This window comes from Syngnathoides biaculeatus, chromosome 17, assembly GCF_019802595.1.
Source record: "Syngnathoides biaculeatus isolate LvHL_M chromosome 17, ASM1980259v1, whole genome shotgun sequence".
NCBI lineage: Eukaryota > Metazoa > Chordata > Actinopteri > Syngnathiformes > Syngnathidae > Syngnathoides > Syngnathoides biaculeatus.
This window is the reverse complement of record NC_084656.1, coordinates 3,334,535-3,472,845: the sequence shown is the minus strand read 5'-3', so window position 1 is coordinate 3,472,845 and position 138,311 is coordinate 3,334,535. Positions and strand designations below refer to the sequence as shown.

At 41.7% G+C, this 138,311-nt stretch overlaps 3 protein-coding genes across 15 annotated transcripts; 1 reads left to right on the top strand and 2 right to left on the bottom strand.

Annotated features, from left to right (window-relative positions):
- Nucleotides 1-3,566: 3,566 nt before the first annotated feature.
- On the bottom strand, nucleotides 3,567-37,525 carry thnsl2 (threonine synthase-like 2). Of its 5 annotated transcripts, none has more exons than XM_061800561.1 (9): nucleotides 35,729-35,743; nucleotides 31,431-31,662; nucleotides 31,096-31,290; nucleotides 30,843-30,995; nucleotides 30,337-30,576; nucleotides 24,338-24,486; nucleotides 10,867-10,992; nucleotides 10,595-10,749; nucleotides 3,567-6,332 (listed from the first exon to the last, which is right to left on the bottom strand). In XM_061800561.1, exons 2-9 carry the CDS (start codon nucleotides 31,651-31,653, stop codon nucleotides 6,107-6,109), a joined length of 1,467 nt encoding a protein of 488 aa, XP_061656545.1. In that variant the 5' UTR covers nucleotides 31,654-31,662; nucleotides 35,729-35,743; the 3' UTR covers nucleotides 3,567-6,106. The 5 variants fall into 5 exon arrangements, with proteins under 5 accessions (XP_061656545.1, XP_061656542.1, XP_061656543.1 ...); XM_061800558.1 differs by lacking the exon at nucleotides 35,729-35,743 and adding an exon at nucleotides 13,100-13,366 and having other exon boundaries at nucleotides 31,100-31,241; nucleotides 31,431-31,492; XM_061800559.1 differs by lacking the exons at nucleotides 31,431-31,662; nucleotides 35,729-35,743 and adding an exon at nucleotides 13,100-13,366 and having other exon boundaries at nucleotides 31,100-31,260.
- A 4,918-nt stretch (nucleotides 37,526-42,443) lies between these two features.
- tbc1d13 (TBC1 domain family, member 13) lies at nucleotides 42,444-77,691 on the bottom strand. Of its 8 annotated transcripts, none has more exons than XM_061801761.1 (14): nucleotides 77,307-77,691; nucleotides 76,783-76,847; nucleotides 66,857-66,930; nucleotides 66,729-66,769; nucleotides 62,457-62,518; nucleotides 60,004-60,103; nucleotides 51,102-51,184; nucleotides 50,812-50,971; nucleotides 49,222-49,432; nucleotides 48,878-49,041; nucleotides 48,294-48,434; nucleotides 48,129-48,186; nucleotides 44,748-44,855; nucleotides 42,444-44,584 (listed from the first exon to the last, which is right to left on the bottom strand). In XM_061801761.1, exons 1-13 carry the CDS (start codon nucleotides 77,385-77,387, stop codon nucleotides 44,797-44,799), a joined length of 1,299 nt encoding a protein of 432 aa, XP_061657745.1. In that variant the 5' UTR covers nucleotides 77,388-77,691; the 3' UTR covers nucleotides 42,444-44,584; nucleotides 44,748-44,796. The 8 variants fall into 8 exon arrangements, with proteins under 8 accessions (XP_061657745.1, XP_061657744.1, XP_061657739.1 ...); XM_061801760.1 differs by having other exon boundaries at nucleotides 42,444-44,616; nucleotides 77,307-77,690; XM_061801755.1 differs by having other exon boundaries at nucleotides 42,445-44,616; nucleotides 48,274-48,434; nucleotides 77,307-77,688.
- A 4,256-nt stretch (nucleotides 77,692-81,947) lies between these two features.
- On the top strand, nucleotides 81,948-130,498 carry zer1 (zyg-11 related, cell cycle regulator). 2 transcript variants are annotated; one of them, XM_061801313.1, is made up of 16 exons: nucleotides 81,948-82,105; nucleotides 84,006-84,223; nucleotides 84,348-84,498; nucleotides 87,387-87,808; nucleotides 92,402-92,575; nucleotides 92,651-92,765; nucleotides 99,339-99,485; nucleotides 99,578-99,751; nucleotides 113,335-113,550; nucleotides 120,661-120,702; nucleotides 122,657-122,776; nucleotides 126,929-127,044; nucleotides 127,313-127,501; nucleotides 128,641-128,738; nucleotides 129,129-129,231; nucleotides 129,359-130,498. In XM_061801313.1, the coding sequence occupies exons 2-16, from the start codon at nucleotides 84,057-84,059 to the stop codon at nucleotides 129,444-129,446; spliced, it is 2,322 nt and encodes a 773-aa protein (XP_061657297.1). In that variant the 5' UTR covers nucleotides 81,948-82,105; nucleotides 84,006-84,056; the 3' UTR covers nucleotides 129,447-130,498. The 2 variants fall into 2 exon arrangements, with proteins under 2 accessions (XP_061657297.1, XP_061657298.1); XM_061801314.1 differs by lacking the exon at nucleotides 122,657-122,776.
- The last annotated feature ends 7,813 nt before the right edge of the window (nucleotides 130,499-138,311 follow it).

Here is a 138,311-nt window from a genome sequence, read left to right as displayed (position 1 = left end):
AGGTCCACGGTGGGCGTCATGATGAACAAACACAAAATCCGCAGAGCGCAGGTGACGGGGCAGCCGGGCAGCTGGGGTGCCATGTTGCGACATGGGAACCGGCACGAATTCTTTTGCGGCCTCCAGCAGGGAGGACCGTTGCCAGGCTGCGGACCAGGGCGCTGTGGCGTCCGGGATGAATTTGCCGGGGACCCGCAGTGGCTGGCCGTAGACAAGCTCGCCGGATGAGGACAACAGGTCCTCCTTGGGGGCACACCTGAGGCCGAGCATGACCCACGGGAGCTTATCCAACCAGTTGCCGTCCGTCAAGCCGGCACGCAGGGCTACTTTCATGGAGCAGTGGAACCGCTCGCAGAGACTGTTCGCCTGGGGGTTATAGGCGGTAGTGCGGTGCAGCTTGACCCCCAAACTCTCAGCGACTGGGTTCCAGAGTTCAGAGATAAACTGAGGGCCACGGTCGGAGGAAAGGTCGCACGGGGTCCCGAAGCGCGCAACCCACATGCCCATGAACGACGTTGTCGAGGAGAGGGGAACGGCTTCGGGCGGCTTCGGGCCAGCGGGTCGTCCTGTCCACCATGGTGAGTAAGTAGGTGAAACCGTGCGAGGGAGGAAGCGGACCTACCAAGTTGACGTTGACGTGGTCAAACCTCCTTGGGGACAGTGACGGGCTCCAAGGGGGCTTTTGTGTGGCGATGCACCTTAGCCCGCTGACAGGCCATGCACGAGTCAACCCAGGCCTGCACATCGCACCACACAAACTCCTGGGCCACCAGCCTCACGGACGGTTTCCTTCCGGGGTGGGAGAGGTTTTGGACCACCTCGAAAACAGCTCGCCGCCAGTTTGCAGGGACCAGCGGCCGAGGCTGGTCAGCTGAGAGGTCGCACAGCAACCTGATGCCCGAGTCACCAACCGCGACTTCCTCCAGGCGAAAACCCGTGTCAGAAGTCTTGAGGGCCTGCACCCCATGGTCTGAGGCCTGGTCTGCGCTCATGCAGGAGTAGTCGAGACCCAGATGCACAGTACCGACGATCGCCCTGGAGAGGCAGTCCGCGACCACATTGGATTTGCCGGCAATGTGTTGGATGTCCGTAGTGTACTCCGAGATGAACGAAAGTTGGCGTTGCTAGCGGGCGGACCACGGCTCGGCCACCTTGGACATGGCGAAAGTGAGGGGTTTATGGTCCACATATGCCGTGAACTCACGGCCTTCCAATAGGGAGCGGAAGTGGCGGATCGCCAGCCAGAGGCCGAGGAGCTCCCTATCGAACGTGCTCTATTTGCGCTCCCTGGGGACCATCTGACTGCTGAAAAAGGCAAGCGGTTGCCAGGCGCCGCCGACCCACTGTTCGAATACGGCTCCAAAAGCGTAGTCCGATGCGTCGGTAGTGAGAGCCACAGGGGCCCCGTGGGTCGGGTGGGCCAGCATAGCGGCACGACTCAGCGCGGCCTTCGTAGCCTCGAAGGCTTCCATCCTCTCGGCTGTCCATTCAACGTCCCGGTTGGGGGCCTTGTCTTTAAGAGCCTCATAGAGCGGGCGCATGATGTGGGCCGCCCGGCGAATGAACCGGTGGTAGAAAGTCACCATCGCCAGGAACTCCCGGAGGCCCCGAGCCGAGCGAGGTCGGGGAAAAGCGGAGACGGCCTCCACCTTTGCCGGAAGGGGGGGCGGCGCCGTTTTTGTCTATGAGGTTCCCGAGGAACTGGTAGAGGGCACCCCGAAAATACACTTCGCTGGGTTCATGATCAGGCCATGCTGTTCGAGTCTTGCAAAGAGGTCGTGGAGGTGCATCAGATGTTCATCCTCCGAGGAGCTGGCGACGAGGATGTCATCCAAATAGACGAACACAAATGTCAAGTCCCTGAGCACAGAATCAATTAAACGCTGGAAAGATTGTGCCGCGTTTTTAAGACCAAACGGCATCCTCAGAAACTCGAACAGTCCAAACGGAGTGATTACAGCTGTCTTAGGAACGTCTGAGGGGTGCACGGGAACCTGGTGATACCCACGCACCAGGTCGACCTTGGAGAACAGGATTTTGCCCGCCAGGTGGGCCGAGAAGTCCTGAATGTGTGGAACAGGGTAGCGGTCGGGCATAGTGGCGTTGTTAAGGTGGCGGGAGTCACCACACGGTCGCCACCCGCCACTCGGTTTAAGGACGATGTGTAGCGGCGAGGCCCACGGGCTATCCGAGCGGCGGACGATGCCCAGGCGCTCCATGTTGGCAAACTCGGACTTAGCAAATGCTAGTTTCTCGGGGTCAAGCCGTCGGGCCTTCGCGTGAATCGGGGGGGGGGCCCTTGGTCTCAATGTGGTGCTCGACCCCATGTTTAGTCGTGGCAGAGGAGAAAGTGGGCCGTGTCAAGCCAGGGAACTCAAAGAGGAGCTGGTACTTGGTGCCGTCCGAGAGCGAACTGGAGAGACCGCCATAAGTCGCCTCATTGCGGACGCAGGCAACCGTGGAGAAAGTCAGTGTATCCACCAGACGGCCCCTCTTAACATCCACCAGGAGCCCGTGGGCGCAAAAAAAAAAAATCAGCGCCGAGGAGAGGGAACGAGACGTCGGCAGTGACAAAGTCCCATCTGAAGCGCTGACTCCCGAAACACAAGTCCACAGTCCTTACGCCATAAGAGCGGATAGGGGAGCCATTAGCGGACAGTAGGGGTGGCCCATGAGTCCCGCCAGTGGCGTCCTCCGCAGTGGCCCTCAGGACGCTCATCTGAGCACCGGTGTCGCAAAGGAATATGCGCCCGGAAAGGGTGTCCTTGACGAACACCAGCCGGCTCTTCACGCTCACGCTCACGGCCGCTGCGTTTCCCGACGCGTTGTAGTTGCAAGCGGCGCGGCACCTCTTCGCTTTCGCACCGAAACGGGCGTGGAAGTAGCACAAGCCTGTGCCAGCACGGCAGTCGGTGGCGACGGGGCCCCTGCTGGATGCCGCCCCTGCGCCCGGAGACGAGTAACTGTGCGTCGTGGCCAGCATCTCAGGGGAGAAGCGCTGGGTGGCCAGGAAGAAACGGTCGGCCTCCTCGGCCAGGGCCCGGGGCTCAGTGACAGTACTGTTAGCGAGCGCCGTCTGAACACGCATGGCATGTGCCTGAGAAACAGTTCCATGAAAATGAAATTGGGCTCTTCCATGCCCAGCAGGTTTAGCATCATTTCCATGAGTTCGGAAGGTTTGCTGTCCCCCAGTACATTAATAGCCAACAGACGTCGGGCACGCTCCGGCCCTGAAAGCTCAAAAACCTTGAGAAAGTGAGCCTTGATCCTAGTATACTTATCTTATCTTGGGCCGGGGGAGCGGTGATGGAGTTCACTGCTCTGGCCGCCGTTGAGCTCCCGAGGGCTGAGACAACGTGATAACAACGCATGGAATCATCCGAGATCCCGCGGAGGGAGAACTGAGCCGCCGTCTGCGCAAACCACGCTGCCACAGACATCTCCCAAAACTCCGGCAATTTGAGGATGGCGGTTGCCATGTTCAGTTCAGTCTCGAAAACGCCGGGACTGACGTCAGGGTCACCAGTGTAGCACCGGAGAAAAGGAGTCGGAGGCGGAGTGTCGGACACAGGAACAAAACTTGTTTTATTGGCAGACATCAAAACACTACTCGCATTACGGCGGGAACTCTGTTAACCTTTACTCTTTAAGAGCAACAACAAAAACAGTCTGTGCGGAACCCCGCACCCCAACTCGAGGTCCTGCAGGTGAATTATGTAAACACCACAAGTCTTATTTGTTGTAGAGAAAATTTAATTAATACATCTAAGGCTTAAGCTTGTTGTAGAAATGTGAGAGAAATCACAAATGTTTCTATTTTTTTAATACACATCCACACGGTATTGAAATTTTGTAGGTATTTCTCAAAATCCTAAGCTAATTAAAATGCACAGCCAATGCACTTAAAGCACTTCATTGCAGGTGGCAAATTAATAACTGAAACTGATAGCTAAACTAAAACGAGATAAAGGGAAAATATTGCTTGGTCACTGAGTAATATCCAGATGAAACCTTCCATCACCGATTAAATCTCTTGAAAGTGTAGAAGTTGTACGTTTGTGATAACTTAAGTGACTTTTAACAGAAATCAGACAACAGTGATTGAAATTTAAAAAATGCCCAATCAATATAATTCTAAATGATTATAGCAAATAGTCCCATCTCTGGCTGATTGTTTTACTGCTCCCTCTCTTTTGGGACTAGGAGCACATTTGAGCACGAGTTGAGGCATGTTATTTTACATATTAAACGAAATTTTAAAAACTGCTTCTCATGGTCCTGTCGGTTCCAGCCCTGGCGGTGCAGGTCCCCTGCACACCTACGCCTCATCAGGGATAATTAACCCCAGTATATATATAGATATATATATATAGGACCCAGCGGATGGTCTGGCTTTGCCAGATCGTTGCCATCCATGTTTCGTGCCCGGACTTCGTCGTTCCCGATCCTGAACCCCTGCGTACCGACCTCTGCCTGTTCTCCGACCAACCCCGTAAGCTTGACGCTCTTGATACTGCTGCTCACTCTGAATGACTCTCCGGCTTAAGACCTTGGAACGAATAAAGAACTTCCTTTAACTGCCTCCCTGTCTACCGAGTCGTGCATTTGGGTCCACCCTAGCGTTCTGGTAATGACACTGCTCTTTGCAAATTAAACAGAACCCTGAGACTATCACAGAGCAGGTACATTTACAAGGAGACTTGATTACACACAGCTCGATTCCGTCATCATCAGTCAACATTGGATCATTCAGAGATCCTCACTGAATTTCTGGAGTGAGTTTGCTGCACTGAAAGTAAAGGGGCTCAATAATATTGCACACCCAACTTTTCCGTTTTTTATTTGTTAAAAAGGTATAAAATACCTAATAAATGTCATTCCACTTCACGATTGTGTACCACTTGTTGTTGATTCTTGACCAAAAATTTTTTATTTTATATCTTTATGCTTGAAGCCTGAAATGTGGTGAAAGGTTGAAAAGTTCAAGGAGGCCGAATACTTTCACAAGGCACTGTATTTGTATATGTATATGTAAAAATCGCAGGTGACCAGTTCAGGGTGTAGTCTGCCTTCACCCAAAGTTAGCTGGGATAGGCTCCAGCTCTCTCCCCACATAAATGCAGAGGGGTTGCATCAGGAAGGGCATCCGACGTAAAAACCGTGCCAAATAAATATGAGCGTACATCTGAGATTACAGCCTGTGGCGACCCCTAACGGGATAAGCTGAAAGAAATACATACAATAGATATATGTAAGTACTGTATATAAATCCCGGCCCCGCCTGTGTGGAGTTTGCATGTTCTCATGCCTGCGTGCGTTTTCTCTGGGCACTCCAGTTTCCTTCCACATCCCAAAAACATCAATTGGAGACTCTAAATTGCCCTAGGTGTGAGTGCAACTGTTGCCTGTCTCCTTGTGCCCTGCGATTGGTTGGCAACCAGTTCAAGGTGTACCCTGCCTCCTGCCCATTGTCAGCTGGGATAGGCTCCAGCACTCCCATGACCCATGTGAAGATAAGCGGCTCAGAAAATGGATGGCTGGATGGATATATACTTAACATTAAAGAAAACTTTAATCAGTTTTTATGAGTTATTTGAGCTTATGGCCTTTTTCAATTGCATATACTCTACAGCAATTTAACAATGTTGAGTTTGTTCCAGAACACAAACAACACTTTAGCCAATACCAGTGAGCATGTCATTCTTGTTCTTCTGGCACGAATGTGTCCCTGCATCGGACTGACTTTGGAACTAGGGTCAACCTAGAAGCACACGACTCGCCCTTAAAATGAAAAATGTCAACTATCGGCAGTTGTTGGGGAGATGGTGTTTGATCTCAGTGGTGTACACTACAAAGTATACAACACTGTGTAAGTTGAAGCTCCTCTTAAAACCTGAGGGTTTACAACGTTTAATAAATTCAAATATCTTTTCAATTCCCATCATTTGAATTTAAATGTTTGCATCCCTTTGATTATGAATTGCAGATACCTTGTGGTGTGATAGAAAAAAAAATCATAAAGGACATAAATCATATATTGGAACGTATATATCAATTAGAATATAAAATCTATAAAACTATTGTGCTTTATATTTTACTCCTAAAATCAGTTGTAATAAGCCACTCTGTTTTTTCTGGCTAAACTCACAGACTGGAGTGTCATTCTTAGTCTCTGCTCCCAGTCATTGCACCAGTCCAAGGTGCGTTCCAAGTTCTGGTATCGTGATGGTAACATGTCCAAAGCCTTAACTGCTTCCGGTAGCTCAAATATCAACCCTGCTCTCTCTATTGTTGCTTGAAACTTGGCTGGGGATGCTGTGGCGAGGTAACACCTGAAAAAGATGAGTTTGAGAGGGAAATTAGGTGAGATCTTTGGAGTGGGAGTTCGATTTTTGAGACAAAGCATACCATCGCTACAGTTAAAGCCAGAAGTCTGCATACACTGCAAAAACACATTTCATTTTTTGTCTCACTCTCTGAAGTTGAATCAGACTAAACCTCTCTTGTTTCAGGACAGTCAGGATCAGCAAAATTATTTAATTTTGTTAAATGCCACAATAATGAGGGGGATAATTTCTTAGAGAGTTTATTATTTTCACAGAGGTCAAAAGTTTAAATCCATATCCCTTACTGTACTCCCATGACTTGGGGCAAACATTTTTGGTAACCTTACACAAGCTTCTGACAGTACTCTGCTGGAATCCTGACCCATTCCTCCTGACAGAACTGGTGTAGCTGAGTCAGGTTTGTTGGTTACCTTGCTCGCACATGCCTTTTTAGATCTGCCCACAAATTCTCGATGGGAATCAGATAAGGGCTTTGTGATGGCCAATCCAAGACAGTGACTTTGTTATCATCAAGCCACTTTTGAACCATTTTAGCAGTCTGCTTAGGGTCATTGGTCCATTGGTCAATATGGTCAAACAGCTACACTTTTGTGTGTGTGTCGTGTTCAGCTGTTAGATCAAGTAGAATATGTCTGATGCCCTTCCTTCCTGACACAACCCCTTCTGGGGAGTGGAGGCCCCAGTGAGAAACGAACTCACGACCCCTGATTTATCAAACCAATGCTCTAACCACTGAGTTATAGGGCCCCTCTTTAAGTATTCTGGTATTTCACCAAAGTAAATGACTTTGGTGGTCCTGACGACCTGAACCAGAAGATGTTTAGTCTGATTTGACTTCATTAAATTCAACTCCATTTCTATCACTTTCATTCTTAGTCTTTGGTATCTCACAAATGAAAATGTATTGATTTACATAAAATTTAAACTTTTTCAGTGGGTATTTTACATTTGAACTCAAACTTGTTCATGCGAAATCATTTCATTTTATATTTTCCAGCTCAATGTAATGAGATACAATGTTACCGCTACTTGCATAATTAATTCCTTCCGGAAGTAGTTTTGTAATGTGAGTTTTTTTCTAAGCAGAAGCTCTTTTAAATGTAAATAGCCTAATCCGTTCCACTATCCCCCCCAACCCTCCACCAAATAAGCATTCAAAGTACGATATTTTCATGGCATTTTCAGTAAAATGGACAGGGCACCTTATCATGCAGAGTGCCTTACCTGTGAACCGACGTCCAAAATGTGTAACTGACTTTCCTGCTCACACGCTACTTATGTAGAAGAAAATGGGATGTGTGAGAGGACAGCATACGGAAACTACAGAGGGAAGTGTGGGCATGCGAGAGGACGCTAAAGGGACGCCCCCACAAGGTACATAATGCCGGTATGTGTTTTGTTCTAAACAACATCGCTTTGGCTAAGGACCCCAAAAAATGGCACCAATAACAAGACACGCTTACGAAGCACAGATTAAACTGCAAGCTATCATCTATGTGGAGAAACATGGGAATCAAGCAACCGTGAGAGAATTCAAGATCAATGACTCTGTGGTGCTAAAGTTGAGGACCCAAGAAAACGAGCTTCACCAAAACAAGAATACAAAGCTGAGTTTCTGCGGAAACAAGGCGAGGTGGCCCGAGTGGGAAGAGCAACTCGAGTAATGGATTAATGATCAAAGAACAAACAACTGCAATGAAAAAACAAGCGCAGCAGATTAAATTAGAGCTTGCTATTGACCAAGCAACTTCATCCGCTGGACATCAGTGTAAACGAGGTGTACAAAGTACAGTTGTGAGCGGGCATGGGAGTGATGGATGACAAATGGAAAACAGAGTTTATTAAGAGGCTGTGCGAGGCGAGGTACGCCACAATTTGTGAATGGATTGTGGATGCTTGGGATAACATGTCTCCTTCCACACTTGTTCGAAAAGCCGGAAGAGCCGCACAGCAACAAGACTGACAATGATGGGAGGGAAGCTGGAGTGTGTGATGGAGAATTTGCCCAGCAGTTCATTTTGGATTCAGAGAGAAGGATTTTGATGGATTTTTGGATGAGGATTAATCAAAAAAAATAATGGGAGCATGAACATTGTGAAAAAGGCGGCTGGAGCGAAACTGAGTTCAGTTGTACTTGATTGAAGTATTTAACAATGTACAATGAAGACAATGACTATTTGAACATCCTGCTATATTGCAAGTTCTCCCACTTAGAAATCATGGAGGGGTCTGAAATTTTCATCATAGGTGCATCTTCATTGTGAGAGAGATAATCTAAAAAGAAAAATCCAGAAATCACAATGTTTGATTTTTTTAAAATGATTTATTGTATTTGTGTGACAGAGCTGCAAATAAAGTATTTGAACACCTGAGAAAATAGAGGTTAATATTTGGTACAGTAGCCTTTGTTTGCAATTACAGAGGTCAAACGTTTCCTGTAGTTGTTCACCAGGTTTGCACACACTGCAGGAGGGATTTTGGCCCACTCCTCCACACAGATCTTCTCTAGATCCGACAGGTTTCTGGGCTGTCTCTGACAAACACAGAGTTTCAGCTCGTTCCAAAGATTTTCTATTGGGTTTAGGTCTGGAGACCGGCTAGGCCACGCCAGAATCTTGATATGCTTCTTACGGACCCACTCCTTGGTTTTCCTTGCTGTGTGCTTTGAGTCATTGTCATGTTGAAAGACCCAGCCACGACTCATCTTCAATGCTCTGGCTGAGGGAAAGATATTGTTCCCCAAAATCTCACAATGCATGGCTGCGATCATCCTCTCCTTAATGCTGTGCATTATTAAGGAGTCATCCTGTCCCATGCGCAGAAAAAAAAAAAAAAAAACAAAGCATGATGCTACCACCACCATGCTTCACAGTAAGGATGGAGTTCATCATTCGTCTTCCTCCTAACACGGTTAGTGGAATTATGACCAAAAAATGCCATTTTGGTCTTATCTGACTGCAAACCTTTTTCCCATGACTCCTCTGTATAATCCAAATGGTCATTGGCAAACTTAAGGCGGGCCTTGACATGTGCTGGTTTAAGCAGAGGAACCTACCGTGCCTTGCATGGTTTCCAACTATGATGTCTTAGTGTATTATCAACAGTCACCTTGGAAACGGTGGTCCCAGCTCTTTTCAGGTCATTGACCAAGTCCTGTCGTGTAGTCATGGGCTGATTCCTCACCTTTCTAAGGATCATTGAGACCCCATGAGGTGATATCTCGCATGGGGCTCCACTCCGATTGAGAATTACCATCATGTTTAGCTTCTTCTATTTTCTATTGATTGCTCCAACAGTGGACCTCTTTTCATCAAGCTGCTTGGTAATTTCTCCGTACCCTTTTCCAGCCATGTGGAGTTGTAAATTTTGTCTTTGGTGTCTTTGGTCTTGGCCATGTTACAAGTTTGAGTCTTACTGATTGTATGGGGTGGACAGCTGTCCTTATGCAGCTAACATCCTCACACAGGTGTATCTAAAGGTCTTTGAGGGTCAGAATTCTAGCTGATAGACAGGTGTTCAAATACTTATTTACAGGTGTAACACACAAATAAATCATTAAAAAAAATCATACATTGTGATTTCTGGACTTTTCTTTTTCGATTATCTCTCTCACAGTGGACATGCACCAATGATGAAAATTTCAGATCCCTCCATGATTTCTACATGGGAGAATTTGCAAAATAGCAGGGTGTTCAAATACTCATTTTCTTCACTGTATGCACACCACTTAATTCCACTAAAGTTTCTTGGGGCCCATAGTGAAGGAAGATGAATAAACTTGCAAAACCCACAAATGGAAAAACTCACAAAAAAATTTACTTTACCAATGTGCACCAGCATGTGGCAAAGCGTGTGAAAATAATAGCATGCAATTCGGTGACGCTCGAGTGTCAGAAGTTAATGAAAAGCATCATGGGTAAAGATCTATGTCCCTCCTTGCCAATGAGATGCCAGAAAAAGCTGTGGCAATAGCCCATGAGAGAGCAGTTCTACACAAATCAAGATACAGGATGTTTATATTCAGTGGAATTTGGGGGCTGCAAATCCAGGGCCTATTTTTGCCTTTTGTATTCTTAATTTTGCTTTGTAACAACAGAATATTTTTCCAAAGAAGCGTTTCGTAGCGTGAATTTTTTTGTTACTAGAGACGTTCGTATGTAAAGGTACCACTGTATATTGTATATTCATGGGAGTTCCTATCTTGTGAATGTGAAAATACAAGTATAGTACAATGTGATGGTTTTGACCTTTTAACAGCAGGATTGTGAGGACAGTGGTAGTGATGCCATGCAGCAACTGCTGTGTGGGGACACAGCACATACTGGTTTTCCTCCCAACATCTCCTCATCGTCTCCAAGATGCCTTCATCAGTCACTGTTCCAGTTGACAAAGTACGGGACAACTACAAATACAAATGGAAAGAGACAGAAAACACAACGCTTCATCAAAGTATTAGAATGTTCAAGTCTGTATATTAGTGGAAGTCATTAAAATGGACAGAGTAGATAGTAACCGCTACCAGTTTATGGTGGTTTTCAAGCAAAATGTGTTTGTGGAAATGTTGAAACTCCTCCATCATATTCTTCACCAAAGCACTGTCTCTTTCCAACAGCAGCCAGAATATTCGCTCCATGTTGTAAGGGTCCTATATCACAAACCATCATTAGTGGCAATGTTACAATGTCAATTTACAACTCCCATAAAACCATTAAATTAATTTAGTCTCATTAATTCCAACAGGAAAAAAAATATTACAGGTGTTACGTTTCAGAAAACCCTTGCATGCGACCAATTATTTTGTACAGTATTATATCAATGTATATGTCAGGTTCACCAATCAGACATTCATTAAACAGGACAAAAAAGGAAGCAAAGACACCAGTTCAAGTCTCGCGAGGAGAGAGGAGAGGAACTGTCTCGTACAATTCACCAATGCACTCTCTGATTATCCTCTCCTCGGCACCTCTATTTATTTAGTTTTGAGACGGCCCTTATTTACATGGATGTTACAAAAAGGAGACAACAAGCAATACAGTTTGAAACAAGGTGTAAATGTTTGTTCATGTGCGTGTGCATGTGTGGTCATCATTTCTTTAACAGGCAGCAGTTCTAACAGTTCTGATGATTAGATGTTTTTGTTCTTGCTATCTCCTGCTAGGAGGCTGCCACCTTATTTAGGGCATTTCTTTATTGGAAGCAAATGTATGATAATTATGATCACAATTATTCCTACATTCCCCCCCTGTTTATCCTACATTTGCTAACACGTTTTCTAGAGCAGAGCAAAGCATTCTTCATTGCAGGCAGGGACAGTAACTGAATTGGAGCAGAGCAAAGCATTTCTTCATTGCAGGCAGAAACAGTAACTGAATTGGAGCAGAGCAAAGCATTTCTTCATTGTAGGCAGAAACAGTAACTGAATTGGAGCAGAGCAAAGCATTTCTTCATTGTAGGCAGAAACAGTAACTGAATTAGAGCAGAGCAAAGCATTTCTTCATTGCAGTCAGAAGCAGTTAATACTATTTAGAATTATTTCTACATTAACCTCCTGTTTATCCTACATTTGCTCAAATCCTTAAATCATCTAATTGATCACCCTTTCGGCTTACATTCGGAGGAAAATATAGCACTAATTACTTGTAATCTTCTGGATCAGAGAACAGGTCTGGAAGAGAAGTCATAACATCATCATCGTGGTCAGCAATATCACTGTCATTACCCTATTGTGCCAATAGTGAATATATTTCTGCCAATTTTGAATTTGTCAGGGCAATAGCAGTGGTTATAAGTTGATTAAGTGATGCCTTTATGCAGGGAATACAACAACATCCACACAATGCAAGAATAGCTGCAAACAGCGATAGAAACTAGGACAGAGAACACCAAATTTTTAGATTTGCCAAACTTTAACAACCTGTTTTGTTTCCTATTTGTAAAAAAAATAAATATATAATCATACTAATGAAAAAATGTTCCTCAGGCTTTTTCGGTTAAAATACTCCTTCCATTGTATACGTACTCTTTTGTATGGCATTCGGGTTTAAGGTAGCATTAAATTGGCAAATGGTGAGAAGAAAGTGGGGGTTTCATTTAGCATAAGCCCAAAGATGGAATCCCCAGCAATTAGACTCTGCCAAAGAATTGAAAAAGTGCTGAACTGATTCACTGGAAGGCACACATGGAGTCCTCCTCTCATGCCTCATGCCTCCCGCACAGTTGTTTACCAAAGTTATTTGAAATGAGGTTGCACCTCTTTATCTTATGTGTGGTAGGCATAGTTGACTGAGTATAATTATTGGTTCTGTTGTTATGTATTTTTGTCAGCTTTACAGGTGTCCAAAAGTAGCATATGAACAAAAATATTATTACGGCTGTCAATGTTGCAGCCCAACATGCTATCATATTATTTAGCCATTTTGAAGTCATGTCGACCAAGTCACCCCTAAATGAGTCAAGTGTCTTTTAAATCTTCACCAGCCTTCAGGTATTTTCAGATACTATAAATCTGCACCCACCGTATGCTGGTCTTTGCTCACCTTTCCCCTTGGGTTACTCAGCTGAGATGACCTTTTACAGTGTGTAAGGTGTATCCACGTGTTTCTTTCTGCTATTTTGTCCATGTCATTCAGGTCTTGCTCAGTCTATGCCAGTGTTCCGATAAAACTGCATGTACAGTAGATGTTAATTCATAAACAGACATAGGATGAATAAACAAATGGCAGTAATAAGGTTATTAAAGCACAGTAACTTGCTTGTTGTTTTTTTTTTTTGATGGTGTAGTGCAGGGATGTCAAACTCATTTTTCTTGTGAGCCACGTTGTAGTTCGGGTTTGCCTCAGAGGGACATTTTGAGTGAAGGCAGCGTGGGATCGATTCCCACTCAGTGATGGTGTCGACATCTGCACTGCGACTGGCTGGTGACCAGTTCGGCGTGTAGTCTGCCGCTGCCCGAAGTTAGGTGGGATTGGCTTCAGCTCTCTCTCCGAATAAATGCAGAAGGGTTGCGTCAGGAAAGGCATCTGGCGTAAAAAAAAAAAAAAAAAAAAAAATCAAACACACAGTTACTGCCGCACGACCACGACAGTGGCACAAAAATGGCTTCACTCATCAATACTGATAAAATTCCCAATTTGTTTCTAGTCCTATCAAATTGATGCATGTGAAATGTCCTAGTGACACGCCATTAAAAAACAATGTTTTTTTTTTTTTGTTTTTTCAAAAGAAGTTAATGGATACACAGAATCCCCCAATTTTTTTTTTTTTGCATTCGTTATCAATTAATAGCATTGGTATTATCTCTGGATCTGTGCAAACAATACAATCTTTTGGACACTTTTTTGTATGTAGTTATCCAATTTGTTTTGTTTTTATTTTTATTTTTTTTTTTTGGGTGGGACCTTGAGTGGTTCCCACAGGTACCACTCGAACAGAAAAATGAAAATAAAGGGTAGCATTTTCATCCAACACCCAACAGTAAAATTTAACTTTTTAGTTGCCATTATGACAGCAGTCTCATTCCCATGTGTAACCGGACTACAGCGACCTTGGCAGTGGGAATGAGAACAGCTATCTTACAAGTGGCCAATAAAAACAAATTAGTTTTGTTTGTGTTAACAATGGTTTCAAAAGCAAAAACTTTCCTACAATGAACAAATGAACTCAAGTACCCCTTTTTGCAATTTTTGAAGCTGTTTGGGGTTGTTAATAACTCCTGAAAGGGACCCACTTGTGTGTTTTTTTTTCTTCATCATTCGTCTATCTCTCATTGTGTGGAAATTATTGGTAATTTGTATGGTCTCCCAAACAGTGTTTTGAATGGAATGAGACCCTTACGTGCTTGTAACGTATGTATAGTTAGACTAAATCTATCATTGTGTCCAAATTGCCCCTACGAGTGATTGTGAGTGCTGCTGTTTGTCTCCATGTGACCTGCAATTTGCTGGCAACCAGGTCAGGGTGTACCTTGCCTCCTGCCCGTTGACAGCTGGGATAGTCTCCAGCCCTCCCCGCGACCCTTGTGAGTATAAGCGGCTAAGAAAATGGATGGCGGGATGAATGGATGTGTATCTTAAGGAAACTGACCACGTTTTGGATGCACATTCCCTTGTGGATTATGTCGCACACAGATCAAACAAGTTAAATGCATGGATCATGTAATGCCTTTGTACCAGGGCTACCATTCCCCCTGTTGAAACCTGAGACTTCCCATGGCTCAAGATTGCCACCCACTTAAAAAATGTTTTTTGGTAGAATTTTTTTTTTTTGTATCTGTGCTGACATAATTCCCATTTTGTAAAGTAGTACCTTATTTTTTCCACATTTTTAGTTCTACTGGTAAGCTTTGTTGTTGCATTTTGCTTAACACATCTCAAAGTATGTCTTCATTTGTTACATGGTAAGCTAATCCCATAAAGGTTTTGGCTGCTGCTTCTTTTGCTATTTTATCTGTAAATCCATTTCCTAATGATTCTTTGTCTGTATTTTATGTGTGCACTGCACATTTACAAATGGCTATTTCTTCTGTTAATTGAACGGCTATGAGCAAATTTTGTAGTAGCTCTGCATGTGTCACTGTGTTCCCTGTAGTTGTCGCTATTCCTCTATTTTTCCAGTATTGTCTGTGTAGATTGTGATACCACCGTGAATACAGCAGCATCTGGTCTCAGATTGTTTAAGACTGTCCAATAAGATATTGTCTGTACAGTTCAGTCGTCCCAATCCAAATCTGGTTCTTTTTCTGTCCAATCAGGAACATTTCGTACTACCAAAACAAATTGTCCCAAACTCTTCCACTCCTGTTGTAATGACGTGTGTGGTGGTGTCCATTCCTTGTGTAGTGCATTTAGTTTGTCAGTCAGTCTTGTTCCTGTCACCACGACTGATATACCATCTGAGTACAGATAATCAGGATTTTGTCTGGTGTGGGCTGTTATAAGTTTATCTTATACTACATTGTCACATGCAATGAGTCACTTCCTACGTCATTTTGCAGTTGTTCAATCACGTCTTGAGCTGTTTGCAGCAAGAAATCTCCTGTTCTTGTGGGAGGTTTGTTTGGAATATGTAAGGTGTAATAATAGAGCGCTGGATTCCTATTTTGTAAGATATTTAACTTTCCTCCCAGTAATTCCTTTTTTTTTCTTTTTACTTCTATTTTTCCTGTCAGAGAGGGAATTAAGCGCAGTCCTAGTTTCAGCAAGCTATCTCTTCCCAAAAAACGTATGGGACAAGTTAAAAAGTTGCATTTTGGGAGCATTAGTTGGGACATTTTTGTTGGGGAGATGGCTGTTCTCTTCCTCATCTGCGGCCACAATTATTAAATGTTTCGCATAAAGCTCCATAAATTTCTCCTTTCTCTGTCAGAAATGTGTCAATTTTCTTTGGGTATAGTGCTTGGTTAACGTATTGTTACAGGTTGCCAGTCGGTTTGTCAACCCAATGTTTTTCAATCCATTGTTTTATAGGATTATTTGAATTCACATGAAGAGCATTTTTTAATTGCCCTTGATACACACTCCCTGGAGTGTGATCTTCAGGAATGGCACTGTTTGCTTTAAAACATGCATTTATTCCAATTCTATATTCTTCAAATGGTTCATTGTTTTATTTTGCTCTTCCAATGGCAGAAAAAAATTGCTTTTTTTTTTTTTTTTTTTTAAATCTAGCAGAAGTGCGCGATATTAATCCTTGAACTCCCTGCTGCTGTGATAAAGTACTTTGCTGTCATCCAAATTTGTTGTACTTCCAGACCATTTAAGTGGTAAGATTTTCTCAAGTCTTCCATTCCCTGGACAAATTATGTTACATCAACTTTATGAGATGTGATACCTTTTATGGCCGTTTTCACATCATCTTGAGTCCAGCTTTTTGTGTGTGTGTGTGTGTTTCTCTTATTTTATCCTGCAGGTTAACTATATATATTTTTTGTGTGTATGTTGAGCTGGCCAGGAAAGTCATATTGTGTTATCCACAAATTTAGATGTTTTGTTTTAGTAGGACATTTGCTTTCTACAAACTTCTAGTCCTTACACACCATTATTATTATTATTTTTTTTTTCAGATGTTGTGTTTCAACTATTTTGCTATTTATCAACTATTTTGCTATTTGTTTTTCCCCTGTTGGAGTCAGTGGTTCACCTAGGGTGACTATACTGACTTCCCCCTGAACAGGGTGACAATTACGTTCTGTTTGAGGTAATTCTCAAGCTTCTACCACAAGTGGCGGAGAATTCTTACCTCTGCATCCTCAAACAGTTGTCACTCAATTTCTTGTTCAAATGAGGTAGCGAACCTCAACTCACACTTTTCCACGTGCACACGTTTCACGGAGCTCATGTACAGGACACACCTTGCCCTTTTCTCAGTTTTATAGACTAATTAGTCTACTCGATAGTGACTAGTATTCTCGAGGTTTGGTTCTGCCGCAGTCACCCAGACGCGCATTCACTCATTCCTCATGAGTGTGGGAGTTTCCTACTCACCAGAGATGTCTTCCCTTCCTTCGGCTTCTCGTCAACCCTCAGCCTCCAGACGCAAAGTCGAGGCCCATATCATGTATGGCAGCCAATGCTAATATGTGATAGTAGTTTGAGACACAGGTATTTTATTTGTCCCTTTGAGGTCATCATCCACACGCTACACACACACATGACTTCACGTTCTGATTCAGTGACGTGACCAAAAGGCCACGTTGACATTGGATCAACAGGCGATTTCCTTAAATCATTCCTCAAATAAATGACACCTAAGCCCACACTGACAATCCTGGCACTATAGTCAGCTAAAGGCATTTAGGGAACCCAGAATTCAATGTGAAGATTTTCTTTAATTTAGGTTAATAAGTAGAGCTCTTTGCATTTGTGCAAAACAGTCTTTGACATTTTGATTTTTTTTTTTATAGTTTTGTTTTGCAACTGGACATTGTAGTTATGCTATATAGATGGAAAATCCTGGTGAAAACAACAAAATCAAATGATTTTTTTAAACAAGTTATAATCATTGATGGAAAATGTAAAAGTAGGCCTGGTTGTGGTGTGGAGGAAGAGTTGGTATCGGTGTGAACAATGACTCAACAATCGACTCAAAATGGATAAATACAGAGTAGCTTGCTCACGACACAGTTCATTTATGTAATCGGTCAACTAGGGAAAAAAGGATGCAGATAGGCTGTAGCACTCAGCAGGCTTTGGATTCGATACTGAACCAAGTCAACATTTGCGACTCTGATGGAGAAAACATTGCCCTTCACTTGATTTCATCCATCAGTTTACTGAGCTGCTTATCCTCACAAGGATCGTGGGCGTGCTGGAGCCTATCCCAGCTGTCAACGGGCAGGAGACAGGGTACACCCTGAACTGGTTGCCAGGCAAGAGCAGGGCACATGGAGACAGACAACAGTCGCACTCACAATCACACCCAGGGGCAGTTTAAACTCTCCAATGAATCCATGTTTTTTGGATGTAGGTGGAAACCAGAGTGCCCAGAGAAAACCCATGCAGGCACTGAGAGAACATGCAAACTCTACACAGGTGGAGTCGGGATTTGAAACCCGGTCCTCAGAACTGTGAGGCCAACGCTGTACAGCTGCGCCACCATGCGGTCTAAAGATGGTATTTGTGAATTAATTTCCTAAAACTCTGATTGTGGCCTGCGTTTTACACTGACTGTCTGGTCATAATGTCCAATGTCCACTGAAGCAATGAAGCTGAGATTACTCAGCAAAGTATCCCCCCAACAGACATCAGCCTCAAGTATGAGTGTCTTTTTTCCAATCAAGGTTGAAAACTCTTTTTTTTCCTTTTTAGAGCAGTACCACATTTAAATATTTCCGGCACTGTACGTCATTTCAATTGTATTTTTCCCCTCTTTGTTTTAAATGCTTATGAACTTTGTTTTTTTCCTTTGTTTTAAATGCTTTTAACCATATACAGCACAGTGAGTTTCCTTGTCAATGACATGCATTATTCCAAGGGTGCCCAGACTTTTTGGCTAGGACATGGAAAGTCTGAAAGGATCCTGCCCACCCTGGACCTGAAGTGGGAGACGAACATAAACTCTATCCTCAAAAAAGCCCAGCAAAGGATGTACTTCTTGCGACTTTTGAAGAAGCACGGCCTGTCGCAAGAACTGCTGAGACAGTTCTCCACAGCGGTCATCTGATCAGTACTGTATACCTCAATCACAGACTGCAACAGACAATCAAAACTGCTAAATGAGTTGTCGGCACCATTCTACCCACTATTGAAGACTTACAGTGCCTTTTGAAAGTATTCGGCCCCTTGAACTTTTCAATCTTTCGCCACATTTCAGGCTTCAAACATAAAAGATATGCATTTTTTATTTTTGGTCACGAATCAACAAGTGGGACACAATCATGAAGTGGAATGGAATTTATTTGATATTTTATACTTTTTTAACAAATAAAAAACTGAAAAGTGGGGCATCCAATATTACTTGGCTCCTCTACTTTCAGTGCAGCAACCTCACTTCAGAAGTTCAGTGAGGATCTCTGAATGATCCAATGTTGACTGATGATGATAAATAGAATTGACCTGTGTGTAATCAAGTCTCCGTATTGTCATGACCAAGGCTGGATCACGGCCAAGAGGGGCGTGGCCTGGCCACCGCTTGGAGCGGTTTCATCTTTGATACCTGTTGCTGGTCACATGAGGCACTGTGATTAGACAATGTATTTAAGTTGGAGTTTTGTCACTGATATTTGCCAGTTTGTTGACTATGCTTTCCCGCATCCAGGGTAACTCCACCACTGCGCTATTATAGTCCAGTCACGCTTTTGGTTATGCTCTTTAGTTGACTCATAGTTATCGGACATTGTTTCTTGTGTTTTGAATCCTGCCTTCTTGGACTGTGTTGTCGTGCACAACTTTGGTTATAATAAAACCCACTGAACATCATGTCCTTGTCTTGGAGTCCTGAATTTGGGTTCGCCCGCGTACCGTGACAGAACGAACTGGCCAGAACAGGACCCAGCAGGGAAGACGTGGCCTCACCAGGCACATCGAAGGGGACGCCGCCTTCCTGAGGATCAAGCATCTCCTATCCGGGTGGGGTTCGTTATGTCATCCTTTTCTATCTTGCCTCCCACACCGCCTGTGTATGTATGTAAGTATGCCCCAACCACGACCTGCTCACCACCACATATTGTTTTGGATTCCGATTTTTCAGATTACGAGGAATACTTAAATTTATATGACCGACTGCCTGATTGTGACTCGGACAATGAATATGAACTTTCCCTCCGGTGATAATTCTCGAGGAGTTTGTTTCGTGGTCCTACGCTTCTTGCTCCTGTATGCCTTTGTCCGGTGAGTTCAAGTTCTCCTTCTCTAATCCTTTTTTCGGAACCCGTTTGGCCATCTATCCGGGCCCTCCGAGTGGCGGCCAGAGGAGACGCACAAGCAGAGTGCCGCCTTGTGCCTCCCGCTGTGCAGCGACCAAGACAACCAAGCCACAGCGGCATCCCGCTCCAGTGATGGCCGAACCTCAGCCGACCTCCGCCGGCGCTTCACCGCCAACCAAGCCACAGCAGCACCCCATTTCCACTCCAGCGATGGCCGAGCCTCAGCTGATCTCTGCCGGCACTTCAGCAACAAATAAGCCACAGCAGCATCCCGCTTTCACTCCAGTGACGGCCGAGTCTCAGGTGACTTACACCGACGCTTCGCCGGCTCAGTCGCCGGCAGGCTCCAAGTCGCCGATCTTTGAAATTCCAGTTTTTATGGACGGGATTGAGTGGAAATTAGACATTCTTGTCCCGGGATGGCCACAGCTGTTTCAAGCCCATGCGGCAGTGATGAGCGACCGGCTGCTGAGCCACGCCCACGTCATGGTAGCAACCGACCTGCTACCAAGCCAAGCTCACATCACTGTGGAGACTGACTTCGTGGCAAACCACGCTCACGCTGCGGTAGCAACTCACCTGCTACCAAGCCAAGCGCACGTCGTGGTAGCAACGCACCCGCTACTACGCTATACAATCCACGTGAACCATGTTCCTTTGAACAACGTTCCTATCTAGGTGGCGGCGACGGCTGATCGGCCACATCATGTTCCTGCCCAGGCAGCGGTGACTGCTCGTCGGCTGGCCCATGTTCATGCCCAGGCGGCGACGGGTTGATGGCTGCCCCACGTTCCTGTCCAGGGGGCGGCGGAGGCTCGTCGGGCGCTCCGCATTCCTGTCCAGGCAGCGGAGAAGGCTCGTCCCCTGCTCCATGTTCCTGTCCAGGCGGCGGCGATGGCTTGTCAGCCTCCTTACGTTCCTGCCCAGGCGGCGGTGACGGCTCGTCGGCTGCCCCATGTTCTTGTTCAGGCAGCGGGGGAAGGCTCGTCGGGCGCTCCACGTTCCTGTCCAAGCGGCTGCGAAGGCTCGTCAGCTGCTCCACGTTCCTGACCAGGCAGCGAAGGCTTGTCAGCTTCCCCAGCCTGATGCTCCCGTCTCGACGGCAACAGCCACGCGGCAGCCTCACGCTCCTGTCTCAACAGCAACAGGTATATGGCTGCCTCACACCCCTGTCTCGATGGGGGCCGTCTCTCTCTCCTGGCTCAATGGTGACCGGTCCACGACCGTCTGATAACCATGCTTTAAGGGCGACCGATCCCTGGACGCCTCACGGCCAAGCCTCAGCGGTGACTGATCCATGGCCATCTCCCAACCTAGCCTCGATTGCAACCAATCCACAGCCATCTCACGACAAAGCTTCGCTGGCGACCGATCCCCTACCGCCTCCCGACCTAGCCTTGACTGCGACCATTCCACGGCCGCCCCACGACCAAGCCTTGGTGGCGACTAGTCCCCAAAACGCAGCAGCGACTGACCCAGGGCCGCCTCACGACCACGTCCTGGGAGGGCTTCATCCAGAGCCGTTGCCTGCTCCGGCCTGGTTCCTGCTTCGCCTTTGGGTTCCTCCTCAAGGACGTCCTCCTGAATCGCCCTGTAGCGACCCTGGTGCTTGGTGTCCTGACCGACCTCCTGACCTGCTCAGCCGGACGCCTGGTTTTGGGTGGCCTGGACGTCCACCAAGCGGACTGGGGTTGGGGGGTTTGTGCCCTCCCCCGGGACCCCTTCCACCCTCCCCTGGTCATGTTTTTTGTTCAGTATTTTTTTTTTTGTTTTGTTTTGTCGCGTCTGGGATCCGCACTTTAAAAGGGGGGGGGTTTGTGTCATGAGCAAGGCTGGACCACGGCCGAGAGGGGCGGGGCCTGGCCACTGCTCCTAGGGGTTTCATCTCTGACACCTGTCACTGGTCACAGCTGCATCACATGAGGCACTGTGATTAGACAATGTATTTAAGTTGGAGTTTTGTCACTGGCATTTACTAGTCTTTAGTGTTCAAGACCAGACCTGACCACACCAAAACTCCCATCTCGCCATTTCCTGTCGATATGCAGACTTGTCGTCGTCCTTGATGAGGCCGATGATGGTGGTGTCATCTGCGAACTTCAGGAGGGACAGTCAGATGCCACTAGGTGCAGTTGTTTGTGTAGAGCATGTGTCAAACTCAAGGCCCGGGGGCCAGAGCCGGCCAACTGCGTGATTTTGTGTGGTCCGTGAAGGCAAATTATAGACTTCCATGATTTGTGCTAAAATCTATCCCAAAATTTCAATCTGTCATGTCATAAATGATAACATTCAGATATTGCAAGCATTATTGTGTGCCCAAACATCAGCAATAGTTCAAAAACCCATTTTCCTTGATTTCTGATTCCAAAACTACCTCATAAATTTCACGTGTAAATATTATGAGCCGAAAGATTTTCATGGTTTGACAGTCATAACGGCCCTCTTAGGGAACTCGTAACTACAATGTGGCCCATGAAAAAAATGAGTTCAACACCCATGGTGTAGAGTGAGACGAGCAGAGGGGGGAGAACACAACCTAGGGGTGCCCCGGGGGTGCACATGGATGAGTTTTTCGATTTGCTAAAAACTATAAAAAGTTGATCAGTTGATCAGTTTAAAAACTGTTTGAAACCCGTTTCAAACATTCCACCATCATCCCAGTCCCCAAGAAACCCGCAAACACGGGTCTGAATGACTGTAGGCCTGTCACCCTGACATATGTGGTTATGAGGTCCTTTGAATGCTTTGTGCTGGACCATCTCATGAGGGTCACACGTCCCCTGCTGGGCCTACTGAGCAAACAGGTTTGCGGATGACCCCGTCAACATGGGACTGCATTTCATCCTAGAAGACCTTGAGGACACAGGGACATATGCAATGATCCTGTTCATGGCCTTCAGCTATACGTTCAACACTATCATCCCCGAGCTCGTCACAGCAGGTAAGGCTGGGGGACACCATATATCTCATCTACACACAACACCAGCACCGGGACGCTCCAAGGATGTGTCCTGTCATCGCTGTTCGTCTTTCCCTACACAAACGACTGCACCTCAACACACCCGGCTGTCAAACTCCTGAAATTTGTATATGTCACCACAGTCATCGGCCTTATCGAAGATGATGATGAGTCTGTGTATCGACAGGAAGTGGAGTGGCTGGAGCTGTGGTGTGGCCGACACAACCAGGAGCTGAACACGCTCAAGACTGCAGAGACCATTATGGACTACAGGAACTATTCATCACTGCATATACCCCTCGCACTGTCCAACTGGCTTGTGTCAAACGTCAAAACCTTCAAGTTCCTGGGAATTAGTCTCTCAGGATCTGAAGTGGGGTGGAACAGTGGAGCAGCTGAAGAGCATTAGCTTCACAGTTCTAAGCACTGGGGTTCAAATCCCGGCCTCACATGTTTTTGGGAGTGTGTATTCTGTTTTTATTTATGTTCAACACAGCGTACCAACATTATTGGAATTGGGTTTTTAAAATAAACATAAATCCAAAATAGGTGACATAGCAAGCGATTCATGTAGTCCTGAAGCTCACAAGCTAAACCTCCAATGGAAAGTTTGTGGAAAATGTGCCAAAACATTTCATATTTTGCAATCCTAGCTCCTGTACCGCTCACTGTAAATGCTGATTTATGTGCCTATTTTCATGTAACAAAAATGTATGCAAACGATTAGTTTAAACGGTCATCCTTAAAAGTTGATCTTAAATTAGCAATTACAGTACATAAGGTATTGTCAATGGCACCATCAGAGCACGGTCAAATAAATTTGCAGACCCCCCGAAAAGTTCTCCCCCTGTCAAAGAACACGTTTGGTGGTAGAAAAAGTTAAGCAGAGTCTAGGTATAGAGCGTGTGCACCTAAGTCATAAAATCATGTGACTTTTGTTCATGTCGCCATATTGCCGGTCTAACAAAGCATTGTTCAATGCGAAACTACGTCTTATAGCACGACGCCCAGAGTCTTGTCCAATATCGTTAGAAATTTAGAAGGCAATAATAAACGAAGGTATGTGGAAAAATTAGATAAACTTGGCAAAGAGGACTCGTATTTAATGCCGAAGTCGATGTTTTCACCGATAAGAAACTGGACCGTTAATTCACTTCTGCTTGTCTTGGACAACTGGATCTACACATGCATCTGTTGAGTAAGTCGTTGAGATTTACACGGAAGTGATTGCGACACTTAACGTCCATAAACACCAGCAACAGTTTTTTTTTTATAATCCGTGTGGTTGTCAAACGAGCCAACCTGGCATTACAAGTACTTCTTGGTGATTTGAGATTGAGAATAATAATTCCGACCTGAAATGAGCGATCGCTACACAGGCGTGTGTGTATTCTGGTTGGGCACCATCCATCATGTTTAATTGCTGAAATCCATCGATATTTTCTGTTCTTTTTAGCTGGTATTCCATAGAATGATCTCTTTGAAAATCTGTATCGTCTTTTGTGACAACTAACAGCACAACAGGTCTCGGGTATTGTAAATATTCTCCTCCGGTTCAATGTCTCCTACAATGTTGAGCAGCTCGGTTTGACCGTCAATATGATGCCGTGAAAATTGTGACGTCACGTGCACGAGCTCTATAGTCCACTAGTATAAAAAAAATTGCAGTACCTGGATGTCAATGGCAGGAGCCAGTGTCTGTGTGACAATGGCTGCCATGGTAAAGTCGCCGAAGGTCACTCCCCTGTGAACAATGTCATTGGCATTCACCATGGCCACCAGTTTCAGGGGCAACCCCATCTGCTTCACAATGAAGCCAGCTGAGACAGAGAGAGAAAATTTACTTCATAAACTTACTTGGTAAATCCTTTGCTGAATAGTAGGCTTTACACAATCAGGATTTTTGGGCTGATCAGCGAGTTCAAGAAAAGATTACCGATCCAAACACAAAATGTACCAAATCTAATTTGTCTACGAATGTGTCCGGTTGCACTTGAGTTAACAAGCTAAAGCCCATCCATCCATCTATCCATCCATCCATTTTCATAGCCGCTTATCCTCATGAGGGTCTCGGGAGTGGCAGAGCCTATCCCAGCTATCAACGGGCAGCAGGCAGCATGCACCCTGAACTGGTTGCCAGACAATCATAGGGCACATGGAGGCAGACGACAGTCACACTCACAATCACACCTAGGGGCAATTTAGAGTGTCCAATTAATGTTGGATGTTTTTGGGATGTCAGAGGAAAAAACAGGATCTGGTGGTATCGATAGAAGATTTTATTGTAGTCGTCTTACATAGTGCAATCGCGAAAGAGTAAATTTGTCCTGTATGCATGCTGTCTGTCATACCACCAGACATGTTTATTTAAAATAACTATTGGTCGTCAGATATTTACAATTCTAGGTAAAAAGACAAAAAAAAACTATAAACACTACTACAGTTTTCCATAATTATTTGTGGGGGTTATTATTACTGCTAATTCCTGGTCTTTTTGCAGCTCTCCACAGGTGGTCCTTGGACCTTGAAGAAATCTTCTGAGCACTATTTGCACTCCTCTGTCAGTGATCTTGCAAGAAACACATGATCTAGGCAAATCTATGGTGGTATGATTAGTTTTCCACTTACCTATTATAGCCTCAACTGTGCTCATCAGAAGCTTAGATAAGTGCCAGTAACCAATGCCATCGTTATGATTTGCGATGGTATTGAGACAGGTCTCTGCTGGTACCCATCATGAGACATGTCATGAGTCACACCATTGCAATGAGACTCTTGAAGAACATTAATTAGGACTGAACCAGGTGATAGTCATTTGGACTGACAAGGAACTGGATTGTTTGATTAGGGATAGTATTAAGGTGTTGCTTTGGCTTTCCATGTCTTTTTGCTTATCCGGGTGTTCAATACATTTTCCCTGTGTCATTTCACATTAGCAAACATCTTAATTTCTGATCTTATTTGTTCTACTTTATTTGCATGAATGGATCACTTGGGTTGTTCACAACATCTGGTGAGAAATTAATGTCAACAGCACCTTTCAAAATATATATTAAGTGAGGAAAAATGATGACGTTAATTACTTATTTGAATTGCTGTATTCTGGAAATGATTAGTCTGGAAAATGTAAAAAAAATTGTAAACTATTGTAACTCCCTGCTGGTGAAGGAAAGTGTATTTAAAGTTAAAACCAGATAATCACAAACTATAGAACCATATTTTTTTCTTTTTCAAAATTTTCCCTGATTTAGGTTGAATATTCATCTGTCCATTTTCTTAGCCACTTTTCCTCACAAGGGTTGCAGGAGTGCTGGAGCCAATCCCAGCTGTCATCAGGCAGGAGGCAGGGTACAGCTTGAACTGTAAGAAGAGAGCCAAGCCAGGAAGCCGATCCCAAAGGGGGTGGCACCCATTACTCAGGACCCAGGTCGGTCCCCCCAACCCAACCGAAGCACATGTCCCAAAGTGAGGGGCATGGGTACAAGACCTCTACCCCCTGAGAAATTATATATTTCCTGTCAGAAAAGGAAAATTCAGATTATGGTTCACAGGATTCCATGAGCTAGTCGATATAAGAAATGTTGTAGAATTTGAAGTGATAGTGTATTCTGATAACCCCAAAAGTGTCTTCATGAGGTTAAAAACTGTTGGAAGTGATAACACAGGTTCTTGTGAATAAAGAAGGGTATCATATGCATGTAGATCATTTTTTTTTCTGACAGAGGAGTTCAGATACTTTGAATACGAGTCTTCTACTGTATCACTATTGCAAGTGGTTAAATAAATAGCAAGGGTCAGAGTGAATAATTAATTCTTAATGATTATTAATTAATAATCTAATTTCTCTTTGTAAAGTGGAATATTGTGATGTGAATATTGTGGTAACAGTTGCTTTGGGTAAATTGTATGATGCTGAAATCCAGTAAAAACATAAATCACTGAAGTCAAATTTTTTAGTACTACAAAAAAAAAAAAAAAAATTCTCAGCCACTTATCGTCACAAGAGTCGCACAGGGAGTGCTGGAGCCTATCCCAGCTGTCAACGGGCAAGAGGCAGGGTACACCCTGAACTGGTTACCAGCCAATCGCAGTGCATATAGAGACAAACAGCTACACTCATAATCACACCTAGGGGCAATTTAGAGTGTGCAATTAATGTTTCATGTTTTGGGATGTTAGAGGAAACCAGAGTGCCCGGAGAAAACCTACAGAGGCACGGGGAGAACATGGAAACTCCCCACAGGCAGGGCCAGGATCGAACCATGGACATCAGAACTGTGAGGCCAATACTTTACTACTGAGCCCACCATGCCGCAAAAGAAAATAGCAGTGAAATTTGTATTGATTATTACGCTGAGACATATAGTGAAGAAAATGAATATTTAAACACTCTGCTATATTGCAAGTTCTCCCACTTAGAAATCATGGAGGGGTCTGAAATTTTCATTGTAGGTGCATCTTCACTGTGAGAGAGAGAAACTAAAAAGAAAAATCCAGAAATCACAATGTATGATTTTTTTTTTAACGATTTATTATTTTGATACAGCTGCAAATAAGTATTTGAACACCTGTCCATCTAGAATTCTGACCCGCAAAGACCTGGTAGTCCGCCTTTAAAAGTCCACCTCCACTTCATGTATTATCCTGAATCAGATGCACCAGTGTGCGGGCGTTAGCTGGATAAAGACACCTGCCCACCCATACAATCAGTAAGACTCGAACTTGTAACATGGCCAAGACCAAAGAGCTATCCAGAGACACCAGAGACAAAATTGTAGAACTCCACACGGCTAGAAAGGGCTACGTAGAAATTGCCAAGCAGCTTGGTGAAAAAAGGTCCACTGTTGGAGCAATCATTAGAGAATGGAAGAAGCTAAACATGACGGTCAATCTCAAATTGGAGTGGAGCCCCATGCAAGATATCACCTCGTGGGGTCTCAATGATCCTTAAAAAGGTGAGGAATCAGCCCAGGACTGCACAACTGGACTTGGTTTATGACCTGAAAAGAGCTGGGACCACCATTTCCAAGGTGACTGTTGGTAATACACTAAGACGTCATGGTTTGAAATCATTCATTGCACAGAAGGTTCCCATGCTTAAACCCGCACATGACAAGGGCCGTCTTGAGTTTGTCAATACCCATTTGGATGATACAGAGGAGTCATGTGAGAAAGTTCTGTGGTCAGATGAGACCAGAATGGAACTTTTTGGTCATAATTCTACTCACCGTGTTTGGAGGAAGACGAATGATGAGTTCCATCAGAAAGAACACCATCCCTACTGTGAAGCATTGGAGGTGGTAGCATCATGCTTTGGGTGTGTTTTTCTGCACATGGGACAGGACGCATGGAACAGGATGACTGCACTGTATTAAGGAGAGGATGACCGCGGCCATGTATTGCGAGATTTTGGGGAACAACTTCTTTCCCTCAATCAGAGCATTGAAGATGAGTCGTGGCTGGGTCTTTCAACATGACAATGACCCAAAGCACACAGCTAGGAAAACCAAGGAGTGGCTCTGTAAGAAGCATATCAGGGTTCTGGTGTGGCCTGCCCAGTCTCCAGATCCAAACCCAATAGAAAGTCTTTGGAGGGAGCTGAAACTCCGTCTTTCTCAGCGACAGCCCAGAAACCTGTCTGATCTAGAGAAGATCTGTGTGGAGGAGTGGGCCAAAATCCCTCCTGCAGTGTGTGCAGACCTGGTGAACAACTACAGGAAACGTTTTGACCTCTGTAATTGGAAACAAAGGCTACTGTACCAAATATTAACATTGTTTTTCTCAAGTGTTCAAATACTTATTTGCAGATGTATCACACATATAAGTCGTTAAAAAAATCATACATTGTGATTTCTGGATTCTCTTTTTAGATTATCTCTTATGGTGGACGTGCACCTACGATGAAAATTTCAGACCCCTCCATGATTTCTAATTGGGAGAACTTGCAATATAGTAGGGTGTTCAAATACTTATTTTCTTCACTGTATTTGCACACCTGAGAAAACCAATGTTAATGTTTCATACCGCTCAGGAACAAGATGGGTTTTGTGCCCCAGAGATGAACATGGTTTGGTCTAAAATGTGATTGACATCCCAACAACAAAAGTAAAAGACCTTGTGAAGATGCCGGCTCAAGCTGCTATGAGTGTCATTATCCAGAGTGAAACACGTATTGTACCAACATGGGCTGAAAGGTCACCCTGCCAGGACAAACTCAATACTGTACTCCAAAAGAAACAAGACAGTCACGGATAGAGTAAGACCTTAATTTATGGAGACATCTCCTGTGGTCTAAAATTTAAGTTTTGGGCCGTAATGAGCATCACTGTATTTGGAGGAAAAAAGTTTACAAGGCTGAGAACATCATTTCAAATTTCGATATACCGAGGTGGAAGGAGAGGTGTGGAAGGAGAGGTGGAATTTTACAAAATAGATGGCATTATGAGAAAAGAATATTATGCGAAAATATTAAAGCAACATCCCAAGACATCAGCAAGAAATCTAAACAGGAGCTTCCAAACAGAGAACGGCACGAAGCATACTGTCAAACTGGTTATTAAGAGATTTAAGAATAATCGAGTCAATGATTTGGATTTGCTCTAATCTCTATTGAAAATTTATAGCCAGGCCTACAAAGGCAAGTGCCAGCAAAGTGGCCTACAAACTTGGCCAAAAGACACCAGTTCTGTCAGGATGAATGGGTCAATATTCCTGCCAACTATTGTGAGAAGGTTGTGGAAGGATATCCAAAATGTTTGACCCAAGTCATACAGTTTAAAGGCAATGGTACCAAATACAAAGGGAATATAGTACATGTAAACTTCTGACTTTTAAGAAAGTAATGAAAAACTGAAAAAATCTTAAATCTAAAACAATCCATGTCCCGGGTCGTCCTCAGGGCGTCCTCCCAGTGGGACATACCTGGAACATCTCACCAAAGAGGCATCCAAGAGTAAAGGTTTAGCATGATTTTATGTCAGATCGTGAGGGGAAAAAAATGCACGTGTGTTTTTGTACATTGTATGTTTAACTTCTGCTTTCAGCTCTATGTACTATATAAAAAGTTCCATAAATCAAAGCAAGACTAACACTTTATAATAGTTTATATGTTCAATAAAAATTGGGATGTAACATTCTAACAGCTAAGGCATGTTAGCATATTTTGTGTCGTTTATTAAACATGTTCAAACAATCAAAGTTACCATTTTCTTTCACTAGATTCTCCATTTTTATCTCAGGATCACAGTTCTATTGAAGGAGAAATCTTTGCATGAACATTGTATCCAGTAGGTCATGTAATATGTACCCTATTTTGACAATGTGATGTTAAATCCTCTCTCATTTAATAGTGTTTTGAGAAGATTTTTGTGGACAATTGAATTTTTTTCAAGAGAGTACATATTACATGACCTATTGGATATTTTGTTAATGCAAGTACTGGATTTCCCCTTTACGTTTTAAATTTTGCACAGCCAGCACACTCTTGAACTTTTTTAAATGCACTGTAATAAACTGCGAACAAAAACGTAACCTGCTTGCGCTTTTCACTTTGGAAGGAGCTACCGGTCATTAAAAACTTGTTTCAGTCATGACGAGTTATCCCAAACCACCTACATTTTAGTATTCTGCTATCTTTTATTTTGCATCTGTATTGCGGGTCATCTGCTTACCTGCAATGTTCCCTGCTCCCCCAGTGGGAACCACAACCTCCAGTTGAGGCAGTGGTTTGTGATCCTCAGACTGAGTCATACCACTAAGCTCCAGGTACGCATAGATGAAATGAGTGAGCTGGATCATGATACGAGACCAGTTGACGGAGTTAAGGCTCATGAGGCCGTGATATTTCACCAGCTCCTGATCAGCAAATAAATGCCGAAGGGGCTGGTCGATGTCATCTGACGAGCCGTCCGCTTTGAAAACAAAAAAAATGCATCCAATTAAACCAAAATGTGCACTAGAGTCACCTTCCAAAGTACAGCAATTTATTACTTATAAATATTTTTTTCAGTTTTGCAGACTTAAAATATTTGGATTTGGAATCAAAAAATAAAAATGAGATCAAACATTATCAGTTTGATGTTTTTTTCAAGTTAGTTGCGCATCTAACAAGGGGTGACTGTACTGCATTATTTAAAAAATATTTTGGTCTAAACCAGAACACTTATAGTATGTTAACCTGCAAAGACGTGAATATTATCCTCCAGGCAAGTGATCATGTGTTTCTCTTGAACAGGAGTAATGCGTCCTCGAGGGTAAACTACCACCACATCCAAGCCACAGAGACCTTTTGCGCTCTGGATGGCCGAGCCACCTGTATCACCTGATGTACCTACATTGGAATGCAGGTGGAGACGAGTCATTATGATCACTGGATGCCACAAAAAAAATGAAAACTTCAAAATTAGCCATTCATGCCGTTACTTTCATACCGACCAGAACAGTAGCTCTGCATTTATCCTTCTGCAGAAAGTAGTCCAGAAAGCGCACCGTGCAGGTCATACCGAGGTCCTTGAAGGCCAGGGTATTTCCATGGAAGAGCTCCAGGATTGACAGACCATCCTTCAACTGGACCGTTCTGATCACATCAGGTACAGAGAATCCAGACAACGCAGACTGAACAAGAACTGGGACAGAGATGCCATTTTAGGCTACAAATTATATATATATATATATATATATATAATATATATATATATATATATATATTATATATATATATATATATCTTTCAAACAGCACTTTTCCTTTTTGAAAATGAGCTCACCCTTCAGGTCCTCTCTGGGAATTAACTGAGAGGGAATGAACATTGAGGCTACCTCCACCACCAACTGGGGATAGGACAGTCCACTCCAGCACCTCAGAGTTTCTGCTCCCAGTACAGGAATACTCTCAGGCATGAACATGCCCCCATCAGGAGCATAACCCGAGAAGAGCACATTCCGGAAGTCCCATCCATGGACTCCACCACGTGTACTGCAGTACTTCATAAAACTAACCTAAATAAACAAAGGGGTGTTCTGTCTTATTCTGCTTATCATGGATACCTCCACCCACACTCTTCGGTCCAGCAGTTTTATTAACCTCGTTGCTCTCAAAGTTCACAGTACCTTTGGTCAAGTTACTTTTCAAATTTTTGCACCTAGTGACTGAAAAAGTGCAACAAATAATAAAACTCATTCCAAAATAAACATTAATAAAGTTAGTGAAGAACACTGTTCATGATTGCTCCACCTGTTTTTACCCTGTTATGAACGTTTTATTCACCATGTGGTGTGATGTAACATATTATGCAACGATATTATGTAAATATCACTCTGTAGTTTGTTGTAAATGTATTTGCTTTTATTTTGTTTTGTTTTACTCTGCTGTCTGCAGGTGGTTAGCATTACAAATAAGACTCAATTGACTTATCTGGATAAAGAAAGGTTAACTAAAAAAATAAACTCCACTCATGTACTACTTCAGTAGTTGGGTTCATTGATCAGTCATAGGAATACAATTTAAACGGTCACAATGAAACATCTGTTAAGATCTACACCAGAAGACAAATTTTCTTGCTTCCATTACATCCTGATTTAGGAGTCTGTTGAGTCTTAAGAAAGAGTAAATAATTGCATATACAGCACAAGTGAATCTCAGGAATTAAGAACATCAAATTGAAACTAGTGGTGTGCCACTCTAATGAACTCAAAATATCAGCAAATGCTTTCTAAACCTTTAAAAATGTCTCAGTCTATTTCATTACCATCAAAAATCATGCCTACTTGACTGCTACCCAGAAGACAGTCAATGACACCTTCCACAAAGAAGACAACCCACTGAAGGTAATTGCTCAACAAGCTGCCTGTTCCCACAGATTTGCATCAAACCAAACTAATAAGATAAGAAGAAGGGAAAAGTGTTGCAGAAAAAAAAGATGCACAAGCAATGGAGATAACCACAAGAATTTGGAGGAACTTCAACAAGTGTGGACTGAGGCTGGAAGCAGGGCACCTTGCATAGGTGTATCAAGGAATGTGACTGCAAGTATCATACTCATTGAGTAATGCCACTCCTGAACTAGAAAATACATCTACACTAAGCAGAAAAAAATAAGTTGACTATGCTTCAGTAGTCCAAAGTCAGATTTTTACAAAATACAGTACATACATTATTAGTAGTATACAGCTGGGCGGCACGGTGGGGCAGCTGGTAAAGTGTTGGCCTCACAGTTCTGAGGTTCAGGGTTCAAACCTGCCCCAATCTGTGTGGAGTTTGCATGTTCTCTCTATGCCTGCGTGTGTTTCCTCTGGGCACTCAGATTTCCTCCCACATTCCAAAAGCATCCAACATTAATTGGACACTCTAAATTGCCCCTAGATGTGATTGTGAGTGCGGCTGTTTCTCTCAATGTGCCCTGCGATTGGCTGGCAACCAGTTCAGGGTGTACCTCACCTCCTGACCTCCGACAGCTGGGATAGGCTCCAGCACTCTCCGCAACCTTCGTGAGGATAAGCGGCAAGAAAATGGATGGGAAAAAAATGGACAGTACATATTTTGAATTACATTTGGGGATCAAAAACCCAGAGTAGGGAGGAAGAGCAGAAAGGAACCAAATCCTAGTTGCTTCAAGTATAAAGTCTTTACGGTGAGTGATGGTTTGGGGTGCCATGTGCATGTGGCATCATCTGCAGGTATTGTATAGAGCTCATGCACATGACGTCACAGTTTTCACGGCGCCTTATTGCCAGTCAAACCTAGCTGCTCTGCACTGCGGGAGCCGTTGAACCAGAGCAGATTTTTCAAATTGCCTGAGACCTGTTGTGCTGTTGGATGTCACAACAGATGAGACAGACATTCAAAGAGATCATTCTATGGAATACCAGCTGAAATGACCAGAAAATATATCGAAAGATTTCAGCAATTAAATATGGTGGTGCCTAACCAAAATACACACACGCCTGTGTAGCGGTCGCTTCAATTCTTCTTCTTCTTATTATTATTATTCTATAATTATTCTTCTCAATCTCAAATTACCAAGAAGTATTTATTTAGAACAATGCGTATTAAAAAAATAATAATACGTCTGTCGCAGCAAAGAGGTTAATGTGTGGCCACTATCGCTTCCATGTACGTTCTGTGGAGACGAGTCCCTCCTCTTTTTTTTTCTCCCCCAATCATAGTTAAAGGGGTACTGTCATGAAATGGATGATTTTTAGTATGTTATTAATGAAAAAACGGCAGCCAAAATGGGCCCATGCGTTTTTTCCACCACAAAACATGATTTTGACTTATACAGCTTTTTGTAACTCCCTCCATGAAAATCCTCTCGAGGGAATCATTTTCGAGAAGAAGCAGGAAGTGACGTAAAGGACAGAAGCGCCCCCAAGTGGACTCGTTTGTGTCCATTAGTTTTACGTCCGAGAAGGTAGCTCTTTGTTCCTTCCTTTTAGCCAAAATGCCGGCTCGTTGCATTGCTGGACATTGCTTGAACACTCAGGAGAATGGATTTACCCATCATAAGTTTGCAAGAGATCCGGTTCGTCGTGAAAAATAGATTGCACGGGTGCAGAGGACGAGAGCTTCGTGGGTTCCAAATAACAGGTAGGTATGTATACAGCTACTAAAAAAAAAACAATAGTTTGGGGCGGACCACGTAATTGGTCTCTCATTACGTAACAAAAGATCCGCGTACGAAATATGTCGATGTGCGTGTCAGACGGCATCGGGCTGCTGTGTCGCTTCGCCAGCAAAGGCTGTGCTTCGGGTTTGCAGACGGCGGCGGCTCTGAAGAACCCAGCCGAGAATGCCTCACTCAGCTGCGTGCGTGCAGTAAAGCGCCCCGGCACGACAGTGTTGTTCATCGCGTACTGCAGCAGCTATGAACAACTCCCTAAAGCAGCACGGCTCAGGTCAGTCATTAGCCACCTTGGTGCCGCAAATGAGCCACACCGGCCGGCTCCGATGAGCTGCGATGGCTCATCTCCGCCGTGGAAGTGGATCGGACAGGGATGTGGTTTAGCCATGATCGCATATCATCTGAATATGGCTCAAAACAATAGTGTAATATTGCCCTGAGGGCTCGAAACAATAGTGTAATGTTGCCCCGGTAACTTCACTCGGTTGTGTGGTTTTTCCTTTTCGAAAAGAGCTTCCGTGTCAGAAGGGCCGTTTTCGTCTCCCATAGTAGGGTGCACCACGTGTTTTCATTCGCGAATGTCCGGGTGACGTCACGGTGTCGTAGAATGACACTTCTGCAACTTTACGCATGGATGACGCACCCTCCGCTCACATTTATTTTTTCGTATAGACATTGAAGTGAATAGTGTTATATGTATTTTTCATTACAATATTTATTTTAGAATGTTTATAGGGATGACACTTGGGCTTTAATGAATAAGAGTTTGTGTAAAACCAGGGGTCATTTATTTAAATGTTGGTATTTGTTTTGAATACTAGCTGAAAAGATTGATGGATTCTGGCAAAGATTAACTTGTGGCCAAAAACGATTCTGCATTCACGAGTCCTCAACGCGTCATTGTGTCGGATTTATTCCAACTAAGTATTTGTATGCGTCCAGACTTTGATACGCTTTCAAACTTTTCTGTGTAAAGCTCGACGACTTACCCACCAGATATATGTGTATATCCAGTTGTCCAAGACAAACGGAAGCGAATTAATACTCCAATTTCTTATCGCCAAACACATGGACTTCGGCATTAAATGTGGGTCCTCTATGTCTCTCATTTTTCCACGTGCCTTCATTTATTATCACCTTCTAAATGTTTTACGGTATCAGACAAATCTTTGGATGTTGACCTATAAGATGTATTTTTGTTTCGTCTCAACAGAACTAACCTGCAACAATGCTTTGTTTGACCGGGAATATGGCTTGTCACGTGATTTTATGACGTAGGTGCACGAGCTCTATATGATGTTTTTTTAGGTCCAGGGCCAAGAGAGTAGGTTGTCTGGAATTTTTAGAGCACTTCTTGCTCTCTTCTACTGACATGGAGATGTAGATATTGTCAACCAGAAGGACTCAGCAGCTGCCCACACAGCTAGAAGTCAAATGAAACTCACCTGAACCTCAGAATGTATCGCAAAAAAATGCCAGACCTAAAAAAAAAAATAAAATAAAAGCTGAAGTTCAAAGATACTTAGTTACAAGAAAGTCATTGGCTAACACTGACCTGAAGTGAAACACTGACAAGCAAGATTAGTACAGATGTACACACAACCTTTGGTGATCCCTGATGACAGTTTTCGGACAGTAACCTAAGTGAAATTAAGCTTTTTTTTTCCCATGCGTTTTGGACTGCACCACATTTTGTTACAGGTATGTATAAAATGTAAGGTTTCAGACAGCAAAACATAATACCTAGCCTTACCAAAGAACACTATCCAGCTCACCATCAAAAGAACACATCTGTGCCATTAATCGAAGCTGCAGAACCCCCCACCCAAAATAAGACAGCCTTTCAATAATCATGTTAACCTTGTCACTCTTCCTGAAGCGGAGTGATTCAAAATGCTGTGTTGGAGCTTGTAGCAAAACACCAGTGTCATGTGACTGATGACATTTAAAGCTTGGACTATCATCTTCAAAATGTTTCGAGGCTTTTCTTTGGCTCATGGTGTTTCAACAGATTCTGGACCAATGACAGCTGGAGAGGTTTGACAGATTTGAGTGGTTTGGCACCATACTGGCTGTATAACTGAGGAGAGGAATATTTGGACAGTGAGAGTGCTTTGGGAAGTCCCCAAATAGAAAAATAATTAAATAAATCAAATCTTGAAAGGTTTTGCTTAAAAATACCACAGACATTGATCATTTGCATAATACGAAGGATCCCTAATCCTGTTAGGGACTTTTAGTACTGTTACTGTTATCTGAATACAGATCAAAGCTAAAAATGAACCCTTAACCACATTTAACATAATTTGCATTTATTTTTTGGATTAATCTGGAATGTGTTTTAGAGTATCTGGGAGAGCATCTGCATATATTACTGTAATGACGATTTAATCATTATTTAGTATGCATGAACAAAACACTTGAATGATCATACAGCAATAAAAACTTCAGTTTTTCTGTTATGGGAAACTGTGCCAGTGATTTTATCGTCCTCTGTAGAGGTTGCCATTGTTTCAGTCATCCACTCAATGTCACAATCACTGAAGCCTTGAGGCGTTGAATTTTTTTCACCACACTAGGAAATCCTGTGTTTCACGAGGCTTCGATTATCTATTACTTGTTTTTTTTTTTTAATAAACTTACATGTTAAATTATAAACTATGCCTGTGTTCAGTCTCTCTTCCATGCATGCAATTTACCTCACGCAATACATAACCCTAATTCATACCACTTCCGATGTATGGCAAATAGGCTTGTTTAGCTTTCTAGTGGCGCCACCCGGAAATGCATATGACGTCCGGGTGAAATGTACACTAAACGTCCTGAACCATGAAATACGAGTAAAACTTTTTGACTTGAATTTCTTAAATAACTTGAGCTTCGCACTATTATGAATTTGAGATACAAAGGTAGCCCTAAGCATGCAATGATAATGGCTAGGATTTAGTCGAATGAGTTCTCTTTATGTCCTGCGTCCACTTACCGGGTATCCTCACTCCGACTGAAAGACACGTCACACCACCTTTAAACTTTCGTCTCCAACAGCTGATCCTTGCCGTTAGGCCCCGCCCACTTTGGAAGATCACACATCCCTCCCGTAAAATATCCGATCTGTGGTATTTTCCACTTGGCCTTTTCACTTTGGATGAACGCGAAAACAAGATGGAGTGGTCCGCGACATTCAAGCTTTTGATCGGCGGCCAGTCAACAAATTTGTTTGGTGTCATAAAACAACGTCATCACTCAACACAAAATGACATTCTCAGATACCACCATTGTACTTTCATTCGTTTTTTTTTTTTTTTATGGCGGAGCAGTGTTTTTCCTACAAATACAAACCCTTGCCAACCTTCAGTTCCATATTCACAATTCAGTTGTTCGTGGAACCTCTCATCTATAGAACCCATGAATTAGTTGCTTTAAAAAAACACCAATTTGCAGAATGTTTGGGCAATTTCTTTAACTTATTTTAGTTTGTCTTAATAAACTATAAACAACAACTGTTCCAAAATGTTTAGATTTTTTTTTTTGGGGGGGGTATATTTGGAAAATACTGACATTTTTAGTTGTACTGCTGCAAACTGTGTGGGAAATCTGATTTTGTTTTTAACAAAAACGTTTGCCAGTTAAACGATATGAATCAGTTTTTTCATTTTTAGACGTGGCGCCTGATGATTTAATTCACAGTGATCTTATGCTGCCAATTATTTATGAACACTTGATCGAACTTTCATCCATCCCTTATCTGACAAGCTTATCCTCACGAGGGTTATGTTTAAGTGCTGCTGCCTATCCCTGCAATCTTTGAGCAGGAGGAGGGGTAAACCCTGAACTGGTTCCCAGCCAATCACAGGGCGCCTAGAAACAAACAACCAGTTGCACTCACAATCACACCTCAGGGCAATTAAGAGTCTCCAATCAATGTATCTTTTGGGGATGTGTGAGGAAATAGGAGTGTGTGGAGAAAACGCACTTAGGCACGGAGAGAACGTGCAAACTCCACACAGGAAGGGGCGGGATTTTAACAGAACTGTGAGGCAGACGCTTTAACCAGTCGCGCCACTATGCCCCCTCAAAGGACTTCAGTGAGTTGAGTATTACATAAAATTAACCCAAAATATAATATGTTTGAATACTTAATATAGTCTATGATTGGATGGCAACCAGTTCGTGGCGTACCCCACCTCCTGCCCAATGATAACTGGGATTGGCTCCATCATAAGGATAAGAGGGTTGGGAAATGGATGGATGGACCTGATACAGTCTTCTTTTCCTTCTGGCTTGTCCCATTAGGGGTCACCACAGCGTGTCATCTTTTTCCATGCCCGCCTATCTCCTGCATCTTCCTCTCGAACACCAACTGCCCTCATGTCTTCCCTCACAACATCCATCAACCTTCTCTTTGGTCTTCCTCTCAGTCTTTTGCCTGGCAGCTCCATCCCCAGCACCTTTCTACCAAAATACTCACTCTCTCGTCTCTGGACATATCCAAACCATCGAAGTCTGCTCTCTCGACATTTGTCTCCAAAACATCCAATTTATGCTATCCCTCTAATGAGTTCATTTCTAATCCTATCCAACCTGCTCCCTTTGAGAAAGAACCTCAACATCTTCATTTCTACCACCTCGGGCTCTGCTTCTCGTCTCTTCAGTGCCACCGTCTCTAATCTGTACATGACGGCTGGCCTCACCACTATTTTACAAACTTTGCCCTTCATCCGAGAAGACTCTTTTGTCACATAATGGATGGCAACCAGTTCAGAGTGTACCCCGGCTCCTGGCGGAAGATAGCCGGGATCAGCTTCAGCACTCCCAACGGCTCAGAAATAGATGGATGGATGGATGGATGCAGTTTCTTTTTATTTTCATGCGTCCTCAAGTATCAACTATCTCCACAGGCCAGATTGGACCCCGCAATGGCCGCTTATTGCCCACGGGCCGTACGTTCGACAACCCTTTCATAAAGTGGTACAAAATGGCACCAAAGTAATATTTGTTTTGCAATGGTGTTTTATTGAAAGGATCGGTGCTGGTCGGCGCTCAGGAGACAAAGACGACACTCAACAAAAGACCAACGTTCCCAAATGCTATTTAGCCTCAATAACTGGCATATTTATTTCGACCAAATGCAAGTTTTCAAAACACAGTTGACATTGCGTGAATTCAATCATATGAGCCCCTTACCTATGCCGAGGAGGTGGAGAGCCGATCACCCAGGTAGAGGTCCGCTTGTCAACCAGCTGGGCGTCCGTACGAAACCCGCAGCAGACTCTACCTGTTTGTATTCTGCATCTCTCTATTATACTTTTCAGTTGCGTGCAAGAGAAAGGGCGGGTGGCCTACCCGTCCCACCTGGTGCCGCAACAATTGTTTCCTGATTTACTATTGACACCTAAGTGTGTCCTTCAGGCTCTGAGAAACATCTTACGCAGCCATAACTGTCAAGACATCCCACAACAATGTTCGTCTTTGGTATGCATGTGAACAAGATAGTGAAACGGTCCAGACGTCTTGACCAGAAAAACAAGTGAGTGAAAAACAACTTATATGCGAAAAACAAGTGAGTGTATGCATGCGAACACGATCGTGAAACGGTCAAGACGTCTTGACCAGAAAAACAAGTGAGTGAAAAACAGGTGAGTGAAAAACAGCTTATATAACCATGTTTGCACAATACATTCGGGTATTCAACGGTTATGGGAAGCATCACTAATTAACACTCCTTTCAAATGGGCTAAACTCAAAGTGAATTTCTGAATGAATAATCAGCTTTAAACATTTTTTGGGGGAAAGAAATTACTCGCTAGTTTTCGTTTTTTGCAGTTAGGCTTGGTCCCTTGATTTACTGAACCGACATTATGAGAGTACATTCTGGTATTATACACATATTTTGTTCATGGAGCTACTGCTTCTCAGTCCTAAACCATTTATTATTGCACAGGAGATTCAAACAATCACCTGATCAAATCTATTGCGGACACAACATGAGAAAAAAGATTGAGATAATGTATAATATTGGGAATGAAAGACGTTATGTACATAAATGGTTTGCAATGCTGTCTGGTACCTTCTTGTGGTGATGTTTTGTTTTTCGAACCTACACCTTCTAGCTTAAAAATTTGCCAAACAAATATGATCGTTCATTTTAAGAATACCATACCAGATCAGATGAGGTTAGGTTAACAAGGTCCGGCAATGTGCCGTTCACCAACAGGGCGTTGGTGGAGATTTAGTTACTGTGAGTAAAAGACGAAAGCGAGGTGGAAAGCGAATGGTTTGCCAGAAAGAAAAGACCAATACAAACAACCTAGAACTGAATCCAGTGACTTTAAATGTTGGGATTATGATGGGAAAATTTCAGGAATTTGTTGACGTGATGATTAGGAGAAAGGAGAAATATTATGTGTCCAGTAGACCACGTGAAAAGGCATTAAGGCTGGAAGTTTAGGGGCAGTGTTCAAATTATTTTGCTATTGTGTAAGCGGGAAGAAAAATGGAGTTGGGGTCACAGTATACGCTGTACATATGCAGACTGTAGTTGTTTGGGGAAAAGACTAAATGGCACCACCGATCAGAGAACCCACTGAGAGGGGAAAAGGGGAAGCATAAAACCACGTAGCTCTTAACTGAGACACTATTGATGAGCAACAAGTGTACTTTTGTGTGGGCTTCTGACTTCTTTTTTTCTGTCAATGGCCGTTACAACTGTATAAAAATTAATCTACATGTGGAGCGCAGATGGGACCCACTAAATACGCACGTTTCAACAGGTTTTGATAATTTGGTGACACTCAGCGATTATACTGGGAAACCTTTATAATAAATCTGCACATCAGAGACACATGAACAATTAGCACTGATGAACAATTCATGCCCAACATTTGAAAAGAGGCAAGGACTCAGAATTTACTTGTTAAAAGTTGTATTAAAAAAAATTACCGACATTTCTGAGGACACCCTTTAATTGAGCAAGGTGATTATTTATGCCACCGATGACCCTCACAATCGCTTTAACCAGCTCATGCACGGAAAAAAAAATACATTTTTGAATTTACCTAATTTGAACATCGACAGGCAGATCGGTGGAGTAGCTGTAGAGCATTGGCCTCACAGTTCTGAGGACCGGGATTCAAATCCCAGCCCCACCTGTGTTGAGCTTGAAAGTTCTCCTCGTGCCTGTGTGGGTTTTCTCCGGGCACTCCGGTTTCCTCCCACATCCCAAAAACATACATTCATTGGAGACTCTAAATTGCCCTTAGGTGTGATTCTGAGTACAACTGTTGTCTGTCTTTATGTGCCTTCCGATTGGTTGACAACCAGTTCAGGGTGTACCCTGCCTTCTGCTAGTTGACAGCTGGGATAGGCTTCAGCAATCCCGCAACCTTCGTGAGGATTGCGCATGTGACATTTCCTGAATTGCACCGTACAGTGTGTTTCGAATGGAAATCCATGTCTTTGCACATTATGCCCTGAACTCTGCTGAGGTAAAGAACGTACGCCATGTTTTTGTGTGTACGCACCTTTAGTACATGAGGCCCCAGATTAAGTTTTCTTTGGTACTGCGACTGTACAGGTTTTACCAACCTTTTCCTCCTTCAGATTCCAGTTAAAGATCAGATGAAGGACACCACACACATTGAAGGCACAAGATACATAAACATTATTTTTGTGGTTTCTCCAGCTGTCTTCCCACCTGGACAGCTATCAATATCACGTAAGGAGTTGAGGCATTGTTATCGGTGCCACTTGGATTTCGTGTAAATTATTGGTGGTGGGCCACCATTGATTGCTGTAGACTGTAGACAGCGCATGGAAATAATATTTTAACAGATAAGTTGATGAAAAAAAAAAAAAGACGTGATGAAACATGACCATGAGGGAACTAACTATTTAATTGGCATATCTTGCGAAAATGAACTGCACAGATGTTTGTTTTTCAGCGTTCCTGTGCCATCACAGCCAATTATAGGCAAGTCTTGTTTTTGCGGAGTAGTTATCCGACCTCATTTTACTGTTTTTGTGCCTTTGACTTTGTTGGACTGCTGTGTATAACCCCTGGATGGAATAAAACCCCTTTGAAATTATGTCTCTTCCTAAGAGTCCTGCATTTGGGTCCTACCCCTTGTCTCATATTCGTGACAAGAAAACAGAAATCAAACCCTTGAAAGGTCAGTGATACCATTATTTTAATGCACATTTGAAAACAAAAACAGTTGCACAATTATTAACACTGCAGTCATTCCAAATTCATGATTTTAAAGTGTGGAACATGCAACCTAACAGGCTTTACATGTATATTGAATACTGTATCCCTTGGACTACAACTCACCAACACCAACTTCAATTTTAAGATGCTTCACAATGGTTTACGTTGCACACACCTGGAATATTGGGTTCTTTTGGTGTCAAAAGGTGCCTTGGTAATATTTTAACAATCAAGACATGCATGTCTCCTTGCAAGTAGAAAACAATATAAACAAGACATCATTGACAAAAATAAAAGATTGTAGCATTGAAGAATAAAAGTAGGGCTTGTCCGAGTAGAATTTTGAAAGATTGGATTTTCTTTTTTCCATTGACGATACCCCAGTTTACCTTCTCTTTTCCACCCTTTCCCCAGCGAATATATGATCCTTAAGTATCTTATTGGTGAGAAAAAAGTGTTAATGCCAAAGACAGTTGAGAGATACCAGTATACCAAGACGAATCATGAGATATGAGACATTTTGCTTTTCTTTTTTTAAGTCTATACATACAGTGCTGTATGTATGGTGGCACATGCTAGGGAATTTTGTGCAGTTAGTTAAGGTTCAAATCTTGTCAAGTACCTCAATAGCCAGCCACTATTGGTCCAAAACCCGAATTAAAAAATGGGCGGGTAGCGTCAGGAAAGTGACCCGATGTGAAAACTGTGGCAGACAAATCATGCAAGTGACTATCTGTGGTGACTGGTGATGGGACAAGCTGAAAGCTGCAATCGGATACTCTACAGACGTGTAACACACAATGAAAATTGAATTTATAGACGTGAGATCGCTTCTTCTACAGTTAGCTAATCTAACAAGTAATTAATCTACAAAGAACATTTACTGTATGTATGTGCATCAAGATTATGTCACTGGGAGCCAGCGGATGAGTGGTTAACACACCTTCACAGTTCAGAGAACGCAGACTCAAATCCAACCTCATCTGTGTGAAGTTCGCATGTTCTCCCCATGCCTCCGGTTTCCTCCCACATCCCAGAAAAATGCATGGTAGGCTAACTGAAGAGTCTAAATTGTCCTAAAGTGTGAATGCGAATGGTTGGTTATTTATATTTGGTCTGCGATTTGTAGGGTATTGAGATACAGTCAGTACATTCACATTCCAAACTGGTTGCCTTGCGTACTTTCCTCTGTCAAGGAATTAGGAGGAACCATTTCTGAAATTAAAAAGGATGGGGTTGATGATACAGTAATAACCCGACAATGTTTAAAAAGAGGTGACATCACAACACTTGTCCTCGATTATGGATTTTGAGTGATCGCAAAAAAGGCACCAAATCTACAAAGGAAAATAAGATGGATCAAGAGTTATTCCAAGGAAGCTCTTCTGAACTCTCTCCTTGCAGAGGGAAAAAAAAATTACAAGCCCGTAGTCACACTGACAGTCATGTACAGTACATCCAATCAAATATGTAAAACATTTTTTTTTTAAATACATAAATGTACAACAATGGACATGTCAAATAAATGTTTCAGCTGTAACATGAAACTGGGTTCCTCAATGAATTTACTTTCAAAACTTTATTGTACAAAAATAAAGGAAAATGCTAATTGAGTTCATTTACAGCATAACACTTTGTAGAGTAAATCATCCTTGGATGGTTTTAGCAATTCAGTAATATTTAATTCTTTCAGGGTGATACAGTAAAATTTTTTTAAATTCATCACAGGTCTAAAGGCACAATGCTTAAGTAATAGTCCCATCACTTCATAATTACCTTTCAAATACTGACAGTGTGAAATTCTATACAGGATTCATCAGGTTTTTAAAATAGCACAAAGACTAAAAACATATTAAAGGAAAACATGCACTACTGCTCAAACTAATTTAATGCACTTACAAATGGCATTGCAGTGTTTTCTTAAAAATCTCTTCTCCATTGTTGAACATCTCTGGAATGTTTTCATTCACGTAACATGCCTCCTGGTGCCCCAGATGCAAACTCAGTCGGGACCTCAAGTCTCCATAGGAGAGATGGCTGAGAATGGAGGATGACCACACGGACCTGTTCCCCATAATGCACCGAGATGCATTTCCTCCACAACACAAGTTCTCTCAGAAGTCCACTCTGATCACAATATCAGTCATCCAGTTAAACGGCAATATACAGACACCCCCCCCCTCCTTCCACAAGACACGTATTTAGGTCCTTAAACATAATTGATAATGTGCTTTGTTGTTGTTTGGGCTTCCACTCACCACATCTGACAGGAGGCAACAGATGGAAGAAGACAGAACAGGTTATGAGTTATCTTGCAGCTCTTTGGCCTTTGTTAGAATAGTGTGAACATCTGAGATGGGGTAATCCTGAGGAAAAAACAAACAAAAAGGGCAGGAACAAAATAAGCATATAGTAGGCATATGCATGAATGGGTGGCAGCTTGGAATGGCACTCAGTCTGCCGCAAATGTGATGTACAAAACCAATCTACCTTTGGCCACATAGAACAACAAAGGATCCTGGTAAAAATAAGCAATTTTACACTAAAAACAAAAACATTTATGGAGGAAGAGGCAGTTTCCAAAACATGCCAGCATACTCTCTTTCGGAGTCCATAGATATTTTTGCAATAAACATATTTCTTGTGTTGTTTCTGTTGGACTACGATTTCATAATAGTAGAAGGAGTAACGATTCAATTCTAATTCATTTGTAACTGTCAATACAAATACCAAATGAGGATTTAGAGAGAGGGTCCGAGCAGGGAAATTAAAAACACAAAAGTTAAGTTATGCCCTGTGGACAGTTGGGGTATAACAAAAAAAAAAAAGGGAAAAAAATGGTAATGTTAGGGTGATTTCACATTACGGCTTGCGTTTTGTTTTAACCCAACTATATTTGCTTTCCCTCTTGGCAAGGTTTGTGTGACAAGATGTGAACACGGCAATGCAAATGCTTGCCACCGCAAATGTGTTCTCCCCTCATACTATCTTTTACGCTTTTACATTATCATGGTGTTACAAACTTAAGTGACGCAGCTCCCGAGTAAAAGTTTTATTGTGTGATTCTGCTCAATAATATTTACATGGCTGTAGAGTTTGACAAGAAAAGTACAACTGTGCCAAAATAACAGGCTGCCTAAAGGCTCCATCACACCATGACGTTCTGGTCAATGTCCTCTGAACATTTCAATCGTTCTATTTTTCAGCGTTCTCAAACGCGGATGACACATGTGGCGTGTGATTAACGTGTGTCTAACGCATGACTTAACGTGTGTCTAACGCACGAAAAGCGTGTCTAACGCACGAAAAGCGTGTAACAGCGACCAAATAACATACCCCTAAAAACCATTAGCGTGTGCAAACGCGTCAATGGGGCGCGACGAGCGATTTGTCAACGTAAGACGAGTGTGTTAAGCGTGTCACCAATGGGTGAATAACCACAGAAAAGCGTTTTGCTGGCGTGTAATTTTTACAGTGGAACTGGCACTAAAACGTTGGAAAGTTCATAGTCACTTCAGCTGTTGTCGTGAGTTAGAACAGTGAGCATTATGCCGCTGAGAAGAAAAAAAGTTAGGGCGTGGACTTCAGCAACTAGCGATGCTAGTAAGAAAGCTAAGCTTCTTTCATCACGAGCAATGTGTTTGGAAGAAAAACAAGAGCAGTAAGAAGAGCACGTCCGCGAAGTCACGCACCATGTGACACCCCCTGGGGACCCTAAACACCTTGCACACCCCAGTGAGGACGGTCCGACAACGAGACAAAAGAAGCAGAGAAAGGATTGCAGGATCCTGGACCGGGCTGTTGAGGATAGTCTGGTGGAGTTTTTCCGCAAAAACGAACTGCTGCTTTCTGGATCTTCCATAGTAGGTGTGCTCTACTGTATCTTAATATTAAATGGACCTTGCTTTTACAAAGCATCGGTTTATATACCCATATGCATGGAAGTTCGGAAAACGCTCGAATGACGCTCAATGGACATCAAACGACGTTTGTTTCAGTTTGGTTACACGCTGTGTGCACTAGGGGATTGTTCAGTGGCCGTTGACAGGTTGCCAGTGAGTCGTTCACTGCAAAGGAAACGATTAAGTAACAACCAAGTAAAGCTAGAGTTACGACTGACTAACGATAGGCAAACGCGTGCAACGCTCGGCAAACCTTAGTAAAACGTTCCACGGATGTTCTGGAACGTTTTGTAGCGTTTAAAATTAAACATTGATGAACACTGGTCTCGGTGAGAACTTTTGTGCATGTTCAAAACTTTTTTCCAGACCGGCGTTCTCCAACGATTCCCAGCGATCATTGACGTTCATTGGCGTGGAAACAACACGACTCTGGAGCTATCCCGGCGGCCATGGGCAACTACCAACGTTTCCTCAAATGCTATAGGACGCTGGCCAGAATGTCATGGTGTGATGGGGCCATAAGTCAGTAAGTCTCCCTTTGGGTGAATAATTATAATTTTTATATAAAATATATATTTGTAATTTTGGTAACGCAAACTGGTCTAAAACCGGCAAAGTTTGGTTAAAGGGGAAATCCAGTGTTTTAATAGTGTTTTGAGAAGATTTTTATCGACAATTGTGAATTTTCAGGGGCGTTGTCATTTTCGCGAGTCACATGACCTACGCCCACGACATATTACATGCCCTATTGGATTCATTGTTAATGCAAAACACTGGATTTCCCCTTTTTAAGCTTATTTGTATTTCTATGAATTAAAAAAAAGTGTCAAAGAGCTTCATAGGCCGACACCTGGCAATGACTGATCCTCAAATGTAACCCCCCAATCAGACAATGATAAATTTAAACCCTGCTTTTGTGGAAAAATGAAACCTAGAGAAGGGACCACAGATGGAAGATCCCCCTTCTCGGATAGACCAGGTTGCAATAGATGTCGAGTGGCCAACATTTATCATACTGTCTGGTTGCTGTATAATGTTAATTAAAATGGCATAAAAGACCATGGAAAGAGATGGAGTGGCACAGGTAGGGTGTTTCCAGGAAAGTGGTTCAACCTTTGGTCTGGTTTCATGTCAGGCTGAGAGGAAATTGCATTGTATGCATGTATTTTTATAATGTATGTAAACTTCTTGTTTCAACTATATTGTATGTATATTTAAAAAAAAAGCTGCATCAAACAGAGCAGGACAAACAGTTTAGTTTTCCAGTTTTATAGTGGTGAACCAAAATCATGATGTCAAAACAACTGTTTGACAGCTAAGACATGGAAGACTGAGGAAAAAAAGTACTGTGTGAAGACTAAAATATTCATCCTCTGACAGTTGAAAATCTAAAGCTTATACCTCTTCTATTTAGTTTACATAACAATGGAAATAATCATCCTCATCATAGAAATATGGGTCAATATTAGTGTTTTAAAAGAAGTAGTCACACAGTACATACTCTATTCTCCACACAGTTATTAAAGATAGACAAATTCCAATTTTGCTTCATATTATTTTTTTTACACCAAACCTTGTTTGTGTTTGTTCTTTCATCCAATAAGAAGAGCTTTCTCCCAGGGTTGTGATACATTTTTGCTGGCTCGGATTTTTGAGGATGCATAATAGAGGGGGTGGAGGTTTACAAATCAATGAACTGAACAAACACGTTTGTTGCATTTTCCAAAAGCCACCTACCTGTAGTAATCTCATATTCACTGTGAAGTCCCCTGCCAGGAGGATATCCCGGATCAGTCTGTAAATGTATTAAGACATTCAGTCCATGAGTAGCAATGACAAAGCAGAAGTATTTATCTTATAACTGTGAGGCTAAGCTTCTGACATGAGCATGGCACAGCAGACCAGGATGAGGAAGTGGAAGCGGTCCTGGTCAGAAAACAGAGTATCCCAAATGCGGATGACATCTGGCAGGAGGAACTCCTGTGATAACAACAGGGTCAGCCAGCGGAAGGTGAAGTACTGAGGCTTGATATTCTGTTCTAGCTATGTGCAAAGAAAAAGGAGAATATAACATAAATGCCAAAATTAATTTAATATGGGATTAACAAGAAGCACTTATTATGACACCCATTTAACATGAGTTTGAATGTGTATGATTTATTCTGACCACAAGAAAATCACAATTTATGAGGGTATGCACTTATACAACTACATGATCAAAAATTTTTTTTAACAATGCCTCTTGAAAACATTTACATTCTTACTTTAGCTAGCTAGCTATGGAGTTAGAAAATGGTTTTAAATTTTGTTTTCTTGGTCACATTATGCTCATATAACAAGAACCTGGATTCGAACAGGGGTGTGTATATAAAGTGAGATTATCCAAATAATTACCAGAATAATAGAGTTACTGATATGCTACCAAAATAACCAATTTATTTGGGAGAAGACATGGCAGAACTAAGAAAGCAGGATCATGTCCTTACCAGCTTGAGATAGAGCTCTACATCTTTTTCTTTGAGCATAGAGTACACACTCTCCATTTTGTATGTAATCCCACACTGGGAATCATCCAGGCTCTTGATGAAGTTATCTCTGTTTTCTGACATTAGGTTGGTAAAACAGAAGAATGTATCTGCTTCTGCATGCTCTGTAAAGAAAAAACAGGATACTATTTGGATATAAGTGTTAATATTGGCCTTTCAGTTGCTCACTACAACTTTGACTTTAACGAAACGAAATGTGTCCATGGGTGAATAAAGGACAAAAAGGGATTACACAGGATTTCATTTGAATGAGATGTTAATGAGTTAAAACAAGGGGAAATTACCTTTCCATTGGCTGTTGGGGTCTGTGGCAAAGGTATAGTAAATTGGACCAACAATTTCATTCATGCCCTGGACATAAGCAATCCCAGGATTCAGTTTGGCATAAATGAAGAGGATGCGCTCTACCACTTCCCAATGTGCTTCACTCCCACTGGGCAACACCTCATATTCATTAGATGGATACAGGTTCAAAGACTTTCCAGGAGAGCTAACCTGGGAGAACAGATGCAATTTACTCAACATTGCATTTGTACGTTTGGGGTGCGTGATTTAAAAAAAAAAAAAAAAAAAAACATCTACCAGTCTAAACGCATTTTCACACTGCACTTTTTTTTTTTTTTTCTCTACGGGGCGCATCGTGGGGTGGGGTGCAGGTCAGCACGGAGCCAACAAGAGCATGCCACAAGACTGCACGTACAGAAATGTATATAAACTGTGCAAAAACACGTTTAATTTTTTTGTCTCACTGTCGGAAGTCAAATCACAATAAACCTTTTCTATTTCAGATCAGTCAGGATGACCCAAATAATTTAATTTACAACCTCTTTCCCTCAGTCAGAGCACTGAAGATGGGTCGTGCCTGGGTCTTTCAACATGACAATGATCCAAAGCAACACAGCCAGGAAAACCAAGGAGTGGCTCTGTAAGAAGCATATCAAGGTTCTGGCGTGGCCTAGCCAGTCTTCTGACCTAAACCCAATAGAAAATCTTTGGAGGAAGCTGAAACTCCATGTTTCTCAGCAACAGCCCGGAAACCTGTCTGATCTGGAGAAGATCTGTGTGGAGGAGTGGGCCAAAATCCCTCCTGCAGTGCGTGCAAACTTGGTGAACAACTACAGGAAACGTTTGACATCTGTAATTGCAAACAAAGGCCACTGTACCAAATATTAACATTGTTTTTTTTCTCAGGTGTTCAAATACTTATTTGCAACTGTATCACACAAATAAATCGTTAAAAAAAAAAAATCGTACGTTGTGATTTCTGGATTTTTCTTTTTAGATTATGTCTCTCACAGTGGACATGCGCCTACGATGAAAATTTCCGACCCCTTCATGATTTCTAAGTGGGAAAATTTGCAATAGAGCAGGGTGTTCAAATACTTATTTTCTTCACTGTATTCCCTTTCACACAGACGTCCCACCATATGCCTGTGACCCAACTTCAAAAGGAGGAAAATATGTGGGTCAACTTTTCAGTGGTTTTGATACTTTCTACATAGAAGAGCGACAGACAGTAAAAAGCTGGAAAACATGGATTTCCCATTGTCTACCAAAATACATTTATTGCATTCATATAATAAACATTGTTTTGGTAACACGCTCAAGGCAAAGCAATCTTAGTGGCACAAGAATTGCTACACTCTTTCAGTAAAGGTTTTGTATAAGCATACAGGTTACTTTAGCTGATAATGCCACAAAAAGACTTAAAAAGATTTTAATCTAATTATATATAAGACGAAAGAGCACAAACTAATGTTCTGTAGCATTAATGTGCAAATATAGATTCTCTTTCTCTTCCCACATATACTGAACATAACTGGAAAAAAAAACCCCAAGTGTTTTCCCCAAAAACATGAAAGATTTATACATACGTTGGTTACTCCACTCCGGTTACGATTTACAGTTTGTGCTTTCAGAGTGGTTTGTTCCACTCGCCGACGCAGTGTTTCATAATCATTCTGAGGGTCCAAGATCAGTTGGCAAGGGTAGTCCGTAGGACGCTGAAAAAAGGCCATGTCTGGATATAACCTCCTGTAAAATGTAAACATCTATATTTCAATACAAAAGGCCTAATATTCAGCAATTCAGTATTCTTCACATCGATTAAAAAGAGAACAAAAGAGAAAGCAGAAACAGATTAAGTATTAGGTTAAGTCCATACCTTACATCCTTATCAATCTGAAGTAGAATTTCATTATCTTTGAAGTATGTGTTCCACCTGCTATCTGGATTTGGATTCAGAGGCTGAAAAATAAAACAAAAAGTTCTTGCCAGTTGTAACTTAAACATTATCCCGTGATAAAACCTTCTTTAGGAAATCTGTGTTTTTGGGTTGGGGCTGTGAGAGAAAATTGTGGGAACAGTATTGCTATTTTTGTCTTGCTTAATAACCTGCAGCACCTTTTAGCAAGTGTGGTTGATCAAACAATGGGAGAGAAGGGGCCAGAAGAAACCAAAGGATGCTTTGGAAATTATCAATTACAAACATTTTGCCACAGCTTTCTCATTTTCTTATTACTTGGGAAAGCTGTGAGAACAACATTGCTTCCCTTATTGCCTTTGAACTGACAAATCCCATATAAACGTGGCATTATAGTGACACTTTCTGACACAGGCAACTAATTGCTCACCTTTCAGAAGGCCAAAATATGTGCACAATGAACATGAGTAATGGCAACTCCCAAAGTCCAAACATGCATTAAACATGAGGATTATAGTGTAATACATTAACAACTACCAGTACATTCTGAACAGAACAATGATTCTAAAACTATGTCCCAATAAAATTGAATGTCGAGAGAAGTTACATTTATTTAAATAAATTATTTCAAAAAGTGAAACTTGTATATCAGTTCTCCACATACATTTTTTTCCAGCCACGTTTCAGTTTTTCCAAAGCCCAGAAAAAAATGCAGTCTTTCAAAAAAATTTAATATGTCATGTGACCAACAAAAAAAGAACCTTAAACAGATACGATTTGGCCTTCTGAAAAATGCGCCCTTTTGCATTAATTATGGGATCAAGGCAGCGTGGCATTGAAGTGATCAGCCTTTGGCACATTTCAGGTTTGATTATAACCCAAGTTGTTTTGATATTGGACTACAGATAGTTCCAAATTCATCCGATTGTGGTTAATGTTGTATGTCTGCAGTGCCGTTCCATTGCCTGTGTGTGTCGCCAGCAACCCATCCATTGTCCCAGCTTGGCTTGGCAAATGTCATTCCTTTGCACAGGCAGGAGACGCCTTTGTTGGAGAGGGTCTGTGGAGGTGGCTTGTGGTGGTAAATTAGTGTTCCAAAGCCACCCTCGGGAGTCTAGTTTTTCCTCTTATGTTCTATCCCAGTAATCCACTTCACGGCAGAGTGCTGAAACAAATGTCAATGTCTATGGTTTTGGAGGCTCGCCGTCGATCCACTTTGTGTTGACATGTGAAAGCAATTGTCTAGTGCATCAAGTCTCACCTTATAATACTAGGGTGTCAGCTTTCTGCAGAGGGTTCGCTGTACACTATTAGGCCAGTTATTGGTTAGACTTTACACCGATTTGACTGACCGATATTTGGGATTTTTTTGCTTAGCAGCTGATCAGTTTTGATGTCATAATTCACCGATCCGATCAGTGATGTCATTAATCGGCTCCAGAAAAGACATTTACTCCGTGTCGTCTCTTTGCACACTATATCTGAATCCAAAATAAAGCTTATATAGTAGTACTCATATACCAGTTTTTTTTCTCTTGACATAGAACTGTAAAAATCTGATGGCTAATTTAAAAAAAAACAAAACAAACAAAAAAAAAAAACGCCAACTCGATGGGTGTCAGGTTCACCAATTAGACATTCATTAAACTGGACAAAAAGGAAGCAAAGATACCAGTTCAAGTCTCGTGAGGAGAGAGGACAGGAACTGTCTCGTACAATTCGCCACTGCACTCTGTTTATCCTCTCCACAGCACCTCTATTTATTTAGATTTAAGATGCCCCTATTTTCATGGGTGTTACAAAAAGGAGACGGCAAGCGAAACAGTTGGAAACAAAGTGTACATGTTTGTTCATGTGCGTGTGCATGTGTAAGATTGCTGAGTACATGTGTGGTCATCATTTCTTTAACAGGCAGCAGTTGTAACAGTTCTGATGATTAGATGCTTTTGTTCTTGCTATCTCCTGCTAGGCGGCTGCTACATTATCTAGAGCAGAGCAAAGCATTTCTTTATTGGAAGCAGATTCATGATAATTATATTCACAATTATTCCTACAATGGGTGAGAGAAGATGGCTGAGCAACAACATGTAATGAGCGGATCAAACTCAATATCTTGAACAAAGTGGACTTCAATAGGGAAAACTGCATGGGTGTCTGCACCAATGTTCCCTTTCATTTTTCATCTGTCTGGGCATACAGACAAGATCCCTGAGCACACTGAGGACCACTGTGAGCAACATCAGAAGTGCTCACTGGGGCCACACACCAGTATCACACATCATCACAGAAAGTTTCATGGTTTATTAAAAGAATTAAATTACACTTTGTCATTTGGCCAACTTACAGAGTTTTATAGCGGACATCATTTTCCTCTCTGAATTTGATATATATGACTAGCATTTTGTCTGTGCTCCCATCTACTATTAGGGTATGCCAGGGTGCATTTTTAAACTTATGCATAGTCTCATTCTGCACTCTCATTGATTGAATTCACAAATTCAAAGGAATAGTTTTTGCTTTGCCAGGTTTCTGGTATACTCACATACTTTGCCATGTGATTGTGGATTTGTTGAACTGACAGCGTGTCATCTTAAATCAGGGGTCCGGAACCTATGGCTCGCAAGTGATATCTGGCTCTTTTGATGGTGCATATGGCTCGCAGAGCCCTCAGCACTACATACTGTGCAATGTCATTTCTGTCTCGTAGACAACGCAAATGTGCAGAGACAGTTTGTCCTAGTGGGGTTGCCGTAGTTCATAGCAGTCGATGTGCAGAGATGCAGAAGGCTCCAACGCAGAGCAGGTAGCGACAACTAATTGAGCGAACAATTGCTCAAAGGAAAAAAGAAGGGGAGTTCCACAGTTTTCGGCAAGACTGGACAGCCATTCACAGATGGAGGAGTATGCCAAAACATTCGTGCCTGATGTTTCCAATGAACGTTTTGACAACTTTTCGTATAAAGACAAGATAATCAAACGAATAAAAGACATGTTATTGTTGGCGAGAACTATTCACCATCGGACCATCATGATGGGAAATCACGATTAACAGATGGAAGTCTCAACGCCTGCATGAAGCTTAATCTAACGAGGTATGAAAGACTATAAAGCCATCAGTAAAACCATGCAGCACCAGAAGTCACATTAATGGTAAGAAGTGCTTTTGTCATCATTGGTTAGCAACATAATAACAATGTTATTTAAAAGAATTGACAAAGTCTAAAAGTGTTGGTTTTACATAAATGCTCAAATACACCTGTATTTAGTTTTGCACATTCACAATCTGCTCGTTTCACCATGATGTGGGATTAGCCTTAGCATTACTGAACTCCACCGCATTGTTATTGTTATGGAGTATGTACAAGCACAGCACATGGACAAGTACTGTCAATGCCGTGATTGGTTGCATATCTTATTTGCATTGTATCGTATGATTGGCTGGACAGCTGTCACTCACCGAATTACACAGCAAAATGATACAGAAAAAAAAATTATACATCAAATTCATTTGCAGTGCGTTCAATGCAGACCTTTGGAGGCACAAGCCAATGGAATCGATAGGCTGGTCCCAAGCCCGGACACATGCATATACATTGTGTCAGGAAGGGCATCCGGCGTAAAACTGTGCCAAAACAAATATGAGCGTTCAACTAAAGAATACGGTACCGGATTGTGGCCCGGGTTAACAACAACCGCCCCCGGCACTGCTAATCTGCAGGGTGTGTGTTTCTTTCGGCTTGTCCCTTTCGGGGTCGCCACAGCGTATCATCTCAGATGAACGCATATATATGTTTGGCACAATTTTTATGCCGGATGCCCTTCCTGACGCAACCCTTCTCAGGGAGTGGAGGCCCCAGTGGGATATGAAACCACAACCCCTGTTTTACCAAACCAGTGCTCTAACCACTGTGCTACAGGGCCACACTGGTAATCTGCAGCGTGTCAGTGGAAATTCAGCTACTGGAGGTCGAAGACAAAGAAGAGGAAGAAACGGGATTCCTCGGCAGAAGAAGAGGAATGCACGGAGCCTAAAACTGAGTGTAGGGAGTTTGAATGTTGGGATTATGACAGGAAAAGCTCAGGAGTCGGTTGACATGATAAAGGAGAAAGGTTGATATATTGCGCATTAGGGTGAATCTGGTCCCCCTTGATTTTGAAAACTTGAGTCTTTTGAACTGAACTTTTTTTCTAGCGTGAGGCTTGATATTAAAAGTAAAATGGTGAAATTGGGATGAATAAATTGAAATGTTTAGGGGTTCCTCATCGCGATGGAAATCTCAACATTGCATCAGTCAAATTGGCACATTAAAGCCTACATTTCTACTCGCAACAGCAAGCAATAAAATATCCATGATTACGAACATGAACACAAATCTTTCAACTTTGTATGTTCAGTGTCAAAATGGGGAAAATTTGTTTCCTGTAACCAGTCCCGTGCCGACTTTCGTCATGTTGTTTCTTTGGTCATGAGATTGTTTCCGCTATTTCACGTTTCTCTGTCTTGTTGAGACTGTCACTGAAGAGACTGAGCGGAATCATTTCTGGCACCAAGTACCAGTAGTGATTCACGTATCCCTTCAAAATGGCTTTAGCTATCACTGGATCAATATTCACAAATTTTGTCAGATTTTTAGCCAATTGTAAATCATTGATCGGCGCTTCCGAGCTAATTGGACACATGAACCACCACGGCACATAAATGTGCGTCACAAAAGTCACAAATCTTGCAACTTTATCCATGACAGACTTTGATAAGAGTCTATCCTTCAAATTGGCGACAGAATTTCTTAAAAGAATCATTTTGATCGCATACAAAAGTTTCGCCACCCAGCGAGCTTTGTGTGTCGCACTGGGTTTCTGAAAGTTGGATGTATTGTCCTCTCCTAAGTAAACTAAAACCAAGTCTAGCAGTTCTCGGTAGTCACCTCGCGGTAACAAGTTCACAGCAGGCGAATTGGGGTCACCAGTGCCTGTCTAGATGGTTGTCAGAACTTCAATTACATGATGTCGCTGCTCCAGCATAAAAGGATCCGAACTGCTGCTTCTCGTCAGCTCAGCAGTCAAATCTAGCTCGGAGTACCGGTCTCTGTCTTTGCTTTTCGATACTTCCACACCCAGAGCATCCCAAGCCTTTATGAGTAAGATTTCACCCACGTCTTCGACAGGCGCACCACAACAGAGCTTTCCCAAGGTTTTCCTGGATGCAAATGCAGCCAGTTGTGAGATGTCCCATATTAACACTGGTGGTATCAAATACCATAGCTGAAATATTGCTAAATAAAAAAACATAGATTAAAAAAACAAAAGGGAGAGCAGAGGACCACGTGGTAGAAGCTGAGGAAGGAAGAATGTTGTGCAGCCTTTTGGAAAGAGGTAAGACAGGCTCTCGATGGACAGGAAGAGCTCCCAGATGACTGGACGACTACAGCCAAGGTGATCAGAGAGACAGGCAGCAGAGTACTTGGTATGTCGTCTGGTAGGAAAGGGGAGAAGGAGACTTGGTGGTGGAACCCCAAAATACAGGAGGTCACATCAGGAAAGACATTAGGGACACAGAGGACTGAGGAGAGGCGAAATGAATACATTGAGATGCGACGTAGGGCAAAGGTAGAGGTGGCAAAGGCTAAACAAGAGGCATATGATGACATGTACACCAGGTTGCATACGAAACAAGGAGAAAAGGATCTCTCCAGGTTGGTCAGACAGAGGGATAGAGATGGGAAGGATGTGCAGCAGGTAAGGGTGATTAATGATAGAGGAGGAAATATGTTGACTCGTGCCAGTAGTTTGCTAAATAGATGGAAAGAATACTTTGAGAAGTTGAAGAATGAAGAAAATGAGAGAAGGAAGAGAAGAAGAGGAATGTGTGAAGGACCAGGAAGTGGCAATGATCAGTAAGGGGGAAGTTAGAAAGGCACTAAAAAGGATAAAAAATGGAAAAGCAGTTGGTCCTGATGACCTGTGGAGGTTTGAAAGGAATTTTGAGAGCTGGCTGTGGAGTTTTTGACCAACTTACTCAATAGAATACTAGCGGGTGAGAAGATGCCTGAAGAATGGAGGAAAAGTGTGCTAGTTCCAATTTTTAAGAAAAAAGGCGATGTTCAGAGCTGTGGGAACTATAGAGGAATAAAGATGAGCCACACAATGAAGTTATGGGAAAGAGTAGTGGTGGCGAGACTCAGGACAGAAGTAAGTATCTGTGAGCAACAGTATTGTTTCATGCCAAGAAAGAGTACCACAGATGCATTATTTGCCTTGAGGATGCTCGTGGAAAAGTACAGAGAAGGTCAGAAGGAGCTACATTGAGTCTTTATAGACCTAGAGAAAGCCTAAGTACCAAGAGAGGAACTGTGGTACTGCATGCCCAAGTCTGGTGTGGTGGAGAAATATGTTAGAATAGTACAGGACATGTATGAGGGCAGCAGAACAGCGATGAGATGTGCCGAACGTGTGCCAGAAGAATTTAAGGTGGAGGTGGAACTGCATCAAGGATTCGCGCTGAGCCCCTTCCTGTTTGACTCCAGGGAGAAGAGAGAGCGAGGGAGAACGACTTCAAATACTTGGGGTCAACAATACAGGGCAATGGAGAGTGTGGTAAGGAAATGAAGAAACGGGTCCAAGCAGGGTAGAACAGTTGGCGGAAGGTGTCCGGTGTTCTATGTGACAGAAGAGTCTCTGCTAGGAAGAAGGGCAAAGTTCATAAAACAGTGGTGAGGCCAGCCATGATGTACGGATTAGAGATGGTGCACTGAAGAAACAACAGGAAGCAAAAGTCGAGGTGGCAGAAATTACGATGCCGAGGGTCTTGCTTGGAGTGAACAGGTTGGATAGGATTAGAAATTAGCTCATTAGAGGGACAGCAAAGTTGGATGTTTTGGAGACAAGGTTTGAGAGAGCAGACTTAGATGGTTTGGACATGTTCAGAGGCGAGAGAGTGAGCATATTGGTAGAAGGGTGATGAGGATGGAGCTGCCAGGCAAAAGAGCGAGAGGAAGACCAAAGAGAAGGTTCGTGGATGTTGTGAGGGAAGACATGGGGGCACTTGGGGCTAGAGAGGAGGGTGCAGGAGATAGGCTAAGATGGAAAAAATGACACACTGTGGCGACCCCTAATGGGACAAGACGAAAGAAAAAGAAGAAGATTTTGCATATGTGCGCTCAGAGTGTCGAGAAGTGCGGAATTGCGTAGCTTAGAGGGAACATTAGAGCAGCCATGGTTGGACACACTAAAGTTTTTGTAAGCAGAGTGACAGAAAGAGACCCTGATATGGTTTTTACACACTGTTTATTACAGCATGAGGGCCTCGTAGCTAAGACCTTACCATCAGGTTACCATCAGGCCAAGTGTTGGATGATGTTGTGCGCATGGTGAACTTTGTAAAATCCCAACCCATGAAAATTTTAACATTTGCATCTTCATGAGGAAATGGGCGTGCAACATAAAGCCTTATTGTTTCATAAGGATTTTGTCCCATAGCGAGTAACTTCTGAACTGCTGGAGGAAATAAAAGTGTTTCTCATAAATCAGAGGTCCAATTACGCAAAACCACTTGCAACTGATGAGTGGTGTGCAAACCTGGCATACCTGCCAGACATTTTCCATCATTTGAATGAACCTAACACATGTTTACAAGACTAAAATTAAAACCTGCTTACAAGCACAGATAAAATAAATGGATTCCGTTCAAAGCTGGAGTTCGGGAAACAACGTGAAAAATGGAAAGCTTGAAATGTTCACCAAGCAATGGCAAAATGTGAACACAGCAGTATTATATGAGATAACAGTACTTTAGCAGATGATGTGTGTAGAAACAGTCATTTTTCACACCCAAATAACAACAAGCTGCTGTTCACTGCCAAACTTGAGCAGCTTTGCCAGGCTAAAGAGGCTCCCCTATCAAAATGGGGATAGCACGTATAATTCTGCTAGAAACTGATAGGAGATTTTAACCTCCATCCATCCATCCATTTTTTTAGCCGCCTATCCTCACCAGGGTCGCGGGAGTGCTAGAGCCTATCACAGGTGTCAACGGGCAGGAGGCAGGGTACACCCTAAACTGTTTGCCAGCCAATCGCAGGGCACATAGAGACAAACAGCCACACTCACAATCACACCCCAGGCAATTTAGAGTGTCCAATTAATGTTGCATGTTTTTAGGATGTGGGAGGAAACCCAATTGCCTGGAGAAAACGCACACAGGTATGGGGAGAACATGCAAACTCGACACAGGCGGGGCCAAGATTGAACCCGGACCTCAGAACTGTGAGCCCAATGCTTTCCAGGTGCTCACTGTACCCCCGAAATTGACTTCAAAGAGAAATTATGGAGTAAAGTTCCAAAAACAGTTTACCGCTAACAACTCTAAATCAGCCCAATGTGGATTACAATTGCTAACCAATGACAAAGCAACACCCCCCTTTAAGATGTAAACAATAAAGGACTAGGTGATGACTGCAACACTTTCTCCACCCCTCATCCCCCAGTTGCACCACCTTTTTGCTCACCACGCACTCAACAACAAAGGAAAATTATTTTTATTATTCTTTACATTATGTACACTTTGAATGCCTATTTTTAAGGTAAATGTACATAATTTTGTATTATTCTTTACATTATGCACACATTGAATGCTTATTTTTAGTATATAATATATATATAATTTCTGACCTTATTTGTTCTACTGTACTTTCTTTATATGTTTGGATTATTTGTATTGTTCCCAACATCTGGTCAAATATTCATACCAACAGCACCTTTGAAAAACATTTAGTGAGAGAATTGTGTTAATTATTTCAGCCTCTGTACATAAAATGTGTGTTGGTGTCATTTGAGTCAAGCAACAGTGGAGCAGAAACAGACTCACATGGTCTTCCATTGTAACGTCTTCTCTGGATAGGCCCAGTTTGGCTTTGGCAATGCCAGGTTGGATGATCATTTCTTTCAGAAACTGGGAATACACCTCCCTGTTAAAGAAGAAATGTTTATGAAAATTCCATGTTGCACTGCACTGAAGCCACTGAAGTTAAAGTGACCCTAAGGGCAACATGGTGGACACTCTGTAGTGAATACCAAAATATTTCCACTTTGAAAATATCAATGTATTTGAAATAATGAAAAAAATATTTATTTTTCATTTTCCTGCTTTAACCATACATTTCTATACAGTAATCACTACTTTTTCTAAAACACAAACAAACAGAAATTAATATGGATGTTCATGTGTCATAAACCTTTGTTTATATATACTTTTGTCAGTCGTCTTCTTTTCCTTTTGGCTTGTCCCGTTAGGGGTCACCACAGCGTGTCATTTTTTTCCATCTTAGCCTATCTCCTGCATCTTCCTCTCTCACACCAACTGACCTTATGTCTTCCCTCACAATATCCATCAATCTTCTCTTTGGTCTTCCTCTCGCTCCACCCTCAGCACCCTTCTAACAATATACCCACTGTCACGTCTCTGGACATGTCCAAACCATCGAAATCTGCTCTCTCGAACCTTGTCTCCAAAACATCCAACGTTGGCTGTCCCTCTATTGAGCTCATTTCTAATACTATCACACCTGCTCACTCCTAGAAAAAACCTCACCATCTTAATTTCTGCCACTTCCAGCTCTGCTTCCTGTTCTCTTCAGTGCCACCATCTCCAATCCGTACATCATGGCCGGCCTCACCACTGTTTTATAAACTTTGCCCTTCATCTTAGCAGAGATTCTTCTGTCACATAACACACCAGACACCTTCCACTAACTGTTCCAACCTGCTTGGACCCGTGTCTTCACTTCCTTACCGCACTCACCATTGCTCTGGATTGTTGACCTAAAATATTTGAAATCGTCCACCTTTGCTATCTCTTCTCCCTGCAGCCTCACTCTTCCCCCTCAACACTTCTCATTCATACACATATTCTGTTTTACTTCAGCTAATCTTCATTCCTCTCCTTTCCAGTGCGTACCTCCATCTTTGTTCCTCCACCTGCTTCCTGCTTTCACTGCTGATCAAAATGTCATCTGTGAACATCATGGTCCAAGGGGATTCCAGTCTACCCTCATCTGTCAGCCTATTCATTACCACAACAAACAGACAGGGGCTTAGAGCTGATCCCACCTCTACCTTAAATTCTTCTGTCACACCATCAGGACTAGCTGCCTTTACATTTTTCATCCTCATTAGTGCCTTTCTAACTTCCCCTTTACCAATCATTGCCACTTCCTGGTCCTTCACACTTGCCTCTTGTACTCTTCCTTCTCTCATGTTCTTCATTCATCAACTTCTCAAAGTATTATTTCCATCTATTTAGACACTATCTGAACCAGTCAACATATTCCCATCTCTATCCTTAATCACCCTTACCTGCTGCACATCCTTCCCATCTCTACCCTTTGTCTGGCCAACCTGTAGAGATCCATTTCTCCTTCTTTCGTGTCCAACCTGGTGTACGTCATCATATGCCTCGTTTTGCCTTGGCCACATCTACCTTTGCGCTACGTCGCATCTCAATGTATTCCTTTCGCCTCTCCTCAGTCCTCTCAGTGTCCCACTTCTTCTTTGCTAATCTCTTTCCTTGTATGACTTCCTGTACTTTCCACCACCTAGTCTCCTTCTCCCCTTTCCAACCAGAAGTACTCTCCTGCCTGTCCCTCTGATCACCTTGGCTGTAGTACTCCAGTCTTCTGGGAGCTCTTCGTGTCCACTGAGAGCCTGTCTCAACTCTTTCTGAAAGGCTGCACAACATTCTTCTATTCTTAGCTTCCACCACATGGTTCTCTGCTCTACCTTTGTCTTCTTAATCTTCTTACCCATCACCAGAGTCATCCTACACAACAACATCCTATGCTAACCCTCTGTTTGGTTGCTTCCATATAGAAGACCAACTTGTGAGAGTTATGTTGACAGTGCTGGCTTGGAGCTGAGAGGTAAGCAAAGATCTTCCCTAGTGACGTAAATCTCAGGAAATTCTAATGACCTGATTTCAGACTTTTCGGCAGAAAACCTGTCAGTCAAGAGTGGACAGTTTTTATTCATATTTCATGTTTATTGAGCTACCGGCGAGATTCAGAAATTCTAAAAAAAGGTCAGTTTGGCGAAACCTTGAATCTAATCAGGACCTTTATTCTCAAGAGATGAACGCAATTAAGGACTGAATCTTTATTTTTAATTCAATCTCGGCTTTGGAATGATTGCATTTTTTTGTCCTCTAGACAGTGTGAGAAGACCATGATGTAACCAACTGAGTGTGTCATACTGAACACCATTGCCTTTACTCTTAGTTTCTCTGCTATTTACAAAAGCCTTTAACAAACAGAATGGTTATCTTACCTTTCCTTTGTGAGGAATGTGTCCCATCGCGTCTGATCAAGAGGAAGGTAATTAAGAAGAATCTAAAGAGATTGGGACATAATTATGATTTAGAAACAGACACGCTGGATGCTGCATGTTCTAGAGAACCTTTACAAAAAATTTAATTCCATGGAAATTTTTCTTTCAATAATTCCATTCAAAATGTTAAACTTTCATTGATTGTACGTAGAGTCAATTTCAAGTATTTTTGTTTTTTGTTTTTTTTATAGAATTTGGGCTTCTAGCTCATAAATTCCACAAAATCAGGAATTCAAAAACTGAAGAAATCAGGACAAATTTTGCATGCCATAAATGTTTTAAACTGTTTCATACAATACTAAACTCAAAGTACTTCTACAAGTTGCCCTAGGTGTTATTAAATTGCTTCAGTTTGGTTCGATTAACTCCGTTGGGTTCAATATGGGGAAGACTCCAGATTTGAAAACTGGCCAGGAGACCATCATTGTGCCCTCAATAGGATGGGTAAGCCACAAAGTTCTATAGTTAAGGAGGCTGACTGTTCACAGAGTGCTATGTCAAAGCATAGAAATGGAAAGTCCAGTTGGAAGGAAAAAATGTGTCAGGAAAAGATACATCAGTAAAAGAGATGACCGTGGGTTGCAGCAGATTATAAAACAGAAGATTCAAGAATCTAGCAGAGATCCAGAAAGAGTGGATGAGTCAGAGCTTCCAAAACTACCACATTGAGATACATCCAGGAGATAGGATATGATTGTTGGGTTCTTCGGTTCAAGCCACTTCTGAGCCTGAGTAAATGGAGAAAGAAGGAGGAGGACCGGACTGTTGGACAGTGGTCCTCAGGTCCTCTTTTTGGATGAATGTAAATTGTGCCATTGTAGGAAGACAGCTAAAGAACACAACAAAAGCTCCTTGACGTCCAGTGTGAAACACTATATCCAGATCCTGATCAGTTTATTGAAGTTTAAGTTTTTTAATGTAATCAATCTTTTCCATGAAATTGAAATTTTATAGAAAGGTTCGTCCTAAAAGGTATTTTTGAATACGCAGTTGAAGCCAGAAGGTCACATACAAAATCACATTTCATTTTTTTTGTCTCACTGTCTGACTGTCTGTAAATCAGACTAAACCTCTTCTGTTTTGGGTCAGTTAGGATCACCGAAATTAATTAACTTTAAGTGCAACAATAATGAGAGAGAGAATTTCACATTTTCTTTGAGGTTTAAGGTTTACCTAGATGAAAAGTACTACACCATGCCTTTAATGAACAGCTGAGGTAATGGCTTTGGAAGCTCCTCTTAGGTTAACTGACAACGTGGGTTAATTGACAGCACACCGAGTGATGTATTTAAGGCCACACCTCAAAAAATTTGCTTCCTTGTTTGGAATCATGGGGAAAATAAAAAAAAATGACAATCATCCATGAAATCAGAAAAAGAATCGTGTAGGTCCACAGGTCTGGCTCATCCATGGGTGAAATTTCCAGATGCTTGTGGGGACCAGGTTTAACTCTTCAAAGAATTATACGCAAATAGACACATCATCGGAATGTCTAGTCATTACACCCCTCAGGAAGGAGACTGACTCTGTGTCCCAGAGATGAACAGGTTTGGTCCAAAATCTGTAAATCAACCACAGAACAAAACCTAATGAGCTTGTGAAGATGCTAGATGAAGGTGGGAAGAAAGTGACATTTTCCACAGTGAAACGAGTCCTGCACTGACATGGGGTGAAAGGTCATTGACCGAGAATGAAGCCATTACTCCTTAAGAAACATAAAAAGACAGATTACAATTTGCAAAAAGACACCAAGACAAAGATCTTAACTTATGGAGACATGTCCTGTGGTTGAGCTCTTTGGCCATAATGATCAAGGTCATATCTTGAGAAAAATGGGGGAACCTTTGACCTGAGAACACCATACCAACTGTAAAGCATGGATGTGGCAGGATAACGTTGTGGGGCCGTTTTGCTGCAGCAGGAACTGGAGCTCTTCATAAAATAGATGACATCATGAAGAAAGAACACTAGATGAACATATTACTGCAACAACTCAATAGATCTACCAGGAATTTTAAACTTGGCCGTAAATGGGTCTACCAAATAGAAATTGACACAAAGCGTAGTGCAAAAATGATTAAAAATTGGCTCGAAGATAGAGTCAACGTTTTGGAGTGGCCATCACACCTGATCTAAATCCCATTAAAAACCTGCGGGCAGATCTGAAAAGGCAAGTGCAAGCAAGGCAACCGACAAACCTGACTCAGTTACACCAGTTCTGTCATGAGTAATGGACCAGGATTCCAGCAGAGTACTAGAAGCTTGTGAAAGGATACCCAAAATGTTTGACCCAAGTTATGCATTTCAAAAGAAATGCTACAAGATACTAATTAAATGCATGTAAACTTTTGACCTCGAAGAAAATATAAAATTCTATAAGAAATTGCCTCATTATTGTGGCATTCAACAAAATTAAATAATTTTGGTGCTCTTGACTGACCTGAAATAGGGGAGGCTTACTCTGATTTGACTTTAGACAGTGAGACATAAAATGAAATGTGAGATACCCATTTTCATTTTAAATATACATTCATTCATTCATTTAAAAAAAAGATATTTACAATAATATTAAAAAGAGTTGTCTTTGATCAAACAATATACAGTCGTGCTTTAAGATACAAGTTTAATTATTCCATGACCATGCTATTACCATAAAAAAAAAAAAAAAAAAAAAAAGCTTGACGATCTGAAACACACCGTCTGGGCAACGAAGGAGTGGCTTCGTAAGAACCATTTCAAGGTCCTGGAATGGCCTAGCGCCTTAGCAAGTCTCTAGATCTCACCACAACGGAAAACATTTGGAGGGAACTGAAAGTCTCTGTTGCCCACCGACACCCCCAAAACATCACTGCTCTTAAGGAGATCTACATGCGGGAATGGTCCAAAATACCAGTCACAGTGTGATGACCTTGTAAAGACTAGACCAGGGCTCAGCAACCTTTTTGAGGCTGAGGGCTACTTCGTGAGCATCAATCGTATGAAGGGCTACGTGACCTGTTTGCCGCAGATTTCAGACTCAGTTCATTACAAGTACATAAAATATTTTTGTTTTAATTTATTGTTGTAAATGACATTACAGGTATTATGAAATTTTAATTCATGTAAGCAATTCAGATTCAGAATTTAAAGCACAAATAATAGTAACAATTTGTGGCCTGTGGTATTTTTAGAACATACCTTACAGGCACCTTATATGGTCCTCATGGGCTACCATTCGCCCGCGGCACCGCGTTGGTGACCCCTGCACTAGACCTATGTCATTGCCAGGAAAGGGTATATAACAAAGTATTGAGATGAATTTGGTTTGCCTTTAAAATAATTTACTAGCAAAATGTATATATATATATATATATATATATATATATATATATACACACACACATACAGATACACACGTTTTTCTGAATTTTTTCACCCCCATTTTGTCTCTCATTGGGGCTGTATACCTATGATGATAGTTACAGGCTTCTCTTATTTTTATAAGTGAGAGAACTTGCACAGTTGATTGCGATACAAGATAGACAGCAAAAGATAATAACTCAAAGCACCCAAGAATGGCTAAGAGCAAAACATTCATTGCCCTTCTTGAGCCCTGATTTTAAGCCTATTGAACATCTGTGAAAGGACGTGAAACATGCCGTCTGGAGAAAACACTCCTAAAACCTGAGAAAACTGGAGAAGTTTGCTCATGAGTGGACCGATATACCCGCTGAGAGGTGCAGAAGTCTTATTCAATATTATAAAAATTGTTTGATTGCATTTATTTTATCATAGGTTGTTGAAAAAAATAAGTTAAGGGTACCGTCACATTTTTTGTCCAGGGATATTGAACTTGTTAATGCTGTTGGACCACAAGTCAAAAGTTGTGTAATTTTCATTTGTTCATATAAATTACACTTTTATTAATCTAACATACACACAGCACAATATATTGACAATAAAAAAATTAATTTAATTTTTTGCAGATTTATTAAAAAAGAAAGTGAAATATCACACATTCATTAAGTATTTCTAGACCCACTCCATGTAATTTTACTAATAACTAGCATAATCGTTGATTTTGTTTTTCCGTTTTCGGCCTTGGTTTCCTCATTTTCGATTTTTGGCACAAAATTTTCATTTTGGTGCATTATTAATAAAAGATCAACACAGACAGTATCTCAATTATATATACATATTTTTTTAAATCTCTATTACACTGTTTACATTTACCTTCCAGCAAAGTGCCCGAATGCCTCCTTCAAATGGAATTCCTAAGATAAAAAGAGAAATGGATTGTGAAACAATGTTTAACAATTGCCTTACCAGAGCAATACATAATGATAATGAGGGGAAATTACCATTGAAGCACAGCTCTCTTAGTGTTTTCAAGTTTATGTTTTCTTCTGTCAAAGCTACCTTGAAGTCCTGTATTCTGTGAAAAAGAATTGTGTTTTTATCAGAACCACCATCAAATTAAAGCCTCAGTTAAAGTGACCCGAAGGGCAACATAGTGGACACTCTGTAGTGAATACCAAAGTATTTCCACTTTGAAATTATCAACCCACTAATGTTCATAGAAAATTATGTATTTGAAATAATAAACAATTATTTATTTATTTTCCTGCTTTAACCATACATTTCTACACGGTAATCACTACTTTTTCTAAAACACAAACAAACAGAAAATAATAAGTTGATACATGGATGTTCATGTGTCATAAACCTTTGTTTATATATACTTTTGTCAGTCGTCTTCTTTTCCTTTTGGCTTGTCGCGTTAGGGGTCACCACAGCGTGTCATTTTTTTCCATCTTAGCCTATCTCCTGCATCTTCCTCTCTCACACCAACTGCCCTCATGTCTTCCCTCACAATATCCATCAATCTTCTCTTTGGTCTTCCTCTCGCTCCACCCTCAGCACCCTTCTAACAATATACTCACTGTCACGTCTCTGGACATGTCCAAACCATTGAAATCTGCTCTCTCGAACCTTGTCTCCAAAACATCCAACGTTGGCTGTCCCTCTATTGAGCTCATTTCTAATACTATCACACCTGCTCACTCCTAGAAACACCTCAACATCTTAATTTCTGCCACTTTCAGCTCTGCTTCCTGTTCTCTTCAGTGCCACCATCTCCAATCCGTAAATCATGGCCGGCCTCACCACTGTTTTATAAACTTTGCCCTTCATCTTAGCAGAGATTCTTCTGTCACATAACACACCAGACACAAACACACCAGACACCTTCCGCCAACTGTTCCAACCTGCTTGGACCCGTGTCTTCACTTCCTTACCGCACTCACCATTGCTTTGAATTGTTGACCCAAAATATTTGAAATCGTCCACCTTTGCTATCTCTAACCCCTGCAGCCTCACTCTTCCCCCTCAACACTTCTCATTCATACACATATATTCTGTTTTATTTCAGCTAATCTTCATTCCTTTCCTTTCCAGTGCATACCTCCATCTTTGTTCCTCCACCTGCTTCCTGCTTTCACTGCTGATAAAAATGTCATCTGTGAACATCATGGTCCATGGGGATTCCAGTCTACCCTCATCTGTCAGCCTATTCATTACCACAATAAACAGACAGGGGCTTAGAGCTGATCCCACCTCTACCTTAAATTCTTCTGCCACAGCATCGGGACCAGCTGCCTTTACATTTTTCATCCTCATTAGTGCCTTTCTAACTTCCCCTTTACTAATCATTGCCACTTTCTGGTCCTTCACACTTGCCTCTTGTACTCTTCCTTCTCTCATGTTCTTCATTCATCAACTTCTGAAAGTATTCTTTCCATCTATTTAGACACTATCTGAACCAGTCAACACATTCCCATCTCTATCCTTAATCACCCTTACCTGCTGCACATCCTTCCCATCTCTACCCTTTTGTCTGGCCAACCTGTAGAGATCCATTTCTCCTTCTTTCGTGTCCAACCTGGTGTACGTCATCATATGCCTCGTTTTGCCTTGGCCACATCTACCTTTGCGCTACGTCGCATCTCAATGTATTCCTTTCGCCTCTCCTCAGTCCCCTGTGTCCCACTTCTTCTTTGCTAATCTCTTTCCTTGTATGACTTCCTGTACTTTCCACCACCTAGTCTCCTTCTCCCCTTTCCAAACAGAAGTACTGTCCTGCCTATCTCTCGAATCACCTTGGCTGTAGTCGTCCAGTCTTCTGGGAGCTCTTACTGTCCACTGAGAGCCTGTCTCAACTCTTTCTGAAAGGCTGCACAACATTCTTCTATTCTTAGCTTCCACCACATGGTTCTCTGCTCTACCTTTGTCTTCTTAATCTTCTTATACATCACCAGAGTCATCCTACACAACAACATCCTCTGCTAACGGGCTTCACTCTCCCTTACCACTATCTTGCAGTCAGTAACCTCCCTTCAGATTACATCATCTGTACAAAATATAATCCACCTACGTGGTTCTACCTTAACTCTTGTAGGTGACTATGTTCCTGCCGCTTCTGAAAAAAAAGTGTTCACTATTGCCATTTCCATCCTTTTTGCAACCACCATCTGTTCCTCAAAGTTCCTTTCCTGGATGCATAGCCACTAATAACATTATACATAACACCCTCTATTTCAAGTTTCAGATTCATCACTCAATCAGATACTCTTTTCTCCTCCAAGACATTCTTAGCCAGTTCTTCCTTTAAATAACCCCTACTCCATTTCCCTTCCCATCTACTCCATGGTAAAATCATTTAAACCCTGCTCCTAAACTCCTACTTTTCCACCTGCTCTTTTGGATGCACAATATAACAACCTAATCATCATGTAAACCAACTCCTGAGCTTTTCCTGTCATACTCCAAACATTCAAAGTACCAACACTCAGTTGGAGGCTCTGCTCGTTCCTCTTCTTCTGCCGATGAATCCGGTTTCCTCCTCTTCGTTCTCTATGACCTACAGTAGCTGAATTTCCACCAACATCCTGCAGCTTCGCAGTGCCGGGGGCGGTCGTTTTTAACCCGGGCCACGATCAATTTGGTACCGTATACATTTGTTTGGCAGTTTTATGCCGGATGCCCTTCCTGACACAACCCTCAGTATTTATCTGGGCTTGGGACAGGCCTACAGATTCCATTGGCTTATGCACCCATAGAGCTGCATTACTATGTGGGCACAAGCCAGTGCAATCTGTAGGCCGGTCTTTTGTCAATCAATACATTTGTGAAAATCATGTGCTCCTTGGTAGTTCATGAATAAACCCTACATACTGTATGTGGGCATGTTGAAATACAATGCTACAATACAATAGTGCAAGAAAAACCTGTAAACAAAGTGGAGAAAAAATTGTGCATTTAATAGACTTAATATTTAACAATGAATTAGGGCAGTGACCCACGCCTCCTCGAATCGTCACCTTATTGTGGTGGAGGGGTTTGTGTGACCCAATGATCCTAGGAGCTTATTTGTCTTGGGTTTCATGCCAGGGTCACCCATGCCAAACAGGTGCTAGGTAAGGGACCAGACAAAGTTCAGCTCCATCAACCCCTATGATGAATAAGAACAGTGGATTGAGGTTTCCCTTGCCCAGACGCGGGACACTGGGGCCCCCTCTGGAGCCAGGCTTAGAGGTGGGGCTCGAAGGTGAGCACCTGGTGGCCGAACCTGCACCCATGGGGCTAGGCCGGTAACAGCCCAAAAGGGTAACATGGGTCTCCCTTCCCATGGGCTCACCACCTGTGAGAGGGGCCATAGGGGTCAGGTGAAATGTCAGCTGGGAAGTAGCTGAAGGCGGGGACCTTGTCAATCCGATCCCCAGCTACAGAAAATCGCTCTAGAGACATGGAATGTCACCTCTCTGGCTGGTGTGTGAGGTCGAGAGGTTCCTACTAGATAGTCAGACTCGCATCTACACACTGCTTGGGCTCCGGTACCAATCCTCTTGAGAGGGGATGAACTGTGTTCCACTCTGGAGCTTCTCACAGTGATAGGTGCCAAGCAGGTGTGGGTATACTTGTTGCCCCCCGGCTCGGCGCCTGTACATTTGGGTTTATACCGGTGGATGAGAGGGTAGCCTCCCTCCGCCTTCTCCTCTATATTTATTATTTTTCATTGGACTGTTTTATACTTACCTATTGCCAATTGTATGACCTGTCCAAACTTGTAAAAAATGTGGATTAAATCACCAAGGTAGGAGCAGTGAAATAGTGTGCAACCCAGGACTTCCCTCTTATTAAGAAAATATTATTTATACAAGCTTACATCAGAAATGTTATGATGTGGTGTGTAAAAATTAAACAATTCTGCAAGTGACTCAATTACATATCTGAAAATAATAAAAAATAGTCCCGATTATTTTAAATTTGTAACAGCATAATCAAAGATCCTTTCGGAATTGACAATGCGTTTACTCACCACTACTCATCTCCATTGAGCTAACTACTATCAGAACCTTCTCATATTGATGCCTCGCCATATAATTTTGGGTGTGGCAGCTCCTTCGCCATCAAAGTCTGTCTAACTGATGTTAAACATGCTAATTGTGAATAGAGCTCTGGTAGTGCTGGTCCTGATGGTCTGGAGCTGAAGTTTTTGACGATTTATGTCTACTATCCAAGTTATTAAATCTATTCTTACCCACGTGAAGTTCCAATTAGTTGGAACATGCTAGAGTTCGTCCTTTGCACAAAGGTGGTGATCCTCATGACCTACTGTATTTCTATTAGACGGGATGGTGGAGCAGCTGGAAAGCGTTGGCCTCACAGTTCTGAGGACCTGGGTTCAATCCCAGGCCTCCCTGTGTGGAGTTTGCATGTTCTCCCTGTGCCTGTGTGCGTTTTCTCCGAGCACTCTGGTTTCCTCCTTCATCATAATTACATGCAACATTAATTGGACACTTTAAATTGCGCCAAGGTGTGATTGTGAGTGCGGCTGTTTGTCTCTACATGCCCTGCGATTAGCTGGCAACTAGTTCAAGGTGTACCCTGCCTCCAGCCCGTTGACAGCTGGGATAGGCTCCAGCACTCCCGCGACCCGTGTGACGATAAGCGGCTAAGAAGATGGATGGATGTATTTCTATTAGTAGTAGTAGATTTTACACCGATCTGAACAGTTTGATCAGTATCTGCCAATAATTACCATTGTTTGCTGACCGGCCAATCGGCTTTCTTGTCGCCGTGGCATATGAACCCAAAAGGTAGTTTATTTTAAGCCCTGTCACATCTTACGGTGTTGTACTGTAACTATCTGTCAGCCAATAATGTTTTTTTTCTCCATCTTCTCAATGAACAAACACATCATTAGTGTGGGACTATTTTGTGGTATCTCAGACAGACAGCAAAAGTTGTTGACAGTCTGGACAACTGATGTACATTGTGGTGAACGTCATCTAAATGCTTCAATAACAAATTTGATCATTCACCAAAAGAAACAAAAAGAGAATTTATATTGCACATTTCAAACACAAGGTAACTCAATGAGCTTTACATGACTAAAAGCATTTAAAAACAAAGAAATGAACATTTTAAAAAGATTTTAAAAACAGAAAATAAAAGTACAACTAAAACAGTGTACAGTGCAAGAAATATCTTTTGACATGAAAGCCTAAAAACCATGAGGAGAAAATGTTTTTTGTTTTATTTAACAGGACTTGAAGACATTCACATTCAACCTGATGTCACTTCTTTTGTCATTTAATACATTTGTGTACAGCAATAGCGGAATGCTGCTTCACCATGTTTTCTTTTGACTCTGTGCTCCACTATTTGATCTGAGTTTGTCGATCTCAGAGCCCTACTTGGTTTATATTCCATTAGCATTTCATTCATTTGTTCAGGACCGAAGTCATTTAGTGATATAAAGACCAGAAACAGAACCTTAAAATCTATTATATGCTCTATGATATGCTCGAAACTCTTTATTCTGGCCAGAAATTGAGCACCAGCTTTCTGAATGAGCTGCAGCTGTTTAATAATCTTATGGGGGAGTCCAGTCAGAAAATCATTACAATATTGAAGTCTACTTGAGATAAAAGCATGAATGAGCTTCTCCTGGTGTGGTTGACACATACAACCCGCCATTCTAAATTTGATTTGATATGACTATTGAAGGTCAGATTGGAATCTGGCAGAACAACAAGGTGGCTTTGCTTTTTAAAGATAGTTAATCCAGGTATTTACGAACAGCAATCCTTTTTTTCTTCATTGCCATTAATTCTCAGTTTTGTTGTGGTTTACTTTGGATATGTTCTTCAGTTGGTAAAAGACAGATTTAATAATTTATTTAATATAACTGTTGAAAGTCAGGTCAGAACCCATCAGAATACCAAGGTTTCAGACTTGGTCTTTCGTCATTAAGTGTTGTGAGTCCGGGTATTTACTAACGGCAAATGTTTTTTCTTTATTGCCAAAAACAATTCTCAGTTTTTTGTGGTTTAGTTGAAGACTACCATCCAGTTATTATTTACCACTGTGAAAAACAAATCCCCTCAATAAGACTGTGGCAAAATACCTCCATTCAACTGTACACATCTGGTGACAATGCTAAATATATCTGTGTTATCTGCATAGCTATTATAGTCAAAAATGAAAGTTCTAAAGAGTTTGACCTAAGAGTAGCATATACAGGCTGAAGAAGAGGAGTCTAGGAACTGACCCCTGACGAATCCCATAGGTCATTTGTTGAGATTAAGCACTTCCAATAGTTACAAAGTAACTCCTTTCCTCCAGGTACGACCTGAACCATTTAAGGACTGCTCCATTTAGTCCTGCCCATGTTTCAAACCTGTTCAGCAGTATATTATGATCAAAAGCCGCACTAACATCCGACAAAACCAGAACTCACACCTTTCCTGAGTCAGACTTCAATCTTACATCATTTAGCACTTTGATAAGAGTATATTATGTACTGTGATGAGTTCGGAAACCTGATTGAAATTTGCCAAAAACTCCACATAAGTTCAAGAAATTTTTGAATTGATTAGAAATAGCTCAAAAATCTTGGCTAACGGAGGATTTGGGATCATTCTATAGCTTGTTAACATGGAAGCGATCAGCATTGTTTTTTTTAGAAGAGGCTTAATGGCAACTACGTCAAGAACTTTATTAAACTCGGCTGATTGAAGTGAGCAATTGATTATATGGTCCAAATCACCTTGCACAGATTTGGCAATAACATTGAAAAAGTCAAATGGTATTGAGTCAAGACAACTCCTTGATGGATTCAGCTGCTGAATCTTTTGCAGTTTTTTGGTCAACTGTATTAAATTCTGAAATGTTAATAGTTTTCCCTGGGTGGCTTGAGATGTAGTATAATTTTAGCATTTTCACTATCCATCCATCAATTTTCTTAGCCGCTTACCCTCACAAGGGTTGCGGGAGTGCTGGAGCGTATCCCAGCTTCCAACGGGCAGGAGGCGGGGTACACCTTGAACTGGTTGCCAGACAACAGTCAACTCTCAATCACACCTCGGGGAAATTTTGGGGATGTGGGAGGAAACCAGAGTGCCCAGAGAAAACCCATGCAGGCACGGGGAGAACATGCAAACTCCACAAAGCCGGGGCCAGGATTGAACCATGGACCTCAGAACTGTGAGGCCAACATCTGCTTCACCGTGGTGCCCAGTATGTTTTTTCACTAAAATAAGCAAAATCATTGCATTTATCAGCTGTTAATAGTACTGGAGCTATCCAATTTGTGTGTGTGTGTGTGGGTTGCCAGTCAATCGCAGGGCATACATATAAAAAACAAAAAAAACATTTGCACACACATTCACACTTCCGGGCAATTTTGACTTGTCAGTTAACTTACCATGCATGTTTTTAGAATGTGGGAGAAAACCTCTATCCTATCGGAACACAGAGTGCACACCACTTTGCCGGGAATGTCCACTTTTTGTTTGTGTTCGGTTAGACATGTTGATACCGTTTTCGGTCCTATCTGCACGGTTACACTTTTTTCAAGCCATGCCCGTCTGAAACAGTTTTGGATTCCAGCAACCTTGTCAATTACCCTTGCTCGATCTTCATCCTTTTTTTCCTGACACTTTCGCCATCGTAAAACTATGATGAACACACCGTCGCTCAGTTCGCGCTATCACTTGGCTAACTAACAAGTTACACTGCTATTTCTGAGAACCGAGAACACATGTACATGGCAATGGTGAAACTCGGATCATTATACAGTATAACTCTGTTGTCCAATCTAGTAATCTGCCGCCAACGAGTTTTAATGTTTATGTCGCAAAATGCAAATATTTACACTACCGAGCAAGTTAGAATGGCATATGATAGTCGTGCTTGTGCTAGCACTAAACTGAACTTGCAGCTCGGAGCCCACCACCGAGAGGCAGGCGCACGATACTTCCCCCCCCCCCCCCGATTTTTTTTTTTCAACGGATTTGCGTTTATCTCGAGAATGGTCATTTTGGTCTGAAAAAGTCGGAAATCTGCCGATTCGCGGAAAATTCTCATCCCTGAATTTTGAACGAGGATTTCACTCGTGATCGCCTCATCACGCCTTCAGTTACTATTAGATTATTTACGTACATGAAAATAAACGTGATTTTGATCGATTCCGGAATTTAACACGTGTTCATGTTCCGTTTAATCCCTATTAAACTAATACTTTTGAAAATGAATGAGTGCAGCCCACAAGCACTCTGATTATAACAAAATACAATGCAAGTAATGCGTGTTAGAAAATGGCTATATTTAATCGAAAACAGGTCGAGATACTAACAAGCATCGCTCATTTCTTCAATAACATCTTGCCTATTTTATTTTAGCTTTGAATAAATTTTCAAAACCACATTCTACTCAACAGTCAAGCTGTTCTGAGAATCGTGTTATCAGGTTTCATGCTAGTGGGAAGCTAGTGTTGCTAGCTTGTGTGAGCATAGCTGTTACTATATTTTTTTTTTTTCAAAACAACATAGTGATTTTCTTACTTTCATCTGTCATCATTCTAAACAATAAAACAGTGACATGCAAGCGGTGCCATTTAAGATAGACCTTGAAGCAAAGTTTACGGTTGTTCTTTCCTGAAATGAAATGATCTGGATGCTTTTGTGACTGAACTAAATAGCGTCCTACAGTATTGCATGATTAACCAATTCGCACGTCCATCGTCCCATTCAACTGAACATACCTGTTTTTGTACGCAACGGACATATCTGGGCAAGCGGTAATATTTTCATCCAACTACTTCCAAAAGGTATTTGCCGGGAAGAAGTCGTCCTATCTGTCACTTCCGTCCTCACAACAAAGAAGGAAGGTAAAACGCCACTGTCTTCGGGCTTGCACGTGACCGTGGTTGTACAGGAGGCGAAGCGACATCTCAAGTCGTATGCTGATTTACGAGTTTAATTTGTTCCGTGACCAAGCACCTTTTGACACCAAGTCCCACCAAAAGCATTTCTTAGCACTCAGTATAGCCGTCAGAACCAACATTATAATAGAGTAGCGTACTAGGACTACATGTTCATTGAAATTGAAATAATAAAAAGTTTTATTACTAAAGAGTACATTCATTGTCATTGTAAGCTACCATAACCTATGCAATTCCTGAACATTAATACAAATTTTAAATGAGGAAATACAACCAAAAATACGAGATACAAATGTATATTTAAAAAAGTTAAATGTTGGATTGTACTTCGGCATTCTTTCACATACCACTAGATGTCAACATTAATGCCAACGTAATCTCTCATATGTTAGAGAGGAGGATGCATTAGATAGGTTTAGATGGAAAAAGATGACACGCTGTAGCGACCCCTAACGGGACAAGCTGAAAGAAAAACAAGAACTCCTTATATGAGCGAGTGCACGAGTGGATGCCCGTTGAGCCTGTTTAGGTGTTTGATACTGTGTGTTCAGCATCTTATACTTTATTATGGAAGTTAATATGTTCCACCAGGATTTGAGTTAAAAATCCCACAGAAAATTTCATGTTGTAAAATTCACATTGTTATTTCAAAGTGATCACATTTTCAATAACTGTACTTCACTTTTCAATGTTAACAAATTCACCACATAAAATTCAACCTTCAAAATTCAAACAGAATATTATCCGTCTCCTGAGATTCAACTGGCTACAATTGTCTGTCTGCAATTCAACTATCTCAATTTTCTGTCTGAAATTCACAGTCTAAATTCAGTGTTCAGTGTGAAGAAGACCTGAAGTAACCCTGGCTTCTTAACAGTGAATTTAGACAATGAATTTCAGACAGTGAATTGCAGCCAGGTGAACGTTTGAAATGCAAGCTTACCCATTAGCAAATTGTACAATGTGTCTTGACCTGAAAGAGAGGCCATGGAAACTTACATTTCAGAGTCTTTGGCTTCTGGCGTTATCCTCCCCTCCTCCTCGCCCATAGGAGTGGGATTCTTCTTTGTAGAGAAGAAGGAGACCACATTTCACTCCAGTATAGACTTTCAGGCTCTTCACAAGATAACTGTACCCACTGCCTCTAATAGATCCCTCGTTATAACCCTTTAGTCATGGAACCTTGTCTCAAGTCTCTCGTCTCTTCAACTAACCCTAGAACACCCTCGGCCTTTGTGAGCCACTTTCTCGCCTTGCCCCAGCCACCCACCCAATTGCTGTACATGTAATCTCTTCTGATACATTAAACGAATCATCCACTCCAACCATACATCTCCTGTTCACTTTCGGGTCTACATCTGCTATACTAGCCATAGCAGAGGCTCAGTAGCGCCATTCATTTGAACATACCCAGCGCATACCTACGTAAGTTCAAAGTATAAAAACAGTTGAGTAACTTTAACTGTCAGATGCAACAGATTTAAAAAGGAAGAAAAATTTGGCCTGAATGACAGAGTACTCACCCTTTGCTTCCCAAAGCTAAATTTAAGTACTATGCTTGAGTTCATGTGGTTCTGAAAGGCCTGGTTTGACTGGATATCCATTGGACCACATTATTATGCTTAGCCAGCGGCGGCCAGCCCACATGTGACAGCATCATGGATCATTTGTGTTTGGGAGGATAAGAAAACAGATCGCTCATGAGCTTGTGGTTATAGGGTTCATTTTGGCGGAGGAAAATGGCGACCTAGTAAATCACTGTGGGATGCTCAAACTTCTCTCTACCGATTGATTGTGAGGCTCGTGGCTGCTTCAGTCATCCCATGTGATAGTCAATGAGCTTATCTGCTAGCTCCCCTATTGGAGGAAAACCTTGAGTCTTTCTTGAAAGCCAGATGCGCTGACATAACATATGGGCTAGTCCTGGCGCCCTCTTGTGGTCCGCTTCTACCTTATAAAGCTCGTCCGCGTGACGTCACTCTTTTTACGGGTCCATATTGCCGGTCAAAAACAGCTGCTCGACAGTGTGGGGGACATTGAACCGGAGCAGAATATTCACAATGCCCGAGACTTGTTCTGTTGGTTGTTACAACAGACAAGACATACATTCAAAGAGGACAGTCTATAAAATACCAGCTGAAAAGACCAGAAAATATCGATAGATTTCGGCAATTAAACATGATGGATGGTGCCCAACCAAAATACGCAAACGCCTGTGTAATGATGACTTTATTTCAGGTTGGATTTATTTTTCTCAATTCCAAATTTTCAAGAAGTATTTATAATGCCAAGATGACTCATTTGGGGAAAATTGCGTTTAACCCATTTGTGGGCAGCGTCCCATTTTTGGGACATCATGATTTCCACGCATTATATCTTTCAGTATATCAAAATATTTAAGTGTCTTAATCTGATTCTGATTCTGGTTTTTGGGACAATCTACTAAGAAAACCCAAGTACCCTCTCGCAGGCAGGGTCCCATTTTTGGAACGAGATTATAAATTAGTAAAGTTATCATATAACTTAACCATAAACGAAAAAGAAGTGTTATTTCCTTGATTGTGGCCTGTTAGGAGACTGATCTCAATAAGGCAAAAAATTGCCACCGAGCCCATGAATGGGTTAAAAAAAAAAAACAAAAAACAGATGTTTCCAATGTACATGAAACATGTTGCAGCCACACGTTAATTTTCGGTAAACCCCGACTGATTTTTTTTTTTTTAAATATCCATTTTTCTCAAATGAGTCCAATGCGTATTTAAATAAGAAAAAGAAAACAAACTGTTGGTCACACATAGAGGACCCATATTTAATGCCGAAGTCGATGTTTTCGCTGATAAGAAATTAGACTCTTAACTCGCTTTTGCTTGTCTTGGACAACTGGATCTACACATGTATCTGGTGAATAAGTCGTTGAGATTTACACGGAAGAGTTTCAAAGCGTAGAAAAGTCTGGATGTATACAAATACATAATTTGTGAAAGTGTTCTCAATCAAGAATAAATCCCACATAGTGATGGACCCACTCAGATTTTTTCAATATAAATACCAATATTTAAAGGCGAATTCCAGTGGTTTGCATTAACAATGTATCCAATAGGTCATGTAATATGTACTCTATCTTGACAATGTGATGTTACATCCTCTCTGATTCAATAGTTTTTCAGAAGATTTTTGACGGAATGATGCGAAGTCTGACTACTCTGAGGCCTACGTGTGGGACATAAGTGCGTAAACAAAGGTCCCCGGAACTCCGGGCTGCCAGCCGCGGATGGTTCTCTGGACAGGAACGACGCAGAGTCTGACGGTCTGGTGGCGGCCGCGAGTTGAGCTTCGGCGGCAGCTACTTTTACCATGGACGTATACATATAAAAACCTTGTGTTACTGGGCACCTTTTGTCTTCTTCTTGGGCTATCCTTCCAGAAGACACACGTCTCGTGTGCGGCAGATACCTAGATAAGACCCGAACGTCTGTATTGTACATTCCTTTGGATTAAATCCATTTGCTGTTAACTTTTTCTAATCATTGGTCATATCTTCCTCGACTCGTGAACACGCGTAGGGTCCAAACTCGCAAATCCCTTCAATTCACAAGGAATGCCCCCTGGGGACTGCATAATTCTGCTGGGACACCTCAATGCTCACATGGGCAATGACAGTGAGACCTGGAAATCCATCAAATTCAACCACTGTTTGGTTTAATCTGACCACACCGTGTTTTCACAGTGGCTGTTGCATCTTGTCTGGCAAAAAATTTACGCCTCTGAAAAACAAATGTGGCAATTGAAAGAAGAGATACAGGAACACGGCTTTTCTTATCTAGCTGCTGTTATTGACTATTGTTAAAATACCACAGCACATTACGTTTGTGGAACATCCTCTCAAACTTCGTTTTTATCCATCCATCCATTCTTCCATCAATTTTCTTTTGCCGCTTATCCTCACAAGATTTGCGGGGAGTGCTGGAGTCTATTCCAGCTGTCGATGGGCAGAAGGCAGAGTACACCCTGAACTGGTTCCCAGCCAATCGCAGGGCACATAGAGACAAACAGTCACACAATCACACATAGGGGCAATTTAGAGTGTCCAATTAATGTTGCATATTTTTGGAATGTGGGAGGAAACCGGAGTGCCCAAAGGAAACCCACGCAGGCACGGGGAGACATGCATACTCCACACAGGCGGGTCCGGGATTGAACCCGGGACCTCAGAACTGTGAGACCAACGCTTTACCAGGTGATACACCGTGCCGCCCACTTCGTTTTTATTTTATTATTTTTTTAAATTGCCCCAAGGTGTGATTGTGAATGTGACTGTTGTCTGTCTTCATGTGCCCTGTGATTGGATGGCAACCAGTTTAGGGTCTACATTGCTTCCTGCCCGGTGACAGCTGGAGAAGGCTCCAGCACTCCTGCGAGCCTCGTGAGGATAAGCAGCTCAGAAAATGGATGGATGGATAAATATTATCCAGTGCCCAGAGAAAATCCACGCAGGACCAGGGAGAACATGCAAACTCCACAAAGACGGATCAGGGACTGAACCTGGGACCTCAGAACTGTGAGACCAACGTTTTCTAGCTGACCCACCGTGCCGTGATATATATCCATCCATCCATACATTTTATAAGCCGCTTATCCTCACGAGGGTCACGGGGAGTGCTGGAGCCTATCCCAGCTGTCAACAGGCAGGAGGCGTCGAACACCCTGAACTGGTTTCCAGCCAATCGCAGGGCACATTGAGACAAACAGCCACACTCACAATCACACCTAGGGGGAATTTAGAGTGTCCAATTAATGTTGCATATTTTTGGAATGTGGGAGGAAACCGGAGTGCCCAAAGGAAACCCACGCAGGCACGGGGAGACATGCAAACGCCACACAGGCGGGTCCGGGATTGAACCCGGGACCTCAGAACTGTGAGGCCAACGCTTTACCAGGTGATACACCGTGCCGCCCACTTCGTTTTTATTTTATTATTTTTTTAAATTGCCCCAAGGTGTGATTGTGAATGTGACTGTTGTCTGTCTTCATGTGCCCTGCGATTGGATGGCAACCAGTTTAGGGTCTACATTGCTTCCTCCCCGGTGACAGCTGGAGAAGGCTCCAGCACTCCTGCGAGCCTCGTGAGGATAAGCAGCTCAGAAAATGGATGGATGGATAAATATTATCCAGTGCCCAGAGAAAATCCACGCAGGACCAGGGAGAACATGCAAACTCCACAAAGACGGATCAGGGACTGAACCTGGGACCTCAGAACTGTGAGACCAACGTTTTCTAGCTGACCCACCGTGCCGTGATATATATCCATCCATCCATACATTTTATAAGCCGCTTATCCTCACGGTGGTCACGGGGAGTGCTGGAGCCTATCCCAGCTGTCAACAGGCAGGAGGCGTCGAACACCCTGAACTGGTTTCCAGCCAATCGCAGGGCACATTGAGACAAACAGCCACACTCACAATCACACCTAGGGGGAATTTAGAGTGTGCAATTAATATTCCGTGTTTTTGTAATGTGGGAGGAAACCGGAGTGCCTGGAGGAAACCCACACAGGCACGGGGAGAACATGCAAACTCCACATAGGTGGGTCCGGGATTGAACCCGGGACCTCAGAACTGTGAGGCCAACGCTTTACCAGGTGATACACCGTGCCGCCCACTTCGTTTTTATTTTATTATTTTTTTAAATTGCCCCAAGGTGTGATTGTGAATGTGACTGTTGTCTGTCTTCATGTGCCCTGCGATTGGATGGCAACCAGTTTAGGGTCTACATTGCTTCCTGCCCGGTGACAGCTGGAGAAGGCTCCAGCACTCCTGCGAGCCTCGTGAGGATAAGCAGCTCAGAAAATGGATGGATGGATAAATATTATCCAGTGCCCAGAGAAAACCCACACAGGCACGGGGAGAACATGCAAACTCCACGTAGGTGGGTCCGGGATTGAACCCGGGACCTCAGAACTGTGAGGCCAACGCTTTACCAGGTGATTCACCGTGCCGCCCACTTTGTCTTTATTTTATAATTTTTTTACTGGTACTGTTTTTACTACATTTAAAAAAATCCATACATGCATATTTGTAATATAGCTTTTCCCCTCGCTATGACAGACAAATATTTCCTTGACAATATTAAATGTTTCCTGTTTCCTGTATAGCTACGTGAAGAAACAAGGAAGAGGAACAGGAGGAAGGGAGGACTTGTAGTAGAAGTAGGAGGAGTCTGTTTGTTGACATCAGACGAAAACGAAAATCAGATGAGCGAAGGCTGGTGATAATAACTCTGTTTCTCGCCTTCATCAAGACTCAAATCCTTGGCGAAAGCTAAGGTATGGGATTAGATGATGACTCGTCTACTCAGACATTGCTGACCATTGACTGTTTATTGTAGTTTCACATATAGTTGCAGCTAGCGCTAGGGGTACCATCTTAGTTCGCTAACATTGCAGGGAAAGTCATCGTTAGCTCAAAGCTAACGCAACCCAAGACACACGAGTGATGTATACTAACGGCTGTTAGAAACCCAATTTAGAATAATAACATCTACTCGTAAGCAGCATGGGCAATTATGAACAAATATATAACCATATGCTCCCTGTCACATTTGCCTATTTAGCGTTGGTGTTATTTAAGTAAAATCGTTCTTAATCGGTAACTAGCTTGTTTGCTAACTTCCTCGCTCAGGGTTTATTTTATTTACTTTATTGTTAACAACTGTGATAACCTATAGAGGACGGGGCAGCTCTGCATTCAACTGAAGGGGGCCAGTACGAGTCTTTATGCTTCAGATAACGTCACTAAGTCATATTGTTTTCAATGTTTGAAAAAGTTAAAAAGTAGCAAACTTCAGTAGCCAACCTGCAAGACAATCAATATAGTGTTTTGTTCTTCATGTATATGTGTATGTATACATTCTGTGGATTGGGTGGTCTTTCAGTGGAATGTTTTTCCCCTTGCACAGTACTTTTTATGCTTTATTTAAAAGAATTAATCTAAAAGACAGGCAATAATGAAGAAATATTCTTTGTTGTTGTATTATGTCCCAATTACACTAGCAGCTTTTTTTGGTGTAAAAATAGTTATTTTATTGACATCTATATTAAGGGCTGTTAGTAACTGATTTCCTGCAGTATTTTTATGTACAAATATTCTCCATTGCTAAGTTACTACCTGTGGCCGACTGGTTAGCACATCTGCCTCACAGTTCTTAGGACCTGGGTTGACATCTGGCCTCACCCGCATGGAGTTTTTGTGTTCTCAACTTGTCACTTCTCTCTTGGAGTACTCTGGTTTCTGACCATGTACCAAAAACATACAGGGTAGGTCGATTGAATCTGAATAATCTTTATTTTCTAGTATGACAACAGTCAGTCAGTTGACAGAATGGTTTTGAGCCATGAAGACAAAAAAAAGAGCAGTAAAAGTTTACTGGTAGTGCCAATAAACGTTTTTTTTTTAAACTTTTGTGATATGTGCAAAAAGATGTGCAGTCCTCTTCTAATTATAGCAGTTTGAAATTACTCATGGAGCAATATTCCTGTTCAATGACCGCTGTCCAAAGGACAGAGATACTTCAAAAAATGTATAGAGTTTAAAGTGACTAGTAGTGCAATAATCTGAGACAATGTTAGTTGTGGAAATGATGCAGATGCTACTCAGGCACATGAATGGCCTGTAGGGCAACCTGGCGAGACTACTACAGTAGGTGAACAAGCCATATATAATTGGCATGACAGAAATGTGACGACAAACTTGATTAAAAAAAATGGCAGCATTATGCATGTAAATTAACTAATAAATTAATGCCAAGAGGGAAGAACCTGTTGGAATGTCTGCTTGCTATAGTTTGCATTGCTCGGTAGCGCCTACCTGAGGGAGGGTGCTGGAAGGGGTGGTGACCAGGATATGGAGGGACTCTCCACACAGTAAAATGCCTGTAGGTGTGAACGTGGGTACAGATGACTGTTTATTTGTATTCTGCGATTGACCACCAGTTCAGGGTGTACCTGGCTTCTCAACTTCAGTTAGCTGGGATTGGCACTTGCAAACCCGTGGTTTTAGTGAGGAGAAGTAATGGAGAAAATGGATCAATGAAAGTTAAACCCTCCTCCCTATGACTTTGTGTTTTTAAAGATGTGATATAGGGCGAATACAAAGATTTGTTAAAAAAAAGAAAAGTGGTATTGCTCATCCAAATAAATTTTCATTTGTCGACATGTTTCTCTTCAGGTCCCCTGCACTGCCAAGTCTTGGATCTGAGCCGTAGAAGAAGAGGCTAACATGGCAGCCAAAGCAGGAGACAACCCCGACAGCCTCATGACTCTGGCAACAATATTTTGCCTGAGGAACCTCAGAAAGACAATGTGCTGTCTGGGTTTGGGGGAACAACTCTGCTTGCGCTCAGATATCTTTCTTCCCAGTGAAATCTGTGACAAATTAGTCAATGTGTATGTAATAGGAAATATCAATCTTACACTTACCTAATCTCTGTTTTGTCTAGTCAGTTTTTGGATTTGTACTATATTGTAGATCTCATCTATCTTAAATTGTATGTTTTGTTTCTTAAAACAGGTACATGGAGTTAGTTCATACAGACAGTAACTTTGAACGAGAGGAGAGCTTTTTCCAATTATTCTCAGAACCCTGGAGCACCAGACTTACCAGGGTGCAGTTGAAAGAAGACTTTGTCCACGACAGAGACCTGGAAGCTATAAAAAAACAGGTAAAAGGCGTTACTGTTTTATTAACTTAAGATCACTTTTGATAATGAAGGTTTACTGTATGTGTAATATATTAGCACATCCCGCCTGTTGAGAACAATGTTCATTGTTTATAAACACACTAGTTACATCAGTTTTCATACTTAGATGGGTGAAATTCCAGTAAGCAAGCAAGAAGGCTCAAAATTTTCTTAATCTAAACCTGAGTTCTGACCTGACCTCCCCTAACCTGAACAAGTGGGATAAATTAGGTCCAAAACATCATTAATTAAATGAAGTCCAAGTATGCTCATCTTTAGCTTAGATTGTTCATGCCCACAACCAAAAGACATCATCTATGGAGCTCCGATATGTCGATTCGCCATGGAGACTGATAGATACATATCAAGTTACATATTTTCCCCTTGGAATTTGAGGTGCTAAGGCAGGCGCTTAGTGATTTGAAAATATCTATCCATCTATTTTCTGCACCTCTTTTCCTCAGTAGGGGTCATGGAGCCCATCCTAGCTGACTCTGGGAGAGAGGAGTGGTACACCCTTAATTGGTCAGCATTCAATTACACATGTAAACAACCAGTTCCACTCTCGTTCACATAGATAGACCGTTTAGGGTCTTCATTTATCCTTATTTCTCATTAAGTTATTGATTGTTATTGAAGCACTTCCTGAATTTTAAAATTACAAAATTGGGGCATCGTGTGTTCATTTATTTTTTTATCCTTGGCTGGGGCGGCATGGTGGATTAGCTGATAAAATGTTGGCCTCACAGTTCTGAGGTCCTGGCTACAATCCCGGACCCGCCTGTGTGGAGTTTGCATGTTCTCCCCGTGCCTGCGTGGGTTTCCTCCGGGCGCTCCAGTTTCCTCCCACATTCCAAACACATGCAACATTAATTGGACACGCTAAATTGCCCTTAAGTGTGATTGTGAGTGCGGCTGTTTGTCTCTATGTGCCCTGCGATTTGGCTGGCAACCATTTCAGGGTGTTCCCCACCTCCTACCCGTTGACAGCTGGGATAGGCGACTGCACTTTCAACCTTTCACCACATTTCAGGCTTTAAACATAAAGATATCATATTTATTTTTTTGTCAAGAATCAACGAGTGGGACGCAATTGTGAAGTGGAATGAAATTTATTGGATATTTTATACTTTTTGAACAAATAAAAAACTGAAAAGTGGGGCGTGCAATATTATTCGGCGCCTTTACTTTCATTGCAGCAAACTCACTCCAGAAGTTCAGTGAGGATCTCTGAATGATCCAATGTTGACTGATGACGATAAAGAGAATCCATCTGTGTGTAATCAAGTCTCCATATAAATTAACCTGCCCTGCGATAGTCTCGGGGTTCTGTTTAAAGTGCATAGAGCATCATGAAGACCAAGGAACACACCAGGCAGGTCCAAGATACCGTTGTGGAGAAGTTTTAAGCCGGATTTGGATACAAAAGGATTTTCCAAGCTTCAAACATCTGAAGGAGCACTATTGAATTGAAAGGAGTATCTCACCATTGCAAATCTACCAAGACCCAGCCATCCCTCTAAACTGTCACCTCGAACAAGGAGAAGACTGATCAGAGATGCAGCCAAGAGGGCCATGATCACTCTGGATGAACTGCAGAGATTTACAGCTGAGGTGGGAGAGTGTCCATAGGACAATAATCAGTCGTACACTGCACAAATCTGGCCTTTATGGAAGAGTGGCAAGATGAAATCAATTTCTCAAAGATGCCCATAAAAAGTCTCGTTTAAAGTTTGCCACAAGCCATTTGGGAGAGACACAAAACATGCGGAAGAAGGTGCTCTGGTCAGATGAAAACAAAATCAAACTTTTGGGCCACAATGCAAAATGATATGTTTGCTGTAAAGGCAACACAGCTCATCACCCTGAATGCACCATTCCTACTGTCAAACATGGTGGTGGCAGCCTCCTGGTTTGGGTCCGCTTTTCTTCAGCAGGAACAGGGAAAATGTTTAAAATTGATGGGAAGATGAATGGAGCCAAATAGAGGACTATTCTCTAAGAAAACCTGTTGGAGTCTGCAAAAGACCTGAGACTGGGATGGAGATTGATCTTCCAATGATGATAATTATCCAAAACATAAAGCCAAATCTACAATGGAATGGTTCACACATAAACATACCCAGGTGTTAGAATGGCCAAGTCAAAGTCCAGACCTGAATCCAATCAAGAATCTGTGGGCAGAACTGAAGACTACTGTTCACAAACGCTCTCCATCCAACCTCACTGAGCTTGAGGTGTTTTGCAAGGAAGAATGGGCAAGAATTTCAGTCTCTCGATGTGCAAAACTTATAGAGACATACCCCGAGCGACTTGTGGTGTAATTGCAGCAAAAGGTGGCGCTACAAAGTATTAATGCAAGAGGGCCGAATAATATTGCACACCCCACTTTTCAGGTTTTTATTTGTTAAAAAAGTTTAAAATATCCAATAAATTTTGTTCCAGTTCACGATTGTGTCCTGCTTCTTGTTGATTCTTGACAAAAAAATGAAAATTTCATATTTTTATGTTTGAAGCCTGAAATGCGGCGAAAGGTTGAAAAGTTCAAGGGCGTCGAATACTTTCACAAGGCACTGGAGCTTGGTATTTTCTTGCTGAAATAAGCAGGAATGTTTCTGTTAATTCTGCCGTACATTGTATGGCAACATGCTACTCTGAAACCTACGAGGATTAATGGTGGCTTTCACAGGTGTGCAAGTTGCTCTGCCATGGGCAATAACACACACCCATACCATCAGGGATAATGGCTAATGGTGTTGTCAAATTTTGGACATCATAATGCTCATCGTATCTCGTCAATTTTTTTTTTTCAATTGTTCCTAAAGTGTAATGGGTTTGAAGTCGTTAATGTAATACATTTGTTTTTCCAGGACCTGATTGAGCTTCATCTCACCTACTGCAACAGTCTGTCATCCCGCAGCTTGAAAACCCTGACCTGCTTCCGTGATACACTGGTCTCACTTTGTGTCTTTGGCTGCAGTAACATATTCTATAAGAATGGCGCGAATGAAGATACAGATACTATTTCAAGGCAGGCATTAGAGACAGAGTTTAACTTTCAGGGGTTCAACCGTCTGCGGTTTCTCAACCTGGGTGGCCTACCAGATGAGATGCATGCTGAAACCCTGCTCAAACCCTTAAAGTCGCTCACCTCACTAGATCTATCTAATGTACAGTTACTACGAACAGCTTTTCTAACTCAGTGGAAAGACAGACTGGCGTCTCTTGTTCTCTACAATGTGGACCTTTCAGAAGAGTTGGTCAATACTGTGGTGGAACTTGTCAATCTTAGGTATGTACCAAGGAGTTTATATTTTTTTTCCTGAATTTTTAAACTTCTGTGAGTTGCTTAAAATGAGACACTGGATTTTTTTTATTCTTAAATTATTGTATTCTTTCATTCACTAATGCAGCCCTAATGGGGTACAAGCCAGCGCAATCTGTAGGCTTGTCCCAAGCCCGGATAAATGCGTCCATCTTAAAACTTTGCCAAGCAAATATGAGCATTGATCCAAAGAATTCTGTACTGGTTTAGGCCTGGGTCAGGAAGGGCATCTGTCTTAAAACGTTGCCAAAATAATATGATCGTTGATCAAAATAATCCCATACCAGATCTGTCGTGGCCTGGGTTAGCGTCCGCCCCCAGCACCATTAACCTGCAGGCCGTTGATGGAAATTCAGTTGCTGTGGGTCAAAGACAAAGAAGAGGAGGAAACCGGATTCTTTGACAGAAGAAGAAGAGGAATGCACAGAGCCTACAACGGAGTGTAGGGACTTTGGATGTTGGGGCTATGACAGGAGAAGCTCCGGAGTTGGTTGCCATGATGATGAGGAGAAAGGCTGATATATTCTGCATCCAAGAGAGTAGGTGGAAAGGGACTAAGGCTAGAAGTTTAGGGGCAGGGTTTAAATTATTTTGCCATGGAGTAGATGGAAAGAGAAATGTAGTAGGCGTGATTTTAAAGGAAGAGAAGGCTAAGAATATATTGGAGGTGAAAAAAGTATCTGATCTAGTGAAGAGGCTGAAACTTGAAATTGAGGGTGTTATGTATAATGTGATTTGACTATGCCCCACAGGTAGGATGTGACCTACAGATGAAAGACAAATTCTGGAAGGAACTTGATGATGTGGTTCTGAGGATCCCAGACACAGAGAATTGTGATTGGTGCAGATTCTAATGCAGATGTTGGTGCAAGAAACAGGAGCAATGAAGAAGTGATGTGTAATCGACCTTTCCGACTGGCGATCTTAAGCTCCGCCCCCTTAGCTACAGTTGCCATGCTTCCAAAATGGTGACTGAACAGAAGAGGTTTGAAGTTGATTCTCGCGTATTCCAGATATATTGTGGTATTTTTTTTTTGCCAAATGCGGCAGAATTGTCCAAGAGAATTCTACAGAGAGGTCTCAACTATTTCATGCAAGGATATGTACATGGAATTAAGATTTTGGACAGAGCAGGACGCAATGTCAGAGTTACAGCGAAATGTTGGCGATCGACGCAAAAATGTTTCACGCGTCACAAACTTCATTTTGAAATCCAACAGGATAAAATAGTGGAATCGTACTGCACATGTAAAGCAGGGTGAGTACTTTTTACTTGGAAAGATCATGAGTAATATCATAGCAGTCTTTATAAGTGAGTTAGGTTCAATTTTTTTACAAGTGCATTTAAACAATGTTGATTAACTCAGTCAGTACAGTAGTCACCAGATGAAGAAGTTTGACTTGTCTCGTAATCGAACCCAGTGCTCTATCTTAAAAGTCTGATGTGATACAAATAAGCAAATAGATATTTTTCTTGCACGACATCGTGCATTTACGTATCACTAATCAAACTCTTCTGCATAAAAAATTACACAGTTCATTCAGCAGGTCAATGAAACGCTAGCAAAGTGAAAGTTGTTCTGCAATTTATAAACCACTGATAATAATTAAATCAAACTCAGAGAAGATACATCTCCCTCACTTACCTTTTAACATATAGACTTGTGTTTGTTGATATTGTTCACATTTAGTTGTACGTGCGGTCTTCCGCAAACCTTAATCCATCGTAGACAGTTTTTGGCTTTGGAGAAGCAATCAACCTCTTGTAACCTAGCAGGATATCTTTCATCAGAATTGCACACGCTACTGACAACAAGAATTGCTTGTGCGACAACATGGCGGCAGGTGCGTGTCAAGGCAGGGATTAAGACAATGCAACTATCTGATTGGCTATTATTCCACGAGTGATTGACAGGTCGTAAAGGTCCATTACGGCAACTAGGAAAGGAACTTTGAGGGACAAATGGTAGTGGACTTTGCAAAAAGGATGGAAACGGCAGTAGTGAACGCTTTTTTCCAGAAGAGGCAGGTGCATAGGGTGACATCCAAGAGCGGAGGTACAAGGAAGCAGGTGGATTACATTTTGTGCAGACGATGTAATCTGAAGGAGGTTATTGATTGTAAGGTGGTGGTAGGGGAGAGTGTAGCTCGACAGCATAGGATGGTGGTGTGTAGGATGTCTCTGTTGGTGAGGAGGAAGATTGAGAAGAAAAAGGTAAAGCAGAGAACAATGTATTGGAAGCTGAGAAAGGAAGAATGTTGTGCAGCCTTTCGGAAAGACGTGAGTCAGGCTCTCGGTGGACAGGAGAAGCTCCCGGAAGATTGGACTATGACAGCCAAAGTGATCAGGAAGACAGGCAAGAGAGTACTTAATGTGTCTTCTGGTAAGAAAAGGGAGAAGCAGGGTTGGTGGTGGAACCCCAAAATACAGGAAGCAATACAAGGAGGACTGAGGACAGGTGAATGGAATACATTGAGATGCGACGTAGGCCAAAGGTAGAGATGGCGAAACCTAAACGAGGCATATGAAGACATGTACACCAGGTTGGACAGGAAAGAAGGAGAAAAGGATCTCTACAAGTTGGCCAGACAGCGGGATAGATATGGGAAGGATGTGCAGCGGGTAAGGTGATTAAGGATAGAGATGGAAATATGTTGACTGGTGCCAGTAGTATGCTAAATAGATGGAAAGAATACTTTGAGAAGTTGATGAATGAACAAAATGAGAAAGAAGGAAGAGTAGAAGAGGTAAGTGGGATAGACCAAGAAGTGGCAATGATTAGTAGGGGGAAGTTAGAAAGGCACTACAATGGATGAAAAAGGGAAAGGCAGTTGGTCCTGATGACACACCTGTGGACGTATGGAAGTAATTTGGAGAGGTGGCTTTGGCATTTTTGACCAACATATTCAACAGAATACTAGCGGGCAAAAAGATGGCTGACAAATGGAAGAAAAATGCGGTAGTTCCCCTTTATAAGAACAAAGCCGATTTGCAGAGCTGTGGGAACTATAGCGGAATAAAGTTGATGAGCCACACAATGAAGTTATAGGAAAGAGTAGTGGAGGCTAGACTCGGGTATCTGTGAACAACAGTGTGGGTTCATGTCACGAAAGAGTACAACAGACGCATTATTTGCCTTGACGATGGTAGTGGAAAAGTACTGAGAAGGTCAGAAGGAGCTACATTGTGGCTTTGTAGAGCACCAAAAGAGGAACTGTGGTACTGCATGCGTAAGTCTGGTGTGGCGGAGAAATAAGTTAGAATAGTACAAGACATGTATGAGGGTAGCAGAACAGTGGTGAGGTGTGCCATAGGTGCGACAGAAGAATTTAAGGTGGAGGTGTGACTGCATCAAGAATCAGCACTGAGCCCCTTCCTGTTTGCTGTGGTAATGGATAGGCTGACAGATGAGGTTAGACTGGAATCCCCTTGGACCATGATGTTTGCAGATGATATTGTGATATGCAGTGAAAGCTGGGAGCAGGTGGCGGAACAATTAGAAAAATGGAGGCATGCACTGGAAAGGAGAGGAATGAAGATTAGCCGAAGTGAAACCAGAATATATGTGCGTGAATGAAAGTGGTGGAGTTGGAAGAGTGAGGCTCCAGGGAGAAGAGATAGTGAAGCTGGTCGACTTCAAATACTTGGTCAAAAATACAGAGCAATGGTGAGTGTGGTAAGGAAGTGAAGAAACGGGTCCAAGCAGGTTGGAACAGCTGACGAAAGTTGTCTGGTGTGTAATGTGAAAGAAGACTCTGTTAGGATGAAGGGCAAAGTTTATAAAACAGTGGTGAGGACGGCCATGATGTATCGGTTAGAAACGGTGCCACTGAAGAGACAACAGGAAGCAAACCTGTAGGTGCTGAAAATGAAAATGTTGAGGTTCTCGCTAGGGGTGAGCACATTGGACAGAATTAGAAATGAGCTCTTGAGAGGGATAGCCAAAGTTAAATATTTTGGAAACCAGGTTCAAAAGAGCAGACTTCGATGGATTGGACATATCCAGAGGGAACAGAGTGACGATACAGTATTGGTAGAAGGGTGCTGAGGATGGAGCTGCCAGGCAAGAGAGTGAGAGGAAGACCAAAGAGAAGGTTGATGGATATTTTGAGGGAAGACATGAAGGCAATTGGTGTTAGAGAGGAAGATGCAGGAGATAATTTTGATGGAAAAAGATGACACGATGTAGCGACCCTTAACGGGACAAGGCGAAAGAAGAAATCTGACTAGCCTTATATTTTTGATGCTTTATTTGTTGAAGAAGTTGTGATGGTTTATACCATGATCTTTAAATTTTACTTGTTTTTACTAGGTCTATTCCACCACAACCCAGCATTAAATTCCCAAATGTGATTTTGTTCACTTGTTTGTCTACTCAGTGATATTCTGCTGATATGTCGTCTTAATACAATAATGAATTAAGGACTTGCACAGAACCTGAGATCATTTTTAAGGCTTATTTTAATACCTGATCCAACACAATGTTTGTTTCGTTGCTCAAATAATTTTGTAAGTCACTGAAAAAGACCACCAATGAGTAATGAAGCTGCATTCCTCAGGCATCTTGACATCTCACGTGAGAGTAGGAGGACCTCCAAGTTTAAGATGACCAGAAAAATCCTGACTGCTATTGTTCAGCGACTGGTCAGTCTGGTTTCACTGGACATCTCAGGTCACATTATGCTTGACAACTGCACAGTTCCACTCTTAGAAGAAGCTATGGGTCGTCCAAGGTAGGTAAAGTTAGCGGACAATGGCGGTTTAACCTCTCATTTTTTTTTTTCCCAAGAATATTTTGTGTTCTCTAGTAATGAGCCATGCAAGAGCAGCATCTACCCTTTCCAAGAGCTGAAGAGGCCCTTGCAGTTTTTGGGCTTATACGACACTACCCTTTGCAATGTGACACACATCCCTGCTCATAAGGTAGTATTGACAGGAATGCCTTTAAATCTGCCGAAATTGAGGTGTTTCTAATGCATTTTCCCCTTTTCAAATAGTTAATATTGAGGAGGCTCTATTGTTAGTAAAAGTGTACTTCACTGCTTTTTTACTGTTTACTCACAGTTTTACAGAGTCTAACCTGACACCTGACTTTATTAGAGTCAACAAGAAATTCAGTATTTCAAACCCTCTGAAATGGCTTTAAATAATGCAATCATTTTAGATAGTGGAAGAACACTGTCAGAATAATACCGACCCTCCATTTTGGGTTTGCGCAGTGGACTAACATAACAAAATTGTGTAACGTCTATAAAATGAATGCTGGTTGTGCAAGCGTGACATGGGAATCTCCGAACCAACAATATTGAAGCTGCAGACCAAAACCTCTACTCACACCACCGACTATCGCCAAGCATGGGGGATGTATTGTAAGGTGCCTCTAACTGAGGGGAGAAATTATTAGGTTTTCACACCAATGCTTAGAGTAGACCTGTTCTTCAGTCTCCTTCATAAGTATTGGAACGGCAAGATCAATTCCTTGGTTTTTGCTGTATACTGAAGACATTTGGGTTCCCGGTCAAAAGATGAATGTGAGACAAAACTTCACGATTCCAGTTTATTTCATGGTATTTACATCTTCTTCTTCTTTTCCTTTCGGCTTGTCCCGTTAGGGGTCGCCACAGCGTGTCATCTTTTGCCATCTTAGCCTATCTCCTGCATCTTCCTCTCGAACCCCAACTGCCCTCATGTCTTCCCTCACCACATCCATAAACCTTCTCTTTGGTCTTCCTCTCGCTCTTTTGCCTGGGAGCTCCATCCTCAGCATCCTTCTACCAATATACTCACTCTCTCGCCTCTGAACATGTCCAAACCATCGAAGTCTGCTCTCTCGAATCTTGTCTCCAAAACATCCAGCTTTAGCTGTCCCTCTAATGAGCTCATTTCTAATCCTATCCATCCTGGTCACTCCGAGCGAGAACCTCAACATCTTCATTTCTGCCACCTCCAGTTCAGCTTCCTGTTTTTTCTTCAGTGCCACCGTCTCTAATCCTTACATCATGGCCGGCCTCACCACTGTTTTGTAAACTTTGCCCTTCATCTGAGCAGACACTCTTCTGTCACATAACACACCAGACACCTTTCGCCAGCTGTTCCAACCTGCTTGGACCCGTTTCTTCACTTCCTGACCACACTCTCCATTGCTCTGTATTGTTGACCCCAAGTATTTGAAGTCGTCCACCCTCGCTATCTCTTCTCCCTGTAGCCTCACTCTTCCCCCTCCACTTTTCTCATTCACGCACATATATTCTGTTTTACTTCGGCTAATCTTCATTCCTCTCTTTCCAGTGCATGTCTCCATCTTTATAATTGTTCCTCTGCATGCTCCCTGCTTTCACTGCATATCACAATATCATCTGCGAACATCATGGTCCAAGGGGATTCCAGTCTAACCTCATCTGTCAGCCTATCCATTACCACTGCAAACAGGAAGGGGCTCAGAGCTGATCCCTGATGCAGTCCCATCTCCACCTTAAATTCCTCTGTCACACCTAAGGCACACCTCACCATTGTTTTGCTGCCATCATACATGTCCTGTACTATTTTAACATACTTCTCTGGCACACCAGACTTACGCATGCAGTACCACAGTTCCTCTCTTGGTACTCTGTCATAGGCTTTCTCTAGATCCACAAAGACACAATGTAGCTCCTTCTGACCTTCTCTGTACTTTTCCACGAGCATCCTCAAGGCAAAAAATGCATCTGTGGTACTCTTTCTAGGCATGAAACCATACTGTTACTCGCAGATACTTACTTCTGTCCTGAGTCTAGCCTCCACTACTCTTTCCCATAACTTCATTGTGTGGCTCATCAACTTTATTCCTCTATAGTTCCCACAGCTCTGAACATCCCCTTTGTTCTTAAAAATGGGAACTAGAACACTTTTCCTCCATTCTTCAGGCATCTTTTCGCCCGCTAGTATTCTGTTGAATAAGTTGCTCAAAAACTCCACAGCCATCTCTGCAAATTGCTTCCATACCTCTACCGGTATGTCATCAGGACCTTTCCATTTTTCATCCTTTGTAGTGCCTTTCTGACTTCCCCCTTAGTAATCATTTCCACTTCCTGGTCCTTCACTCTTGCCTCTTCAACTCTTCCTTCTCTCTCATTTTCTTCATTCATCAACTTCTCAAAGTATTCTTTCCATCTATGTAGCACACTACCGGCACCAGTCAACACATTTCCATCTCTTTCCTTAATCACCCTAACCTTCTGCACATCCTTCCCATCTCTATCCCTCTGTCTGGCCAACCTGTATAGATCCTTTTCTCCTTCTTTCGTGTCCAACCTGGTGTACATGTCTTCATATGTCTCTTGTTTAGCCTTTGCCACCTCTACCTTTGCCCTACATCGCATCTCGATGTACTCCTTTCGCCTCTCCTCAGTCCTCTCAGTATCCCACTTCTTCTTCGGTAATCTCTTTCCTTGTATGACTCCCTGTATTTTGGGGTTCCACCACCAAGTCTCCTTCTCCCCTTTCCTACCAGATGACACACCAAGTACTCTCCTGCCTGTCTCTCTGATCACCTTGGCTGTCGTCGTCCAGTCTTCCGGGAGCTTCGGTTGTCCATCAAGAGCCTGTCTCACCTCTTTCCTGAAGGCAGCACAACATTCTTCCTTTCTCAGCTTCCACCACATGGTTCTCTGCTCTACCTTTGTCTTCTTAATCTTCCTACCCACCACCAGAATCATCCTACATACTACCATCCTATGCTGTCGAACTACACTCTCCCCTACCACTACTTTACAGTCAGTAACCTCCTTCAGATTACATCGTCTGCACAAAATATAATCTACCTGCGTGGTTCTACCTCCGCTCTTGTAGGTCACTATATGTTCCTCCCTCTTCTGGAAATAAGTGTTCACTACAGCCATCTCCATCCTTTTTGCAAAGTCCACCACCATCTGCCCTTCAAAGTTCCTTTCCTGGTTGGATTTCATGGTATTTACATATAGATGTGTAAATAAGTCAGGTCAGAGCACCCTTTGTTTTAAGCCATTCACTTTCCAAGTGAGCAAAAGTATTAAAAAAATATTATTAAATTAACTTAAAGTGAGTAACATTTCATATTTAGTGACAACTTTTACTTGTAATCAATGCATCAAGTCCAACTACCCCTCACCCTTTTTGGGAATGTGTTGCAACTATAGATTTCAAAGATAATGATTCAAATACAAAGTTTTATAGCCAATCAGGGTACCCATCTATTCGCATTTAGCCTGTTCACCTATGGGATGTTCTAAAGAGGTGTTAAATGATCATTCCTCAACTCTCCAAGTCTTTTTTGCCACCTGTCCCATCTTTTTTGGAACATGTTGAAGCCATAAAATTTTAAATCAATGATTATTTGCTAAAGTCAATAAAGTTTATCAGTTTGAATGTTAAATATCTTCTTTATGTATACAATTAAAATTAGGTTGAACATGATTTCCAAATCATTGTATTCTGTTTTTATTTAAAACAACATCCCAACTTCATTGGAATTGGATTTGTATCTTGTCTCAAAGTCTTCTTCAAAAAGTAGGTCTTGACACCTTCACCCCTGCCCTGTGGAGTTTTCTCTGATGTCATTAACTGCTGTCTTTGTGTGTTCTTCACAGCTTTCACAATTTTTCCGTCATCAACTGATGTTGATACCATTTGAAATCTATTTTTTCATTTTATTTTATTCTTTTTAAATTCCAAATTGTTGCCCAATGTTTGTGCAATATCTCTGATTGATTTTTTTCTTCATCTCTGAGCTTCAAAATGGTTTGCGTTTGTCCCATAGACGGCTCCCTTGTCTTCATGTTTTGCGTAAGAGCAAATACAATTTGCACAGGTGAAACCCAAAACCAAAAACAAGTACAATGTTAAACCAATCAAAAGGCAACACCTGAGCAACTACAAACACCATCAGTCACATTTTCCAATGCATTTGCTCACTTGAATAGTGGGTGAGTTCAAATTAAAGTTACTGTTTTTTTGCTCTGTTTCACTAATCTCAACGTAAATGCCATGAAATGTAAAATTAAGTAAAACCTTTTTTAAAAATCTGAAACTCAAATGTCTTCAGTATACAACAAAAATAAAGGAATTGACCTTGCCGTTCTAATACTTTTGGAGGGGACTGTATATAGCCTATATGCATGAACTGATGAAGCCTGCTCAAAAGAGAAGCAAAACTTAAATCAAATTTGTTTAGCTGGATAAGGCAAATGAGAACAGTTTCTCATTTACAATGATGACCTGAAGTCAATTTAGAGTTTTAATATATTGCTCAGGGGGACTTCGAAATACGATAGGCTTTAAATTTGGTCAATTCTTCTAAGAAAACCAGAGCTGTTCCATTGTGATTGATTCAGTGGCTTGAGTGTCAACGGACATGGATTAATTATATTCACATGCATAATGAAGACCATGACTGAAGGGTCCTGGGCAGGAATCCAGTAGATTCTCTGCTCTCAATTTCGTGATCTGGATTTTTTTGGCGATACTGCTTACTCTTCTATTGCCACAAATGCAATAGGCAGTATTGCTTACTCTTCTATTGCCACAAATTGTATATACTGGTACTTTTTACCTCTTTGGTTGAATGAACGGACTAATAAGAAGCGTTACATATTATTTAATATCAACAACACTAATGAGCATAAGATATAGAAAATGGGTGGATCAATTATTTTCACATCATTCAAAGTGCACATTTGGTTTCTGGGTAGTGGCCAGATATTGAAAACCATTGTAAAAGTTTCAAAGTCAACCAGATTGATGTTGGTAGAATTACTTTAAAAATGCACACAGTATGTGCAAGATACTTACCATTAAAAACATGAGAAAGTAAGAACGTACCGTGAAGAAAGTAAGTATTTGAACACCCTGCTATATTGCAAGTGTTCCCACTAAAAAACTCATGGAGGGGTCTGACATTTTCATCGTAGGTGCATGTCCACTGTGAGAGAGATAATCTAAAAAGAAAAATCCAGAAATAATAATGTATGATTTTTTTTCAACAATTTATTTGTGTGATACAGCCGCAAAATAAGTATGTGCACACCTGAGAACACTAATGTCAATATTTGGTATAGTAGCCTTTGTTTGCAATTACAGAGGTCAATCGTTTCCTGTAGTTGTTCACCAGGTTTGCACACACTGCAGGAGGGATTTTGGCCCACTCTTCCACACAGATCTTCTTGAGATCAAACAGGTTTCTGGGCTGTTGCTGAGAAACACGGAGTTTCAGCTCCCTCCAAAGATTTTCTTTTGGGTTTGGGTCTGGAGATTGGCGAGGCCACGCCAGAACCTTGATATGCTTCTTACAGAGCCACTCCTTGGTTTTTCTGGCTGTGTGCTTCGGGTCATTGTCATATTGAAAGACCCGGCCACGAGCCATCTTCAATGCTCTGACTGAGGAAAGAGGTTGTTCCCCTAAATCTCACAATACATGGCCGCGGTCATCCTCTCCTTAATACGGTGCAGTCGTCCTGTCCCATATGCAGAAAAACACCCCCATAGCATGATGCTACCACCCCCATGCTTCAGGGATGGTGTTCTTGGGATGGAACTCATCATTCGTCTTCCTCCAAACACGATTAGTGGAATTATGACCAAAAAGTTCCATTTTGGTCTCATCTGAGCACAAAACTCTCTCCCGTGACTCATCTGTATCATCCAAATGGTCATTGGCAAACTTTAGACGGGCCTTGACATTCGATGATTTAGGCAGAGTAACCTTCGTGCCATGCATGATTTCAAACCCTGACGTCTTAGTGTATTACCAACAGTCGCCTTGGAAACGGTGGTCCCAGCTCTTTACGGGTCATTGATCAAGTCCGTCGTGTAGCCCTGGGCTGATTGCTCATCTTTCTAAGGATAATTGAGACCCCACAAGGTGATATCTTGCATGGGGGTCCCCTCCGATTGAGATTAACCATCATGTTTAGCGTCTAACATTTTCTAATGATTGTTCAAACAGTGGACCTTTTTTTACCAAGTGGCTTGGCAATTTCTTCGTAGCCCTTTACAGCTGTGTGGAGTTGTACAGTTTTGTCTCTGGTGTCTTTGGACAGCTCTTTGGTCTTGTCCATGTTACAAGTTTGAGTTTTACTGATTCTATGGGGTGGACAGGTGTCTTTCTGTAGCTAACGAACTCACACAGGTGAATCTGATTCATGATAATACATGGAATGGAGGTGGACCTTTAAAGGCGGACTAACAGGTCTTTGAGGGTCAGAATTCTAGCTGATGGACTGGTGTTCAAATACTCATTTGCAGCTGTATCACACAAATCGTTCAAAAATCATACATTGTGATTTCTGGATTTTTCTTTTTAGATTTTCTCTCTCACAGCGGACATGCACTTACGATGAAAATTTGAGACCTGTCTATGATTTTTAAGTGGGAGAACTTGCAGTATAGGAGGGTATTCAAATACTTATTTTCTTCACTGTATCCCTCTGTATGATGATGGTTTTTAACGGGTTTTGGTTTGTGCTTGTTGGTGTTTTTTTTCAGGTGACTGGGTCAAAAAATGAAGACCAGGTCCTGAATGCTATTGAAGCCTACACTGAGTACCGCCCTGAATTGGCCCACAGAGCCATCAATCAACTGTTTGACATCGCCAGGATACAACACTGCATCCAGCTGCTCCGAGCATTGCAGGTAAGACATTAAAAAAAGAGGCCATTGAGTAATCAACAGAAAATAGTTGTTACAAAAATGTTTTCATGACTGCTAAAAATATCTCGTTTCAGCTTGTTATTGCAGCATTGAAGTGCCATAAATATGATAAGAGCATCCAGGTGACTGGTAGTGCTGCGCTCTTTTATCTGACAAACACAGAATACCGCAGTGACCAAAGTATGCGGCTTCGCCAAGAGGTCATTCAAGTGGTTTTAAATGGAATGGAGGAATACCAGGAGGTTACTGTAAGTATGCTCTTTAAAGGTCAACTGACACGTAAAGTATAATTTTTTGTATGGGGCTGGTAATTTCATCGCCAGCGTTGTTTATGTGGTCGCCGCCGCTGGCGTGTGGTTGCTGCCGCCTGGCCCAGCGTTAACCCCGACGTGGAGGTGGATCGGGCGGGGAGGTGGTTTGGCCGCATGCGGGAGGACAAAGGAGCCCCCGCCCACACCAGCCACAGGTGTCTGGGCACCCCTGAAATACTTACTTAGCCCGGCATGGGTCCTCCTGAGTACGCTGCATCCTGCCATTCATACTATCGGGGAGTCTTTTGTTAGCTAGGAGTTATTCACATGTCTAAATATGATAATAATAACAATAGGGTAATATTGCCCCGATCACTTCACTCGATTGTGAGATGGTCTCCTCTTCGAAAAGAGCTTCCCTGTCAGAAGGGGTGTTGGAAGAAATTGAAAATCACTCTTGTTCCTCTCCCATAGCAGGTGCCACTATGTGTTTTGTATGGCGACTGCCTTGTGTGATATGTGCAGATGACATTGCAGGCAATATGGCCACCACTGGGATATCGAGTGAGACTTCCGAAACTTTGCACATTAAAGGAATACACAACTGAACAATGAAAAGGCTTAATCCGATAGATTATGTTGTATGTACTGTACCTTGAAAATTTGAGGTTAATCCGATATCATTTAATGGTGTTTCATGGCAAATGATCTTATCTAGATGAAAATATATGTTCAACTATACCATAAAATGCATAACTTTTTCGATGTTTTTACCCAAAAAAATACAAGTGTTTATGCCTCCTTACGTGTGGCTGACTTCTCAAGTCACTACAGGTAAACATCCTGTTGCCGGACTAGCATTAGCCTGTAGCCTTTCGTGCTTACTCTGAAGAAAAACCCACTCGTTTCGAGAATTCCCCAGTCAGCAGTCTGTCATATGCAGTGAACATTTCACCCCGGACTCTTTTACTGGTGGACTCATGTCTGAGATGGGTTTTCAATGTTAAAACTCGAAAAAGTGTCTACCATACAGCCAGTTCCAACACCTGATCAGATCACTATTGCTAAAGGCACAAAAGACGAACTTGGATCGGCCCCTGAACCTGGACACTCCCCCAGAAAGTACCAAAACTGCGAAGACCTTTTGTTAAGACAAGTTGCCGAGGTATGTATTTTTTTTCCTGAAATTTTTAACACTGTTTACATGGTTGAATCATAGAAGCACATGTCGTTCTTAGCAAAAAATATTTTATCACCGTAAATTGTTTGACCATTCTCAACTAGAAAAACAAGATAATAATGTGTACAAATGGTGGCACAGTGGAGCACCTGGAAAGCGTTGGCCTCACAGTGGTGAGGACCCGTGTTCAATTCCAGCTCCCTGTGTGGAGTTTGCATGTTCTCCCCGTGCCTGCATGGTTTTTCTCCGGCCACACCAGTTTCCTCCCACATCCCCCAAACATGCAACATTATTTGGACACTCTAAATTGCCCCTAGGTGTGATTGTGATTGCAGCTGTTCGTCTCTATGTGGCCTGCAATTGGATGGCAACCAGTTCAGGTGCACCCTGCCTCCTGCCCATTGACAGCTGGGATAGGCTCCAGCACTCCCGTGACCCTTGTGAGGATAAGCTGCTAAGAAAATGGATGGATGTATACAAAATATTTGTGCAGGCCTTTTAATTTTACAGGGATGAGAATTTTCTGCCGATCGGGGGATTTCCAACTTTTTCAGACCAAAAGTACCATTCTCGAGATAAGCGCAAATCCGTTGAAAAAAAATTCAGGGGGGGAGGGGTAGGGTATCGTGCCCCTGCCTCTCGGTGATGGGCTCCAAGTTCAGCTGAGTGCTAGCTCAAGCACGACTATCATATGCCGTTCTAACTTGCTCGGTAGTGTAAATATTAGCATTTTGCGACATAAACATTAAAACTTGTTTGCGGCAGATTACTTGATTGGACAACAGAGTTATAACGATCCAATATTGTTAGTGGTTAATCGAGTTTCACCATTGCCATGTACATGTGTTCTCGGTTCTCAGAAATCGCAGTGTAACTTGTTAGTTAGCCAAATGATAGCGGGAACTGAGCGACAGTGTGTTCATAGTTTTACGATGGCGAAAGTGTTGGGAAAAAAAGGACGCAGATTGAGCGAGGGCAATTGACAAGGATGCTGGAATCCAAACTGTTTCAGATGGGCATGGCTTGAAAAAAGTGTAACCGTGCAGATAAGACCGAAAACGGTATCAACGTCTAACCGAACACAAACAAAAAATGGACATTCCCGGCAAAGTGGTGTGCGCTCTGTGGAGGAGCTCGACCCCCCCCCCCCCCCCCTCGACAGACATTATCAGGGTGTTTTTCCAAATTGGTCATTCTCATCCCTGATTTTAATAAAATACTACATAGTATTGAAACAAGCAGTATAACATACTAGTGACTAACAGAATAGGAGACCTGATCGCAATTTATCAAAACTAATTTGTGCACCATAAAATAGATTGAAATGAACCTCTGCTTTGTCTACACATTTTTTTCTAATTTTATAAACTTTGAACCTTATTTTTATATATTAATTACAGATGTTGCAGGAAGCATCTTCTGGATAAGACGTTGACATCGAACTAGCAGATGCTGAATCTCCATCTTTGGTCCATTCCAAAAGTTGCCAGACTGAAGTGCCTGTACATGAAAATGGAACACATATCTTTCCGACAGCAGAGAGAATACTGCAAACGTGTATTTCAACCTCAGGTGCTCTCAAAGTACTTTCATTGAAAGACCAAATAATTCTGTGCAAATGTTATGTAACATATTTATACAAAACATAAGCATACAGTTCAATAAAAATGCTATGAATCTAGTTCTGTGGTTTATGTCTACTTCATATACAAACATATACATCAACATTTACACAAAGAAAAAAAATCAGGATGGAGACCATTTAAAGGTCCACTGTCATGAAAGGCAAGATTTTTAGTATGTTACTAATGAAAAAACGGCAGCCTGTATGAACACAGCCGTTTTTTCACCACAAAACAGGATTTTGATGTATATCGCTTTTTGTAACTCCCACCATGAAAATCGTCTCGAGGGATTTGTTTTCGAGAAGAAGCAGGAAGTGACGTAAAGGACATTAGCACACTCAAGCGGTCTTCTCTGTTTATACTAGTTTTACCTGGTGGAAGGTCATCTCACCATCTCATAAGGTGTATGTCGCATTAACCTGAAAATATGACAATTTCCCAGAATGGGAATGTTTGAACAAACATTGATTGGACAAATGTTGCTTTTAACAAGAACAATAATAATACAAATAATCTTAATGTAAGTGGGGCGGCATGGAGGCACAGCTGTAAAGCTTTGGCCTCACATATATGAGGACCTGTCTTCAATCGCGGGGCCACCTGCGTGGAGTTTGCATATTCTCTCCATGCCTGCGTGCGTTTTCTCTGGGATCTCCAGTTCCTTCTGCTTGATGAGAGTTGGGATAGGCTCAGCACTCCTGTGACTCTTGTGAGGATAAGCAATGAAGAAAATGAATGGATGGCTGAATGTAAACGTAAAAAAGCTGGGCTGATTATGAGAAATAATAACTTTTAAAATAGCTCTTACTCGTGATGTGGAAAATCCTGCTGCTGGCGATACTGTTGCCTGAATTGTAAAAAGGCAACCTCCAGTACGGATGCATTCAGACAGCTGGCCACAAATCCTGGGTGCTCCATCATGCACTGCTGCCGATGGTCTGGATAATCTGCCATTTTCTGGTGAATATGTTGACTCTCATGCATCTGTATGCAACATTTACATGCACACCTGTGGATATAATAAAAAAAAAAAAAATCTGTTCATATTCACAAACGTTTACAGCTCAAACACTCATATCAGTCCAGTAAACAGAACCACCACCCCACTTACAGTTCTATTTTAAACATTTAGTGCAAAACAAAACCACAAGATACCGGTACAGTATAATGTTTTGCGGTTTTGCTCATAACATCTTGGGAAATTTTTGACTAAAATAGGGTTTGGACGGGTCTGGGTACTGTTTATTGGTTCGGTTGCTGTCAAATTAATGTGACAAGATTTTACACAAATTTTGTTCATTAAAATCCTTATTTGTGAAAATATACCAACTCAGACTGTGGACTACATTATTAGGTTCTGTGTATTTTGTTGCAATAATAAACAAGGGTTTTACATGCAAAGTAGTTGTTGGGTACCAATTCACTAAATACATGTCATTTGCATAACTTCAAAACAAGACCTAAAACTTTGTATATACATTCAGAATATTGAAGCCATTACTATTTATCAGTTAATGGCTAAATAAACAAAACAAAAACTTCACACAATGCTTACCATAGCGAGCGCTATGACCGCTAGGTGCGCTGTTGTTCTGGTTTTGAGAGAAGCGCTACATTTTTGGTTCACAAATCACTTGTTCTATTGCGGCATCTGATGTGAAATTACACCATCTTGAATGATTTGAGACCTGGCGCAATGCATTGTGGAGAACCTCAAGGCAGTGAGTATTCAAGTTTGGAAAGAATGTGACAAGAATAAGGGATTTTTGATGCAAAGCCAAAGTTTAAAGATCGGGTTTTTTTTCCGGATTTTCAGTGTGAAACACACATATACGGTTTGTATTTGATGAAATATGATGTTGTCTTTCATAACTAGTTATCTTAGTAATCTGTTACGTGTTTGGACTGTATGAGGTGAATAAATAATACCCTGCTTGCAGCTCCACCGGTGCCGGAAAGGAACATGGCTGCTCGAGGTAGCCTTGAACAAAGATGAGGGACAAAGAGGAAATGTTATAAACTGCATCCAGGCTTTTTACTGGTTTATTCTACTAAAAATTTCTGCACATTGCCTTAAAAAAAACATCATGCCTTCCCTCACAACATCCATCAACCTTTTCTTTGCTTTTCCTCTCGCTCTTTTGGCTGGCAGCTCCATCCTCGGCACCCTTCTAGCAACATACTCTCTCGCCAAAAAAAAAACATCCAACTTTTGCTGTCCCTCAAATGAGCTCATTTCTAATCCTATCCAACCTGTTCACACCAAGCGAGAACCTCAGCATCTTCATTTCTGCTACCTCAAGTTCTGCTTCCTTCTTCAGAGCCACCGTCTAATCTGTACATCATGGCCGGCCTCAGCATTGTTTTATAAACTTTGACCTTCATCCTGGCGGATACTCTTCTGTCACATAGAACACCAGATACCTTCCGCCAACTGTTCCACCCTGCTTGAACCCGTTTCTTCACTTCCTTACCACACTCTCCGTTGCTCTGTATTGTTGACCCCAAGTCTTTGAAGTCTTCCACCTTCGCTAACTGTTCTCCCCGGAGCTTCACTCTTCCTCCTCCACTCCTCTCATTCACGCACATATATTCTGTTTTACTTTGGCTAATCTTCAGTCCTGTCCTTAACAGTGCGTCCTTCCATCTTTCTAATTGTTCCGCCGCCTGTTCCCTGCTATCACTGCAGAGCCCAATATCATCTGCGAACATCATGGTCCAAGGGGAATCTAGTCTAACCTCGTCTGTCAGCCAACAGTGATCTCTCTTAACCTGTTACTTGACTTGATAAAATGCCAAACCGTTGGGCGACAGTTGGGGATGTTTATGTATGCTTCTTGTTGCCAGGTTGGTTTCAGATACAGTATGTCGAATGCTGTTGGGTCAGTATGTTCTCAGAGTGTTTAAGGTGCAAGTACTGCTAAAGATTCACTGCAAAGTGATCTGATCAAGAAGGTGTTACTGTAGCAGCTAAAGTTACATGCCTAGTTTTTTTCCGAGTTTTTTTTTTTTACATCGTGCACTTGCCCAAGTAATTGGTCATTTGATTATGCATATTAATAATACATTGCACGGAATACTTTTTCATAAAATTATGTTTGGTAAAATCTAGGTTAGGGGGCAGCACGGTGGGTCAGCTGGTAAAGCGTTGGCCTCACAGTTCTGAGGACCCAGGTTCGATCCCGGCCCCACCTGTCTGGAGTTTGCATGTTCTCCCCGTGCCTGCGTGGGTTTTCTCCAGGCACGTTGGTTTCCTCCCACATCCCAAAAACATGCAACATTAATTAGACACTCTAAATTGCCCCTAGTTGTGATTGTGAGTGTTAATGGTTGTTTGTCTGTATGTGCCCTGCGATTGGCTGGCAACCAGTTCAGGGTGTACCCTGCCTCCTTCCCGTTGACAGCTGGGGTATGCTCCAGCACTCCCCGCGACCCTCATGAGGATAAGCGGCAAAGAATATGGATGGATGGAAAATTTAGGTTAATGTAAATCCCATTAATTATTCAATGAACTAAAATTAATTTAATATTAAATGAAGTTATATCCCTACATGCTAAATCAATTCTAAATGCACATTTTTCTACCACACTAGATGCTGCATTGCCAGTTATATCTCGCTTGTACAGGGAGTCCTCGGTCTACAACTGAGATCCGCTCCTACAGTAGCGACTTAATTTGAATTTCGACTTAAGTCAGATTCCACCATTAAAGTCAGAATTTACATCAAAATACTTTGTATAAAAAGCAAATACATTGAAATAAACAAAATGATGTACTTAGCATTACTGTTGAGAGGTGGATGGAGAAGAAGAAAGGGAGGCTGCGCTTAGCGATTGCAAAGGAACCTGGTCCTCAATCCTTTCCATCTCGACAAGTATCAAGGAACCTTGTTTTGTGACATAGGAACGGAACTCTTCATATGCGCTAAAATACGGGCTTTGTCTTGAATAATTGTGACCACGGTCAACCGACTGAAGCCTTGGTGGTGTTGGTGTCTCTCCTTTCTCCAATCTTTTTATGATCTTGAGCTTCGTTTCCATGGTAATGGATTTTCTTTTGGCTGCAGTAGAATTGCTAAAAGATACATTTCTTCTTTGGGGCAATAATGTCTTAAAAGGAGGGCGAAAAATTCAAAGATACTCCTGACGCACAAACATGGACAAGCATTAGCCAGACAAAATGGCGGACAGGGGTCTTGGGTTGAGACCCTCTTAACCCGAGGACTCCCTGTATTTATTTCTTTTGCAGTGCCAAAGTAGTGAGAGTACTGACATTTGGACAAACAGTTGGTGACTTTCATCTAGTGGCTAACAGTCACCTGTGGACTTCCCTTGAAATTAAGGAATAAAGCAAGTTGTGAACGTTCCCATAAAGTTGTGGAATTTCCCTAAGTTTAAGACACCTTTGGTATCAATCGTTGTAGTCACAGGAAGTTTCAAATCTTAAAGCTCCACTGTCATGCCTATAAACATTCTAAAATAGATATTGTAATGAAAAATACATATAACATTATTCACTTCAATGTCTATACGAAAAAATAAATATGAGTGGAGAGCGTGCCATCCATGCGAAAAGTTGCAGAAGTCTCATTCGACATCCAAGTGGTCGCCATATTGCCTGCAACGTCATCAGCACATGTTACACCGGGAACTTTGCTATTGAAAATGCGTAGTGGCAACTTGCTATGAAACACGGATGCTCTTTTTGAAGAAGAGAACATTTCACAATCGAGTGAAATGACCTGGTCAATATTACCCTATCATTTTAAGCCATATTTTGATGATACGCGGATCACTTCTAACTAACAACAGACCCCCCGACAGTATGTAGTGTACTCAGGAGGACCCATGCCAGGCGGGGGGGAGCTCCTTTCTCCTCCCGCATGCAGCCAAACCATCTTCCCGTCGGGGCCAACGTGGAAGCCATCGCCGGCGAGCAAGCCATCGCTGGCGGAAGTGTCGAAGTGGGGTGCGCAGCCATCGGTAGCCGGCGGGGGGAGAGCCCAGTCAAACCACCTCCCCGCCCGATTCACCTCTGCGTCGCGTCAGGGCTAACGCCGGGCCAGCCTTGCGGCATCCACAAGGCCGTGGTGATGCACAAGGCCAGCAGCAATCCACAAGGCCGTGAGGAGGCCGTCCTTCTGCCACTGCTGTGTGGAAGCCGTCTGACGCGTACATCGACATATTTAGCACCCCTGACTTACGTACGCGGATCTTTTGTTACATTATGAGAGGATTACGTCCCCCCCACCCAAACTATTGTTTTTTTTTTTGTTTGTATTTTTTAGTATCTCTATAGACACCTCCCTGTCATTTGGAGCCAACGAAGCTCTTGTCCTTTGGACCTGTGCAATCCATTTTTGACGACTAAGTGAGTTTTTTTTTTTAAAGTATGAAGAGTAAATCCATCCTCCCAAGTATTCGAACAATATCCAGCAATACAACGAGCCGACATTTTGGCTAACACGAAGGAACAACGAGCTACCTTCCAGCAGCTAAAACTAGTATAAACAGATGAGCCAGCTTGAGTGCGCTGCTGCTGTTAATGTCACAAACAAATCCCTCAAGAGAATTTTCATGGTCAAAATCATGGTCTGGGGTGAAAAAATGGACGGGTCCATTCCGCCTGCCTTTTTTTCACTAAATACATACTAAAAATCATGCATTTCATGACAGTGGACCTTGAAGGAAGTCTACTTTTTGCTTAGTTTTCATAGACAAACTTAAGGGAGGCAGCATGGTGACTCACCTGGTAAAGCGTTGGCCTCACAGTTCTGAGGTCCCGGGTTCAATCCCGGACCCACCTGTGTTGAGTTTGCATGTTCTCCCCGTGCCTGCGTGGGTTTCCTCCGGGCACTACGGTTTCCTCCCACATCCCAAAAACATGCAATATTAATTGGACACTGTAAATTGCCCCAAGGTGTGATTGTGAGTGTGGCTGTTTGTCTCAATGTGCCCTGCGATTGGCTGGCAACCCGTTCAGGGTGTACCCCACCTCCTGCCCATTGACAGCTGGGATAGGCTCCACCACTCCCTGCAATCTTCGTGAGGATAAGTGGCGAAGAAAATGGATGGATGGAACTTAAAGGAAATTATACATGTAACCCATTTTTTGTTGGGTTTTGAATAATGCTTCATAAAAGCATGGGATAATTTATCATCTGATGTATTAATGTATGACGCGAATGAAAAGTTAAAACACAGAAACTGACAGAATACTCATTTTATAGCATTAAACAAACTAGGACAAATTTTTTCATGTTTTTGCAAAAAAAACACTTAATTTTTTGCATGTGGTTTTCTTGTACTTTTGAGCACGTAGACCAACAATATTAATAGGTAATTAAAAAAAAAAGTTATTGTTTTCATTACCCACAGTCCAAAGAATGATTTGGTACCTAAAATACATTATTTGGACCATTTTTTACAAAACCTTGGCGGTTCCTACTTACCAGTCCCTTGTTTCCAAAAGGAGCATTTCCTCCTAGCTGGGTTGCCCCCTTCATTGCCAGGTATTTTGCACGTGTGTGCTGTCTAACTGGCTGAAATTGATGACCTTCAACGCCTTTCTAAAGCTTGTATTCTTCACCGTCTTCTTGGGACCCATCAGATTCATGTTCATCGCTCAAATTACCGCGAAATCCATCGTCATTCTCGTTTTGTAGTCGGAAGGGCACCGTAATGTTCTCACTGATTCTGACGTCACTCCCCTTGTCAGGTATTTCCGCTCTGTTGTCGTCTTTCTTCGGCGAATCCAGCAATGAGCGATACTTTTTGTTTCGATAATCGAAAAACAAAAATGTTTCCTTCATAACTGATTTCAGATTTGAATTCTGCATAAAAAACTGAATAATATTAGCAAAAAGGTGCATTGAGGACCTTCAATACCGTGAAAAGACAAAAGAAAGAAGGATTGTCCTTTGAAAGTTCTGATGTTTGTAAAGTTTTCCATGCTGCATCTGGTGTATTACATTTTTTCAGTAGTGTGTGCAACCCACAGTTTTCCAACTTTTATTGAGCCAAGGCACATAACCTGAGACAAATGTCACATAAATACAAATATGAAGGTATGATGATCTCATCTCACAATTTTACTTACTCTATGTAAAATCTGTGCCTGTTTAATTGAACACTAAGTTTATATATTTGGAGGAGGCCTTGACATTCTGTTGTCTGAATGGTTAGAGGTAGATACACAGTTTATTGTTTGGCTTTTTGCGAAATCAATACATATATTTTTTACCAATAAAAATTTACAACCCGGAGAAAAAAGGATGAATTAAGATTTTATTTTAAAGTGTCACCTCAACATGTAGTTAACGCAACTGTTATCCTTGATTCTTCAAAAAATAAATAAATAAAAAATCTGTTTTGTATCGTAAGAGCAGTCCATTTGTGGGGAACACAAGCTCAACACAGAACTAAAATATCAATAACATACAGTACAAATGTGTCAGTACATCCTGGAGACATCAATTACCTTAACTGGTTTAAAAAAAATAGGTATTACACAATAATGAAAAATCAGGGATAATTGTTGTCATATACAGTCTGCAGATTTAAAATAAACTTTTCTAAAATGCTACTTCAGATCTAAATTTAACCTTCTTGGGTGTATTTCTGGGACACTACTTTCTTCCAAAGTGGACTAGTTGCTTGGCAACAAACATTGTTATTTTCATGTAAATTTTTAAAATCCAAACCATGTTTTCTTTGTATTATAAGGTGTACCCCTCACATTTTGTTGATAGGGTGCTGCCATAACAGTACTCTATGAACAGTTGTTACAGCAAGCTTGACCGTGAGCTCCTCAGATGGTAAAATACATTAGTTGTAATCCTAGACACTATACAGATTATAACGTCACAAAGTCTAATGTGCGTTCACTTGTTTTCTGTGATTGCTTCTAGAGGTGTCCCTCTTGATTATAAATGATGTCTGCGCCCACATAAAGCGGAGAAATTATCAATGAAACTCACTGTTAGTGCAGTACACATTTCACTTAACCACTTGTTTAATTGACGGAGCCTCGAGAAAAGTTCTTCTCCAAATCGTACCAGTGAGAGAGGTCTGGTAGCATCCAAACATTGTACCCTCATGCCTTCCCTCCCAACATCCATCAAGCTTCTCTTTGGTCTTCCTCTCGCCCTTTTCCCTGGCAGCTCCATCCTCAGCACACTTCTACCAAGATACTCACTCTTGCCTCTGCACATGTCCAAACCATCGAAGTCTGCTCTCTCTCAAACCTTGTCTCCGAAACATCCAACTTTGGCTGTCCCTATAATGAGCTAATTTCTAATCCTATCCAACCTGCTCACTCCTAGTGAGAACCTCAACATTTTCATTTTCACCACCTCCAGCTTTGCTCCCTGTTGTCTCTTCAGTGCCACCGTCTAATCCGTACATCATGGCCGGCCTCACCACTGTTTTATAAACTTTGCCCTTCATCTGAGTAGAGACTCTTCTGTCACATAACGCACCAGATACCTTCCGCCAGCTGTTCCAACCTGCTTGGACCCGTTTCTTTACTTCCTTACCACACTCACCATTGCTCTGGACTCCAAGTATTTGAAGTCTTCTGTCCTCGCTATCCCTTCTCCCTGGAGCCTCACTCTTCCCCGTCCACCCCTGTCATTCATACCCATATATTCTGTTTTACTTCGGCTAATCTTCATTTTTCTCCTTTCCAGCGCATGCCTTCATCTTTCTAATTGTTCCTGCACCTGCTCCCTGCTTTCCCTGCAGGTTACAATGTCATCTGCGAATATCATGGTCCAAGGGGATTCCAGTCTAACCTTATCTGTCGCCTATCCATTACCACAGCAAAAAGGAAGGGGCTCAGATCTGATCCCTGATGCAGTCCCACCTCCACCTTGAATTCTTCTGTCACACCTATGGGACACCTCACCACTGTTCTGGTGCCGCACAACATTCTTCCTTTCTCATCTTCCACCACATGGTTCTCTGCTCTAGCTTTGTCTTCTCAATCTTCCTACCCACCAACAGAGTCTTCCTACACACCACCATCCTATGCTGTTGAGCTCCACTCCCCCCAGCCGCTACCTTACAGTCAGTAACCTCCTTCAGATTACATCGTCCGCACAAAATGTAATCCACCTGAGTCCTTCTACCTCCGCTCTTGTGGGTCACACCACATGTTCCTGCCTTTTCTGGAAAAAAGTGTCCACTACAGCTATTTCCATCCTTATTTCTGATTATTATTTATTATTTGCTAGTTATTGTATTCTATTTGTTGTGGTGTAATTATTTTTGTTTCAATGTGACTGTGAATGTGAAAACATATTGCGTTATGACTTGCCTACACATATGCGGACCCTCAAGGGTCATTTCTCGGACCCATCCCTTTCAGACCGTCTATAATATTTGAGCCAATTTTCCAGAACTTTAGTTTTGACTGTTATGGCTATGCAGATGACACACAGTTTTATGTATCAGTGTCTCCAGGTGACTACAGTTCAATTGAGGTGATGTGCCACTCACTAAAGCAGATAACTGGATGAGCCAACATTTCCTTCAACCAAACCACAACAAAACAGAGAATTGTTTTTGGCAATGAAGAAAAAAAGGATTGCTGTTCGTAAATACCTGGATTAACTATCTTTAAAAAGCAAAGCCACCTTGGTGTTCTGATAGATTCCGACCTGACTTTCAATAGTCAAATCAAATCAAATCTAGAATGACGGTTTGCGTGTATCAATCATACCAGGAGAACCTCATCCATACTTTTATCTCTAGTAGACTTGACTACTCTAATGGTCTTCTGACTGGACTCCCGAAAAAGAGAGTAGAGACTAAGGGTGGATCTCAATTCTCTTCCTAGCTTCACGCTTTCCCCTGAATAATATCAGAAATGATAACTTCCTCGCAAGAAGAACCCAAGAAGAAAAATTAAGTGAGCCGAAAGCCTCTGTCAATTTTTTTCAGATTTGTTTCTGTTGAACAGTTTTTTGAACGTATTTTCTATTTATTGATCATGTGTCTGTTGTGATACAAATTGATTTATCGCCCACCCCTAGTTTACTGTACCTTTTTCCATCTAGTGAAAGAGTATTTCATTGTTCTGCCTCTTATATGTTGCTGGCATAGATTAGATGGTAAAATACACATTTGTAATGAATAAACAATAGATTTCTCACAAAGTGAAATTGATAAATTTCACACGGTACCCCAGATGATAGTGTGGTACCCTTGTTTTGAATCACTTTTATAAGCGACTCAATTACACCAGTTTGGCATTTATAAAGGTAGTTAGGTGATGAGTTAATGTTTTTTCAAAACGACAGCTGGAAAGCTGGGGTACCTTATTCCTGAAGACAATGCTGCTGTCACCCCTCACTATGGGAATAATAGTGGAAGACATTGAAAATCAATTTTTAATTTTTTAAGTTTAGTTGTCATACGAACACACATTTAGACTTATGGCATGAGATTTTATACCCACGATTAGCCCAGGCGTACCTCAGAGAGGAACTAGAGGTTGTTTTAATTTGTATAAACACATATACAAGTAAACAACTGTACTGAAACCTTTTTGTGTGCAACTGTTCTTGACAAATTAGGAAACAAGATACTGATGAGAACTTGTCAATATTCTCTAGCGATGTTATCTGTGTCATTTGTTTACGTGATCTGATTGGCTATCATGAATTAATCTTCAATGGGCAAATAATAACTGTGAGAATAAGTGTACATCATTATGTTACACTAAGTTAAGTTTAATACTCCTTTCTCTCCTACCCACATATCCACACAAGGTGCAAAGGAATTGCTGCTTGACTCTGTGCAACTTCAGTATTCCTGAGGAGCTGGAGTTTCAGTATAGCCGGGTCAACCAGCTGCTGCTGAATATCCTGAGGCCAGCAAGGCAGGATGAATCTATCCAGAGAATTGCTGTGCACCTCTGCAATGCTTTAGTCTGCCAAGTTGACAACCACCATAAGGAAGCTGTGGGAAAGATGGGATTTGTTAAGGTAACATTAAGATAAAGTGTTTAACTTGTAGTTTGCATGTTCTCCCTGTGCCTAACCTTCTCCAGGTACTCCAGTTTCCTCCCACATCGCAAAAACATCCATGATGGGTTAATTGATGACTAAACTTTCCATAGGTGTAATTGTGAGTGTGAATGGTTCTTTTTTTCCATGTGTCCTGTGATTGGCTGGCAACTAGTTCAGGGTGTACCCCACCTCCTCATCAAAGATAGCTGGGTTAGACTCCAGTACTCCCGCTTGTAAGGATAAGTGACTCGGATAACTAATAGATGGAATTTTTTTCCCAAAAAATTATTCCTGTGAGATTTTGTGGTTTTTACTCAGGATATTAGGTCAAAGACAAAGGAGAGGTGGAAAGTGGGTTCTTGGGCAGAAAGAGAAGAGGAAAGCCAGAGCCTTGTACTGAATTTGGGGGTTGAATGTTGGGACTCTGATAAGAAAAGATTGGGAGTATATTGATGATGATTCAGAGAAATGTTGATATATTGTTTATCCAGGTGAGCAGGTGGAAGACATTTAGGGGTTGAAATTATTTTACCATGGTGTAGATGGGAAGAGAAATGTAGTTGAAGTTATTTTTAAGAAGACTTAGTTATGAATGTCTTTGAGGTGAAAAGAGTGATAATGATTGATTTTGACTGAAACTTTAAAACTGTGGGTTACGTATTTTGTGATGACTGGTGATGCCTCACAGGTAAGATGTGACCGTAAGGTGAAATAAAAATTCTGGAAGGAGCTAGATGAAGTAGTTCTGAGCGTTCCAGACAGAGAGTCATGATTTGTGGAGATTGTAAAAGTCATCTTGGTGAAGGACACAGGGGTGCTGAAGAAGTAATGGGTAAATTTGGCATTCAGGCAAGGAACTTGGAGAGACAGATGATGATAGGCTTTGCTAAAAGGATGGAAATGGCTGTAGTGAACACTTTTTTTCCAGAAGAGGCAGGAACATAGTGTTACATAGTGTGGAGGTTTGGACCAACCACTTCACCAGAATTCTAGTGGGCGAGAGGATACCTGACGAATGGAGGAAAACTGTTCATGCCCATTTTTCAGAATAAGAGTGACTTGCAGAGGTGTGGGAACTATAGAGTAATGAAGTTGATGAATGAGAAAGAGTAGGAGATGCAAGTGAGGTGGACCAGGAAGTGGTATTAATTAGCTTGGGGAAAGGGGCAAGGCACTCCAAAGGATGAAAAATGGAAAGGCTGTTGGTCCTGATGATACACTCATGGAGGTATGGTACCATCAAGGTGAGGTGGCTGTGGATTTTTGATCAGCTTGTTCAACAGACTTCTAGCATGAATAAAGATGCTTGCGGAATGGAGGAAACATGTGATGATGCCTATTTTTAAGATCTAGGGTAATATGCAGAGCTGTTGATGAATAAAATTGAGCCACATGAAGTTATGGGAAAGAGTAGTGGAGGCTAGACTCAGGACAGATTTATTTGAAAGCAACAGTATGGTTTCATGCCTCAAAAGAGTACCACAGATGCATTATTTTGCCTTGAGGGTGTTGACGGAAAAGTACAGAGAAAGTCAGAAAGTTCTTTTTAGATCTAGGGAAAGCCTTTGACATAGTACACAAAGAGGAACTGTGGAATTGCATGCAGAGGTCTAGAGGTACAAAGAAATACAATATGTTCGAATAGTACAGGACATGTATGAGGGCGGCAGAGAAGGAATGAAGTGTGCTGTAGCCTTGAGAGAGGATTTTAATGCGGAGGCTGGACTTCATCAGGGATCTGCCCTGAGACCCTTCCTTCCTGTTTCCAGTAGTGATGAATATGCTGACAGATGATGTTAGACTGGAATTCCCATGGACCATGTTGTTCGCAGATGACATCTGCAGTGAAACAAGGGAGCAGGTGAAGGAACAGTTAAAAAAGTGGACTCATGCAGTGGAAAGAAGCGGAATGAAGATTAGCCAACGACAGAATCTAGAGTGACTACCAAAAGTATTCAGACCCCTTTCAATTTTTTTTCTCCTTATTATAGTGCAGTCATTTGATAAAATAATTTGTTCATTTTTTGTCCTCATTAATGTTCACACAGCACCCCATATTGAAAGAAAAAAACTTGTTCATTTTTACTTTGTAGATTGAAAATATAAACTCAAATGTAACCCAGCCATAAGTATTCAGATCCTTTGCTACGACACTCATTACAATGCCTTGTGAAACTATTCGGCCCCTTTGAACTTTTCAAACTTTCGCCACATTTCAGGCTTCAAACATGAAGATATAAAATTTTAATTTTTTGTCAACAATCAACAGCAAGTGGGACACAATCGTGAAGTGGAACTAAATTTATTGGACCTTTTAAACTTTTTTTTAAACAAATAAATACCTGAAATGCGGGGCGTGCAATATTATTCGGCCCCCTTGCATTAATACTTTGTAGCGCCACCTTTTTTGCTGCAATTACAGCTGCAAGTCACTTTGGGTATGTTTCTTATCTGTTTTGCACACCGAGAGACTGAAATTCTTGCCCATTCTTCCTTAAAAAACAGCTCGAGCTCAGTGAGGTTGGTTGGCGAACATTTTCCAGCTCTGCCCACAGATTCTTGATTGGATTCAGGTCTGGATTCTGACTTGGCCATTCTAACACTTGGATACATTTATTTGTGAACCATTCCATTTTAGATTTGGCTTTATGTTTTGGATCATTGTCCTGTTGGAAGATAAATCTCCATCCCTGTCTCAGGTCTTTTGCAGACTCCAACAGGTTTTCTTCCAAAATCGTCTTGTATTTGGCTCCATTCATCTTCCCATCAATTTTAACCATCTTCCCTGTCCCTGTTGAAGAAAAGCAGGCTCAAACCATGAGGCTGCCACCACCATGTTTGACAGTGGTGATGGTGTGTTCCGGGTGATTAGCTGTGTTGCTTTTACGCCAAACATATCCTTTTGCATTGTGGCCAAAAAGTTTAATTTTGGTTTCATCTGACCAGAGTACCTTTTTCCACGTTTGTTGTGTCTCCCAGGTGGCTTGTGGCAAACTTCAAACGAGACATTTTACGGATAGAAAGGTCTTTCTTCTTGCCACTTTTCCAGAAAGGGCAGATTTGTGCAGTGTACGACTGATTGTTGTCCTATTGACATCTCAGCTGTAGATCTCAGCAGTTCATCCAGAGTGATCATGGGCCTCTTGGCTGCGTCTCTGATCAGTCTTCTCCTTATTCGAGGGGAAACTTTAGAGGGACGGCCAGGTCTTGGTAGATTTGCAGTGGTCTGATACTCCTTCCTTTTCAATATGGTTCCTTGCACAGTGCTCCTTCAGATGTTTAAAGCTTGGGAAATATTTTTGTATCCAAATTCGACTTTAAACTTCTCCACAACGGTATCTCGGACCTGCCTGGTGTGTTCCTTGGTCTTCATAATGCGCTCTGTATTTTAAACCGAACCCTGAGACTATCACAGAACAGGTGGATTTATACAGAGACTTGATTACATACAGGTGGATTGTTTTTATCATAATCAGTCAACATTGGATCATTCAGCGATCCTCACTGAACGTCTGAGTAAAGAAGAACCCAGAGATCATTGTGGCTGAGGTCCAGAGATGTAGCCGGGAGACCATTCTAGAAAGTCAACTATCACTGCAGTCCTCCACCAGTTGTAAGAGACATGAAAGCTCCCATGGAGTTTTCTGAAAAACACCTGAAGGATTCCTGAAAAATGTGTAGAATAAGAGTCTCTGGTCTGATTCGACTAAGATAACACTTTTTGGCCTAAATTCTAAGCAGTATCTGTGGAGAAAACCAGCCACTGCTCATCACCTGTTCAATATAGTCCCAAGAGTGAAGCTTGGTGGCAGCGGCATCATTCTGTGGGGGTGTTTTTCAGCCCCACGGATAGGATGATCAAAGGAAAGATAAATGCAACAAAGTACAGGGATATCCTGGACAAAAACCTTCTTCGGAGTGCTCAGGACCTCAGACTGGGGCGAAGGCTCACCTTCGAAGAACACAATGATTCTAAACACACAGGGAAAATAACGGAGTGACTTCAGAACAGCTCCGTGAGTGTTCTTGAATGGCCAAGCCAGAGACCTGACTTTAACCCAGCTGAGCATCTCTGGAGAGACCTGAAAATAGCTGCCCACCAACGTTCACCATTCAACCTGACAGAATTGGAGAGGATATGCAAATCCAGGTGTGAAAACTTGTTTCATCAAACCCCAAAAAATTAAGGCCACTTCGTACTCCAGCTATCTTGACAATGCCCGCATTGCACTACGTGACCTCAATATTGCACCATACAGCAGCTCTGCGTAGCTTGCCGCGCACACATCAAAAAAGGTTGCTGCGCTGAGGAAGACGTGGAGATCATCTCTCATTATTGCGTTTTTGTCAGATGCTATGATGACGTTCCTTCCTGCTCCACATCAATTCTCAATGATGATCAGTTTTACAGTGTATCATGAAGCGTAAACATATCATCTCAGACTCAGACTCATCTTTATTGCCCAAATAGCTCAACAACACATAAGGAATTTGTCTACATTAGTTGGAGCTGTCCTAGTACGACATAAATATTGAGTACGACAACAGACAGGCAGTCAATTGACAGAGAATACTTTTGAGACATCAGGACATTATGGTACCAGGCACGGACCAATAAAGGTTGCTTGTAATCTGGCAATGATGGAAGACATTTTTTTCAACAATTGTGCAAAGGATACAGAATCCCCTCGCATTTAGAGCAGTTCAAATGTCTAATAGAGCAATTGTCCAGGGTAGCGACTGTTGTGCAAAGGATGTTAAGACTCCCAAAAAATGTATCCAGTTTAAAGTGATTAGTTATGCAAAATCTGCAACAAAGTTAATTATGCAAGTGATGCAAATACAACACAGGTACGAGGGGCTAGTGTTGATCAACAACAGATATGCAGATGGTGTGGCATGGTGAGACTCCTACAGCGAGTTTACGAATAATCTATAATATATTTAATAATAATTGGTCGGGCATCAAGTCAACAACAAACTCAAGACAAACAAAATGGTCAATGGTCATTTAAGTCCATTTGGTCAAGTATAAACTGTCGCACGGTTGCCATTGTTGGTTACTGTGTTCCTTGTTACGAAAAGGAAAAGTAAAAACGGCGACTGCAAGTGACCAAAAATGCTGAAGAAACTCCACCTTGTGGCGTCCTAGCCACAATCAGCCGTAGCAACACATCTGACTTTGAGAAGAATTGCAGTACATTTTCAAAACTGCACGCAAAGGCACACGTTGAACATCGGTAAACCTATATGTGACCGACAGTTTATTTTCTTTTTTTAAATACGCATTGGACTCATTTAAGAACAATGCATATTTAAAAAAAATAAAAAAGTCTGTCGGGGAGAGGTTTACAGAAGATTAATGTATGGCTGCAACACGCTTCGTGTACGTTGGAGACGACTCCCTGTCGTTTTTTTTTTTTTTTTTTAAACACTTTGTTCTCAAATGAGCCAACTTGAAATTATAAATACTTCTTGGGAATTTGAAATTGAGAAGAATAATTCCTACCTGAAGTGAAGTGATCGATACACAGTCGTGTATTTGGTTGGGCACCATCCATCCCGTTTAATTGCCGAAATCCATCGATGTTTTCACGTCTTTTCAGCTGGTATTCCATAGAATGATCTCTTTATATATCTGTCTCGTCTGTTGTAATAACCAACAGCACAACAAGTCTTGGCCATTGTGAATATTCTGCGCCGATTCAATGTCCCCCAAACTGTTGAGGAGCTCTTTTCGACCGGCAATATGGCGCCGTGAAAATAGTGACGTCACGTGCACGAGCTCTATGAGCTCAAAAGGTGTGTTCTACTAAATACTCCGCAAAGGGTCTCAATACATTTTTGTAATAAAATTGCAAAAAGTTCAACAATTCATTTTTTTCTGTCAGTGTGGTCCTGTGTGTACATTAATGAAGAAAGAAATGAACAAATAAGTTTTGCAAATGGCTGCAATAAAAGAGTGAAAAATTTTAAGGGGGGGTGAATACTTTTTGTACCCACTGTATGTACATGAATGAGAGGGGTCTAGGGGGAAGACTGACACTATAGGGAGAAGAGATATTCCGGAGCAATGGTGTGTGTGTGTAATAAGGAACTGAAGAAATATTCTGGGCAGGTTATAACAGGTAGAGGAATGTGTCGAATGTTCTTTGTGACACACGCGTCTCTGTTAGGATGAAGTGCAAAGTTTATAAGACATTGGTGAGTTGAGCCAAGATGTATGAATTTCTAGACAGTGGCACTGAAGATACAGCAGAAAGAAAGAGATGGCAGAAATGAAGATGAAGATCTCTGGGAGCCACCTTCATCATAGGGATAGCGAAGGTTCAATGTTTTTGAGACAAAGTTAGAGAGAGCAGACTTTTAGACAGTCTGGACACATAATATCATAAGAGTGTGAGTATATTGGTAGCAGGATGATGAGGATGGAGGTGACTGACAAAAAAAAGGAGAGGGCAAGCAAGGCACATAGAGACAAAAAACAGCCACACTCACACCTAAGGGCAATTTGGAGTCTCCAATTAATGCATGTTTTTAGGATGTGGGAGGAAACCGGAGTGTCTTGAGAAAACACATGCAGACATGGTGAGGACATACAAACTCTACACAGGCGGGCCGGGATTTGAAACCCCGGTCATTAGAACTGTAAGGCAGATGCTCGAACCAATCGCCCCACCCTGCTGCGCAAATACTCCCAACTGTTTAAAAACGTTTCTCAATGCAGAGTGCCAAGTAATGTTGGTATTTCATTTTGTACAATCCATAATATAATCAGAAGAGTCTGAGAAGAAGGCATCACTGCACCCCTAAGTGGCAAGGTCAAAAATTAAATGCCGATGACTTCATTGGAATTAGGGTTTGTAACCTGTTCCTTATCACGCACGATGAAACAATGCAGAATGTGGAAGTGGGTAATCTGAAATAGTTTTTTGTTCTTTATTCTGTTTTGCTAGCCTGACTCTCTGCGTCACTTGACGGCAATAGTTAGTTGTTCTGGAAAATACAATTAATATTGGTTGTCCCTAGATGGTGATACATTTTTTAAATTGTGAAACATTTTTAATTCTTATCCTTTGTTTTCAGACAATGTTGAACTTAATAAGGAAAAAGCTGCAAGATCAAATGGTGAGTTACCTTGTGACGGATTCTGGATCTTTGAGAAGTTGAGATATTCCTTGGATACCTAAGTACAGTGAAGAAAATAAGTATTTGAACACCCTACTATATTCTTCTTCCTAAGTTCTCCCACTTAGAAATCATGGAGGGGTTTGAAATTTTCATCGTAGGTGCATGTCCACTGTGAGAGAGATAATCTAAAAAGAAAACTCCAGAAATCACAATGTATGATTCTTTAACGATTTATTTGTGTGATACAGCTGTAAATAAGTATTGAACACCCGAGACCACCAATGTCAATATTTGGTACAGTAGCCTTTATTTGCAATTACAGAGGTCAAAGATTTCTTGTAGTTGTTCACCAGGTTTGTACACACTGCAGGAGGGATTTTGGACCACTCCTCCAGAGATCAGACAGGTTTCTAGGCTGTCGCTAAGAAACACAGAGTTTCAACTCCCTCCAAAGATTTTCTATTGGGTTTGGGTCTGGAGACTGGCTAGAGACCACCAATGTCAATATTTGGTACAGTAGCCTTTATTTGCAATTACAGAGGTCAAACGTTTCCTGTAGTTGTTCACCAGGTTTGCACACACTGCAGGAGAGATTTTGGCCCACTCCTCTACACAGATCTTTTTTAGATTTTCAATTGAGTTGAGGTCTGGAGACTGGCTGAGCCACACCAGAACCTTAATATTCTTCTTACGGACCCACTCCTTGGTTTTTCTAGATCCGTGCTTTGGGTCATTGTCATGTTGAAAGACCCAGCCACGACCCATCTTCAATGCTCTGACTGAGGGAAAGCGGTTGTTCCCCCAAATCTCACAATACATGGCCGCGATCATCCTCTCCTTAATACATTGCAGTCGTCCTGTCCCATGTGCAGAAAAAACACCCCCATAGCATGATGCTACCACCCCCATGCTTCACACTAGGGATGGTGTTCTTGGGATGGAACTCATCATTCGTCTTCCTCCAACCACGGTTAGTGGAATTATGACCAAAAAGTTTCATTTTGGTCTCATCTAACCACAACACTTTCTCCCATGACGCCTCGGTATCATCCAAATGGTCATTCGCAAATTTAAGATGCGCCTTGACATGTGCTGGTTTAAGCAGGGTAACCTTCTGTGCCATGCATGATTTCAAACCATGACGTCTTAGTGTATTACCAACAGTCACCTTGGAAACAGTGGTCCCACCTCTTTTCAGTTCATTGACCAAGTCCTCTTGTTTAGTCCTGGGCTGATTCCTCACCTTTCTAAGGATCATTGAGTGGGGTACGAGGTGATATCTTGCATGGGGCTCCACTCCAATTGATCTTGACCGTCATGTTTAGCTTCTTCCGTTTTCTAATGATTGCTCCAACAGTGGACCTTTTTTCACCAAGCTGCTTGGCAATTTCTCCGTAGCCCTTTCCAGCCGTGTGGAGTTGTAAAATTTTGTCTCTGGTGTTTTTGGACAGCTTTGTGGTCTTGGCCATGTGACAAGTTTGAGTCTTACTGATTGTTTGGGGTGGACAGGTGTCTTTATGCATCTAACGACAATCACACAGGTGCATCTGATTCAGGATAATCCATGGAGTGGAGGTGGACTTTTAAAGGCGGACTAACGGGTCTTTGAGTTTCAGAATTCTAGTTGATAGATAGGTGTTCAAATACTTACTTGCAGCTGTATCACACAAATAAATCGTTAAAAAAATCATACATTGTGATTTCTGAATTTTTCTTTTTAGATTATCCCTCTCAGAGTGGACATGCACCTATGATGAAAATTTCAGACCCCTCCATGATTTCTAAGTGGGAGAACTTGCAATATAGGAGACTGTTCAAATAGTTATTTTCTTCACTGTATGATTCAAATGTTTGGGATTACATATTAATTTAATAGAAAATCAATATCATGTGGTAGTAAATTTAATAAATAATGTATTCATTCTGGAATTGCATGTCTGTTTGTAATCAGTGTGACCAGGTGATGGAATTTTCTTGGAGTGCTCTGTGGAATATTACTGATGAGACACCAGACAACTGTCAGATGTTCCTTAATTGTGATGGAATGAGTCTCTTTTTGGACTGTCTTAAAGTGAGTTTTTTTGTCAAATGTATTCCAAAGTTAAGAAAAAAAGTAAAGGTAAAAGTCTTTTGAAAATTGTGGACAGCCGCCGACTGTGCAAGTTGTCCCACTTAAAAAGATGAGAGGTCCGTCGTTTTCATCAGAGGTACACTGAGAGTGACAGAATGTAAGAAAAAAACCCATAATGACATTGTAGGATTTTAAAATAATGTATATCTTCTTGGAAGAGGACCTAATGGTGTGATTACTCGACGTGGGACGCTCCTGGCAACGACTTCAGTGGACTAAAACCACCATCTGTGCAACCTTAGTACCAAATTGGAGTTGTATCGTTCGCGTCGAAGCAGCGCGGCCTAAGTTAGCCGAGCTTGGACCGCTAACAACGAAAGCATCTGTTTTCCAATATTTACCGAGGAGGAAAACATCAAACCCTAGAATCTACACGTCCTGCAAAATCTACGTATCGTATTCAATGAGGATAGTGAGTACCAATAAGAAGATGGGCGAGTGGAAACGCCAACTTAAACTTGCTTATCGGCCTAGTATTCCTTAGCTTAGCTTGCTAACAGCGAGACGCGTTTGTGATCAGTTCGTGGATGTTGAAGACTCTTTGAACGTGAGTAACTTCATAACTTATACGACGACGGCCGTGAGAACTTAGGAAATTTCACAAGTCTTATCTTAGTACCCAAATTGGTGCTGTATCGTTCGCGTTGAAGCTGGTCGGCTCAAGTTAGCCTAGTACGCTGACGTTATTACCTACGTAGAGTATACAACGAGGACCTAACATCAATCGTCGACTCAACCTTGAACTACTAGTGAGGGCCATTGTTTTTTGAATCCCCTCCATCCACGTATCCTTTAAATCGCCACATCCATTATATTTTGAACACACGTAGTACAGTCACTCACATTTGACAAGCGCGACTGCGTGCCTTCGCGCTCACAAATCTGCACAGTCAAGCACTAACAATCATGCGCATAAAATTCGTTACGAGTAGAAATACATAGACATTCTCACCGCACATGAAAACCAATCCAGCGCAGCGAACCACAACCTGACTTTCTCTCTTTTGTTTTTAACACTGAAGCAGGTCTTCTGCTAGTTTATCTGACTCCGCCTCCCTTCGGCTCTTAAAGGGGTAGACTCATAATTACAAACACTGTCCACCCACATAGTCTGGGCTACGTAGAGCATGCTGCTGGTGTTTACTCTCAATAATGGTAAAATTAAAAAAAAAAAAAAAAAAGTTCTGTTGCTTTAATGAATGTCGGGGTATGTGAATAATAGAAGAAAAAGTGGTGAAATTGGATGAGATTTTCTCTTTTTTGAGTAAAAATGGTCTGGTTTGAAGCCAAAATGAAAGTACAGGATGAGATGGTGTCTAATATTAAAATCCCTCTTTGGTACAGCCTGATCGAGGATGAAAGCACAGACAATACAGTCCACAAAAAGCTAATTCTGTATTTTAAATATAGGAGGCAACATGACATTAACCTTAAAACTTTTTGGGAACATCATTTAGCTTTCAACATGCTTTGCTAAAGATGTTCTGCAAGCAATAATTCAGTTTTACACCAAGGAAAACAGACGGGGATATCATTGTGGGTTAAAAAAAAATTAAACAACGCTGCAAGCAACCTTTCAAATTTAAAGTTCATTGTTGGCTTTGTTTAGTTACAGTCACTCACATTTGACGAGCGCGACCGCATGCTTTCGCGCTTTCAAATCTGCACTGTCGAGCATGAAAACTCACGTGCGTAAAATTGTAGTCTTGACATTAATTTGTTTATTTCATAAACGTTGTGAACTAAACAAGCCTGCTCCTAAACAATCAGTCTTCACCTGTAAACAGGAAATGCAAGTTAACCGTACAGAGTATGCCTGTGATGCCAAAAGCACATGTTCAGAGCTTCTTCATGTACTGTGATCGCATTTAGGTTGAAAGTCATCAACATATTGAGCCATGTCAAAGGAAATTCAAATACACCAGGGGTGCTCAATGCGTCGATCGCGAGGCAGTTTTGGTTGATCGTGTGACGGCGTGCTCGAAAAAAAAAAAAAAAAAAAGACGTTTGACTATCATCCACCTCGTCGCTTGAGTCAGGTGTGGCCAATACATCGAGCGCATGCACATGAAGGCGCGTTCTAGCAAGCCGGCCTCCTATTTATAGCAGCTTAGTGCCCGTGCCCCCCACCCGCCCCGCTAACTATAATATGTATGAGATTTTGATTTACTTTGACTTGATCTCAGTTCTAACAGTCATTTTCCCCGTGGTACGCATTACCTTGAAATTGTAAAACTTTTCCCCTCTTAATGCTTAGGAAGATATAGACCATCTACTGTTAGCTTTCATTAATGGATTGACAATATCAATACCGCCGTAAATTACGCTAGATTACAACATTACATCACGAGTGCCGACAGGAATGTTTCTTACAATGTATCACTAGCTTTTTACCACTAACGCCAATTATGTTGAACTAAACATTCAGTATCTTCAATACATAGCGGGTACAGACAATTCGTGTTCATTCCTTGACAGGCCAGTGCATTTAACTTTTCTTCAGATAAAGTTTGTCAGATCAAGAATTTTTATTGATGAAAAATTTTGAATACCGTTTTATATCATGTTCTACTAATATCAGTTAAAATTGGAAATTATCATTTCTGAGTTTGAAATTTTTGTTTTCTGTTTTAGTTATTTGTTTATTTTATTTTTAATTTACAGTTATGTTATATTAATCCAGTAAGTTATTTTAAGGTCTAGAGATTCCATCCCTAATCACACTCGCAGCTATATCTGCGAGCATGACTGACCACACCCGTACACTTTTTAAATGTGAGTGACAGGGTAGTATGTGATTTGTGTACCTTATGTGCTGACTGTGTTTATTGTGATTGCTTTCATTTTACCTTAACTTTAACATAGAGTAGGTAGTATGTAAATTGTGTATCTTTTGTGCTGTGCTGTTATTTGTTTGCTTCTTTTTGATTATCTGCAGCCCGTTGGGCAGCACATTATTGTGCTACCTGTCGGCCGGTCCCAAGCTCGGATAAATGCAGAGTGTTGCGTCAGTAAGGGCATCTGACGTAAAACTGTGCCAAACATATATGAGTGTACGTTCTGCATCCATTAGATGGAGCTGCACTAAAGGCTCAATATTGATTAATATATAAGGCACACCGGATTGTAAGGTACACTGTCGACTTTTGAGAAAATTAAAGGCTTTTAGGTGTGCCTTATAGTCTGGAAAATGTGGTACTTTTTATTAGGTTTTGTGAAGGTAAAAAAACTACTTATTTTCAATCCTATGTTGTAAGGTGGACAAGCTGGAAATGAAAAATTGAAATCAACATAGTGTTCCCTCGTTATTCGCGGGGGGTTAGGTTCCTTCCCCCCACCCCCATAATTGATGCAGTGTTAAAATACCTATGTATGATATGTACCCTATTTTTACCATAAGGTGTACTTAAAAGTCAGATTTTTTTTTTCCAAAATGGACAGCGCTCATTAAGTCATCAACAAGTTCAAAAATCTGTAAATGTTGTGAGACTAGACGTATGAAGTGCTATGCATGATAGTATGTGTAGCAAATCCACGAATATGCAGGGCCGTGAACGGTGAACCACGAATGGGCAAGGCCACACTGTAGATACACAGAAGTGTATCTATGATGAAATTTACCTCTCATGTTTTTAAGTGGGACGACTTGCACGATTTGTGGTTGTGAAAATACTCTCTTCCCCCATCCACCTTAACATCCATTTTCCATACCTTCTAACCTCACTTGGGTTGCGACCGTGCTAGTGCCTATGTGGGTCTTTTCCTTGGAACTGGTCACCACCCAATTGCAGGCTACATGCTACACAACCATTTGTAGTTATATTCACAATTTAGACTTCAGTTCACCCACGATGCATGTCTTTGGGATGTGGAAGGCAACCAAAGTACTCGGGGAAAATACACACATGTATGGAGAGAACATCTCAACTCTACACAGGGGAGGCCAGATTCGAACCCAGGTCCTTAGAACTGTGAGGCAGATGTGCTAACTAGCTGTCGGCGTGCTCTTTTTTCCACTAAAGTATCTTTTTTTGTTGTTAGATTTCTTCTGTGTAGTTAAAGCTTCTCTCTTTTAAAAAATCTTTATTCTAGGAGTTTCCTGATAAACAGGAGCTGCATCGCAACATGCTGGGGTTACTGGGTAATGTTGCTGAAGTCAAAGCTCTACGACCAATGCTGGTGACACCACAGTTCATCTCTGTTTTCAGGTAACACACTATTGAAGCCAGTGAGGCACAAAGAGGAGTCAGTTCGCCTTTTTACACATAGAAGTACAAATTCCTGTTGAAAGAAAAGAAAAAAGTCCAAATATTTTTATTGATAACTTTATTACATTTGACAATGGGAAGGCAAAGGATACATAGAGTTTATGTTGTCAGGAATGGTACCCAGTGCTATAATTCCACCATGCAAATGTTAACATTTCTAACCAATTACATAATATTATTGTCTATTTTCCCCACTCTTACTTGGCAGCAATCTACTAGACAGTAAGGCGGATGGGATTGAAGTGTCATACAATGCATGTGGCGTGCTTTCCCACATCATGTTTGATGGACCAGAGCTTTGGTCAATGGAAGAGCCATTAAGAGACACGGTGATGGACAAGATGTGGGATGCGATCCAGAGCTGGGACGTCAGCTCACGTCGCAACATCAACTATAGGTGACTTGTTCGTCACCATGAATATATTATTCAACACTTATTTTAGAATTTTTTTTATAGTTGTATGATATAGTTGAAAACACATGAATGATGGAAGAATAATTATCAATGGAAATATTTTCATCATAGACTGGACTGTAATTTTCAAAACCTTTTGAGATTAAACCCCGATAACCCTAAGTAGTCTGTAATATTGTTCACTGCTAAGTGTTAGAGGAAGCAAACTGTAGAATCAACTGTTAAGATGGCGGTCTCAAATGTAGAGGCAGGTTGGCAAAAAAAAAAAAAAATTCTCTGAACTTTGAGCATGAACATTGGCTTTAGTGCTTATGTGCTCACATATATTGTTCTTCATTCTTGTTAGTTTGTTTGTTCTTCTCAGTACTCAACATGAATGTCATACCAGGTCGGCACCAACAGCCGGAGAGAAATTGCTTGTGTTGTTACATACTTGGCCAATAAATCTGATTCTGACAAAAGGTATTCAGGCAATTGACTAGCTCAGGGGTGCCCAATCTTTTTTGTCCCAAGATCTACTTTTTTAAGCAGCCAAGCTCTCACGATCTACCTGGGGGGGGTGGCTGGGGGGTCCTGTGAAGAAAGCAAGAGACAGACAGGAAATGGGAAGCTAACCACTAGAACACGTCATGATGTGCGCACAGTGACATATATTATGTCAAAAGAGACTACGATTGGTCAAAACAACTGGCAATCAATCGACACGTGCAATGGATGTATTGGCCACACCTGAATCAAGCGAAAAGATGTATGATGGGCTGACTTTTTTTTTTTTTTTTTGGCACGTGTTCACACGATCAACCAAAACTGCCTCGGCGATCGATACATTGCACACCTGCACACCCCTGAACTAGATGATCTCGGGTTATTCTGGAAATGATTGGGGCACAGACAAACCTCCTCATTATAAACCACGTACCATCAAATTATTTCCAAAGGTAGTTTTTTTTAATGTAAAGTACTTAATACTTGCTTCAATAATGAATAAATTGACTTGTGATAAGGAGCACAGGAGCAAAGAAAAAGGAAAAAAAATCACCCTGATTTTACAATAATACTCAGTTTACTAGCTGCATGGCTGTCATGGGGTTTCCTCTGTTTAAAATTGTATATTCCCTTAGGTCATTTGAACCCATCTTGCGACTTCTGCCTCAAAGTATCGCTCCGGTTAGTCAACACTGGGCTACATGGGCTCTGTACAACTTGGTGTCAGTTTACCGTGAGTATCTTAAGGCTTAGCCATTGTGTCAAAATAATGATATATTTCCTCCCACATCCCAAAAATATGCATTAATTGGAGACCCTAAATTGCCCTAAGGTAGTATGATTGTGAGTGCGAATGGTTGTTTGTCAATATGCTCAGATAATGGATGGATGGATACATATACACAATGTCAGCAGTCACACTCACAATCTTTAACCTATTTTTAATCTTTTTGTTCTACTGTATACATAATGCTATTATTGCGTATTAAATAAAAATTATGTTCTGATGTTTCGCTTTACTGTGCTTGTTTTTGTCCTCACCTAGTGGTTTCGTACATAAATTCTTTGGTATCAGGTATAATCCTTACATTCTTCCCGTCTTTGCTCATGTTTTCTTGTCCAGCAAGCAAGTATTGTCCCCTTCTCATTAAGGAAGGAGGAATTAGCCTTCTGGAGAGAGTTTTGGAGCTGGAAAGTTCGCAGCCCGAGACTAAGGACATGGCCCAGTAAGACTGACAACTTTTTTTTCATCATTATTAAAAATATTGTAAATAAAATTAGAGTTCCTTTGCATTAGATTGCACAATTAAAAAGATCTTTGCAGGCATGTATATATTTCAACCTTTGTTTCAGGAAAGTAATGGAGCAGTGTGAGAACTTCAAGGAAGACCCTATGGAAACAAATCATGCACAGGAGATAAACTATGGACAAAGAGGTTGACACGCCTGAGCCTCAATATCTGGCAAACATCACGCAAACCAAGCTAAAGCTTCCCGTCACCACAAGGATCAATGTGTGCATTTTTCTTTTTATCGTGATTAGTTTTACTGCGCCGACCCTTTTCACAGCAGTTTGGGCACAAACATAATGTGACATTTAGGGATTAAGACGTGGGGCATGCTATTTTTGCCTGGGCTGCTCATAAGCATCTCCTCTGTTGGGATGGGGGTTGTTAGGGTGAGTGACTGTTATCGCTCAGTGAGTGTTTTGTGAAATATTTCTTGATTGAAGATAGCAGCTGGATTGAGGCTTTATTCTCAGTGGAAGGAAACAGACACACTCAGCAACACACAACTATAACCGTGTGGCATAGACCATGGTGGGGGTTAAACTTAGTGATGTGGTGTTGTACAACACCTGTATGAGGTGGCCACCCTCTCCCAGGAGCTCACTGAGCTGTGTTCACATGCACAGTGAATATGAGCCAGTACGCAAGTCGGCTGACGTTCGCTGGAGGGAAGACTCTGCAGATAGACTTTTTGTTATATATGTAAATATTGTTGATCCCTTCCTTTTACTCTGTGTGTTTTATAAATATAACTGTAAACCCCTGAGGTTGTACCCTCTATTTAAATTTAGGTTGGGCTGGCAAATGTTCAGTGGATATTCAATCACACAACTGTAGGTTAACAATCAGTGGTCTATAAAGGATCATTTAGCTTTAGCACAACCTCCCTGAGCATCCAGATTTTAGAATTGAATGCTATCTTTTATACATTTTCATTCACTTGACTGTGGGTGGTAAAAAGTGTGCACGCTTCCCTTTAGATATGAAAGGTGACAAATCATTCACAATTACTACAACACTAGTACTATGTTCTCTTTCACAGTTTCACACACACACAACTGGCAAATCACATTGTCAAGTAGTTGATATGAAATCTTGCGGGCTTCAGGAAATGTCTACACGGCGTGTTCCAAAGTAACAAACTGTCACTATACCCCAGTATCAATGGATAACAAGAATAATAAAGAGGTTGGGGGAACCACAATCAAGGAGGGTGTGATTGCATTATATTATTTAATTTATATGTTAATTTACCCCATGTGAGTAGAATGTACAGGTCCCACATTTACCGTTAGCACAGTAAGGTTGATTATCTTCATATTCACATAACATCTTACCTTTTGTGTCTGCGTTCAAAAATCAAATTTTTGTCAGATTTAAGATTTTTCTCTAAAAACAACTACCAACTAATGACATGTTGGATTCATGGAACATGTTAATGTTCAAAGAAACTTAGCTTTTCTTTTTGTTTATTATTATTGCTGCTGTCACTTCAGTCAAACCATTTTCATTAAAAAAAAACAACTATGACAAGGAAAATAATTGATTTAAAATTTCTGTTAGTAATGTGTGGCAACCATAGAGTTGAGGGAAAGAGTACGATAATTCAGTCCTGTCTGTTATCACAGGTTAGCATGGCACCTTACATGGCTGAGCTTTCACAGCTGTGATTCTTTACAATATTGATGTTTTAAACTAAATCCACTCTAATCGACATAATTTTTTTAGCAAGCTTTCCCTAATATTTTTGTTTTCGTCAATGTAAAGTTTTCATCTTTCGAACAGTAAAGTTTTACATTTTGTTCTGTCTGATGGTACCGTGGTATATACACCTGACTTTGGTGCAGGCATTATGTTCTGTTCAGTAACAGTGTTAAAGTAAATGGGTCGTCAGTCAATGTGTGACTGACTAGCAACCAGTCCAAGGTGCAGCCTACCATTTACTTGAAGTAAGCTGGGATAGGGTTCAGCTCTCCTGTGACCCTGAAGAGGATAAGCCCTATAGAAAATACATGGTTGTGTTCTTCATAAGTTGTCACACGTTTTTCTTATGGCCTTATCACCACGTTGCTGTTAAGCTTTTTATTTTTTTATAAATTCTGACATTATAATGCTGCTTCCACAAAATCACACAAATATAATAACCCTAACTTAAAAGTGTATTGAACAGTGTTTTCAATACATACTTAAGTTTAGTCAGGACATTCCGCTGCATTCACTTAAAATTTCCAAGAGTCAAAAGTGATGTCTTCCATTAAAAGCGTAAGAAATTGAAACTTCGCAGAAACTTTCTGAATATGAATCAGCAAAATGTTGCTAATATATACACAGTGCGGATCTACCAAAATCTACAAATTTTAATGGCCACCTCAAAACTTTCAAAGTAATTTGGAAGAATCAGACTGGTGTGACTGTTGCCTTCTGTATCATATCAAGTTTGTTAAATACTGCGTATGTAGTCACTACTGATTAAGTAAAAGATTTGTTAATTCTAGGTAAATACATTCGCAGTAACATTTAATACATTCATAAGATTATTATATTGTTGGAAAACTGATACAACCTATTGTACATTTTCATTTTACAAAACTTAGCATTTATTCAATTCTGTTCATCATTTCAGTGTTTGCAAGGAGTAAAAGTGAAATATATTCCCTGAATTATAATTGTTTTTTTTTTTCCTCACGTGGAAAGGATTATAAGATTTCAGATCATTATCTTTTTTTTCTGTACACCCTAAAATCCACTTTTCTAAAGTGCTTCTCATTGGACTGTTGGTGAGCTGGAGCCTATCTTGGTAGACTTTGGACAAAAGGCAAAGTACACCCTGAGCTGCTTGGAAGTCAGTCTCAGCCCCCACATACGATACATGGAGATGTAAAAAAAGAAAAGACTTTCAACTAATGACCATAATTAATCATATTTTCATTTAAAATGTGCTCACAGTCAGGCACAAATGGGAGTTACTACTTACGTGCAGCAATGAAACAATCCTCGCTCCTCAAGTTCCATACCAATCAAGTCAATATTTGCATTAATACTATTGGAACCTGAGTCATAGTAGTTGAGATGATAATTTAACGGAAATACACCACAGTTTGTGCAGCAGGACGTGGTTCCCTGTATAAACTAACCAGTATTGCGTCTCTGAGTTCTCTTTGACTTTAACTATACAACCCCTGGCAAAAATGATGGAATCACCACTCTTGGAATGTAATTGTTTTAATGCTTAATTTTGGGGGAAAAAAGACTAATCACAGCTGTTTCACCAACATTTTTTTATTTAAAATACCATCCTCCTGGATTTTGGAAGAAAATTGGTACAGTTAGTCAAATTTTTTTCAATTTTTTTTCAGAACAGGGACAGGAAAAATTCAGATTTACTCAATTCTGAGGAAAAAAATGTGAAAGGCAACCTTAAAACTCTAGAACACTACACCATTCATACTTTGTTGCACCACCGCTGACATTTATCAGAGTTTGCGGTCTTTGAGGCATGGACTTAACAAGTGACAAAATAGTATTCTTCATCAATTTGGTTCCAACTACCTCTTATTGCTCTTACAAGGTCATCTTTGCATCTTAGAACCAGGTCATTGACCGTTTTCTTTAATTTCTACCACAGATGGCTTCATGGGGAGATGCATTCTCACCTTGAAAAATTATGTCAAACACCAAACATCATTTTAAATGATGGAATCAGAAAAGTGTTCAACATTTCAAACTTGTACATTTATCGAAGATGTAATGACTGTCATCTTTACTGTGACGTTACCTGACATGTAACCCCATATCATCAATGACTTTATAAATGTTTTTTTCAGGTAGTCATCTTTATAATTCTCATTGGAACGGCACCAAACAAAAGTTCCAGCATCATCCCACTGCAAATTCACAATTCCTCACTGAATATCACCTTCATCCACTCATCTAACAATCCATGATTTCTTTACTTTAGTCCACTGTAGTCTTGTTTTTCCAAGTTTAGGTATTAAGGATGGGTTTCGTTTCGTTCATAAACCACATTTCACTTTGACGATTTCTTAGTTTGGTCTCAGTTGTTGACTCCACTTTTCGCCTGTTTGTACTTCATTTGTTGTGCATTTTCGATTTTTGAGACCTACTGCCTTACGTTTTCTATCGTAACGCTTTTAGGTATTCCTTGGTCTAACGGGACACTTCCCTTTTACAGGCTTCACATTTTGCTTGTACTTGGCCTAGATCAGACACATTGTTGTCTGAGAACAACGAAAATCTTTTTCTACATTGTAATGTTTTGCCTTCTTGAAGAAGTTTTATAATTCTCTCTTTTGTTACAAGTGACATCTCTTTCGGAGCATTGACTCATCTCAATCCACTTGGTGCAACAGCTCTCCAATGTCTGAGCGCTCTTGTTTAACTGCTGAATAAATCTAATGTAAAAATTTTAGGCTGATTCAATTTTTTTTTCCCCTCAGAAATGAGCGGTTCCATGTTTTTGTTTGTTTCTTAAAGCCATAAAAACAATGTGGAAGATTCATGTATTGCCTACCCTAAAATCAAGCATTTAATTGGTCATCCTCCAGAAGTGGAGTCTTTGCCAGGGGAGGTCATGCCTTTTCTGCATTGGGACAATTTCATTTTTACTGATTCACATTCTTGGAGTTGATGCTCTGAGGGGGCGGAGGGAACACATAATGACTAATGATTAATATTTATGTGTTGAAGATGTATCACAATTTACAAATGTTTTCAGCTCTGAGAATCACTAATGATCAGTTTTCCTAAACTTTAATAGAGTTGAGATTGTTTTTCCTGATGACTTGAGTTATTTATACTGAAAGTGGTAGAGAAAATCTTTTGGAAGTCTCAAACTATTATGTCAGTTTCAACAATAGTCATATAAAGCCTGCAAATGTTTCCTTTTCTAACTGCAAGTGTAATCCTAATTTGAGTGAATTTAAGAACACACAGTGGACTTTTTTCCTGATCTAAATAGTACCTGGCTATTTGTGAAAAGGTGAATAAGCAATAAAGATTGAGTGGTAAACAATTGAAGTATGAAGTATGTTCAATGATTTTTCGGGGGGGGGGGGGTTCATCCTCAAGACAATGCATTCATTCATTCATTCATTCAAATGTTTTACATATTGTCACTGTTGTGTGGAAAACCATGTTGTTTTTGATGAATTGAGTCTCCAATTAATGCATGTTTTTGGGATGTGGGAGGAATCCGGAGTGCCCAGAGAAAACCCACACAGGCCGGGATTTGAACCCTAGCCCTCAGAACTGTGATGCCAACCCTCTACACCTGCATCACATTTGTTAGTGTAGTGTTTTATTTGCAAACGTTTTCAAGGTATGCTTTGTATTCTAAACTACAGTATGTTGATTCTTACCTGGGCATCATGGTCACTGACTGTTTAGTGTCAGCCTCATAGTTCTGAGGACTGGGGTTCAAATCTCAGGCCTCGCCGATAAGGAATTTCCATGTTCTCCCCATGCCTCCGTGGGTTATCTCCAGGCACTCTAGTTTCCTCCCACATCTTAAAAACATGCAACATTATTTGAACACTCTAAATTGCCCTAAAGTGTGATTGTGAGTACGGCTGTTGTCTGTCTCCATGTGTCCTGCGATTGGCTGGGAACCAGTTCAGGGTTTATCCCACCTCCTGGCTGATGACAGCTGGGATAGGTCTCAGCACTCCCGTGACCCTTGTGAGGATAAGCAGCTAAGAAAATGGATTGATGGATGTGTGGAACACAGAATGTCTGTGTGTCCAGTTTACAGTTTTTAGGAACTTTGGTGCCAACCATTGGCAAATGTGACTTTTTCATCCATCAATTCATCCAATTTCTACCACTTGTTAGACTTCAATTTTTTTTTTCATTTTTATTTTTGCCCACAGTATCAGTGGTTGTTGTCAACAGTCTTCATGAATCGCTACCCAATACCTTGAAATAAGACTGGTATAGCCCCAATACCAACACTTGGGAACATAGATATACAAACCCCAATTCCAATGAAGTTGGGACATAAAAATGTATATCAAAAAAAGAATTCAAAGATTTGCAAATCCTTTTCTACCCATTTTAAATTGTTATGAATTATAAAGACATTTCATGTTCACAATGATGTGAACGTTGTTTGTTTTTCCACAATCTTCCAAGTTTGAATTTGATGAATGCAGTAAATTAAAACAAAAAAAAAGAGGCAGGGACAAAAGCAACAAAAGACTGGCAAAACTGAGAAATGTGGACCAGTGAGTGGAACATTCCACAGGTTAATTTGAAATAAGTGAGTGTCATGATTAATTGTTTTCATTTAATTGGATTTCGGATTTGTATAGGAAAATGCAGTCCTGTGGGGGCATAAATCAGTCCAATCTGTAGGGGGGTCCCAAGCCTGGATAAATGCAGAGGGTTGCGTCAGGAAGGGCATCCGGCGTTAAAACTGTGCCAAACAAATATGAGCGTTCATCTCAAGAATCCCCTACCGGATCGGTTGTGGCCCAGGTTATCAACACCCGCCACTGGCACTGCTAACCTGCAGGGCATTGGTGGAAATTACACCACTGTGGGTCGAAGACAAAGAAGAGGAGCAAACCGGATTCGTCTTGAGAAGAAAAAGAGGAATGCACAGAGCGTACAACTGAGTGTAGGGACTTTGAATGTTGGGACTATGACAGGAAAAGCTCTGGAGTTGGTTGACATAATGATTAGGAGAAATGTTAATATATTGTGCATCCAAGAGAGCAGGTGGAAAGGTAGTAAGGCTAGAAGTTTAGGAGCAGGGTTTAAATTATTCTACAACGGAGTAGATGGGAAGAGAAATGGAGTAGGGGTTATTTTAAAGGAAGAGCTGGCTAAGAATGTCTTAGAGTTGAAAAGAGTATCAGATCGAGTGATGAAACTAAAATTTGAGTTTGAGGGTGTTATGTATAATGTGGTAAGCGGCTCTGCCCCACATGTAGGATGTGACCTAGAATTGAAAGAGAAATTCTGGAAGGAATTAGATGAAGTAGTTCTGAGCATCCCAGACAGAGAGAGAGTTGTGATTGGTGCAGATTGTAATGGACATATCGGTAAAGGAAACGGGCGATGAAGAAGTGATGGGTAAATACGGCATCCAAGAAAGGAACTTTGAGGGACAGGTGGTGGTGGACTTTGCAAAAAGGATGGAGATGGCTGTAGTGAACACTTATTTCCAGAAGAGGGAGGAACATATTGTGACCTACAAGAGCGGAGGTAGAAGCATGCAGGTGGATTATATTTTGTGCAGACGAAGAAATCTGAAGGAGGTTACTCACTGTAAAGTAGTGGTAGGGGAGAGTGTAGCTCGACAGCATAGGATGGTGTTGTGTAGGATGACTCTGGTGGTGGGTAAGAAGATTAAGAAGACAAAGGTAGAGCAGAGAACCATGTGGTGGAAGTTGAGAAAGGAAGAATGTTGTGCGGCCTTTCGGAAAGAGGTGAGACAGGCTCTCGATGGACAGCAGAAGCTCCCGGAAGACTGGACTACAACAGCCAAGGTGATCAGAGAGACAGGCAGGAGAGTACTTGATGTGTCTTCTGGTAGGAAAGGGGAGAAGGAGGCTTGGTGGTGGAACCCCAAAATACAGGAAGTCATACAAGGAAAAAGATTAGCGAAGAAGAAGTGGGACACTGAGAAGACTGAGGAGTCGCGAAAGGAGTACATTGAGATCCGACGTAGGGAAAAGGTAGAGGTGGCAAAGGCTAAACAAGAGGCATAGGATGACATGTACACCAGGTTGGAGACGAAAGAAGGAGAAAAGGATTTCTATAGGTTGGCAAGATAGAGGGATAAAGATGGGAAGGATGTGCAGTAGGTAAGGGTGATTAAGGATAAAGATGGAAATGTGTTGACTGGTGCCAGTAGTGTGCTAAATAGATGGAGAGAATACTTCGAGAAGTTGATGAATGAAGAACATGAGAGAGAAGGAAGAGTAGAAGAGGCAAGTGTGAAGGACCAAGAAGTGGTAATGATTAGTAAGGGGGAAGTAAGAAAGGCACTACAAAGGATGAAAAATGGAAAGGCAGTTGGTCCTGATGACATACCAGTGGAGGTATAGAAGCAATTTGAAGAGATGGCTGTGGAGTTTTTGACCAACTTATTCAACAGAATACTAGCAGGCGAAAAGATGCCTGACGAATGGAGGAAAAGTGTATTAGTTCCCATTTTTAAGAACAAAGGCGATGTTCAGAGCTGTGGGAATTATAGAGGAATAAAGTTGATGAGCCACACAATGAAAGAAGAGTACCACAGATGCATTATTCGCTTTGAGGATGGTAGTGGAAAAGTATGGAGAAGGTCAGAAGGAAGCTACATTGTGTCTTTGTGGATCTCGTGAAAGCCTATGACAGAGAGAAGAGTTCCAAGAGAGGAACTGTGGTACTGCATGTGTAATTCTAGGTTGGCAGAGAAATATGTTAGAATAGTACAGGACATGTATGATGGCATCAGAACAATGGTGAGGTGTGCCAGAAGAATTTAAGGTGGAGGGATCAGCTCTGAGCTCCTTCTTGATTGTAGTAGTTATGGATAGGCTGACAGACGAGGTTAGACTGGAATCCCCTTGGACCATGATGTTCGCAGAAGATATTGTGATCTGCAGTGAAAGCAGGGAGCAGGAGGAACAATTAGAAAGATTGAGACACGCACTGGAAAGGAGAGGAATGAAGATTAGCCAAAGTAAAACAGAATATATGTGCGTGAATGAGAGGGGTGGAGGAGGAAGAGTGAGGCTACAGGGAGAATAGATAGCACGGGTGGACGACTTCAAATATTTTGGATCAACAATCCAGAGCAATGGTGAGTGTGGTAAGGGTTTGGGTAGGTTGGAACAGCTGGCGGAAGGTGTCTGGTGTGTTATGTGACAGAAGAGTCTCTGCTAGGATGAAAGGCCAAGTTTACAAAACAGTGGTGAGGCCGGCCATGATGTACGGATTAGAGACGGTGGCACTGAAGAAACAACAGGAAGCAGAAATGGAGGTGGCAGAAATGAAGATGTTGAGGT

Bases quoted from the DNA above. Each gene is read 5' to 3' on its own strand.
- thnsl2 (XM_061800561.1), bottom strand. From the start codon at position 31,653: ATGAAGTACTGCAGTACACGTGGTGGAGTCCATGGATGGGACTTCCGG. The intron at 30,996-31,095 runs GTATGAAAGTAA...ATTCCAATGTAG, and splicing joins CAGAGCTACTGTTCTGGTCG to GTACATCAGGTGATACAGGT. The intron at 30,577-30,842 runs GTTAACATACTA...TTGTTTTCAAAG, and splicing joins TAATATTCACGTCTTTGCAG to CGGACGGCTCGTCAGATGAC.
- tbc1d13 (XM_061801755.1), bottom strand. From the start codon at position 77,387: ATGGATATCCAGTCAAACCAGGCCTTTCAGAACCACATGAACTCAAGC. The intron at 51,185-60,003 runs GTGAGTCTGTTT...TTTATTTTTCAG, and splicing joins ACGTTACAATGGAAGACCAT to CCTCTGAATCCAAATCCAGA. The intron at 44,856-48,128 runs GTAGGTGGCTTT...TTTTTTCCTCAG, and splicing joins TGAATATGAGATTACTACAG to GATTACCCCATCTCAGATGT.
- zer1 (XM_061801313.1), top strand. From the start codon at position 84,057: ATGGCAGCCAAAGCAGGAGACAACCCCGACAGCCTCATGACTCTGGCA. The intron at 99,752-113,334 runs GTAAGTATGCTC...TATCCACACAAG, and splicing joins AGGAATACCAGGAGGTTACT to GTGCAAAGGAATTGCTGCTT. The intron at 113,551-120,660 runs GTAACATTAAGA...CTTTGTTTTCAG, and splicing joins GAAAGATGGGATTTGTTAAG to ACAATGTTGAACTTAATAAG.